Consider the following 144,179-nt stretch of genomic DNA (forward strand, 5'->3'; position numbering starts at 1 on the left):
GGGTCTTTGGGGAGTGGAAGTAGGACACCGGGTGGCGAGACGCAGTATCCCCTTCCCTGGAACACCGTTTCCCCATCCTACCAGGTAGGATACTTAGGAACTCCACTCCCCCCTTTTTCCGACACAAACACTTTCTCACAGACAGTTCACTGTGAGATAAAAACAGACTAACACCTGAGCCGCATACCTGACATATCCCAATACAATGTTCAGGCAATTACTGATCATTACACACACCTGACTTCCATCACACTTCCCCACACGGATAAAAGGAGGAGCACAAAAGCACACTGAGCAAGGGAAAGCACACAAGGAAGCAGCAGTTCGAAGATGGCAGTTCAATACAAGGAGAAAGATGGCAAGATTGGAGAGGGTGGCAAGAAGGGACGTGCCCTTGGCCTTTTCGATAAGGAACTGTTTCTTTCACAAACCCCCGAGAATAGAAAGCATAAGGTCAGGAAAAAAGGCTGAAGGTTCTCCCGCGTCAATAGTTAAGGTAGAGAGAATCGCTTGCTGCTCTGGTACTGTCCTTGGTTCCTACAACAAAGCAGCGCCAGTGAAATCAACACAACTGGTGAGTTGGGAAGACTGATCAGGCCGACAGCAACCCCCTCAACTCAATTTATTCCAAGATCCAGTCATGGATGGCTCAGAATTGGTTATGCCTCAACAGCGAAAAAACAGAACTTCTGTTGATTGGATCCCCCTCCATCCTCAGCAAACTGGGCAATCAATATTGCACCTTCGCTGTCGACAAAATCCCCATTGCCGTTTCCCAAACGATCAAAACACTTGGGGTCTACCTTGACTCAGACCTGACCTGACCCTGCCTACTTCTCCAAACTACTTAATGCAGCAAGGCCTTTTCTTTCCTTGCCCAACTGCCTCACCATAGCTAGGACAATCATCGGCTCTAGACTTGATTATTGCAATGCACTCCTGGCAGGGACCTCCAGCAAAAACATTGCCAAACTACAGGTGGTCCAGAACAATGCCCTCAGGGCTGCCACTGGGATTTCTAGGAGAGATCATATCTCCACAACAAGGAGGCAGGTGCACTGCCTGCCAGTTAAAGAAAGGATACTCTTCAAAACCCTCTCACTCACAAATAAATGCCTCCATGATCTAGCACCTCCCTACCTGGCCACCAGAATTCAGAAACTCTCCTCTCAAAGGCCTACTAGAGTGGCCTACACCAACCTGATCTCCACTCCTAAAAGCAGGAGAGTGCGCGCAGGTGGCACTAGCTTCCCCTCCATGGGCGCCTCGTTCTGGAACTCCCTTTCCGCCCACCTTAGGATGATTGACTCCCATCTGGCATTGCGCAAAGCCAAAAACCAGGTTATTTGTTTGACTTGTCAACCCTAAGCCTCATGTTACCATCTGTTTCTCCATAACATGCCTGTAACTAAGACTGTACCACTGTACTAACAATTAAGCTTCCTTTCATTTACATGCAAGCACCTCGATGCCTGTGCCTGTGGGCTGTAGTGCGCTCTACGAATACAAATAAATAAATAAATAAATACCAGACCGGTCTGTGTTGTAGCCAAAGTTGCAAGTGGCAAAATTGGATGGTGAAGGCTGAAGCGCACAGTGTTTGAAATGCATGTGATAACTAATGTGAGTAAAAAGTGAACAACAGATGAGTGATTGAACTTTGAAACTGAGATACGATGCCCTTGACTGAGTGGTCTGGCACCGTGTGGGTGCTCATTCGAAAGTCACTGTAAGGTGTCCAACTGAGAGCTAAGAAAGGGGAAAGATTGATAAAAAGAACTATTTATAAAAGTGGTCCTGTGATGGGTCAAGCAACATCCCATGCACAAGTCTTCGATGTTGATACTGCCAAGCAGGTTGATGACAAAGTAGATAAAGTCGGTCCGAGTCCGGTGGAGTGAGACTGAAATGACAAGGTAGAGAAAGTTGGTCAGAGCTCGAAGGAGGGAGATCAATTGGAATCTTGTGGGATAATGCAAGTTTGTGTTAAGGTGAATTAAAGTTGGTCCGAGCCCGGCTGAGGGAGACTGATTGAACATTGTGTTGAAACAGATCTGAGCCCGGCTGAGGGAGATCCGGGGTGAATCATGAAGCACCCGAGAAATTGGATACATGAAAATCCTGAGAACATGGTGTCAAATTGGGTCTATGCCCGGCTGGGGGGGATCCCGAGGTGGATAGTGAATCATGTGAGAAATTGAGTATGTGTAAAAACCTAAGAGGAAAGGAACGTATTGGTTATTTGTCGCATCAGGCCCTCTGAAAGAAGAGTCTTTGAAAGGCAAAGAGACTTGGGCACAGAAGGCTGTGATGCTAATGTTTGAACTGCAGCCTCGTGCTTGGGAAGCCAGAGACTGTGCTAAGCTCGAGTATACAATCTTCTCTCGGCTGAAAACGTGGGGAAAGGGAGGCCAACGGCCTGAACATCTGATCATTTCTTGAACACTTATTTCTTTTATGTAATATTGTTTCCCACACTATTTATATTCAGAGATAAGGATTGGGGAAAGATTAATGGCCTAATTGTAGATTATTTAGGCCCTTTGATTTTGACAAGACACCAAGTACTGCGTTATTATTATTTGATGGTCGTAGCTTGCTCCCATCTGTAGATTTAGGATTATATAGGCGTTTTCCCATCCTTTATTGAAGTTCAATAAACACGTGTCTGTCTTACTGTTGATACCATGCCTTCCTTACACACCCGAGCTACCAATATAGCGCGCGCAACATGAACCCTTCTTTACCCCAACAGGATGTAAAGAATGTTATGACTACTTCTGCTCATGTGTCAGAAAACTGCCCGCCCAACGCCCCCATGGTGTCTCCAGTGCAATTGCAAACGCTTCCCATTATTGAAGTACCCTTTTCTTGGACCGGAATGGACATAATAGGACCGTTAGTATCCTCTAACTTGGAAATAAGTATATCCTTGTCATACTTGATTATGCCACTGGATACCCAAATTCTTTTCCCCTCAAAAACACCTCCCAACAGATCTTAAAACCTCTGATCCCCTTTTTTATCCAGAGTTGGGTATCCTCAGGAAATTATGGCAGACCACGGTAGTACCTTCATGTCCAAACTGATGGACATGGTAAAGGAGATATTGCAAATTAAGACCTTGCGTACCTCTGTGTACTATCCGCCAACAGACGGTTTGGTGGCAAGATTCAACCAGACCTTAAAGAATATCCTAACATCTGGGTGAAGCAGATGGGTGTAAATTGGGACATCATGGTTCCTTGGGCACTGTGTACGGTTTGGGAATCCACACAGGCTTCTTTGGGGTTTCTCCTTTCGAACTTCGTTATGGGCGGGAGCCAGTGGATATGCTAGACATGCTTTGTGAAACCTGGGAGGAGAGAGAAGAAGCTATTCTCCACATTTCCCAGACTGCCTAATGCCTCAAGGGACATGTGGTTATCGTCTGGGAAATAGAAGTTAAACATCTGCGACAGGCTCAAGAAACTCAGAAAGCACAATATGATCGGAAGGTGGTCCATCATTCTTTTTCGATTGGACACAAGGTTTTTGTTCTATTGCCAACCTCTGACCAAAAGATGCTTTATACGTGGTTTGGGCAATATGAAATACTGGAAGAAAGGGCCTATAACTATCTAGTCTCCCAGCCTGATCAGAGATTAAAAACCCAAATCTGCCACGTAAATCTTTTAAAAGAGTGGAAGATAGATACAGTGTAAACATCTTCTGTAACAATGGGCACATTACTGACAGACAGAAGCCCAGCACCAAATTTGATCTCCCCTGATTTAACATCTAAACAACAGGGGGCTATTCAAGATGTATTGTCCCAGTTTTCCAATGTATTTAATGAAAAACCTGTCAGGATTAAAAACGTTATTTTACTTCTGTTGTGACCTTAAGTGAAGTCAACCGGTCAAAAGGAAACGTTGGATGCCGGAAGATTTTCAATTGGTCACTTTAATCAGATTACAACAGGAGATTCAGTTACAGGATCAGAGTCACAGGACCAGAGGGAGGCCCACTGGCTCCCACCACCCAGGCTACATCATACCAGCTGTCCTGGGCGGAATCTCAGCCCACAACATTCCACTCAGCCACCTCGAACATTCCATTCAGGACCTCATACATCCAATACACCCAGAACTCAGCATACATACAGGCTGGCAGCTACACAGCCTTATAGGAAAGAGGATATCAATCCTAACACATCCTAACATCTCTCCTCCTTACTTCAAACAACAACCCTAACAATTTCTTATTTATTTATTGAATGTGTTCTGGTAACATTAAAGAAACATTTCACATAAAAATAAATGTGTACATAAATTTAAAGTCAAAGCAAGAATATATTTATACAATCAAGTAACATTTATAAAATCAGTAAACAGCTGTTAAGAGCTAACGTTATTGCTCATAATGAACATCAATCATTCAGAATAAGTAAATCTTTAACAAGTACAGGAATATCTCCCAGTAGTTCCACAATCTCTGTTAAAAAAGCAATTAATGCTGACACTGACAAGTGGGACAAGTAGGAAGAACTCATTAAACGTAACCATGTGTCATTTACAAATCCTACAGAAGTTGAGTGTACAAACTTGCCAAGATAAAAAAAATCTTTGATTTTGAAGAGATGCACATTTCAATATAAGATGAAACAGAGAGTCTATGCCCTCAGTTTTACACAATCTACATGAACGAGAACTAAAGTCCATCACTAACCTAGGACCGACAACTTCTAAAGTAGGAAGACTATTGAGCCTGAAGCAGATCACTTTCCCTCTAAAAGCACTAGATGGGGCATCCCTTACATATGCTTGGGGAAATAACTTATTGGTTGTAGTTTCCATACAGTAAGCATAAACCTTAAACAATGCCATTTTTTAAAGTTACGATAACGATTCATTTCTATTTAAGGCAATGTTTACTTTTTTAATTTCAGTCTTCCAGCTGTAAGGAGAAGTCTGAATCTTTATTAAAACATTTTCACAATCATTCCCAAAGACAATTAAAGCTTGGTCTGGATTTGTGGTAGTGGATTTCCAAAGCTTAGATACCATTGAGGAGGGATTTCTCAGTAATAATTTAAGGTAGAGACCACGTTTTCTCACTTTACAAATAGATACCACAATTGTAATCCAAGTTCAAGTCTAATGGCAGCAATTGGAACAAAGGGGGGCAGGTTCAAATCGTTCCGCCATATTTTCGCCTCATAAATATCTTGTAATTTTCTGACAATATATTTTAATAATTCCCATCCGTTTAGGACTGCAGGCGTCACTTTCATTGTAAAAAAAACAGTATCAACGGTAAAGGAGAGTAAAAACAGTCATCATTTGAACAATAAATACTTTAATTTTTAGAATCAAGCCGACTCTTTAAAAGAGTTCAGAATTTTGTTATAACAAAAAGAAAACCCAGATACACAAAGCTTTCTACCCGCTGTGATGAATCAAAGATGATTCCGCCAGAAAGCCTGGCCACAGTCCCTTCTCAAGTAGCCAGGGAAAGGCAGACGCTTTCTGATCCTGACCCTGGGGTTGGCGTTCTCTGGTAGGATCACATGGGGGGAGGGATCAGGTCGGGATCAATAACTTTCCCAGAGACCCTACAATTTTTATGTCCTACTGTAAAATTGAAACTGTGGGAGAAAATGCTAATTTGAACATTGGGGACTTCAAGTCCCTCAATGCTCAAAGTACTGGGACTAGGAGGGATTTGGAGGCACTAGACTGCAATGTGCAGTCTAGTGTTTCTAATGACTCACACCCGAGTGGGACTGTTGGGTAAAAAGTGCCCCCCAGGTGTGGGTCATGAGAAATAGCAGGAGCAGAAGAAGCAGAAGGTGGAGTGATTGCCGGGACTCCACATTGCAGTGGCAACCAGAGGAGAAGGGAAGGGGAGACGCTGGAGCCACCGCAGTTTGCAGAGCGGATGCCGGTTTCATAAGGGTCTCTACCCATAATGATCCTGTATGCAGAGGTTGCGCAGCCGGGAAGCATTGTTACATAAAGCTTTCCCCTAATGGCCTTGTATGCATAGGTTGCCTGGCGGGAAGCTTGAAGTTGAAAAGCTTTCCCCATGGTAACGTGTCCTGCAGTGGCAGGCAAGCACCGGAGTGTCCCAGGAGCAAGGAACACTCCTTTTCCAACCGGCGCAGAAAGCAGAACAAAGCAGTTTAACTTTCAGCAGGAAGCAGAGGGAGCAGAAGGCACCATGGCAGTGGAGTGAGCGGACGCGTATACAATACCCAGAGAGTTCACTAATATTGTGTGGCCACGGAACGCTCCCTAATTGCCCGCTGACCATTAGTGGGAATGTTGAATGCCGAACTAATGTAAAGTGGGAGAATGAGAGTAATGTTACATATCAAACTGATACAAAGAAACTAAAATGGCAGAATAAGAGCTTTGGAAACAGACAAGACGCTTATAATTGCACTTATAAAGATGGAAGTAATTACCAAAGCCAAAAGAGGGCAATATTAAAAGAAGATAATATCAACCAACATTACCAAAGTCAATACAGGGCAACTCAGAAGCAAGATAACTGTAATCCCTATTGCCAAAGAGAGAAAGAGGCAATAGTTGGAAAAGACCCAAACAAGCATAGTCTAAGCTAAAAAAGCTTAAGTGTGATAAAAAGCCCTATCTCTTATATAAAAAGTGTGAAAAGCTAATGTGTATGCAATGGAAAGTCAGCGTTACAACATAAAGGATCAATGTGGCTGAATCAGTTCTCCTCCCCACGTTGGACAGCACAGAGTAAGGCGGCACCCGTAAACAGGATGACACACTGTAGCACAGGTTATCAAAATAAAGCAGTTCAAAACGTGGGTCGAGGACCTCTTGGCCTTCCACGTTAATTTCACTTATACCAGATTTTCAAAAGTTCTTTCACAGTTCATCAAAATTTCACATAGGTCTCCCTCAGTCGGGCTCAGACCTCTCAAGGCATCAATAGTTCATGTAGTGTTCCCTCAGCCGGGCTCAGACCTTTCAACCAAAAAGTACCTGATTCAACGTAGATCTCCCTCAGCCGGGCTCGGACCTCGCAATCACAGCACTTGCAGGGGTTCCCTTCTCCAAACTTTATTCACATTCGTTAGAGGTTCCCTTCCCCTAACTTATTTCATATTCCAGGTCTCCCTCAGTCGGGCTCAGACTTTTCACTGACGTCCAAGACTTTCAAATTTGCGAGGCTTTTACTATAGACCTCTGCAGGGCCACTTCGACTTTCACTCCAGCTCTCCTTTTATGTTATTTTCCCCAGTGTCTCTTGGTCTTGGTAGTTCCATACCACGAGCACAAAAGTTCAAAGAAATCTTTCTCTTAAAGCATTCACCTTTTCACTTCCCCTTTCGCTAAAGGTAATCTTGAACATTGCGCATTTCACAGTTAATTCACTTTGCCGCTTCATAACAAGACATCAAACATTTGGCAGAGACTTTTGAGAGAGCTACTTCCTTTCGCCGGACCACTCCGCTACTCTGTATCACTGGCTTCACAGTTATCGGCAACTTAAAAGTTAATCCCTGGTTTGCTTTCTTTTGCGTCTCATCAGCATGTGCGCAACCTTCAATTGTGAGCTACACTGTTGTGGCTTTAATCTTTCCTTGACACAAACCGGCATTTCATGTCTTTCACTAACTCACCGGTTGCATGCATTCCTTTCTTGTCTCTGCGGCTTTGATTCACAAGCCAAGGTTAATACCACAGGCATGGCCTTGTCTCCCCAACTCTGTCATTTACCCGTGAGGGTCGCTGGCGTCCTTGAAACACAGGCTTCTTTTTGTCTGCGATTTGGCTTTCTCTACATCTTCTTCCTGGCTTCCCAGAGGCATAAAACTTGTGAAGGGCACTTCAGGGTTTCTCTACCCTTTGCTCTAGTCCCTCGATCGGCCGTCCTGTTCAAGTGGGTTTGCCTTCACCCCGGAAGATCTGCTCCTTCTAGTGTTCCACCTTGCTCAGAGTGTGTCTCTATGTTCTGCCTTTTATCTGTGTGGGGAGAGCTAATGGCTATCAGATGTATGTGATTAAAGTAAAGTGCCAGACTCTGCCTGGCCTGATTAGCAGCACATGTCCAATGAGATATGTGTTAGTCTTTCTACCCTCAGTCGCCCTCTTGCGCGTCCCAGTGTTTGTATAGAATGTGAGGGGAAAGTTGGGATGTTGGAGAATATTATAAAATAGGATGGGGCATGGGTATGGGAAAGGGGGGAATACCTCGTCTCACCATCGATTGCTTCAACCCCACTCCCCGAAGACACCACTCCCAGGTGATTCTCCCACACTGGTCTCCAGGGCCTAGATCCAAAGGCTTGAATAGGGCTCAATGATATTTGCCTTTAACATTTTTTTAACCTCATCAATCACTACCCGCTTTCGTGCTTCTGGCAGTCTGTGTGGCTTCAAATGGACCACTTTCCCCTTTGGAGTTCTGATATAGTGGTAAGTACCATGTACTCTCCCTTGTTTCTCACAAAATACATTGTGGTATGCAGTAATAAGGTTGTTCAAATCCCGTTGCTTATATTTAGGTAGTTCTTAGCGTGTACGTTCTGAGTTGTCTATCTCCTCGGGTACCAAACAAGAAAATATAGAGGAGGTAGTAGCGGAAGGATTTTCTTTCCTCTCTTTGAGGAGATTCACGTGGTAGAGGTGGGTCTTTTGCCTTCTATCGGGTTGGGCTATTTTATAGATACAGGTTCCTGTTTGATCTAGTACCCCTTAGGGCATGTGCTACATTAAAACAAGTTTATTTTCAGAGGTAGGTAAAAGGACTAACACTTTCTGTCCTACTGAAAATGATCTTAGATGTACCTTCTTTACATAGGTAGGTTTTTGTTTGGCTTGAGCTTTTTACATATAAGTGTGGAGTAGACTTCGGATGAGTTTCATGTGCTCTCGCAATCGAGTAGCTGTCTGTGAGAGGGGTATTGGCGCCTCTTCTCTTTCTTCCCAGGTCTCCTTCAGCATGTCTAAGACATCTATTGGTTCTCTACCGTAGAGTAACTCAAAAGAGGAGAAACCAGTGGATGCCTGAGGGGTCTTTCTCACGGCAAACAGGGCCCAAGGGATCATACGATCCAAGTCTTTTCCATCCTTGTCTACTAACTTTCTCAGAATCATTTTGAGGGTCTTAATAAATCTCTCCAACAATCCGTCTGTTTGGGGGTGGTAAACTGAGGTTCTTAAGTGGTAATGCGTAGTAATTCCTTAACTTCACCTATGAGCTTGCTCGTGAAATTGGATACCTGATCCGTTAGAAGTTCCTTGGGAAACCAACCCTAAAAAAGAATGGTAGCAGGTGTTTTAAAATTTGCTGGGTTGTGTGTCCATGGGGAAAGCTCCTGGGTACCAGGTAGCATAATCAACAATTACAAGAACATATTTAATGCCCAGTTTAGAAGTTTCCAATGGTCCAAAAATATCCATCCTGATTCTAGAGAAAGGAACTTCTATTATTGGTAGTGGGTTTAGAGGGGCAGGTAGGGGAATATGTGAGCTGTTTCTTTGGCATATCTCACATGTCTGAATTAGGTTCTGTATGTCAGCATGGGTACCTGGCCAATAGAATTTCCCACTGATGGGGGCTTGGGTTTTAGATTGTCCTATGTGTCCCCCTGTCAAGTGAGAGTGTGCAACTTCTAGCACGATCTTACGATGGGTTTAGGGTATTACTAATTGAGTGTTACTTAGGCCTTCCCTGGATGATTCTCTTCTACATAGTAATCCCTGTTTCAGGAACAAAAAGGGACTCCCCTTTTCTTGTCCTTCTCCCTGAGGAATGACTTGAAAGAAAGCCTTTGCGAGTACTGATTCATTTTGCTGTGCAAAGGCTAGGTGGGGAAGGATGTTAGGTTCATCTTCCCTTTCTTCTCTGGTAGTACGTGTCTCATCGGCCTCTCCAAGCCTAAGTTACCTCTCTCAGTTTCTTCTGCTTCAGTTTCTTCCTCGAAATGGGGAAATAGAGCCTTGTCAAGAATTTCCTGTGCAATTTTGTTCCCAGGACGTATTTCAAACATGGTCTCGCCATGGTACTGTAAAGGAATTGTATGTCTCCCCGAAAGTCTGGATCTATGAGGCATTCTAGGACATCCCGTCCAAATTTCCATGCTAGGCCTTATTTTGGGGCCAGTCTTATATAACAACCCACAGGGCGTATTAGAACTAAGTCAATGGGAATCATCCCTCATTTCCCAGGAGGGATAGTGGCTTCTCTGATGCTACATATATCAAAGCCTATGGATTCTTTCATGGCGGTAGAGGGGTCTGACGCTCTGTGGCTAAGTTTCTGGAATTTCCCCCCAATTTCTCTCATTTGGCTCATTTGAGTCATATCCCACTGCTAACACCATACATAAGGGAGTCATGGTATCACCAGTATGACACTGACACAAGAGTTACAAGTTTCAAAACCTTTATTTTATTCTTGGGGTTTGGAAAAACTCCTACTCTTCCCCATAGCTATGATGGGAGTAGTCTCTACGGAACACAACAGAAACCTTCTCAACCTATCATTTTCAACAGGGAAAGTACAGCAATCATTCAAATCAGCGTGCATCAAAACACTCCTCAAGGACATATCAGGCAATGTGCAAAACGTCTCCAACATACAAACCCATCTTAAACATCCCCAACCCAGCGAAACTACTCGAAACATACGTCTATAGCATGGGTGCACAACATACGGCCCGCGGGCCAGTTGCGGCCCGCCATGCCCTTTTGACCGGCCCGCGAGGCACAAAGACTTTCCTAATGGAGGGCGGCCCATTAAGAAAGTCTTTGTTGTCTTCCGGGCCGGTGAAAACACTGGCCCTCATTGGCTAGCACACACACGCATCACGTCGCTCCTACGAGCCACGTAATGCGTGTGTGCTGCACCAATGGAGGGCCAGCAGCACTACGGCTGGCGTGGCCCATAAGGCTTGATGCCGGAAGGCATTTCAGCCTTGGACCATGCCAGCCGTAGTGCGATTCCAGCTTACCTGCCTGCCTTCCAGCACGTCTCCGGTAAGTGGTCTGTTTGTGTTTGTGTGTCGGGTTTGTTTTGCTTTATGTTTGTGTGTATGAATGTTTGTGTTTTAATTTATTTTGAGTGTATGTTGAGATGCGGGGGTGGGGGGGTGTGTCGGATGTGTTTGAATGTTTGTGTTTTAATGTATTTTGAGTGTATGTTGAGATGCGGGGGTGGGGGGGTGTGTCGGATGTGTTTGAATGTTTGTGTTTTAATGTATTTTGAGTGCATGTTGAGATGCGGGGGTGGGGGGGTGTCGGATGTGTTTGAATGTTTGTGTTTTAATGTATTTTGAGTGTATGTTGAGGTGGGGGGGTGTGTCGGATGTGTTTGAATGTTTGTGTTTTAATGTATTTTGAGTGCATGTTGAGATGCGGGGGTGGGGGGGTGTGTCGGATGTGTTTGAATGTTTGTGTTTTAATGTATTTTGAGTGTATGTTGAGATGCGGGGGTGGGGGGGTGTGTCGGATGTGTTTGAATGTTTGTGTTTTAATGTATTTTGAGTGCATGTTGAGATGCGGGGGTGGGGGGGTGTGTCGGATGTGTTTGAATGTTTGTGTTTTAATGTATTTTGAGTGCATGTTGAGATGCGGGGTGGGTGTCGGATGTGTTTGAATGTTTGTGTTTTAATGTATTTTGAGTGTATGTTGAGATGCGGGTGTGGGGGGGTGTGTTGGTAGTGTTTGAATGTTTGTGTTTTAATGTATTTTGAGTGCATGTTGAGATGCGGGGGTGGGGGGGTGTGTCGGATGTGTTTGAATGTTTGTGTTTTAATGTATTTTGAGTGTATGTTGAGATGCGGGGGTGGGGGGGTGTGTCGGATGTGTTTGAATGTTTGTGTTTTAATGTGTTTTGAGTGCATGTTGAGATGCGGGGGTGGGGGGGTGTGTCGGATGTGTTTGAATGTTTGTGTTTTAATGTATTTTGAGTGCATGTTGAGATGCGGGGGTGGGGGTGTGTGTCGGATGTGTTTGAATGTTTGTGTTTTAATGTATTTTGAGTGCATGTTGAGATGCGGGGGTGGGGGGGTGTGTCGGATGTGTTTGAATGTTTGTGTTTTAATGTATTTTGAGTGCATGTTGAGATGCGGGGGTGGGGGGGTGTGTCGGATGTGTTTGAATGTTTGTGTTTTAATGTATTTTGAGTGTATGTTGAGATGCGGGGGTGGGGGGGTGTGTCGGATGTGTTTGAATGTTTGTGTTTTAATGTATTTTGAGTGCATGTTGAGATGCGGGGGTGGGGGGGTGTGTTGGATGTGTTTGAATGTTTGTGTTTTAATGTATTTTGAGTGCATGTTGAGATGCCGGGGTGGGGGTGTGTGTCGGATGTGTTTGAATGTTTGTGTTTTAATGTATTTTGAGTGCATGTTGAGATGCGGGGTGGGTGTCGGATGTGTTTGAATGTTTGTGTTTTAATGTATTTTGAGTGCATGTTGAGATGCGGGTGTGGGGGGTGTGTCGGATGTGTTTGAATGTTTGTGTTTTAATGTATTTTGAGTGCATGTTGAGATGCGGGGGTGGGGGGGTGTGTCGGATGTGTTTGAATGTTTGTGTTTTAATGTATTTTGAGTGCATGTTGAGATGCGGGGGTGGGGGGGTGTGTCGGATGTGTTTGAATGTTTGTGTTTTAATGTATTTTGAGTGCATGTTGAGATGCGGGGGTGGGGGGGTGTGTCGGATGTGTTTGAATGTTTGTGTTTTAATGTATTTTGAGTGCATGTTGAGATGCGGGGGTGGGGGGGGTGTCGGATGTGTTTGAATGTTTGTGTTTTAATGTATTTTGAGTGCATGTTGAGATGCGGGGGTGGGGGGGGTGTCGGATGTGTTTGAATGTTTGTGTTTTAATGTATTTTGAGTGTATGTTGAGATGTGGGTGTGGGGGGGTGTGTCGGTAGTGTTTGAATGTTTGTGTTTTAATGTATTTTGAGTGCATGTTGAGATGCGGGGGTGGGGGGGGGTGTCGGATGTGTTTGAATGTTTGTGTTTTAATGTATTTTGAGTGTATGTTGAGATGCGGGGGTGGGGGGGTGTGTCGGATGTGTTTGAATGTTTGTGTTTTAATGTGTTTTGAGTGCATGTTGAGATGCGGGGGTGGGGGGGTGTGTCGGATGTTTATGAATGTTTGTGGGGGTTCGGGTCTGTATGGGTGCATGTTTGTGTGTGTGCTGATTTGGGGGGTGGGGGGTTTGGGTCTGTATGGGTGCATGTTTGTGTGTGTGCTGATTTGGGGTGGTGGGGGGTTCGGGTCTGTATGGGTGCATGTTTGTATGTGTGTTGATTTGGGGGGTGGGGGGTTTGGGTCTGTATGGGTGCATGTTTGTGTGTGTGCTGATTTGGGGGGTGGGGGGTTCGGGTCTGTATGGGTGCATGTTTGTGTGTGTGCTGATTTGGGGGGTGGGGGGTTCAGGTCTGTATGGGTGCATGCTTGAGTGTGTTTGGGGCATAGTGTTTGGTTGGGGGTGAGCGGGCCATGGGGCATAGTGTTTGGTTGGGGTGGGAGCCATGGGGCATAGTGTTTGGTTGGGGGTGAGGGGCCCATGGGGCATAGTGTTTGGTTGGGGTGAGGGGCCCATGGGGCATAGTGTTTGGTGGGGGCCATGGGGCATAGTGTTTGGTTGGGGTGGGAGCCATGGGGCATAGTGTTTGGTTGGGGGTGAGGGGCCCATGGGGCATAGTGTTTGTTTGGGGTGGGAGCCATGGGGCACAGTGTTTGGTTGGGGGTGAGGGGCCCATGGGGCATAGTGTTTGGTGGGGGCCATGGGGCATAGTGTTTGGTTGGGGTGGGAGCCATGTGGCATAGTGTTTGGTTGGGGGTGAGGGGCCCATGGGGCATAGTGTTTGGTTGGGGGTGAGGGGCCCATGGGGCATAGTGTTTGGTGGGGGCCATGGGGCATAGTGTTTGGTTGGGGTGGGAGCCATGGGGCATAGTGTTTGGTTGGGGGTGAGGGGCCCATGGGGCATAGTGTTTGGTTGGGGGTGAGGGGCCCATGGGGCATAGTGTTTGGTTGGGGGTAGGGGGCCATGGGGCATAGTGTTTGGGTGAGGGGGCCATGGGGCATAGTGTTTGGTTGGGGGTGAGGGGGCCATGGGGCATAGTGTTTGGTTGGGGATGGGAGCCATGGGGCATAGTGTTGCACTCCAAGAGTGAACTCAATAATAAAGCTAAAACAGGCACAGTTAGGAGATGTACATCCTTTGCTTTTTTGAGGAAACCTGACTCAACGAAGGCCATACTCCTCTTGGATAACCCAAACAGCAAACTATAGCAGTCCAAAATAACGGAATGTCCAATCAAGGGTCAATAAAATATATATAATTTAATTAAACAGACGATATACAATAACTAAATCGAAATAAATGATAGCAATGGAAAATGTGTAGTACAAAATGTAAGTTTGAAATGCAATAAAAATCGTTACCCCTCAAAAACATATCTTTTTCAATGTGTTTAATACAAATTGGGGGTTGAAAAAGCCTCCTGACATGTCCCGTCTACCGCCCCGCCCACTTTTACTTTTCGGCCCACTATAGCCCTCATGTAAGGTACTTTCGGCCCTCTGTCAAAATCAGTTGTGCACCCCTGGTCTATAGAATAACACAACAATACATAGAAACCACCAGAGACCAGGCACAAGTCGGCATCAGACCTATGAGAGGAACAGAAACGGCACTGTCCTCAATCTGGAACGATCTAAAGATTAATGCAGATGCCGACACAAGCGCAGTTCTAATACTCCTATATCTCTCTGCAGCATTTCACAGTCAACCATAAGATTTTCATTAGGAGATTGGAAGAAATAGGAATCACCGACCTAGAATTACTCTGGATGGATTAAATCATTCCTAACAGATAGAACAGAAACCGTCTGGATTAAACCTTTCACCTCCACTCCAAGGAAAACCACCTGTGGAGTACCGCAAGGATCCTCCTTATCTCCACTGCTCTTAAACATACACCTGACTCCACTAATCAAGCTCATTAAAATACACAGCTTACATGCTACAACTACGCTGAGGACACACAGATCATCTTCAAAATACAAGACAAACATGAAGAAAACACAACGCTGGACGATTGCCTTCAAGGACTCTACAGTTAGATGAACACACACAGCCTCAAACTCAACCCAGTCAAAACATAAATAATGGTTATATCCCAAAATTTGGAAAACAACCACTACATCCCATGGCCGACAGAACTAGGAACAGCACCGACACTGTCAATGGCAGTAAAAAACCTTGGAGGCTTGATGGACAACAAACTAACTCTAGAGCATGGGTGCACAACATACGGCCTGCGGGCCAGTTGCGGCCCACCATGCCGTCTTGTCCAGCCCGCGAGGCGCAAAGACTTTCCTAATGGAGGGCCGCCCACCAGAAGTATCGGCTGCCCTCCATTAGGAAAGGCTTTGTTGTCTTACGGGCCGGACAAAACACTGGCCCTCATTGGTTCAGTGCACACGAACCACACAGCTCCTACGAGCCACGTAGTGCGTGTGTGCTGCACCAATGGAGTGCCAGCACTACGGCTGGCGTGGCCAGTAAGGCTTGATGCCGGAAGGCATTTCAGCCTTGCTTGCCACGCAAGCCGTAGTAGCAGAGACCTCGCCAGCGTTCCAGCACGTCTGGGTAAGTACATGGTGAGGGGGGGCTGTATGTTTGTGTGTGTCTGTCTCGGGTCCGTCCTGACTGTGTTTTTTGTTTTTGTATGTATGTTGAGATGCGGAGGTGGGGGGGGCGTGTCGGGTGTGTATGGGTGTTTTTGTATTTGTATGTCTGCAGTGTATGTTGAGATGCGGGGGTGGGGGGTGTGTCGGGTCTGCTTGAATGTGTTTGTGTGCAAGTGCAGTATGTGTTGAGATGCAGAGGGGGTGTGTGTCGGGTCTGCTTGAATTTGTTTGTGTGCAAGTTCAGTGTATGTTGAGATGCGGGGTTGGGTGTGTGTCGGGTCTGCTTGAATGTGTTTGTGTGCAAGTTCAGTGTATGTTGAGATGCGGTGGTGGTGTGTGTGTCGGGTCTGCCTGAATGTGTTTGTGTGCAAGTTCAGTGTATGTTGAGATGCGGGGGTTGGGTGTGTGTCGGGTCTGCTTGAATGTGTTTGTGTGCAAGTGCAGTGTGTGTTGAGATGCGGAGGGGGTGTGTGTGTCGGGTCTGCCTGAATGTGTTTGTGTGCAAGTTCAGTGTATGTTGAGATGCGGGGGTGGGGTGTGTGTCGGGTCTGCTTGAATGTGTTTGTGTGCAAGTTCAGTGTATGTTGAGATGCGGGGGTGGGGTGTGTGTGTCAGGTCTGCTTGAATGTGTTTGTGTGCAAGTGCAGTGTATGTTGAGATGCGGAGGGGGTGTGTGTGTCGGGTCTGCCTGAATGTGTTTGTGTGCAAGTTCAGTGTATGTTGAGATGTGGGGGTGGGGTGTGTGTCGGGTCTGCTTGAATGTGTTTGTGTGCAAGTGTAGTGTGTGTTGAGATGCGGACGGGGTGTGGGGGTCGGGTCTGCCTGAATGTGTTTGTGTGCAAGTTCAGTGTGTGTTGAGATGCGGGGGTGGGTTGTGTGTCGGGTCTGCTTGAATGTGTTGGTGTGCAAGTGCAGTGTGTGTTGAGATGCGGGGGTGGGGTGTGTGTCGGGTCTGCCTGAATGTGTTTGTGTGCAAGTGAAGTGTATGTTGAGATGCGGAGGGGGTGTGGGGGTCGGGTCTGCCTGAATGTGTTTGTGTGCAAGTTCAGTGTATGTTGAGATGCGGGGGTGGGGTGTGTGTCGGGTCTGCTTGAATGTGTTTGTGTGCAAGTGCAGTGTGTTGAGATGCGGAGAGGGTGTGGGGGTCGGGCCTGCCTGAATGTGTTTGTGTGCAAGTTCAGTGTATGTTGAGATGCGGGGGTGGGATGTGTGTTGGGTCTGCTTGAATGTGTTGGTGTGCAAGTGCAGTGTGTGTTGAGATGCGGGGGGGGGGGGGTTGGAGGGGTCGGGTCTGCCTGAATGTTTGTTGTTGTTGTGTGCACGTTCAGTGTATGTTGAGATGTGGGGGTGGGGGGTCTGGGTCTGTATGCGTGCATGCTTGTGAGTTTGTTTGGTGAGTTGGGGGTGGGGGGGGTTCGAGTCTGTATGGGTGCATGGTGTATGCTTGTGAGTTTGTGTGCTGAGTTGGGGGTGGGGGGTTCGGGTCTGTATGGGTGCATGGTGTATGCTTGTTAGTTTGTATGAAGGGGTGGGGGGTTGGGGTCTGTATGAGTATGTATGCATGGTGCATGCTTGGTGGCATGGGGCATAGTGTTTGCTTGAGGGGTGGGTGTCTTGGGGCATAGTGCTTGCATGAGGGGTGGGTGTCATGGGGCATAGTGTTTGCATGAGGGGTGGGTGTCTTGGGGCATAGTGTTTGCATGAGGGGTGGGTGTCTTGGGGCATAGTGTTTGCATGAGGGGTGGGTGTCAGGGGGCATAGTGTTTGCATGAGGGGTGGGTGTCTTGGGGCATAGTGTTTGCATGAGGGTGGGTGTCATGGGGCATAGTGTTTGGTCGGGGAGTGGGGGCTATGGGGCACAGTGTTTGCTTGAGGGGTGGGTGTCTTGGGGCATAGTGTTTGCTTGATGGGTGGGTGTCTTGGGGCATAGTGTTTGCATGAGGGGTGGGTGTCTTGGGGCATAGTGTTTGCATGAGGGGTGGGTGTCTTGGGGCATAGTGTTTGCATGAGGGGTGGGTGTCATGGGGCATAGTGTTTGCATGAGGGGTGGGTGTCTTGGGGCATAGTGTTTGCATTAGGGGTGGGTGTCATGGGGCATAGTGTTTGGTCAGGGAGTGGGGGCTATGGGGCATAGTGTTTGCATGAGGGATGGGTGTCATGGGGCATAGTGTTTGTTCGGGGAGTGGGGGCTATGGGGCATAGTGTTTGCTTGATGGGTGGGTGTCTTGGGGCAGTGTTTGCATGAGGGGTGGGTGTCATGGGGCATAGTGTTTGGTTGGGGAGTGGGGACCATGGGACATAGTGTTTGCATGAGGGGTGGGTGTCTTGGGGCCTAGTGTTTGCATGAGGGGTGGGGGCCATGGGGCATAGTGTTTGGTTGGGGAGTGGGGGCCATGGGGTATAGTGTTTGCATGAGGGGTGGGTGTCATTGGGCATAGTGTTTGCATGAGGGGTGGGGGCTATGGGGCATAGTGTTTGGTTGGGGAGTGGGGGCCATGGGGCATAGTGTTTGCTTGAGGGGTGGGGGCCTTGGGGCATAGTGTTTGCATGAGGGGTGGGAGCCATGGGGCATAGTGTTTGCTTGAGGGGTGGGGCTATGGGGCATAGTGTTTAATAAAAATTAGGGGTTGAAAAAGCCTCCCGCCACGCCACGCCTACCGCCCCACCCACATTTACTTTTCGGCCCACTATAGCCATCATGTAGGGTACTTTCGGCCCTCTGTCAAAATCAGTTGTGCACCCCTGCTCTAGAGCCACAAGTAAACGCAACATGAACCTAGGAATGCCGGAACGCCTACTACTAAAAAAAAATATGCGTAAACAAAATGCAGCAGCCAAACTCCTGCTCAAACTACCATGAAGAGAACACATCACCCCAGCACTGAAAATGCTACACTGGCTACTGATAAAACAACGAATAAGGTTCAAAATAATGTGCATAACGCACAGAGTAATCCACGGCCAAGGAGCAGAGTTCCTAAAAAAGAAAATAACCATCAACCATCATGCAAGACCACCCAGATCAAGCAACGACATCCGCCTAGAACCAAAACCATACAATAAAAGAAAATTTGGGGGATCATCTTTCTCTCACCAGGCAGCAAAAACCCGGAATTGCTTACCAAAAAACATGAGCAATACAAATGATCACCTGAAATTCAGAAGACTACTTAAATGTTGGCTCTTCACATCAGAATCAATAGGGAACGACTAGGAAACAAAGACTCAGCTGGAAACAAGAGGCCCAGGGAGGGACCCACATGCCCCCAACTTAATCATCTCTAACTGGAGGGTGTGGGGGGCCCGACCATATACAGCTAGAATTCTACCACTCATGTCCACATACTGCTAGAATTCCACAGAGGGAACTCACAGTAGATAGGGATCCCCCCCACAAGAAGGCCCGGGGGACACATAATCCCCTAACTTTATCATCTCTACCCAAGGGCGGGGGGAGTCCGCCCCCACCACTCATATCCACATACCGCCAGAATTCTGCATAGGAAAAAGAACAACCCACAAAGTGCCTGCGGACTATGCTGCCACTCAATATCCAACACACAGGATGGTCAAAGATGTAGAGCACAGAAGCGCAAATCAAAGGGGTAAGAAAAAAAACCCTGCTAATCCAATTCTAAACCCTCAATTATCAGCACACACTTCTCCTACAGAAACTTACACAACCACATCTCCACACTACAACAACATACAAACAACACATAACCTTGCACAATAGAACACGGGAATCGACCAACCCGGAAATCACACCTAAACTCAGCGAACGGTGCAAACCGAAATGAAGCTGTCAACAGGACATCACAACTCTCACAACTCTCACTTTACCTATTCCCACTATACCCTACTAACCCCCTCAGTTACCCCACCTTTGTTTTTTCTCACAACCTCCCAGCAGAAGAAAGGAAATTTATGAGGCCCAGGAAGTGTCTATCAAAGAGAAGGTTGGCTTGAGGGCCTTGGACCAAGACAGGACCATTAGAGCAAACATTAATGATCAATTTAGAGGAGTGGAAGGAGGGCAGGAGGGCTTCCCACCGTGTGCCACCATTAATAGGAGAGGTAGAGAAGGGAGAGAGCAAAGAGTCCATAGGTCTGGCGAGGGAACGACAAAGAGGATGTCGGTGAACGTTTGCCTGGACGAGGCACTGGTATAGGTGTCAGCGATAGGGAGGCCTGGGTTGGAGACTAGGATGTCCTTTTTAAACTTCTTCCTACCAGATTTAGTGAGGAGAGCAGGATAGTCGATAGAGAAGCAGTTAGAAAAGATAGGAGAGACAGAGATCACCATACAGTAGGTTGAGAGAAGGAGGGAAGAGGAATGGAGGGGAAGGGGTAGTGCAGAACACTGGGAAAGGACACAGGGCAGGGTCCAAGCAGAGGGACAGAGACGAGGCCAGTTGACAATTGGACAAGGTGACAATTAAACAAGACGCCAGGTGCTTAGATAATGGTAGGAGGTTCACTAGTTGAGTGCTTTGCTAGGAGGCAAAACCACAGAACGTCAGTACTTTCACAATGCAATTTTTTAAATACAGTAGAAAAACACACCTAAGTTTGAGAGTCCTAAAAAGTGGGGGAAAAGACCTATGCTTCAAAATGCAATTTCAAATACTTTCACATTGCAATTCTAATTATTTTCACAATGCCATTTTAAATACTTTTGCAGTGCAATTCTAATTACTTTCACAGTGCAATTTTTAAATACAGGAGAAAAACACACCTAAGTTTGAGAGTCCTGAAAAGTGTGATGTGTCCAACATTTCACCGCTAGGATCCTGCTAGGAGGTCTAGGCAATTTATGTGAAGATTCAATTCTTCTTCTGATCATTTGCCCTATGTCGACAGGTCTCCGCATCTGGCTCCCCATCCCCACCAACTGGCATCGGATTCTATCACTAGGTCTGGGGTTGAGCCAAATATTGCCCTTCCTTTCCAGGCACCCATGTGGTGTAACCACCACTCCAGTTCTTCCTTCACTTCTATAGGGAGGGGTATCTTTTGTTCATAGGATGCGCCTTCCTGAGATGTTGTATTTTTAACCTCTGAAGGGCCCTGTAATGTAGTGGACCCGGGAATATCGCCTGAATTGAAGATGTGAGGCGTCCCACTAATCTCGCTAACTCTCTCAGAGATATTGTCTCTGCTGTTACCCTGAGCCTTATCTCTTTCTTGATATTGTTCACTTTGCTCAGAGGGAGATGTAACGTTCCTGTTACTGTGTCTAACCTGAAGCCCAGGAATTCCATGCTCTGTTCCGCCTGTAGGCTTGATTTTTCCCAGTTTATTATAAACCCTAGTTGTTGTAGGAGGTCTAAGGTGACTTCCACCTGTTCTTTGATCCGCAACCTGTCCTGGCACATTATACAAATGTCGTCCAGGTAAATGATCATTCTTAACCCCCTTTCTCTGAGATATGTCACTACTGGTTTCATCACTTACGTGAAGCACCATGGGACGGATGCTAGCCCGAAAGGAAGGCAAGTGAACTCCCAAATTTGACCTTGCCACCGAAATCTCAGAAATTTCTGTTGCTCTACTACCATAGGTATGGTCAGGTAAGCATCCTTGAGATCTATCCTTGCTAGCCAATCCTCTTTTTGTAGTATGTCTCTCAGGAGGTGAATGCCCTCCATCTTGAAGTGTCTGTATATTATAAATGCATTTAATTCTCTTAGATTTATAATCAGTCTCGTTATGTGATGGCCTCTCACTAAGAACATGTTGCTTATAAAGCTGTCCCTCATATCTGTAGCTTGCATTATAGCGTCTTTCTGTGCTAGTTCTCCTATGTCTGTGTCTAGTGACTCTTTGTCTGTTGTGCTGAGTACTAGTGCCTTTGGTCATTTCTCTTGTCATGGCGAGCATTGCCAACCTATGTGAAAACCCTGTATGGTGTCAGCCGTCTCAACCAGTAGGGTGTCAATATCCCCACTTCCCTCCTCAACCTCCTCACCTGTAGTGTCAGGGTATTCCTTTACTGGGCTGAGAGTTCGATGTGCTCTGTAGTCCTTTTCTTTTTTCTTTGCTGCTTCCGTCTCCCACAAGAGGAAGCTACAGTGAGGGCTGTCAAAAACGCCCTGGCCGTGACCCCCTCCCCGGAGGGACAGAAAGGGGGAAAAAGTCGAATGTAGGCAACAACAAAAAAAACACTGTTGACAAGGGCCCGGGTGGTCTCCTTATGGAATCTGGGCTCTTAGAAATTGCAGAGGAAATCAAGGATGGTAAACCAGCACCACAGGAAGCATCAGGAGTGGTAACTCCAAAACAAGTTCTGAGGGCAACGAACTGCAGGCAACAGCTCGAGGAAAAATAGAGGTGGAGCCAGAGAGAGAAAGCCCCGTGAAAGGTAGCCGAGAAACGAAGAAGAGGAAAGGAAAAGGGAAATGCACGTGAGGGGGAAAAGAAAGGAAGCAAAAAGAATGCTCAGAGGAGCAGGACAACAGCGTTTCGCAAGTCCGCGGCAGCAAGGAAAAGCACAGCTGGCCGTGAGAGGGTTGCAACGCACAGGGCAGAGAAGGAGGCGTGACTAAGTAACGCTACGTGCACCCGAGCGGAGAAAAACTAGATCGTCAAGTGCACGTAGTTACCCGAGCGTGACAGGAATCAGGAAGCATGCAAAAGTACTCGGGGCCACAGATGCCAGCTGGGAATGCGTCGCATGACAGTATGCCCCCCTCCTAGACGCAGACCCCCGTTTTACCGGGATGTAACCGGTGAAACCTCCTAAGAAGGACCGGGGCATGGATGTGCGATATGGGTTCCCAAGTGTCCTCCCCATGGGAAAAACCTTTCCATTGCACAAGGTAATCCAGGCGCCCTTTGCGGTACCTAGAATCCAGTAACTGGGAAACCTCATATTCTCATATATCAAGGAAGTGAGAGAGAACCGGGAAAAGTCGAGCCCTGCAAGACTGTTCAGCGCTTCTTAGAAGCGAGGCACGAAACACCGGGTGAATCCGCCTTAGATTATGAGGCAATTTCAGACGAAAAGCCACCGGATTGATTTTAGCGGTGATAGGTTAGGGCCCGATGAACCGAGGGGACAGCTTAGATGGGCAAGACCATCTCAGAAGGTATTTAGTAGATAGCCACACTTTAGAGCCCACTTTCCTATCAGGAACTACCTGCTGGTGTCAGTCGGCCTGCATTTTGTAGGCCTTAAGGCTGTCTATCAAGTTTAACTTTGCTTTTTCTTGAGTGTCCTTTATTCGAGACAGTACTTCTTCTACCGCTGGGAGTGCAGGTCGAAAAGGAGAGAGAGGAATAATGGCTCGGGGATGAAAGCCATATGAACAATAGAATGGAGACATCCCACTTGCTGAATGACTGGCGTTGTTGTAGGCGAATTTCCCCGTTGGCAACAAGTTCACCCAGTTATCCTGCTCCAGATTAGTGTAACTGCATAGATACTGTTCCAGGGTAGCATTCAAACGCTCTGTCTGCCCATTGGTGTGAGGATGATAACAGACGATAACGCACGCTGGATGTTAAGAGCGACGCAAAGTGATTTCCAGAATTTGGACACGTATTGACTCCCCCGGTCAGATACAATCTTGTCTGGGAGACCATGGAGCCTAAAAACATCTTTAATGAAAACCAATGCCATGCCATCAGCAGTCGGGACACCTGGAAACGGAGAGAAGTGAGCCAACTTGGTGAGAGAATCCATAGTAACCATTATACATGTGCATCCTTGTGAAGGTGGCAAATCCACAATGTAATCTGTGGATATGTGACTCCACGGGCGGTCAGGGATGGTATCTTGTTGCAACAATCCGATGGGTTTTGTTTGTGCTGTATTTACTCTGACTGCACACTCCGCAGGTCCTAACATATCGTTTGACGTCCTCAGGCAAATCCGGCCAATAGAAGGCTCTTCTCAACAAATCCAGGGTACTGGCTTGCCCTCTATGGCCTGCTGTTTTATGGTCGTGACACCAAGACAAGATGTCTTCTTGAAGAGTCTTGGAAGGTACCCATATCTTCTGATTCCTAAAAAACAGGCCATCCTTTTTAGTCATGCCTCGTGGTTCCGAGTGAGAGGCGGCTGCTTCTCTGATCTGCTGAAAAAAGGAGGTGATGGTAGCTACAATTCGGTTCCTTGGGAACAGTTTTTCAGGGAAGGAGGAGGCAGTATGGGAGGTAAGCGTTTTTCTAGATAGGGCATCTGCCAAGGTGTTCTGACTTCCAGGGATGTAAGTGATGCGAAAATCATATTGAGAAAAAGTGTGCCCATCGTGCTTGCCTGGAATTGATGCAATCCATAGATTGCAGACCTTGTACGTTTTTGTGATCAGTCCGGATAATAAAGGGGTGGCGGCTCCCCTGCAGCAGGTGTCTCCAAACCGCACAGGCTTTTTTCATGGCCAAGAGCTCTCTTTCGGTGACAGAATAGTTTTATTGACTCGTTGTGAGGGTTTTAGACAAATAGGCTATAGGGTGTTCTTCATTGTCATGTTCTTGAAGCAGAACAGCTCCTATGGCCGCGGCTGAGGCGTCTGTTTCAAGGATAAAAGGCTTACTTTGGTCTGGCTGGCGTAGGATGGGAGCGCTACAAAAACTTTTCTTCAAGAGTTGAAAGCTGTCTTCTGCCTGAGTGCTCCAGATGAAAGGCATCGAAGATTTCTTTAGTAAACTGGTGATTGGTAAGACGATGTTGGAGAAACCTGGTATAAATGGCCTGAAAAAATTTGCCAAGCCCAGAAATCATTGTACCTGTCTGACAGAGGAAGGAGCCAGCCATTGGAGAATGGCATCTACCTTCTTTTGGTCCATTTGAATACCTTGAGGTGAAAGAATAAACCCCAAGTAGGGTACAGAAGAAGCTCCGAAAACGCACTTTTCCCGTTTGGCCAATAAGTGATGCTCTTTAAGGCGCTTCAATACTTCCGTGAGATGCAGTAGATGTTCTTGCATATTCTGTGAAAAAACCAGTATGTCGTCAAGATAAACGACAACCGACACGAACAACAGATCTGAAAATATTCGGTCGATAAACTTTTGAAAGATGGCAGGAGCGTTCACAAGGCCGAATGGCATCACGTGGTATTCGTACAGGCCGAAAGGTGTCCTAAACGCGGTTTTCCATTCATCTCCAGAACTTACACTGAGTAAATGATAAGCGTTGCGCAGATCCAGTTTAGAGAAAACCGTTGTATCCTGAACGGTTTCCAAGACGTCAGGGATGAGCGGCATGGGGTACCTGTCCTTTAGAGTTACTTTGTTTAGTCCCCTGTAGTCAATGCATGGCCTGAGGAGTTTGGAATCCCGTTTGGGGATAAAAAACAAAGGAGCAACCACAGGAGACTTTGAAGGTCTAATGAGACCGTTGCACGAATTGTCGTCCAAATATTTCCGTAGTACTTCCTTTTCGGTCTTCGACAATACAAACATCCTGCCAAAGGGTACTAGAGCATTGGGAACCAAACCTCCTCTCTCCTTCTCTTCCTTTCCCCTTTTTTCTGCTGACGAGGTTTCAAGACAAGTCCGATCTATGAAAGTCTCGTCAAAACAGGTACCCCTCTGTTCCTCCAAAACTATCAAGGACCACATTGACTCCTTGGCTCCTGTCCTTGCTGACTTCTGCAATCACTCCTTCGCCTCTGGAGTCTTCCCATCCCCTCTCAAGCACTCCTTTGTGCACCCCCTTCTTAAGAAACCCTCTTCCGACCCTTCCTGCCCAGCTAACTATCGCCCAATCTCTATCACTCCCTTCCTGGGCAAGCTCCTGGAGAAACTGGCCATCTCCCAGCTTAATCTCCATGCTGAATGTGTTGGTAGTCTTCATGACCATCAGTCTGGCTTCAGAGCTGCCAGAAGCACGGAAACTGCTCTCCTGAACATCCGTGAGGACCTGCTCTCAAACCTTGACTCTAACATTCCATGTGTTCTCATTTTGCTTGATCTCTCTTCTGCCTTTGATACTGTCAACCATACCATCCTGCTCAACCGTCTCCGTGATAACCTCGGTATCACTGGTCAGGCTCTGGCGTGGCTGACCTCTTTCCTCTCAAATCGACCCTCCCAGGTCCAACTGGGGTCTTTCCTCTCTGACATCTTCTTCTCTACCTGTGGTGTCCCCCAGGGATCTAACCTCTCTCCCTGGCTGTTCAACCAGTATCTGGCACTTCTCGCCCACCACATCGCCGCTCTCTGCCGCTACTTTCAGTGCTATGCGGATGATACCCAGCTCATTTTCAGGCTACCCTCGGACTCCTCTTCTCCTTCCCTCATCTCTGACTGTCTTTCTGCTATCCAGGAATGGTGTGCCGCCAACGACCTCTGCCTTAATGCCAGTAAGACTGAGATTCTACTCATCGGCACTCCCACTCCCTCCTTCCCTGCTGCTCTCTGGCCGGCCTCTCTGGGCCCTCTTCCTGCTCCTACCTGCAAGGCAAAAAAGCTTGGGGTCATCTTCGACTCCACACTCTCCTTCTCTCCTCACATATCTGACGTATCTAAGAAGTCACACTACCAGCTACACCTCCTCAGACGTATCCTTCCTTTCCTCTCCTTCCCCCAGAAGCTCACTGTCTCTAGAGCCCTGGTTCTCTCTAAGCTGGACTACTGTAACAGCCTCTATCTAAATCTGCCCGCCTCTACTCTCTGCCCTTTGCAACTCATCCAGAACAGGACTGCAAGACTTGTCCTTGGCCTCAAGCCCAGGGACCGTATCTCTCCAGGACTGAAATCACTACACTGGCTCCCAGTGACTGCGAGGATCAAGTTCAAAACCCTCTGCATTGTCCACAAGGCCGTCTGGGGCCTTGGGCCAAAATACCTTCAACTCCCTCTTCCTAAATATCTTCCTTCTCGAGCTCTTCGCTCATCCGCCTCCAACTCCCTCAGGGTCAGCCGTTTCTCCAAACAACGAGTTGGGGGCAGATCTCTTTCCACTGCAGGGGCCTCCCTCTGGAACAGCCTTCCTGCCTACCTGAAACTTGAGGAGAACCACCTCCGGTTCCGGAAGCACCTCAAAACCTTCCTCTTTGCCTCCGCTTTCTCTCCCCCTCTCCCCTGCTAATACTACTGAAACTGCACTGAATCTGCAACTGGGCCATTCACCGTTCTCGGCCCAGCCACTCTCCCCTGCACTGCCTCCATGGCAACCCCTTCACTACGGGACTGTGTCTGTATCCATACAGCCCCCCTTCCCAGCACTTGTCTGCACTTACCTCGCACTTGCCACCAGCTGGCCCTTGTTATTTATCCTGTATGCTGTATGCTAATAACCCTGTACTGCACATTCCCCTCTCCCTTTCCCCCATGCACTTTTCCCTTCCCCTCTACCCTTGCACTTGTGCAATCTGAATGACACCTGGCCTAGTAAGATCGTTGTCTGTCTCCCCTTGTTTCCCCCCCGCCTCGTCGCGCCTTGAAACACTTGTGTATAGGCGCGTTACAAATGCCTTATCATATCATATCATATCATCATATGGCGCAGTCCTCAGGTCTGTGGGGAGGCAACGCCATAGGAGTAGCTTCTGCAAACACTGTGGGATATTCCTCCAATACTTTGTCAAGAGAATGAATACCAACGGGCGTGTGAAGAGTGGTGGAAGAGATTTTTACCTCCTGGTAATGTGTCTCCTGGAAACAATGGGTTTGGCAGTAGTTGGAGTTGAAATGCATACGATTCGACTTCCAGTCCACACTGGGATTATGTTGATGCAGCCAGGTGATGCCTAATATCAACGGGAAGTGGGCCGCTCGGATAATGTCAAACGTGATGACTTCCGAATGCTGGAGAATGGTGAGTGGCAGAGGTTCGGTAGTCTGGATAATGGGTCCTGAACTCAAAGGCTTTCTGTCCACTCCCTCTACCTTCTGGCCATGTCTGCGATCAATACGTTTAGCTCCAACCTTGTCCACCCAGAGTGTGTCTGCAAAGTTCCCTGCGGCCCCGCAATCGAGGAGCGCCAAGGTCTCCACTAGGTTGTCATGAATGGTAACTTTGACTGTCATAAGCATAAGACGTGAGTCTTCAGAAGTATCTGAGGAATCGATTGACATAGTTGTATAGGGACTAGCAGAATGCCCTCGATAACCCGTCTCTTCTAGATCGAGGGTTCACGTTTTCCGCCGGTTTATGGGGCAGTTCAGTACAATTCTGTACTGTGTGACGATCCGAAGCACAGTAAGCACATAGGCCTTGTTCCCTTCTCCTTTTTCTTTCTTCAGGAGTCAGGGACCGACGAGTAGTGCCAATCTTCATGGGCTCGTCGTGGTGTTTGACCGTAGGTGAAGGAGGAGAGGGGGTCCTTGTAAAAGAGGCTCGTGTCTTGCGTCTCTCCTGACGCCTTTCTTGCATCCTGAATTCCATCTGAAGCGCAGCAGTGATCAATTCCTGTAGGGAGGTAGGATGAGGGAAGTGAGCCAATTCGTCTTTTAGTTCCTCTCGGAGACCGCGCCGGAACAAAATAAATTGTGATTGTTCGGACCAACTGGTCTCCATTGGCCATCTTTTGAATGAAGAAATGTATGACAACACGCCGGCTTGTCCCTGACGAATGTCCAGCAGGTCTTCCCCTGCTGCCTTGGATATTTTGGGTCTCTCGAAGGTGCGTTTCACTAAATCCACAAACGCATCAAAATTTTGGAGCATTGGGTCAGCTCCTGTGATGAGAGGGGTGGCCCAAGCAAGGGCGTTCCCTGTCATATTTGATATTAGGAAACCAACTTTGGCATGATCGGAGGCATAGGTGCTGGTTCTAAAAGTAAAATACACCCTGGAAGCATCAAGGAATTCTTTTAGTGTTTTGGGAGACCTGTCATACTTCCCTGATGACAAAGACATTGGAGGCAGATTTGTTGTGGGTGGCTCGCGTGCCACCACCATCTGTTTTAAGAGATTATTCTCTGTTTTCATGTTTTGCATCTCAAGAGAAAAATGTTATACCGCGGCTATTAACTCCTGCACTTGCTCAGGAGTAGCCATCCTTGGGGTTAGGCATTGCAAACTGTCAGCCGCCTCAACCGGTAGGGTGTTAAAATCCCCACTTCCCTCCTCAACCTCCTCACCTGTAGTGACAGGAACTTCCTTTACTGGGCTGAGAGTTCGATGTGCTCTGTAGTCCTTTTCTTTTTTTCTTTGCTGCTTGTGTCTCCCACAAGAGGAAGCCACAGTGAGGGCTGTCAAAAACGCCCTGGCCGTGACCCCCTCGCCGGAGGGACAGAAAGGGGGAAAAAAGCCGAATGTAGGCAAAAAAAACCCACTGTTGACAAGGGCCCGGCAGGTCTCCTTATGGAATCTGGGCTCGTATAAATTGCAGAGGAAATCAAGGATGGTAAACCAGCACCACAGGAAGCGTCGGGAGTGGTAACTCCAAAACAAGTTCTGAGGGCAACGAACTGCAGGCAACAGCTCAAGGAAAAATAGAGGTGGAGCTAGAGAGAGAGAGCCCCGTGAAAGGTAACCGAGAAACGAGGAAGAGGAAAGAAAAGGGGAAATGCACGTGAGGGGGAAAAGAAAGGAAGCAAAAAGAATGCTCAGAGGAGCAGAACAACAGCGTTTTGCAAGTCCGCGGCAGCAAGGAAAAGCACAGCTGACCATGAGAGGGTTGCAACGCACAGGGCAGAGAAGGAGGCGTGGCTAAGTAACGCTACGTGCACCCGAGCGGAGAAAGACTAGACCGCCAAGTGCACGTAGTTACCCAAGCATGACAGGAATCAGGAAGCATGCCAACGTACTCGGGCCACAGACGCCAGCTGGGTATGCGTTGCATGATATATGGTGTCTACCACCCAAGCATCTGTAGAAATCGTTTGCCATTTCTCTATAAACTTCGCTTCTCTCCCCGCTACTGTGGGAGTCTGATTTTGTATTATCTGCGATTATGCACTCATTCTCACATGTGTTAGGTTGATGTTGGTTATCTGTCTATCTCCAACCTCGCCCTCTTCCTCTACCTCTTGAAGGGAAGAACTGGTTTGGTTTCGTTTTCTCTTGCTTCCAGCATTATCTTTCACCTTGAAACCTGTTGTTTGCGAAGCGGCTAGCGGAGCGGCCTCTACCTCTTCCAGCCCTGCCAAAAACCTGTCTGCCAAATACTCTTTTTAATCAAACCTGGGCCAAATCAATCGTTGCATATGAATTTGCAAATTTTGTCCGTTCTCTTATAAAAGCATCTCTTAAAGGTTTCCCTTTTGAGGACACTGCCGCCTCTGATGTGGCTAGCTCACTGAGCTAAGGATCTATCTTGACCAAAATTGATCTCCTCCTTTCTGCCATGAGGGCACTATTGGCATTGCCCACCAAACAGATTGCTCTCTGAGCCCAGCCAGATAGTATATTCAGGTCTATTGGCTCATTCTTTTCTTTTGCCTCTTGGGCCATCTCCATTATTTTTGTAATAGGCCCAATTGTGTCCTACCATTTTGTCCTGGCATGAGCGCCAGGACCTATCTAGACATTTTTTAATATCTTTTACATACCTTCCCATGAACGTGACCACGCGGTCGTCAATGTCTGGGGTCTCTGCAATGCCTTTCCGGCAGATGTGGTCTTGGGCACTGTGCCCTCAGTTTATTTCTGGCTTCTTTTGCCAGCAGCGTCTAAGCGTTTTCTTTATGTATGCCACTATCTTAACGGCGGTACCCATTCTGAGGAACGTGGATGTATCAGGGCATCTGGGTCAAATTTCTCTCTGGCTTCCTCTTCCTTATCTTCCATTTTCTTTTTCTTGGAAGCTCTATTTGTTTCCTCTTCTTCCGAGGATATAATCTCACCTCTTCTTCTGATGATTGAGTGCCGCAATCATCCCCATCGTATCCATCTGAACTATCAGAGGTTTCATCTCGCCATTTGCTCTCTTTGTCTCTTCAGCTTGATGCCTTTCTCTTGCCCTTCCTTTTCAGTACCGAGCCTGGGGTTGGGGTCGGGGTCCTGGCCTTTTTGGCCTTGCAGGCTTTCTTTCTTCACACTTTCTCAATACCATGAGCACCTGTACCTCTAAGCTCCTCCATCCCTTTGGAAAACATTATCCAGTCTTCCATGATCGCCAGCTGTTGCGGGCTGTGCCCCATGCTGTGACCCAGGGCCTGATGTAATAGTGCCCCCATATTGGGTTGTATTCTCTTCTGGCTCACTTGAACTCTCCCCTCTTCACTTGAGCTGGACATTATTTTATTTGAATAGAGGCAGGTGTGGCACTGTTATATAAACCTGGTATCTTGGGCCTGTACCCGGCTTCTGTATAATTTCAGGGCAGACATAATTATCTTAGCACTCTGGAAGTTTGAATATCTGCAAAACCTCTCTTTTTGGCGGCTTTGCCTTTTTGGCCACTAGATGGCGCTGTTCTCTGATCAGCATTAGCTAACGTTTGGTCTATTCTCACACGCCTGTCTCGTGCTGTCAGGGAAACCCTGCACTCACTGAGCGTTAATCCTTAAAGGGATGGTCTAGTAAAATGTTTTATTTAAAAAATAGATAGGCAACATAAAAAAAAATACTAGCATTCTCCGTTTTAAAACTTCCTATGTAAAATTTTGAGCTATTCAAGCTCAAAATTCGCAAAAGCAAGCACATGGGCGCATCCATTTTGTGAAATGGAGGCCCTCCTGTGCTGGCTTTTGCTTTTGTGGCACTAATGAAGGAAAAGCCAGCCAGCTGTAGTAAACAAAGGCTACCGCTGGGTGGCTTTCCCTTCATTAGTGCTGTAGGCGGAGGATGGGGACCGGAGACCAGAGCAGGAAAGCTGCAGCTGGATCTCGGTAAGTGCTATTTATTTATTTTTTTTAAAATAAGCACTAGCTGCGTTTTTTTTTCTAAGTTTTCCGGGCTGGAGGAGCCCGGAAAACTTAGAAATAAAACCGCAGCTTTAAAAACGTTGTATTTATGTTTGCGGTCGCTTTTGAAGCGACCGCAAACATAAATACAACATTATTGTGTTGGAAAACGCTGCGGTTTTTCTTTCCAAGTTTCTCAGGCTCTTCCTGCTCAGAGGAGCCTGAGAAACTTGGAAAGAAAAACCGCAGCGTTTTCCAACACAACTGCGTGTGTTTCTGCCTGCTGTGGCTATCACTTTGGGTCTCCGGTGCTCCCAGGGGAGCACCGGAGACCCAAAGTGATAGCCACAGCACCGGAGACCCAAAGTGATAGCCACAGCAGGCAGAAACACACGCGGTTATGTTTACATGCCGCATAGTGTTTCTACCTGCAACTGATTTCCCATTCGTGGGGAGCCCGAGAGACCCAAATGGGAAATGCTAAATGCTGCGTTGTCTGCCTAAATCTGCTTTCCCATTTGGGGCTCGCAGGCTCCCCGTGGGGAGCCCGAGAACCCCAAATGGGAAAGCAGATTCAGGCAGAAACAACGCGGTTGTTTTCCGCAATGCCGCGTTGTTTTTGCCTGAATCTGCTTTACCATTTGGGGCTCTTGGGCTCCCTATGGAGCCCGAGAGCCCCAAATGGGAAAGCAGATTCAGGCAGAAACAACGCGGTTGTGTTGGAAAACGCTGCGGTTTTTCTTTCCGAGTTTCTCAGGCTCCTCCGAGCCGGAGGAGCCTGAGAAACTTGGAAAGAAAAATCGCAGCGTTTTCCAACACAATAACGTTGTATTTATGTTTGCGGTCGCTTCAAAAGCGACCGCAAACATAAATACAACGTTTTTAAAGCTGCGGTTTTATTTCTAAGTTTTCCGGGCTCCTCCCGCCTGTAAAACTTAGAAAAAAAAACACAGCTAGTGCTTCTTTTTAAAAAATAAATAAATAGCACTTACCGAGATTCAGCTGCAGCTTTCCTGTTCTGGTCTCCGGTCCCTGTCCTCCACCTACAGCACTAATGAAGGGAAAGCCACCCGGCGGTAGCCTTTGTTTACTACAGCTGGCTGGCTTTTCCTTCATTAGTGCCGCAAAAGCAAAAGCCAGCACAGGTGGGCCTCCATTTCACAAAAAGGATGCGCCCATGTGCTTGCTTTTGCGAATTTTGTGCTTGAATAGCTCAAAAATTTACATAGGAAGTTTTAAAACGGAGAATGCTAGTATTTTTTTTTATGTTGCCTATCTATTTTTTAAATAAAATTTTTTACTAGACCATCCCTTTAATGGTCGATCGATGGATGAGTAACTCTGCTAATCTGCAGCAAATATATTTTATCTCATAGTATGAGCCGTACACTCCGAAATTCTGGCACTGACAAGTCACGGAAGTTGTAAACGAGGCGCACCAGAACTCTATTAAGTGTCGTGCTCCTCGCATTTCCGTGACTGTAGTGCCTCCTCTTGCCTAATGCAGTCGCGGAATTAACAGCCCCATCGCGCATGACCGGATAAACTCAAAACAAACATAAGATCTCTAAGCTTCTGCGGATATGTTCTGCCACAGTAAATAACGCTGCGCGTTGTCCACTTATCTCCTGACTATAACATTCACAATCAAAGCATATACATTCTTCTGTAAAGTAAGTAGTATGAAAGACATTTAACTGGCTGCCCGAGCAGCAAAGAAAGAGGAGGAATCATCATGGTGGAATGAATATATAGTGATGGCCTACGGACTATGATGATTGCTAGTTGTTAAGGGCACATGATTTGAAAGTTCAATAACAGATGAACTACAAAAAGACTTTAAACTGTTAGGACTTGTAGTTTTCGCTTTTCTGAGTTATTGTTATTGTTTTTAATGATGCTGCTTGAAACGTAAAGTTATGAGAAAGCATAATCCTTCGCCTCTGTGTCTTGACATAGAATTCATAGGCTAACAATACTGTTGTGGCTTGGCACGCATGGAATGTTGTTCTAGTTTGTAGAGCAACATTCCAGGTGGGTCCGTTTCAAGTGAATGTGCTGGGGCCTGGCCGCGGCTGCTGCAGGGTCTGGCATAAAGACTCTTATATTTACTAGTGGCGTTGGATTTTGTCATTGGCGACAAGGATTACCTCCAAGACCCTGCCATTAGCCCATGCGTGCGGGTGACCTTGTCGGAGAGGTGCTGCCATCCAGAAGGGGTGCCCCAGCATCGGTGTGCAGCGACTGGCTAGGCTGCAATTACGCCGGCTCTGTGTTTACGCATATCGGAGCATTGAACGTGCTTGCCGGCTGAAGTTGAGGGGCATCTCAAAGTCTAAGGTGGATTGTCCCTGCTGGTTGGCACGCATGGGCATGTCGGCGTTCAAGGTGTAGAGCGGCCGCTTTCCCTTTCGTCCTCAGGCTGAAGGGTTTCCGCTTTCCGGGGGCTCCGGTGAGCTGTGATTGGTAGGCTCTCAGCATTCACTCATTCGCTCTGAGCTGTGAGTGGAGGAGGCAGTTGAAATTGGGAGGGGCCCAATACTCATCTGCGCTCACAGTGAGCTGTGATTGGGAGGCGTTTAATGCCCATCTATGAAGCGTGATTGGAGTGGGCGGCTACAAGTGGGGAGTGCCATCGAACAATTTCCTGCCTTCGGCGGGCCGCATAAACAAGACGATTTAACCCTGTAGTGAAAGCGCTGATTGCAGGTTTAAGGACACAGCTATGGCACTGCATATGTAACGCAGGTGCTGTGCCGTTTTGTACTTTGGTGTTCTCCAGTCGCAGCGGTGTCAGTCACTGCTGCATGTGCTAAGGGACTATAGTAACTGCCCATCTTGGAGTGGTGTGAACATTTCCTGAAATTATTCCTCACCTGGAATCTTCAGACAACTAGTGCTGGTTCAACTGTAGTTACATTTGTGGTTGCTCGCCATGTTACACTTCAGTGCCAGGCCCCCTCCTGCCTTTTTGCCAAATCCAGGCAACCCTGCATCTCCTTGGGATCAGTGGATTGATACTTTTAGGGTTTATTTGAGGGCTGGTGGTGGAGTGAAACTCAATGACGATGAGAAGGAGGCTGCACTATTAAATTGCATTGGGACTGAGGGTTTACGGATCTTCAGGCATCTTCCAGGTGACAATTTGTATGCTCCAGGTGATGGTGAAGGTGAAAGGGTAATCAGTACATATGAAACTGCCTTACAGAAATTGGAAGGTCGATTTGGGAGAAGGATTAACATTGTTTTGGAATTCTATCATTTTTTCTCAAGGGCAGAAGGTGTGGGGGAGTCTGTTGATCCTTATGCCACTGCATTTTTAACTTTGATGGCAACATGCAAATTTACTGGTATTTTGGATGAATCCATACAGGACCAGATCATGATGAAAACCAGCAATCCCAAAATTGGGGAGAGGCTATGGATTGAGAGTGACCCTCCATTGGAGAAAGTTATGGAGATTGCCAGGGCTATTCAGACATCTCGATCTAGTGTGCAGATAGTCACAGAGAAGGCGGGCCAAATGGATGCCATACAAGCAATATTGCCTCAGTACAGAAGGAACAGGGTTGACTCAAAGAAAAGGCCTGAAAAAGGAGACAATCAGGGTTGGAGGTTGTCTAAAGGCAAAGAAGTCTGCAAGAAGTGCGGCTGGTTCAGCCATTTAACTGGTGCAAGAGAGTGTCCGGCTGTTAATATTGAATGTAGACGATGCAAATATAAAGGCCATTTGTATGTGCAATGTCAACAGTGATGCTCATATTAAGGGTGCTGTGAGCATGGTCATGCCTGATGGTGGTGTAGTGTGTCAGGATACTGTTGCGGGTGATAAACCTGATCAAGGGGTGATTCTACATGTGGGGAGTGTTGGACGGAAAGGACCTTGGGAGAGTGTGTTGGTCAATGGTCGATGGTTGGAGATGTTGGTGGACTCAGGATCACCATACACCATGATATCACCTGATGTGTATAAAGTGAAGTTTGGTAAAGATGTAACAGATTTTAAGTCCCCCTGATATAAATACCAGTGCATATGGGCAGGTTCCTATCAAGGTGTTAGGTTATGAATGGGCCCAAGTGGAATTCAAGGGGCGTTGTGCTGTTGGGAAACTGTATGTTGCACACAAGGGAGCTGGCGTTTTATGTTGGGATGAACAGGCTGCTCTCAATATTGAGATTCAACTGGGTAAAGAGGTGCCGGTGTTGACGGTTCAGGAGGGATCCAGTGGGATTGGTGCTGGGTTGACGGCTCAGTCTTTGCGGGATCTGTATCCAGGTGTTTTTGCTGAAAAATTGGGGAAGTTGCAAGGTTTTGCTCACTGTATAGTGTTAAAAAGGGGAGCAATACCTAGAGTGCCCAAGGTCAGAGGTGTTCCAGTATTGGCTAGGGAAGGGTTGAAATGTGAATTAGAGAAGTTGAAAGTGGAAGGTGTCATTGAAAGAAATTGAGAGTTCTGAGTGATTGTTTCCGGTAGTCTTAGTAAAAAAGAGTGATGGGGGTTTGAGGATGTGTGTGGATCTTCGGGAGTTGAATGCCAATATATAGGTAGATCGTCATGCTCTATCTAATATAAATGAGTTGCTTTTGACGTTGGGTCAGGCGAAGTGGTTTTCGATGTTTGATTTATCCACCGCTTACCATCAGATTGATTTACACATGGAGTCACGGCCTCTTCCTTCTTTTGTAACTCCTTTCGGTGCTTTCCGTTTTTACTGCATGCATTTTGGTTTAGCGTTGGCCTCTGCAGTGTTTCAGCGACTAATGCAAGAATTGTTTGGAGGGGTGGCGGATGTCAGTTATTTTCAAGATGACATTCTGGTTTGGGGCAGCAGTCGCGTAGAACACGATGAGAGGGTGCATAAGGTAATGAAAGTGTTACTTCAGAAGGGGCTCACTGCGAAATTGTCGAAATGTCGGGTTAGTGAGGCCAGTGTGACATATTTGGGTCATACGCTCAGTTCTGGTGGGGTCAGTCCTAGCCAGAATTAGTTATGGTGATGAAGGAGGCTCATGCTCCCACGAATAAGGATCAGTTAAGATCGTTTTTGGGATTAACGGAATACTATGTTAAATGTATCCCCAATTATGCTGAGAAAACAGCATCTATGAGGTCGTTGCTTAAGAAAAATGCCAAATTTGAATGGTTTGGCATGTGTCAAGAGGAGTTTGACTTGGTTAAAAAGGATCTGGACTGTGTTCTGTGTTTGAAGTCTTTTGATCCCAAATGTAAAACAGTTCTCATGGTGGATGCCAGTGAAAGGGGGCTTGGTGCAGTTTTAGAACAGTGGCGTGATGGTGAGTATGGTCCTGTTGCGTTTGCCTCCAGGGCTCTGCAGGATGCAGAGACAAGATATTCGGTGATTGAGAGGGAGACCTTAGCAGTCACATGGGCCTCCAAACATTTCAGAACTTTTTTATGGTTTATCCCTTATACGGTCAGGACAGATCACAGGCCGTTGGTGCATGTGTTCACCACTCGCGGTACGGCATCAGTTTCTCCAAGGATAACCAAATGGGTGGTGGATTTGCAGGAGTACAATTTTACAATGGAGTATCTTCCAGGAAAGAGAAATGTAGTTGCTGATTGTTTATCGCGATTGCCAGTGGTAATGCCATGTGGTGAACAAGATCCTTGTGATGTGGGTGTTCAGGTTGCGTGTATTCTTCCTGCCATTGATAAGGGTGAGTGGGAGGTAAAAAGTGACAAGGAACTTTGTTGGGTTAAGAAGGGTCTTATCAAAGGTTAGGATGCAGTCAAAGGTAGAGCTGAAGGGAAAGGTTATGCCCAAGTTTTGCATGAATTGGCAGTGGTGCCTTGGGGTGTGTCGAGAGGTGAGAGTTTATTCCTCCTGTGAGTTTAAGAAGTAAATTGGTCGCGTTGGCGCATGAAGGTCACATAGGACGATCATTGACTAAGAAGAGGTTGCGTGAAGAGTATTGGGGACCAGCTATGGACCGGGAGGTTGAAATTATGGTAAAGAACTGTGAGGATTGTGCTCTGAGTGACAAGAGCAAGGTTATACATCCTCAGCCGGTGTATCCTGTGGATGTTCCTAAGGAGGTCTGGTTGAAAGTGGTGTTAGACATTATGGGCCCCTTTTTATTGTTTGCAACCAGAGTTTAGGTTTTTACTAGTTTTGCCTGATTATACCTCCCGTTGGGTAGAGGTTCCTGCTTTTGGTAGAGTTACTACAGATGCAGTTGTTGGATTCCTTAAGAAATGTTTTGACATGGAGGGTGCTCCGGCTAGTATAGTCACTGACAATGGCGTTCAATTTGTTTCCAAGCAGATGAGGGAGTTTTTGGAACAGTTTGGAATTGAGCATTACCGTACGGGGTTGTATAAACCTTGTGTCAATGGTTTAGTGGAAAGGGTGAATGGTGTGATCAAAAGTGCCATCCAGCTTGCACTAGCCAATGGGTTGGACTGGCAAGATGTGGTTACTGATTATCTTGCAGCATACAGGAGGATTCCATCTGTTTCTACGGGAAGGATGCCTTTTGAGTTAATGAGAGGCAGGCAGGTGGGGTCAAGGTTGATGTCCATGACGTTAGGTGGTGGTGGTTCTTGTTGCATGGATCTGGATAAGGTGCAGCAGAGGGTAAATGTGTGTCAAGATGAAGTAAGGGTTAGTCAATCTACTAAAAAAAGGCTGAGTATGAAGGTGGGGGATATGGTGTGTGTTAAGAATCCTAGGTTTGTGCCGAAGGGAAGGAGCGCATTTTTGCCTCCTTTAAAAGTGGTGAACTGTGGTGAAGGGCATGTTCAATTGGAGGATGATTTGAGGTGGAGTAAGAGACGTATTGTGGTGGTGGACGGTGCAATGATGGTTTGTCTGGTGGTGTTCGACAAAGTAGTTAAGAAGGTGTGGTGCTGGATTTCCATCCCTGTCTGCATGGCACTTTATCTTTGATTCCTTTGGCAGATGGTGTTGTTCCTGATTTCCATCTTCTAGTTTTGGGGAAGATGAGGGGCGGTCTAAGGAAGTGGTTGTGGTTGATACGGGTGCGGTTGCTGGAGGTGGTGATGAAGTTTTAAATGAAGTGGTACGTACTGCCACTGTTCGTTCTGCAAGGAGGCGTGGGCCTCCTATCAAGTTGAGGGATTATGTATGCAAGTTTTGTGGTGGTGAATGTTGTATCATTTATATAGTGCTGTTTGGCTATCGTTATTTTCGCTATTGTTATGCATATTACCTATAATTTCTTCATATGTATTCTCTCCTTATGCAAAGTTATTTTTTATGTATTTTTGTTTGCAAAGTTATTTTGTGGGTTCTGTTGGAGGTGTTGTAGGGTGGTTATGGGGGGAGGATATGTTGTAGCTTGGCACGCGTGGAATGTTGTTCTAGTTCGTAGAGCAACATTCCACGGGTCAGTTTGAAGTGAATGGGCTGGGGCCTGACAGCAGCTGCTGCGGGGTCTGGAATAAAGACTTATATTTACTCTGACGTCGGGCTGCTATTAGCAGGCAGTCCCGACATCCAAAGATAGGCCTCGATGGGCCGCAGATGGTGCGCAGCGCGTAGGGCAAAGACAACACGACCACACGGTTAGAGTGCATAAACCCGGACTGGCGCGCTGACGCCAGTTCCGGTGATTCCTTTATTTTCCTCGTGTCACGTGGCCCGGAACTAACAGGGCACGTGACACCACATTCCTCCCCAACTTGGAGGTGTTTACACACAGTTCAACATAAGTGGTCTAACAGGGTAATTACTTGTTCTCCTGTCTCCGAGTCTGTCTTGGTGGGGTTGCCTGTCTGTAGATTCCATCCACCACGTACCCTTGAAGACGGGACGACGGACGGGGTCTTTCCCTCAGCAGGTATCGAGTGCTACTTCTATCAGGTGCCTCCGCTCTTGGGGCTCCCGGCCTAGTTGGGTCATCTTGCTGGACCGGTGTTCTGGAGGTTGGTGTCGTAGTGCGGTCCTTGGGCGATGTTTGGCTCTGGGGTGTGTGCGGTGCTGTCGCCTCGCTTCTTGGGGACACTGGTTGTTCTTCCCATAGTTCAGCTGGTACTTTCCTGAAATGCAACACGTTTCTTGTCACGGTCTCACTTCCACGGGTGGCTGTGACCATGCTGTGGTTTGTCGCGCTGACTGTCCACGGTTGTAGCTCAAAATTAAGGGACATTTTTTTGAGTGTTGCTCGGTTCCTGACGATTACTGTATCACCTGGTGTTAGCTCTCTGTGGCGGGCTCGTCGGGCGATGCTTTCCTGTTCGTTCCGCCTCAGTCGCATCGCGTCCATGGCTGGGATGTCTGGTTCGGGGGCTACCCACAGAGGGTGTATGGGGAGCTCTGCCTGTATCGGTACCCCGAGCATGAGGGCGGCGGGGCTGACGCCGGTGGATGAATGTGGGGTTTGCTGATGCGTTCTTAGAAACCGATAGACAGCCTTCAGCCAGGGATGTCCCTTTGTTTTGGCGATGCGAATAACTTTGTTCAGCGACCCCATGAATCTTTCTGCGTCGCCATTCGCTTGGGGCCATCTGGGGGTGATACGCTGGTGTTTGACGTTTATGTCCTTGAAGAAATCTCGCATTTCTTGGCTGGTGAATGATGGGCCATTGTCGCTCTTCACTTTCCTCGGAATTCCATGTGTCGCGAAGATCTTTTCCAACGTGAGAATCGTGGTTTCTGCGTTTGTGGATGCAACGTGTTCTACCTCAGGATATCTGCTGAACTCGTCGATCACTACGAGGAGGTATCCTTCGCCAGCGATTGTGCAGTGATCCATGCTAGCTGCATCCCATTGCTTGCTGCTTCCCGGAGCGCTGCTGATGGGCTCGGGGTTTTCCGGTCTCCTGGATGCTTGGCACGCCGCACATGACTCTACGAGCTCCATTACCCTTTGTTGTATATTGGGCATCCACATTCTAGATTTGAGGTATGCCGTTGTTTTGATGATGCCTTGGTGTCTGCTGTGCGCTAGCTGGAGGGCTCTCTTCTCCAATGACTCGGGTAGTACAATGCGGTGACCCTTGAGGAGCACTCCTTCGGGGGCGATGGAGAGTTCGTGTTGTATCCCAAACAGTACTCAGAGTTTGGTTTGAGCTGATGTGGTGCGCTGGGATATGGACGTGAGGTAGGTTTTCCAGTTGCCTGACTGGATGGCAGCAGTGGTGTGCTGCAAGATGGTGTCTGCTTCTGTTTCACTGGCTACTGAGGGCGAGCGGTCGGGCGCAGGCGACCACGTGGCATACGTGTTCATCGGTTTCCCTCGAGTGGTGTTGTTCTCCCTCGGTGGCAGGTCTCGGGTGACGGGACAAGTAGTCCGCTGGGTTGTCTGTCCCTGGACGGTAGTCGACCTCTATGTTATCGGGCTTTAGCTGCAGCATCCATTTCTCAATTCGTGCTGGCGGATGGGGAGCGGAGCCTCGGAATATCGGGATCAATGGTTTGTGATCGGAATAGACTTTTGCTTTCTTGCCGAGCAGGTATACTTTGAAATGGCGGCATCCCCACAGGATGGCAAGGGCTTCCTTCTCTATGTGAGAATAGTTTTGCTCTGGTTTGGTGAGCGCCCGACTGGCAAATGCAATAGGGAATACGTTCCCCTCATTGTCCGTTTGGGTTAGTACAGCTCCCAGGCCAACCGGGCTGGCGTCTACTAGGAGTTCAGTGTGCCTTTCTACGTTGAAAAACGCCATGGTTGTGGATGCTGATAACGTGTCCTTGATTTGCTGGAATGCTCGTTGATGGACCGATGTCCACTCCCATTTCTGGTCTTTTTTGGTCAATTCACGGAACGGGCTTGCGATGTTGGCGAGGTCTGGAATAAACCGCGCACAGTATGTCACCATTCCCATAAAGCTTCTCACCTCTGTGGCTGATTGAGGTGCCTTTGTGTTCTTAATGTCATTTACCTTGGAAGGGTCCGGGGACACGCCCTTGGCACTGAAGACATATCCAAAGAAACACAGTTCTTCTTTTGAAAATTCACATTTCTCTGCATTCAGCGTTAGGCCTGCCATTTCCAGTCTTCCCAGGACTGCGGCCAGGCGTTTGTGGTGCTCTCTCTCATTCGATGCGTACACAAGGATGTCGTCGCTAATGTTCCTGGTGCCATCTAGGCCAGTGATGACCTTGCGGATTTCATGCTGGAATACCTCGGCAGCTGACGATATTGCAAAGTTGAGCCGCTTATATCTCATTAGCCCAAGGTGAGAGGAGAATGTGGTGATGTACCTTGAGTCTCTTGCTAATCTGAGCTGGTGATAGCCAGATCTGAGGTCTAGTTTGCTGAAGATTGTTGCTCCAGTGAGGTCCACGATGAGTTTGCCTATCGTTGGGGTTATGTGGCGTTCTCTTCCAATCGCTGCATTGGGAAGTCTCATGTCTATGCAAATTCTTACAGCGTTGGGCTGTTTAGGTTTTTGGGCCACTACCATTGGTGATACCCACGGGGTTGGTCCTGATGTCTTTTCGATTATCCCTGCTTCTTCGAGCTTGGTCAGTTCTTTCTCCACCGCTTCTCTCAGTTGGAAAGGTATCCGTCGATGTCGCACGGCTTTCGGCTCTATGGTGGGGTCTATGTGAAGTTTGATGGTGCGGCCTTTTAGACATCCTATGCCTTGGAATAGTTTTTTGTGTTGCTGAAGTAGATCGTCAAGTTCGTTGTGTTGGATGTTGAATGCGAAGTGGATTAGTTTAAGTTTTTCTGCTGTCCTGCAGCTGAGCAGTGTCTCACAGCCAGCGTCCACCACATAGATGCGCGCCCTGCAGTTAGTGTTCTTGTAGGTGAAGTCTGACTTGAAGGACCCTTGCACGGGTAGGGGTTTCTTACATCCATATGCATATAGTCGGACCTTCTTCTTGTGAAGCTTGGGCTTCGGGTTAAGCTTGCTGAACGCTGTCGCTGGCATTACATTCACTGTTGCGCCGGTGTCAATGACTACTTTCAGCGGTTCACCGTTGGCGATGACGGTACAAGATGGTCTCTTCCTTTGTCGTGACCGGTGAGGCTCGACAGCTGATATGAGATGCACTCGGTATATCCGTTTGCTTCCTTTCTTCCGTCTCTCTTTCCGCTCAGGTGATATGCTATCGTCGCTGTCGTCGCTATCACTTGTGTCTGGGGATCTTTGGGAGTGGTCAACGGCTCTGGCTTTTCCTTTCTGGTCCTGTCGGTGCGATGGTTCCCTCGGTGTGAACTTGTTTCGGCGCCCGGGTGCCGGTCGTGGCGCAGTTTCTCTGCCACTCCGATTTGGTGGGTTCAGGCAGACTGCGGCATAGTGGTTTAGACGGTTGCATTTCCTGCACGTGGATCCCCATGCTGGGCAGGATTCCCCTTTGTGCCACGGGCCACCACACCATTTGCAGGCATTGCTTCGTTCTGGCGGCGCCTGTGTCTTCTGGCTGTATTTCATGCGAGTGTTCTGGTGTTTGGATATGGTTGCGACGTCTTCTGACGGCTTAGGGTTGTCCAGCGGGAGTCTTTGGATCGCTGCTTCGATCACCGCCACTTGGTCTTCAGTTTGCTCACGGAGGCGCGCCATTTCTAGAATGCGGGACAGGCGCATGTTCCTTTCTGAGAGTATCGCTCTTCTTAGCTTTTCTGAGGAAATGCCGTTAATTATTTGGAGGCGGATTGCGAATTCTTCGTCTGGGAACTCACAGCCTACTGCTATTTCGCGGAGGCGAGCATACATTTGTCCACGGTTTCCTTTTCGCGCTGCCTGGCCCTGCAGAAATGGAAGCGTTCGTAGTCGGGGTTGAGATCTGGTTTGAACATGTTTGTGAGGATTGTCTTGGCTGCGTCGTAGTTGTTGTGATCTCCGCGGTCTGGGGTAGCGTTGAAAAGGCGCAGGGTAGCTGATCCGACATTGAGTAAAAGGAAAGTGCGCTTCTTCTTTGGTATGGTAATTTCTCTGGCATCAAGGTGCATTTCAAATTGTTGTAACCAGATTTCCCATCTGATGGCTGCTCCCGTGGTAAATGGGTCAAATGGCGGCATTAGCGCGGTTTGTGCTGGGTCCGGGTGGTCAGTAGTGAGGCTCTTCCTGATGGATGTGCTCGTGCTGGCCCTCACAGGGCTAGTTTCAGAGCTTGACATGTTGTTTTGGAGTTTCCGATTGTGAGGGTGGTTATGTGGGTTCACTTCACCGGTGTTTGCAACTCCCAGTGTCAACGTAAGTTGTCCTGAGCTTTCGCCTTTGACGTGAAAAACCCGTTTGGGTGTGTTAGAAGTCTTTTCCCTCTTGTCTTTAGTTAGGGGTGGTGTTGCAACGTTGTCTCATTGGACACAAACACGTTCAGGAATGCAGGACGCTTTCCCACGTTTCGTTGGGGAAGGTGCTGAAGGTGCTCTGTAGCGGTGCGTATCAACGTTTATACCGTTGGGGCACTTGTTAATGCAGCGCGTATCAATACGCGGCCTTCACGCGTGTCAATGCGCGCTATTTGGAGACGTTGGGGCACTTGATTTCTGACCTTATTGGGTGTGCCAGAGATGCGGTGGTCGACGCGCGCCCTCCCTGAATGGGCACTCCTGCTGCGCGTGTTACACGCGATCGGCCACATGTGGTCGGTCGGTGCACGTATGCTACGCGGCTGTCTTGCGCGGCATCTCACCGGGTGCTGGTGCTGTGTGTGTCTCGTGCGTCCCGCGACGCTGGTCCAGGCCAACACGCGGCTCTGTTTTCTGTTGCCGCCGTGCAGGCGGTACGGGCCAAACCGGTGCGCATCGGACCGCGTGGCTCCACTGATGTGCCGGGCTGATGGGGCGGCCACACGTGGCTCTCTCCTCTGCTTCCTCGTCGCCAGTGTGATGTCGGGCTGCTATTAGCAGGCAGTCCCGACATCCAAAGATAGGCCTTGATGGGCCGCAGATGGTGCTCAGCGTGTAGTGTGATGTCGGACTGCTATTAGCAGGCAGTCCCGACATCCAAAGATAGGCCTTGATGGGCCGCAGATGGTGCGCAGCGCGTAGGGCAAAGACAACACGACCACACGGTTAGAGTGCATAAACCCGGACTGGCGCGCTGACGCCAGTTCCGGTGATTCCTTTATTTTCCTCGTGTCACGTGGCCCGGAACTAACAGGGCACGTGACACCACATTTACTAGTGCCGTTGGATTTTGTCAAATACCTTCAATGAGTGGGTTGTCTTCCTGTGTAGTATTGTTGGAGCAATTGGATGTACCAGTGGAGATGTAGCTGAAAGAAACACTAAAAGTTAAACAAAAGCAGTGGAAATCCGATTGGATCAAGACGATGGAAGGTTAAAACCCATAATCGGTTTGCACAGATTTTGGTGATGAACAAATCACTAAATACAGTATTTGTTTATTATTTGTATCGCGCACCGAACCCTGAGGTAATTGGGCGCTGGAAACTTAAGTGTTACAGGAAGGTGTACAGAAATTTAGCAGTCAGGTAAACTCATAGTTACAGTTGGGTCGGGCAGAAATAAATTAGGCAAAACATATATACAAGTAAGTCAAGACAGATAAACAGGAAGACCAATAGTTACAGTTGGGTCTAATGTCAAATAATACAAGTGGGAGCAAGCAGAGCGGCAGACATGGTGAGGGGTAAAATGAAGTAGCAACATAGAGAGAAAGAGCCTCATCTGATGGGCTTATCGTTAAGACAATTTTTTAGTGCCTGATTTCCTAATAAAATGCCATAGCGCTTTTGACGCATGTAATTTCTAAGATTGCGTTTGAACTTATTCCCCACTAATGAGGTCCTGGGGGGCAGATAAAAACTAAAGAAAGGACAGAGAATTTGTCATTAATATTGGGATAGTAAGAAACATTGAAAGCCTGGTCCATTTACTCCTTGAATGTCAAGCACTGCAGTCACGCTGCCTACATTTATTTTTTGGGTCACTTGTTTAATGATTTTAGGCTCTTATTAAATGAAACTGTATGGCAAAAGAGTTTAACTGATAAGGCTAATGCTTGCCGATTTGCAGCATTGAGTTGCTTGGAGGACTTGTTCCCGCTCCCAGTTAATACTGAAGTATTGTCTATTTTTAAGACTGGCCCAACTAATGATGAATTTGATATATATGATTGTTTTATTTATTTCATGTCTTATCTCTAATTGGTTTTCATAATCAAAATGTGGGAGGGTTTTGCACAGCTCTCAACCATTTGTGTCACAAAGGCGGGTGAAAACACCCGATTTTGTTTTTGGCGGGTGAGAACCCATTGAAATGAATGGGCGTTCAGGAGGCTTGGCGGGTGAGCAGCTCTTTGGAAGGCGGGTGACACCCGCCAAAAGCATGTCATTTGAGAGCTATGATTTTGTATGTAGTACTTTGATCTTTCTTGGGACTGCGTAATTGCTTTTTCTGTTATTGTCACATTTGTGCACAATTCACAGGATTAACTATATCACAATAGATAAATAACAATAAATATTTGGACTTGTACGCGTGCGCACCAACTGCCTGGAGCCGAGCGCGGGAGCGAGTAGTAGGATACGGAGGCAGCGCGAGGCAACCAGCCAGTCACGTGCCCTGGCACTGCCGCTAGGCCCGGTGCGTACGCAGGCGCTTTGGCCCCTGGATGTGTGTTTTTGATGTGCGTCATCGCGTGGATTACGGAACTCCGTCTCGCACATGCGCAGTCGAGGACGTGACGGTGAGTGGCCGACATTTTCAAACCCGAGTCCAGCCTAGCATCCAGCGGCCTATTGTGGGTCACGCAGCTCGGAGGAGACGCGGCGGAGAAGGAAGATGGAAGACCGGCAGGCGCTGCGGATAGACTACGCGCACGGGACAGTGCCGGGCACCGCGTTCGTCATTGACGACCCCTTCCCTGTGACGCCATGCGGGCCACGCGTGCCATCCGGTGTGGGAGCCAGCGGTGGCACCGGCCTCTCCAGCACCGCCAACTACAGCAGCAGAGAAGACTTCGGCCTGCCTTCCCGGGGGGGCTGGGGGGAGCCCCCGCAACAGAGACTTTCGGCTCCGCGAATGCCGGAGCTCCCCTGGGGGGGTTCCCGCGACTGGACTATGCCGGCCCCGTCCACTCTCTTCCGCGAGAGTGGTCTCTTCAGTGGGGATGACGGGCCGGGCAGAAGGCCCAACGGAAGCTACATGCGACGGCCATCACACGGCCCGGGACCGGCGGGGCGTGGGGGGCGCCCCAGTATGGACATGGACAACGACGACAGCAGCTTTAGAGGGAGCCGTGGCCAGCGCCCTGGCGGTTACCGGGGCCGCGGCCCACCAGGGCAGCGAGGAGGGCCCGGTGGGCGAGGAGCAGGAGGGCCCGGTGGGCGAGGAGCAGGACGCGGCGGGGGCCCAGATGACTCAGAGAACACGTTCAGGCGGGGAGGGCCCCGCGGACAGCCGCCGCAGCGGGGAGGATTTGGCCGCGGTATGCGGGGAGACGCGGGAGGGCCGCTCCGGGAAAGCAGAGGTCGGTTGGCGCGGGGAGCCGATCACGAGGAGGCCCGCGACAAGAGCCGCGCGCCGGCTGTCACCCTGCAAGGGAAGCCCTTCACCCCGAAGCCGGTGAGCAAGCACGCCACCCCCGGCAAGATCCTGACCTCGCAGATCCCGCCTCTCCTCAAGCGGCCGCCCGTCAGCAAGTTCAGGAACCGCTTCCCCGGCAGCGACGAGAGCAGCACGTCCCCCTCGCCGCCGCCCAGGCCCCGCTCCCCGGCGCCCAAAAGCAACTCTTCCGCGGGCAAAGCTGCCCCGCAGGCCGCGGACGACAAGGACAGCGCTGCGCCCGACGCCCCATCCAAGACAAAGGTCCCCGACGCCAAGCCCGTGGCCGACGATGGGGCTATGAAGCCGCCACCGGAGAAAACTGCAGCAAGGACCCGCTCCCCGAGCAAGACCTCCACCTCCAAGGCCCGGTCCCCGAGCAAATCCTCCTCCAAGGCCCGGTCCCCCGGTAAATCCTCATCCAAGACACGATCCCCGGGCAGGAGGAGCTCTGCGGGCAGGACACGCTCCCCGGGCCGGAGGAGCTCCCGCACCCGATCCAGCTCCAAGAGCCGCTCCCGGCGCAGCCGCAGCAGGTCGCGGCACAGAAGCAGGCATCGCTCCCGCTCCCCACACAAGAGGCGCTCCCGCTCCCCACACAAGAGGCGCTCCCGCTCCCCGCACAAGAAGCGCTCCCGGTCCCGCTCCCCGCGGCCCTCCCGCTCGCCCTACCGGCCCTCGGCGCCGCTGCCTGGGCCGTCGGACGGCTTCGGCATCCGGGTGGTGGGCTTCCCGATCCCCTCGTCGGACCGCAACATCCAGGACGGCCTGTACCACGAGTTCAAGCGCTACGGCAAGATCATCTCGGTGGACATGCACGGCGTGGCCGAGGAGCGCTACGCGCTGATCTTCTACCAGCAGGAGAAGGAGCGCGAGGCGGCGCTCGTGGCCTTTAAGGACCACTGCTTCTTCGGGCGCTCGGTGCTGATGGAGCGCTGGGACCCGTCGGTGCCCTGGGAGATGCAGTTCCAGTCCTGGGACTACAACGCGTCGGTGCGCGACAGCGAGGGCCGCATCGACGAGCTGGACGCGCGCGCCACCAAGATCCTCTTCGTGGGCAACCTGGAGAAGACCCTGACCCGCGAGGACCTGAACACCGTCTTCTCGCGCTACGGCGAGATCCTGGGCATCGACCTCAAGAAGATGGTGGGCCTGCCCAACCGCTTCGCCTTCATCCAGTACGTGGACATCGCCAGCGTGTGCCGCGCCATCAAGGGCATGGACGGCGAGCTGCTGCGCAACACCCGCCTGCGCCTGGGCTTCGGCCGCTCCAAGCCCACCAACTGCGTCTGGGTGGACGGCCTGCCGGGCACCCTGACCGAGACGCAGCTCACCGCCCACTTCTCCGCCCACGGCACGGTGCTCAAGCTCTCCTTCGACCCCGAGAAGGGGGTCGCCCTGGTCTTCTTCAAGACCATCGAGCAGGCCGAGGCGGCCCTGCAGGAGGCCCGCGGCCAGACCGTGGCCGGCCAGCGCATCAAGGTGGACTTCGCCAACAGCCGCAGCCAGGCCGCCTTCTACCGCTTCGCGGAGCCGGGGCCCAACGATGGCATTGACGTGGAGCCGGAGCCGACGCCCACCGCAAACCAGGCCCTCAAGACCTCTGACATCGAAGCGGGCGACGTGCTGAGAAGGCTGCTGCTGGTGTAGCGCAGGCACCGCAATCCCCGCTCCCGAGCCAGAAGTACTGTGTCAGACAGCCAAGGGGCCCCAGGCGATGCTGGGTGGAAAGTTCCCTCTAGTTAAAGGTGGTCAGTCTAATGGGTGACCTGTTGCCTCAAAGCGCGGCATGTTGCATATTTCACGAACGTCGGCGGCCAGCAAGCCCCATGAGACTCCAGCGTGGCAAATACCTTCCAGCAGACCCGCCCCTTCTCTTGGGACTTGCAAGCTGTGCAGCTTAATATACACCTTTTTTTTTTTTGTTGCACGTTCATAGACTTCGCAAACGCACTTGCACGTGCCAGAAACAAGCCAGCTGATCCTGCACGTGTGTGCTCCATTATTCCATTCTTGGGTTCATGCCGGAAAGCAGAGCGGAAGAAGACTACGCTTAGAAGTGTTCGCTGATCAGCCTTGGGGAAATCGCCACCCTTCAAAAAGTCCGTCATCCTGGACATGCTACGCCTTTACTACCCAGTCCCAAGACTCGAACAATACAGGGCGAGGAGCGTTGGTTGTATCCTTTCTTACACGGGAATGGATTTTAAGAAAGAGGGTGAGCCTGCCGATGGAATGACCTTTTCTGAGTATTTGACACTTATGTGCTTAAGAAATATTTGTTTATGGCCAGGAAATGGGGCACTGTACAGTCTGGAAAGATTGTGTTGTAAAGATTACATTGGTTCATTTTTATATAAAACATTTCATTTGTTCTGGAGCATTTTAACGTTTGTTTCCCCCCACTGCAAACTGTAGTTGGTTATACCCAAATTGAAATCCTTTTTGGTTTGACAGGTGCCCCCTTTTCGCCATCTTAGTTTCTAGATGTCCAATCGGCATAGCGCGGCCAGTGTGGGGTATTTTTCTTAATCGTCTTCCTGGCTTGTCTGCCCGGGTCTGTTTCCCATCTTGTGATACAGAAGCTGCTGCGGGCCATTTAAATGCCCCGTAAGATGACACTTGACTGCATTTATTTGTGCTCTTCTAATGTGCTTCCCCGGCTGATGGGCCACATTGAATCTTTCTATGCTCTGCTCCTAAAGAGTTGTTTTTTCTGATTTGCATGAACGCCCCTCCCAACTTCGATAGAAGCCATCAATCCTAGAAATATCCTTGCATCACTTTTTTGGTAGGGACGAGCTTAATCGCCTTAACTATCACCGCCCCGTTATTTTGTGAAATCTAGTTTTGGCCTCCTTTAGTGGGCACACTTGTCCAACAGTCCCGTTTTCTTATAGGTCCTATAACACCTTAAGTTGTGGTTGTTACTTTACTCCTGTAGGATTCTTTGCCTCTTCGCGTGCCGTTGGTATTGTTAGCCTAACCTAGCAACTATATATATATATTCTCCTTTTAAATCCATCCATGGTATGGGGTTGTGCAGTGGCGACAGCAGTGCCACTAACCGGCATGTAAACCACACAAAGCTGGGTCCTCAAACGATCTCCTGTTTTTGTTTCCCAACGTTGGTCTGGGAGCATGGCTATAATTGCACAAGTGAGTGTGCCGGTGTTGCCAAGTATGATTGTGCAAACCCTTTGTTGGTATTGGCTGTGTTTCTGGAGTGTGAGGGACTGCCTGCGACACCTAACCAGGCGGATAAGCAAAAACACCCATGATCTCCCTACACACGTGCGCCGGGGTCTGTCATTTATCGAGCGAAAACATGTTTCAGTGCCAATGTTTGGTTTAATGTGGCCAGTACTCAGTATATTGTCATTCTGTAAGTACAAGTACTACTGTTATATGATGCAGCTTGGATAAAGAATACAATAAACGAGCCGCTCACCAAATGAAATGGCGTTCTCTGGGCTTGGTTGGACATTCCTTGTCCGTAATGAATACTAACAAACAATGTTGGCCAATTACTACATTCGACCTTTTTGCCTGTTGCTCTGGGATTGGCTCTTGCGTGTGTTACATTAGCAGACATACATATATTTAATGGGTTTACATCTGTGGAGGAGAATAGAAAAAAAAACGTAGACCGCTACACACATTGCCTATCTGCATTGTGAACCGTTTTAGTTCAGAGGGGTTGTGACTTGTATACGTTTAGCCTTGTGCCTCCTCCTGGTGTTCTATGACATAGGAATGTGACTATGGGTGAAGGTGGTACCCCGTGCAGCATATTCCACACTGGGAGCGGCTGCGCGCTGCCCTTTTATAGGGGGCTGGGGGTTCTAGAAAATGAACGCTCCTGCGCTCGGCTGTTTATCCCACTTCGTTCTGGCTGCCTGTTGGCAATATTTCTTATCAATCTTAAGGATTCCCTATGGCTGTTGCCACCGGGAAGGAGGCGACAGCCATGGGGAATCCGGCAGCCAGAACGACCCAGACATTCTACTCTTGCCTTTATAAAGACCGTTCGGGGTTGAATCCTCTTTTTAACGTGAAGACACAGCAACAACCTGTGCGAGACCCCTTTTTTTTTATAGTGGGACTAGGAGTATAGAAGTCCGCCGCACTTACCTGATAAGACCCATGGGTAGCATTCACCTGGTCCTTCTATTTCAGGAGCACCACGGACTGTGCTGGTGCACCCCGAGGGGAAATAACGTCGCATACTGACACCTGTCCTAGAGAGAACTACCGGAAAGGGGCACTCTTTTCACGGCACAAGCCCTACTCTTTGGGTATACTGCGCCGAGCTGAAGCTAACCGCCCCGTTGTAGACTAGCAAGTGCACTCCAGAGCTGTCTCGGGAGAATTTAAACCACCAATTGGAGGTCGCATGAAACGAGACAAACGGCCACTTCGCAGACTTGGAACAAACCAGGTAATCATGCACCCGCTCGCATCTAAATGTGTTTCTGTTAATGGATGGACTAAACGCAAGTGCCAATCTCTGAGCCACACGCAACGAATGTAGTAATTGTCCAGCGCTGCTCTTTAGTGTTCATTGCAACCAAGAAGCCAAGCCTAGAATGGAGCAAGCCATTGGCTTGGCGAAGCATTGGGCACGTGCGCCAAAGGCTACTCTGCGGATTTCACCTGGACGGCGTGTAACTTGTGTTCTTGACCCAAGTTGCATGATAAAGCGAGAGTAATTTCGGGATATAACGCAATATTCCGAGAGTACTGACGCAATTAAACGAAGCATTGGCGTCATTGATGCCTCTGAGCGCACGTTTGCGGGGAGATCGCGGGGCCGAAAGTGACTGGGTACACGAGACTCCTCCTTCAGGCGACCTCCCCTAGGCCTCGAGTGATGGGCGCTCTGGCCCTGCTTCCCGTGGTGACCCAGCTGGGAAGAACGCAGTGCGTGTTGTGCGGGATTATCTAAACGGTGTAGGTTTGGACACTTTCCCCCTCGTTATCTTTTAAATACTCTAGATGTCGGTTATTCCCGTTTATTGAATACAGCCTGTTTGACCAAACACAAATATCGGAAGCGGAGTTTGCGCCGGTGTGCTATCAGCAGTGGTAGTCGAACTGTAGGTTTGTGGCTGACATTTGTAGGGGCCATGTGCCGTGTCTTTTTTTTTTTTTTAGGGCGCATCATTACTGCACACACGCCCAGGCTCCTGCTAGTTCACCAGATAAAGGCGCCTCACTGGGCAAGGCAAGGTGGGGGTAATGCCAGCCTACACTTTATAGTATGGGGAGAGTGCGGGTTTTGTCTTCTTCCTCTCGAGGTTACTACGGCGGGGAGTATCTTGGCGTAAAACGCTACACCTCTGAAGCCCGCACTGGTTTGGGGAAGGCCCCGTTGTGCTCATCTTGACGTCTGCCCCGTTCTGGCTTTGGGCTACGGAGCCCATACCCGTCACTTGCATTCGCGTCTTCGGGATACTTTCGGTTGCAGTTTGTAGTGGTGCAACGCCCCCCCCCTCCCCCTCCAAATGGGGGTGGGGTGTATGCCCATTTCTGGGCCTTTCAATTCCATGCCCCATGCGACAGCATTGCTATCCTTTCCCCACTGTGACTACGGTTTCTGTCTTGCCCAGTAGTACACCTGTAAATATACATTGTGGACATTATGACAGTTTTCCTTGGGGTTGTTATAATACTACTGTAGTGGTGACAGTTACACACATGGCGTGTGGTTTGAAACCCCCACTCTATTTGTCATTGCGCAAACGCTACACAAACACCGTGTTAAGCGAATCATCTCTAGACCAGTACTAGTAACACACTGCTGCCTCCTGCTGACCCAATGCCCCTTCCCCATGACAGGCCTTCATGCCAGCCCTCCCAGGGTTCACAGACTTCTAACGCCATCTAGCGCTTTGAGGTAGGTGTAAACTTTTCTTGTTGCTACTCTTTCAGACCACCTTCGCTTTGGGACCTAACTGCATTAGCAGCACGGTATAGCCATGGGAAGGTTGCCTAATGTTTGCTGTCCACATACGATCAGTCCTTGGTGACTTACGGCGACCCACCCCCCGTTCACAAAGGCTCGCGAGTAATGCCTCCCTGCATACAAATAATGCTCCAGGATAGGGGCAGAGGACTTCAGCAACCCAGGCGTACATTGCACCATCTCAGAACGCACAGTTTAACAGGTAGTGTTTTTTGTGGGGCACACTTTTCACGGTTGCTACCTGGCCCTGTGGGTTTGGGCGGCGGGGGTCCCAAGAGCTGAATGCGATTACTCGCTGGGGCTATATCCATCCTGGGAGGTGGTCTTTAGGACCCGGAATGTTATTGTACTTTCTTATGATGGATTCCCCTTGTGTTTCGTTTTGGGGGTTGTCTCTGAGGAGCTGAAGGCGTGTTAACCAATACCTTTTGGGGGGTTGCCCAGAAGGTTGTACTTTAAAAAAAGTTTGGCTAGGCTGATGCTGCCAGTTAGAACATCCAGCTGGCCGTTTACGTGTATAGTGTATCTGCAGGAATGGCCATTTCTTGATGTCACCAGACACCTTGATTCGCTCATTTGTTCACAGGTATGTAATCAAATACACTTGTTTGCATTGCACCAGGCTTGTTTTGTTAATACCTCTTGAGGACGTGACCATCATTAATGTTTGGTGTGATTTGACGCCTGACTATTGTAGAAAAGGAGATGAAGCTTGCTTTTTTTTCAATACCAAGAATAAACCGTTTTCTCACTATATAAGAGCATGGCACATTCGTTCTGTTTTACGATATCCACCCTTCCTCATCCATTTCTTAAATTGGTGCATCGTCTTTGCAGTACATTTTATTTATTTAATCCTGCTTCACTTCAAGAAATGTGTGCTCTGCATGGGCAATCATGGTTATTTTCAAAGGTAAGTAAGTACATTTGCTGCCACTACGAGGTCGAGCTGCACTGTGCAGGCCGCTCCTTGGACTAATCCACTAAATGGGCTGGCCGAATGTTTCACAGCTGCAGTTATTCTGTGCTCTACTACCTGTGACATGAAGGCATAGTGGTGGGGGAATCGCACAAGGCAAAAATGGCACCGCTCAACACAGAATTGCACACCTGGACGCGTCCTGCATAACACTTGACTGCTTATATAACATGCACCCAGTATGCATAGCCATGGATGTCAAAATAGCAGCCGCACAACTACCATACCATCACCACACATACATTTTTGTCTACTGCCGTATACGTGTTTACTGCAACACCCTTATTGTTTTTTTTTGTAGGTTGCAGTCCATGCTGGATTCCACACTACCTTGCGGCACAACATCTGACCACTCATAAGTTCATATACATTGTTTGGGGGTTCTTATTTGAAACGCCATGGCTTCCCATTTTTTTTCTTCGTGTGTATGGTGTCTATACATGATCAGCTAAGCCAGGGATTGTTATTTTTATATTCGTTTTCCTCTGCGAGTCTGCCACATGTAGACTTGGAAAAGAAATGCATAGTCTGTGTGTGTGTGTACAGAAGAAATGTGTAGGGCCGCAACATAACTATCTGTTAGCCTAAGTTTAAGGAGTCATTAGTGGGACTTAATTTCTTTCCACGGGGAAGCTCTGAATCATTGATTAGAATGGTGCTGGCCTAATCCATGCTTCTGACCCGATTATCAAAACTATAGCTTCTTTTTGGAAGCACAGTAATAGTCCCCGTGCAGTCTCCTTTGTTGAGCTGCCCTCACGGGTCTCGTTAGGGAGGGTTCCTAATGTCCACATCACTTCCCAAGCTGAGGCGTGATGGGAATAATTAGCAGAGCCAGGCAAGATAACAAGTAGCCTTATTATTTTTTTAGGTGCTGCTTTCACCAACCAATATTGACAGAACACTTTGCTTTGTGTGTGAAAACGGAGGATTGTTTAGAACGAATACTGCTTTTTGTATAATGTATTGCTTGTTGCACGTCCACATGCAGCAATCGGTCTGCGTTTGCAAAGTGCTGTGCTCTTGATTGCGACTGCAAGTTGTTTTGTGCAGCCCATTGCAAATGCAAACTAACAAAATAAAGGGGCGGAAAAGAAATGTCGCTTCCCGCACAACAAGCGGGGTCAGCTGTGGCTCACGCGAGGAGCAAGAATCTCCTTCAGTTTAGCGCGCATGATCGGGTGTAAATGTTTCACTTTGAGCAACTTCAAACCCAGAAAATGACCCGAATCTTAAATTGCATGTGATTTTCCATTAAATGTGGGTTTGAGTGGGCAGTAGCATAGCACGTCTGCAGTCTCCAAGGGGAGCAGCTGAAATATGCATGCCCATGTCTGTGATTGGATGGCAAGCACAGGATGCCGATCTTTGGACGGGGTCGTAGCCCTCGCCTGTCCCTTGTAGCATTTTCTCGTCGTGAGTCTGGACTGTTGAATGGAGCGCTGGTTACTTGGAAATCGCCCAAGAGGAACGAATCCTTTGCTTGTAGGTGTGAGTTTAGTGCCACTACTAACCCAGAGGACGGTCACACCCGATTGTTCTTTGGTATCCAGCTCAAGAGCAAAGTGATCAGTGCTATATGGAGATCAGACTTGTGCTCGGAGTTGCACAGCCCTCGCCTTGCTGCACCACTCATCTGCTGAAAGGACATTCTGCCAGTTTTGAAGAAGTTTGCGATTGAGCTGTGATTGCAGAAGTCACTGTGGTGAGTAAATTGCACCAAATAACACAAGTTTGACAATTGCATACTGTTATGTGTACCATATGCCCAGTTCACTTATTTTTGTTGGTACTTCAGAAGATCTAAAAGCTGATTACGGGTAGTAAGTATTTCCTTTTACTGGTTTTTAGCTTCTCAAGCCACTTGCTCCACACAGCAATCTTCCCCCTTTTTTATTGTGTACATATCTTATAAAGACATTATTTCCAGTCCTTTAACCAATCCAAACACACAACAATGCAATCCATATACAAAAGCAAAGTTAAAATGTTGCCTGTCCTTCGAGAGGGACTGGGACTCCTGCAATACATCAAATATCACTTAAAGCAAACCATATAAAACATCCAATGAAAATCTGTCACTTAAGACTGGAACCCACAGTTGTTGCAGATCGGCAATTGTACCATTGTTGCAGTATTTCCTCAGGTAGCTTCCCACCCATCATTTTCGCGCCTTGAAACACCTGTGTATAGGCGCGTTACAAATGCCTTATCATATCTAAGCTTAGTGGCGCGTTGATTCCAATACACCCACCACATAGCTGCCATCCGGACACCCTTCAAGGAGGGCATATTGCATTTGATCGCTAAATGTGTCCATAGATATTTCCATATGGGTATGCCTCGAGATAATTGCCCTTAATAAATACCAAAAATGCCATGGTTTTGGTTGCGAGCACCAGTCTCCATCCTGTGTGTGCAATACTCGGCATAGAGTTAAAACTCCCCACTGTCAATATTCTTTCCTCGCCGCACTGCAGAAGACTGATTAATACGCCCTGTCTAAGGGACATTCAAGGAGCATACGCAAACCCAAAGACGATGTAAAAATGAGTCCTTCTGCTGTAAGAGCCTCTCTGTATTACCACTGTCTACAGACTGTTTGCCTTGCTGCAAAGTTAAATATTCCTGGCAGAGTAGGGCTTAAGTTGGCTAACTTCCATACTTGCTGCCCCATATGTCATTTCTTCTTTCCCACTCACTATCCAGGGCGTTTATTTAGCCCATATTTTTTACTTCGTCAAACATTGTTTAAAGACGGCCAATTTTTCTTTTGATCCGAGTTGCGCTACAATAGATTGCCTCCTACAGTCCACAATTCCGTGCAGTACTGTGAATGAGGCCAACCATTCTGACTCCAGCAATGTGGACAATTGGCATATTTTTTTCAAGAAGACTGAACATTTGGACTTGAAACCACTACGTTTACCACGTATGTTTCTTATTTTTTTTTTAAAGTCTTGTGTAGCTTGAGTGTGTGACCCTTTTAATACAAGTGTTGATTCTCTTCTCACTGCAATACCAAATCCATCTTTATATTTTCAGGTTGACCATGGACCGGAAAACAATGAGGCTCTCGGTTCTTGACCACAAATCGTTCGCTTGACCTGATGGCGGTGTATCCTTGATGGTTCAGCTGCTGCACAGCATTGCCAGTTCCTGGCACAGTGATTGCACTAAAACTTGCAGTAAGTTGAACAAAATCCAAATTACTTCCAGTTGCAACTGCAAGAGAATGTCTACCCTCTGCTGGTTTTCTTCCTTACCATCGAAGTGCTATACACAGAATTGCTCCCAAATCCCCCACTGCACTCGTAGGCAGTCTGTCTTGAAACCTCTGATTTGCCCACTCCAGTAGGTCTTTTTGCACCACACATGTATTCTATTCATCTTTGTGGCAATGCAGTACTCTGCAGTAGCGCAGTCTCTCACCAAGTACTCTAGCAGTAGCTCTGCTCTTTTTAAAGCATTGTTCCTTGCACCGACAATTGGCTCCTGAAATAACTTTCTCTGCACATTTGTTTCCTGTTATGGTAACGCGCTTATTCATGATCCAAGCGGGTGGGCACATTGGGGTGTAGGGGGTAAGACAACTGCCGCTCCGAGCCCTTGAAATTCTGAGACAATATTCTGCACAGGCAGAGTAAGTGCATATAATATATTTACCATTTGAGACACAGCAAATGGGCCTGAAGGGCGATTCCGCAATTTTACCAAGTGTTTAGTACATTTATTTGTATAGCGCAACCCTAGGGTATCTGGGCGCATTAAATTTGGAACCTAACACAGGTTACACATACAGGGCAGAATGTGAGAGAATGGTTACAAGTGATGTATACATACATTATGAAGACCAGGTTACAGAGTGGTCATAGCAAAATGTCAACACATGTTACAGATACAGTATGTTACAGATATAGTAATTGGAGTAGGCAAGACAGGCCATTCTAGTCTGGCTGCAGAGATGGCGAGTCTGAGATGTGAAGGATTAGCATTGTTTAGTGAAAAGCAAATCCTTCACCTCGGCTTTAAAAGACCAAAAACGAAGATTCTGCTCTGTCTGTGGGGAGCGAGTTCCAGCACTTTGCTGCTAGCACAGGGACGCTCGCTCCACCAGCTGTTTTCAGGTTGTACTTGTCAATGTTCAGTTGGTGTAAATATGGGGCTCTGGTAGAGCACTGTCCTGAGAATTTGTCAGATGGGTATTGGGGTGCGTCAGGCATGGGCATTTGTGAGTGACACGGGTACGTAGTTTAATTTGATTACTCAATGGCTTCCAATATGCAATTTCTGAAGGTGTGGGTGGTAGGTTTAGGGTGCATCAAAGGGCATTGTTCTGGAGAACTTGTAATCTTTTCAGGTTGCGATTAGTGGAGCTGAGAAATAATGGATTGGGGTAATCCAGCCGTGGAGAGGTCTTTGGTCAGGATTTGATGATCAACCAGGTCGAAGGCTGCAGAAAAATCCAACCGGAGCAAGATGCCCAGCTTGCCCTGGTCTTTAGCTTCATCCATTTTGATTTTTGTGTCCAGGAGGGCCGTTTCAGTCCCATGCTTGGGCCTAAAGCCGGATTGTCGCAGACCTAGGAGGCTGTTGTCTTCCAAATATTTGGCGATATGCCACACTGTCTTGTATCTCCAGGAAAAATGGGACATTCGTAATGTCTGTAGTAAGTCGCTATGTTGGTGTCTAGATTGGGTTTTTTGAGTAGCGGCATGACCCATGCTACTTTGAGGTTGTTAAAGGAGGATTTAATCAAGGTAGTAATAAAGGGTGCTAGATCTTTAGCACCATCCTTGATAACTGAAGCTGGGCATGAGTCACCTTGACCATTAGAAGGTTTGAGTCTTGCAATTATATTTACTACTTCGTCCGCACTGACTGGGGAGAAGTGGAAAGGGGGACAAGATGGTCGAAGAGAGCTGGGCACGGTATGTGAGTGGGCTTTAGGAGTGAGGCTTGCCTTAGGCTTGCTGGAGAGCTATTTTGTTAAGGCTTGTTGGATGTTGTCCCAAGCTTTGTCCTTAATGCAGTCATCAGTGGGCGGTGCCAGGGATTCCAATCTGAAGATCGAGAAAAGTTCTTTAGTACCAGATTTAGCATTCTGAATTCTGGTATTGAATATCTCCTTTTTTGTGTTGGTAATGGCAGCTTTGTATGTAGCAGCTGCGATGGGGAACCTTTCCTTGGTGGGAGAGGGGGGCTTTTCTCCAGCTAGCTTACAACGTTCTTTTGAGATTAGGTAGCACTTGTAGTTCTGCAGAGAACCATTTGTTTGGGTGGGCGGTCGGTTTAGCCTTTCTCAATTTTAGTGGTGCGATTTCGGTTTAGGGCTTGTTCCAGGGTGACATAGAGGTCAACCAGGGAGGCTGGTCTCAGGTTCTCTAGGGTTATATTACGTTTGTTCCTAGACAAAACTTGTGGTGCAGTGTGCTATGGTGAGTATCTTTAGGTATGGTGAAGATATGTTATTTTGGGTTGAAGACAAGGGAACAGACGCACACTATCTTCAGATGCAGTATTCGGATCGTGCAACACTGAATACTGGGACACGTTGCTCGCACACCCTTTCACAATGCTCTGCGCTGGTGGTCTGTTCCCACCAGCTTCTTCATGGTGCACCATTCCAACCTCTTGTATATCAAATTATGGTCACAGGAACACATCTTTGCATGACTGGAGAGCATGCCCTGGTAGCTACGATGCCAGTCGTCGCCATCTGAAAAACTGTTGTCCATTCGTGTTCTCCTAAATCGAGCAGTGTTCTGGGCACTGAGTCCTTTAGTCCCCTTTTCCAGGGGAATGTGGTTTGTGTCTCCCCATGGACAACACTACCACTGTGTTTTATGTATGGGAGCAAGGTGGCACCCTATCGCTCCTCAGTGGAAGCACAGTCCTTCCTGGATGTAGGCCCTGGCATAAGGAATATTCCTGTACCACTCGCCACCCCCTTTCCTCCCAGGCATCCATAATTTGCCTGCCTTCTGCTTCCACAGGGATCCTCCCACCAGCTTCAGCACATCTTTCAGACGTGAGTGTTGGTGCTAGACCACCACCAAGGGAAACACAGAATGCACTCATCAGCAGTTTCCTCCAAGTTGGAATCTTTTCTCCAACATGGGGTCTGGCACGGATTCACATGCTCATTCCCTGTCGTCGGGTTGGGAATCCTCGGTAAAAGAAAACTGTTTCGTTTGTAAACTCTCATTCTCCTGAGCTCTGGGTCATACTGCCCCCAGCCAATGACTACCCTCTACCTAAGCCCCTCCTCTGGGAGCCATCTTCAGATTTTTACTGCACTTTAAAGTGAGTCCTCGCCTTTTTGCTCGTACCGCTTAGTGTTTTTTGCTTTTTGTTTGTGCTAGAGAATTCTATTTTTGTCAATCAGGCCCTTGTGCTCCATCGTCCATCCTTCCGATTGACAGTGACCTGTTTTTTCTGCATCTTTCATCGCTCCTCAAGGGTTAAAATGGTCAAGTGTTCTTGGAAGCTTCCAGAAGTCTTCAGGCCTACACCGCACTGGATCATGTCATAGAAGGACCGAGCTTCCCTCTTCAAGCTGTGCATCAGCTGCGGTTTGCAGAATGTTTTTTTCGGCTGACGAACATTCACAGTGCCTGTATGTCTACACCCGGCGCATAAAGAATGTGAGATATGCCATGGCTTCACCAAGCGCACGGTGGATCGACTCATCCGGTTGGCGGTTTGGCACAATACCGGGGCCTCTACCCCAGCTGATTCGCAGGGGCATGCCTCATCCAGCCAACTTGAGTGGGCTGCCAAGTCCTTTGAGGGTGCCCGATCTGTGCAGGCCCAACACACAGCCAAGCAGTGCAAGTCTGCTTCTGTCAGGGCTGCTCCAGCGAGTCCCTCAATGGTCAGGGCGCGTTAATCGTCTACATCGGCCTCGATCTCCAGCTCTTAATCCAAGCGTAAGTCAGCTTCTCCAGGGAAGCTGCGGGAAATGCTAGATAAGGCCAAACAGGGTAAGGTGTCCGAACCACCCTTGAAGAAGAAGGCTAAGCAGGACACGGGGTCCGGGCTACCCGTGAAGGTCAAAATGGCTCGGCCAATTCTCATCCTCCTCGCTTAAGTTGGTGATGTCGATAACACCCCGGAGAAGAGTATGCCGGACCTCAGCACGGGACCGACCCCTTAGGACCTGAAAAAAGGGGGAGAGGGTGAACATCGACCCTGTTCCCCAGGTGCCTCGTAGGGATTTGTTGCAGGACATCCTCGCGACACTCCACACGCTGGTCCCAGAGATTCAGCAGAGATTGCAGACGGCTCCACCGTTGACACCTGGGCGGGGACGGGCACAATGATGGCGCATGGCTTGGAGACCCTGCATCACCAGCGCTGCGAGTCTCTCCACCAGGCGAGGTGGGATCTTTTCATTCTGATTAGAACAAAGGTCATTGAAAGTTTCCAGCGTTTCTTCCAAGGGAAGCATTACCAGTTCAGGGCTCTTCCCTTCGGATTAGTCGGCACCCAGCGTCTTCACCAAGTGCTTGGCGCCGGTGGTGGCCCATCTACGACTGCAAGGGATCCATGTGTACCTTTACCTGGATGACTGGCTCATCTGTGCCAGGTCAAAGGACCTTACTGCCGACCACATGGAAAGGACCGTCCGGCTGGGTTTCTCTGAATTATGCAAAGTCCTGCTTGACTCCATTGCGGGACGGACTGTTCCTGGGATCCAGGTTCAACATGTGTCATGCCTGGTGGCACTGAAGATTGCCACGGTAGATCCCATAAAGGCTCTACTCAGCATGATGTCGTCATGCATATACCTGATTTGTCTCTGCTGGCTGCGGATGCGACTGCTGCAGGAATTCCTCTACGCCCGTTGGCTCCATGTGTCTGGGAGCTTCCAGGTCATGCTCACGCTTCACGATGAGTTCCGTTGAGTGATGGTGGGGAGTGCACTCCAATATCTCCGGCGGCATGCACGGATTTCCAGAGACCACCGATACCAAGACGGACACTTCCCTGGAAGGATGGGGAGCCCACACCGGACGTCTTCGACACAGGAGGCTTGTGGCTGCCGGAGGAGAAGACGCTACAAGTGTACTGGAACTACAGGCAGTGTTTTGTGCTCTCCGGTTGTTTTACCACCCCTCAAGGGCAAGGTGGTGAGGGTCTTCACGGCCAATACCACCACATTGTATTACAACTGGAAACGGGGGTGCTATATTCCCAGCGCTCCAAGGAGGCGCAGGACTTGTGGTACTGGGCCATCGCCCGGGGATGTTCCTCATTGTTTACCTGGGAGGGGTAAAGAACAGTCGCCAACTCCCTCAGCAGGGAGCTGTGCTCTTGCCATGCTACGAGTGGGAGCTTTGGCAGGATCAAGTGGACAACCTTTTCTTCAAATGGAGCAATTCCCAGATCGACCCATTTGCGGCTAACACCAAGTTCTGGAAGTTCACCAGCAGATTCTCCCCAGGGAGCATGGGGGGGGACGCATTCTCATTCCCTTGCGATGGCCGGTTTCTATGTGTTCCCTCTGTTGCCGCTGCTACTTCTGAGTAATCAGTCAACTCAGACAGTACCGGTTCACGCCAGCATGGCCGAGGCAGATCTAGTACCTGGAGCTTCTCAGCATGTCGGCGTCACCTTCAGTCAAGTTGCCAGTGGTCACAGATCTCTCGCCAGGGAAGGAGGCACAATTCTTCACCATATTCCAGGGTCTCTAATGTTGCAGGAGCCATGCCTTCAGGTTCAGAGTTCGGTGGCTATCTTCCGGCGGATTGCAGGGATGTACTTGCCAAGCCAGGGCGGTCAATGTTTAAGTGCTACAGACACAAATGGAATCGCTTAGCTACGTGGTGTCGGTCGCAGAAGATTAACCCTCTCAGGGTCATGGTCCCTCTATTTACTGTGATTTGCCAAATCCAGGACTGTCTTGGCTGTAGGCGCACCGTCTAGCCAAAGATTTCATTGAGTGACTGTTCGCTCGTTCCCGCCGGTGAAAGATCCGGCCCCGACGTGGGAACTCGAAGTGGTGTCATGGGAGACTGCGTTTGTCGTGGCTATCACCACTGCGCGACGATTGGATGAGATCCAGGCCCTGTCATGCAAGCAGCCCTACTTGACTTTCTACAAGACTAGGGTGGTGCTACGGACGCACCACTCCTTCATGCCCAAAGTGCCGTAAGAATTTCATCTCAACTAGGCTGTATTACCTGTTTTTTCCCCCCCCCCGACTCTTTCGTTGCCAGCTGAAAGGACTTTGCATTCGCTGCATGTGGCTAGAGCGCTGATGTTTCATGTGGCCTGCACACAGTTTCTGGACAACCTCAACTTTGTGTACTTGGGTCAAGTGAACCATGGAAGGCCCTGTCCAAGGCTTCCATTTCCAGGTGGCTCTCCAGCCGATCACTCACTGTCACTGGTTGGCAAACTGACCATTGCCTGGCTGTCCCTACCAAAGCAATCATTGCTATGACGTTCCTCTCTAGTGTGCACCTGCTGGACGTTTGCAGGGTTGCCACGTGGAGGTAGACACACACCTTCACAAGATTCTACTGCGTTGACTGGGATGCCAGAGAGTAGTTCAGGGTCAGCCAAGCAGTAAAGGTGAGCCTGTTCCGGGGATACGAGTGATTGCTTCTCTTGAGCCTTGACACCTCCTGTGGTTGTGCGTGTATTTACTGATAAGTATTCTTTATTCATGTGTGAATCCATGCACGGCCCCATGCTAGAGAAGGAATAAGTTACTTACCTGTAACTGTTCTCAGCATGGGTTTGGCATGGATACACATGTGAACCATCCCTCCTGCTTCTGTGACTCTTCTTGATCATGCTGCCACTTTATGTGCTACTAAATCTAAAGATGGCTGCCAGAAGGGCTTAGGAAGAGGGCACTTATTGGCTTGGGGCATTATGACCCAGAAGTCAGTGATTGGTTTATAGGAGAAAGACAATTTGTAAAACTTTTTTTTTTTTAATTTTATTTTTTTAACGCAAGTATTCCCAGCCTGATGATGGAATATTTATAAGCTTGTGAATCCAGACCCATGCTGGAGAACAAAAGTTACAGGTAAGTAACTTGTTCATCTCTGCCCAGGAACATCAGGAGGATATCTTGGATGTCCCAGATGACCAACACAGGAAGACACCTATAAGGACATTAATAATCCCTTTGCAGAAGACGCAGCTGATCAGGACCCAGACGGATCAAGATCAGGTGGGGGAATCGGGGCCCTTGGCTATCACTTAAACATACCCCTGACCCAGACCTCTGTCTAGATCCCCCTTCACCTCCACAGAGCGAGTCATCACCTGTTGACGACCAGATGTTCAATGTTATTTTGAAGAGCAGACAATCATTTCCAGATAGCAACACATTAGGCAGCTCAAGATTTTGAGGCTATCCTGAAGGAGAAGCCTCAGATGAGTTAACCTATTCCCTTACTGAACTCTACAAAAAGGTGCCTGGCCCCCCTGAAACCCCCCCCCCCCTTATCGCCGTCCCTCACACGGGCATTTATTCTGCCCAGCACCTTCTGACCCCCCCCTCTTTATAAGGGGTCATGCTACACTGGACTCCATGGTGGTTATTACTACTCGGAGGGCCAGGGTCCACTGTCCTCGGTGGAAGCACCTCCCGACAAGGGCTGTAAAAATGTTATGCTCTGGGTGAACGTGTCACTGCCTCTGCGGCCTACTCTACTAGGATTGCAAACAATACCGCTCTCTGGCAAGTCTGAGATGTCCAGTGGCGCCTAGTCCAGGATGGCCATCGAGATGTCCCAGAGCCCACCCGAGGCGGTTGTGGCTGAGGGCAGACAGGTTATCCATAACATTGAACCCTCTGGACTATGCACTCTATCCCAGAGGACCTTACTTAAAGACATGCCTGGTTGAAGAAATATGGCTTTAAACCTGAAACTCGGGCCTCACTTATAGTTGAGGACTTCAACCTTTTTGGAAAGGCTGTTGAGGTGTGTAGACTGTGGGGGAAAAAAAAGCACAAACTGAAGTCTCTCAGCCAGATCACAGCTAAACCCTACCACCAGTGTGTAACTAACTCACGCCAGTCTTTTTTTAAAATTTATTTATTTTTTTTGGCATTCTTTTTCCCGCTCTCCCCATGGACAATACGGCTCAGGGAATTCTAATAACAGCCAATATCAAAAAAGAGGCCGTAGCATAGGCAGGGCCTCTACTACTAGAGGACCCCCCCCCTCCAGGCAATCCCCAGGCCTCCACCTCAAAGTGACTGGCTGGTTCGCATCCCCTCCTATGCTAGTCTTGTCATTCATCCACACCTGGGAGGGGATCACATCAGACCATTGGGTGTTAAAGACCGTTGCCCACGCCTACTGCATGAGTTTCACCGGCCACCTCAATACTACCCACCAAAAAGCAGAAGCATGTTGCCGGAACACCTGCACTTCCAGCAGGAAGTTCAGGTCCTTCTGGAAAAGGGTGCTGTAGAAGTTGTCCCCATTCTCCAGGTAAACCAGGGTATCCGTGTACTTTCTTGTACCCAAAAAGGATCTCACCATGCACCCTGTTCTAGACCTGTGCCCAGTGAACAGGTTGTTACTTAGCATTTACATAGCGCCTTATGTACCATTGGCATAGTCTCAAGGCGCTGGTAGATTAAACGCTCTCGGGAACCAAAGTTCAAGTCAGTAGAGAGTGAAAGGTGCGTGTGAGCACCGTATGTGTGCGCAGCTGGTATGGCATTTGTGCAATAGCTGCTTCTTAGCGTTCGGTGTGGTGGTTGAGGGGGTCACGAGTATGTGTTCGCTCTGGCAGGTTTTATCCAGACCGATTCTGGCTGGGTTAGACCGGAGGAACGCCTGGCTGGAGGGTGTGTAACCATAGTGTTTAGTTAGAGTGACAGAGTATGAGGCGGATGTTGGTATGAGAACAGCTATACCGAATGGTGTCATAGTATCTGTGTTCTAGTTGAATGGTGGTGTTAAGAAGAGTAAGCGTGGTGATGGGATATGATGGTTTACATGCTCTTTCAAACATTCTATGCACTCCAAACCATTCCATGTATGTTGCGTAGTTCTATGCGCTCCCGTCCGCTCCACGCCATCCCCATACTACACCAGTACCATCGCATACGTCACCCGTTCCGTCGGCTGGCGCTTGTCCGCTCTACGCGCTTTAACCACTCTACCAATTTCATCCGCTCTACTCACTTCGTTCATTTTTCATGTATTATGGGGTTCAGGCCATGTCACTTGCTATATGCACTGGATCCGTTCCGTGTTCTCCGTTTCATGCACTACATCCGTCTCATGTACTTGAATCGTCTATTCTGTGCTTTCCATTTATGCCATGCACTAATACATTCCATGTCATCTGTCTGTATTCGTTTTTCAATCGTCTTCTCATTATTCATTTTGTTCATTGCATATCATTACATCCATTTTATTAATTTAAACCGCAATTACTGTTTTCAGTTCGAATTCTTTTTATCCATTTCACTGCTTTGCTCTACTTTCCTCATTCTACTGTTTGTCCTTTTTAGTTAACATTAGTAGTTCTTAGTTGTCGCTTTCTCGCATTGGATGTCTTATTTTTATTCAAGATCCTAGTAGTTTGAGTTGGAGTCGTTGCGATGCTGTTATTCAGTTTGAGTACAGGGTTGGTTTTAGGGGAAGAGCCAAGTTTTCAGTAATTTGCGGAAAGACTTTAGATCTTCAGTTAGGCGGATGTGGGGTGAGAGTGCGTTCCACAGCGTGGGGGCCAAGGCTGAGAATGATACACTTAACCTGACTGAGTTTGTTTTGGGTATGACTAGGAGGCCAGCTGAGCTAGATCTTAGAGTACGTGGACGGTGATGGGGTTTTAGCTTCTCTTGAAGATATTGAGGTCCGGTTTTATGCATTGCTCGGTGAGAAATGCATAAGGTTTTGAGGGTCACCCTTCGGGCAACCGGAAGCCAGTGCAGAGTTTTGAGGGCTGGGGAGATGTGGTCTCTCGGGCCGAGCGCTAGTAGCAGTTTGGCTGCCGCGTTTTGTGCCCTTTGTGTTTATTCAGTTGGTAAGCGTGGACTCCGAGGTAGAGTGGGTTAGCGTAGTCCAGTCTTGATATAACAATTGATTGGACTGCAGAGAGTCTGTTGGGGAAAGGAGAGGTATGGAAAGATGCGCCTAAGAGTTTTCAGGTGGTAGTGGCAGGACTTTGAGACGTTGTTGACTTGGCGCGAGTGTGTTAGGTCAGAGTCAAGGGTGCATCCAAGGTTTTTTACTGACTTAGAGGGTTGGTTAATTTCCCGTGGCAGATGGCCAGGGTAGTGGGTGTGGAAGAAGTTCAGAGTTGCCACATACCATGATTTCGGTTTTGGGGGTTTAGCAAGAGGTGGTTTCTGGTCATCCAGAACTCTGTCAAGGAGGCAGGAAGCGAGGTCAGGACGGCTGTTGGGTTTTGAGTTCAGGAGTTTTAGGATTAGTTGAGTCATCAGTGTAGTTGTAACACAGGATGTTGTGTGACCGAATTATTGGTGGGAGGGTGATTGAACAGGAGGGCAGATAGGCATGCTCCTTGTCGAACTCCCGTGTCAACTGGTCGGGCTTGGGAGGAATAGGTGGAGAGTAGCGTTATTTGGTACCTATCTTTGAGGAACAAAGCTATCCATTTGAGAGCGGTTCCATGAATTCCTAGGGAGTGGAGGCGGTCAGGGAGGATTGATTGAGTGATTGATTGTGTCGAAGGCGGCTGATGGGTCGAGAAGGATTAATGCAGTGCATCCCGCAGAGTCTTGTGTGATTTTAAGGTCATCCCAGATTGAGGTTAGGGTGGTTTCAGTTCTGTGTCGGGCTCTGAAACCTGATTGTGCGGGGTCTAGGAGATTGTTGGTTTCGATAAAGGCTTTTAGTTGGGAGTAGGCGGTTCGGCCAATGAGTTTGGCAAGGAACCTGGTGTTTGAGATGGGGCAGTAGTTTTTGGGCTCGACTCGAGGGAAGGTTTTTTATTAGTGGTCTGACATGAACCGTTTTGTATGCGTCGGGGGTGGGGGGGGGAGGGGGTACCCGACCAAAGGGAGTCATTTATGATGGATCTTACGTGTTCTCCTGCACAGGTAGAGGCAAACATTTCTGTGAGGGTTGTGGCCGGGCAAGGGTCTAGCGGAGAGCCGGGTGGTAAGTTTGAGAAATTGGTTCTGGTGATATTGGACTAAAGGAGTTGAACGTTGGTTGCGTAGTGGTCGCAGGCGGTGGGTTGGCCGGTATGAGACAAGGGTTGTCTGGTGGATGTAAGAGCCAGTTTGGTGGTTAGTGTTTGTTCTTTCGAGAGCCGTGGCGTAAAAGTGGGAGAGAGTCGCACATCGGTTGTGAGGGGGTCGGGACAGTGGTAATGCATGATGGTTTGGTGAATTCGGTGATGATTTTGTGAAATTCTTTGGTGGGGTTTTTGCAGTTTAGGATTCGGGAGTTGTAGTGGAGTTTTTTTTGCTTTCCGGATTTCGGCCTTGTACTGATGAAGGTGCCGGGTCAAGGTGGTTCTGCTCTCTTGGGTTTTGTCTTTCCGCCATTTCAGTTCTAGGTATTTATATAGTTTAGTGGTCTTCAAGTCAGGTGTGAACCATCTAGGGAATAGGCCACAGCGGGCTGATGGTTTGCAGGAGGGTTTGAGCCGCATTCGTGTTGTTGAGCCATGTGTCAAAGGCGTTGGGGGGGGGGGGGGGGGGGGTTGTTTTTTGAGTTGGCAGGTAGGTGGAGGAGTGCGTCGGCTAGGTCAGGAAGTAATTAGTTTTTCTAGCATTTGCATGAATTCAGAGGTTCAGGTTTGAGTACGGGAAGCGGGTCGGGTGAGCGAATGGCGAACGCAACAATGAAGTGATCAGACCAGATGATAGGGGTCAGGGTTTAGATGTATCCGGTTGTGGGAGCTGAAGATGGCATCAAGAGTGTCCTTTATAGTGAGTCGGGCTGTTTATGTGGGGTTGGAGCTTAATCGCGTCTAGACCATCAACCAGGGAGTGTCATAGGGTTGGTGGGGATGTCGAGCCATATGTTGAAATCTCCCAGAAGGGTGAGGTTGGGATGGTTTAGTTGAAGGGCGACGATGGAGTCGCAGAAGTTGTTTGAGAATCGTCTATCGTTGCCAGGGGGTCTGTAGATTATTAGGAAGCTGTGTGAGAACGACGGGGAAAGAGCTAGTTTAACGAGGAGTGATTCGCAGGAAGGAATGGAAGGTTGGTGGTTTGTGGCGTGGAAGTGAGATTTGAAGACTAATGCTATTTCACCCTCTAGAGGGACGGTTCAGTGGGATGAGGGAGTAGTCGGGTGGGGGGGGGGGGCTTCATTGGCTGTGTGGGCGAAGTTGTCGGAGAACCAAGTTTCGGTGATGAAAACCAGGTCTGATTGGTCAGAGGCGAGGAGGTCAAAGATGCTGTTTGTTTTTTTGCTACGGATCGGGCATTAAATAGGATGCAATTTACTTCAGTAGGTGAGGTTGGTGTTGGAGCTGCAGCGATGTCAAACCTCACATTCGGGCAGTAATTCTACTGCTGCAGCACAGATTACATGGCCACCTTGGATATGAAAGATGCATACTTTCAAGGTTGCCAGCGCACAAAGTATCTCGGGTACATGAGAGGACACCCACTATCAGTTCAAGGTTCTCCCCTTCTGCATTGCTTCAGCGCCCCAGGTAGTCGCGAGGGTACTGGCGGTAGTAGCTGCGCAGGCAAGGCTGTCCATCCCAGGCTATCCATACCTCAATGTCTGGTATTAATGGGGGATTCGTACAGAACATACTACCTACTACTACTACCTACTACTACCCAGAAGACGGTGGTTCTTGGGTATCAACCGGAAAAAATCCATTCTGAACCCCATCAAGTTAAACCGTTTCTAAGTGCTCTAATTTGGACCAAAGACAGCCCAGTCTTTCCCCCTGAGATCCCTCACTATGTAGCCCGTCAACAGGTGACTACGCAAAGCCATGCAAATGTTGGCGATGGCTTCCTGCGTCTACCTAGTTCAACACTCGTCTGTGCATGCACCCCATGCAAGAGTGACTTTCGAGCCAATGGAGTCTGGCCAGTGGGACGATCTAGTGGCTGTCTTGGCAGCCCTTGTTCAGTCTCTGCAGTGGTGGTCCAGGGAAAACCATCTGCAGGGCAAAACCTTCACCATCCCCCGCAGTAGAAGCCATCCTCACCAGATGCATCCCTGACTGGGGGTGGGGGGGACGGGGGCTGTCACCTACAACAGACGGCATGTGGTCCTCAGCGGTAGCATCCAATCACATCAACCTGTTGTAACTGCTAGCGGTGTTCAAGGCCCTGAAGGCCTATCGGACACACCTCCGGGGGAAAACAGTTCTAGTATTCACGGACAGTACTATGGCCGTGTATTAATTAACCAACACAATGGGGCTTCCCAGAGACATACTTGTCTGCAGATGCCATCATCGTGAAATCCCTCCTCCTGACTGCGTTCCACTGTGATAAACTTGCGCTGACCCCTGCCACAGACAACCCTCGCCATATTAACAAACTTGGGCTTCTCTCAAATCCTCAATCACTGCTGTCTATTTGGGCATTCATCCGTTTGCTACTGCGTTCAGGAATTGGGTGTCTCTCAAACTGCTCGTGTGGGTGGTTTTTCCCAATGCGCATGTGTCTCAAATCTCTATTTTGCTGCCATCTCATATTTCTGTTTGCTGCTGCTGCTGTCTCATAGGTGTCTATGCATCTTCTGTTATCTCAGACTTGGGTGTTTCACGCTATTTTGAATGTGTAGTGTTAGGGGAGATTTCTCTTATTAAAGGATAGTTCCGGGACTTTTTTTTTTATTGTCCCTACGGTTCGGCCATGTGTTTTTAAGCATAAATCGGTAGATCGTAAACTTTCCTATGGACCTTACCCGACTTTTCGTCCATTAACGCACTCGAAATCAGCCGCCATTTTGTGATAATCCTATCATTTCCCCCCCATCGACCTGGCTCACCTGCGTTTGCGGCACTAAATCATATCCCCCGCCCCTGAAACCGACTTTATCAAAACATTCATATTCCCCGCCTCTATCCGTGACGTGACTGTGCTGCGTAGGCAAACGCGCCCAGGCGTCTTCTACGCGACTCCACACAGAACCCGGAAACCAACACAGATCAGCTCACAACACAGCGCGCCACAATTCGGAATATGAAACTGTACTTTTTAAATCAAACCGCAAGATTGTAAATTTGGTAAAGTACATTTATTTGACATCAAATGTTAAGAGAATATTCAGCGATTTGCATTTTTCTTTGCTCTCGATCCAAAATAGTTCGTCTTGAGGCAAGCGATGTTCGTGTGCAGTACACAGGGTGTTGGTTTACGATCAAATAAGCTCTTCGGTCGCACTGATAATCGCATGGCTGTTCCAACAACGAGGCACTAGGCCACCACAACGGTATGTATGTTGCATCTAGCCATTAGTACCGCCTAAGGGCATACTTGTACTTGGCGATCGTCCCATAAAATGGTCAGGGTGGTAACGTTGTTCACGCGGAGAAGCAACTGGCGGTTGTAAAAGCCATCCGCCGGTGTCTGGTACTCGTGACACATACAATAATGAAGGATGTACCTGTTTTAAAAACATAAAAAATGAAATTAGTCTCACCATCCGATCTTTATTAAAATTATTCATTTTATATATTAGGTCGGGAAATTATTTCATAGCTAGGACAGTGCAACTGGGTATTATACGTCATTTCCAGTAACCCACCCCCTCTCCTCCGCCTTTTTCAAAGCCGCCTGAGCGCCAGTGGTCCACTTCGTCACTGATATGATATGGCATTTGCAACGCGCCTATACACAAGTGTTTCAAGGCGTGGCGAGGCAGGGGGAACAAGGAGAAGGCAGACAACGATCCTACTAGGCCAGGTGTCATTCAGATCGCGCAAGTGCAGGGGTAGGGGGAAGGTAAAAGTGCAAGGGGAAGTGGAGTACAAGGTAAGTAGCATAAAATAATAAATACATAGGGCCAGCTGGTGGCGAGTGCAAGGTAAGTGCAGAACAAGTGCTGGGAAGGGGGGGCTGTAGGATACTGAGACAGTCCCCCAGTGCAGGGGTTGACAGGGAGGCAGTGCAGGTGGAGAGTGGAAGGGCCCAAGACCGAGGTCGCAGACAGTGGACCAGTTGTAGCAGGTGAGAGGGAGGAGGAAGGTTTTGAGGTGCTTCCGTAAAAGGAGATGGTTCTCCTCAAGATAGTGCGCGGTACAAAACAATATGCCACATAGAACGAACAAGTACAACTTAACCCGTCTTTAAAGCTACTGTATAGTAATTAAATTGCGGTATAAACTCATCTAAAGAGTTACTTACATTATATTTGCATTTTCCATTGTGTCTGTGCGTAGGGCAGCCCCGAAATACCACTCCTATGCCGACGTTATTTCTTCTAATGAACGAACATTAAATGGCTTTCGTTTCTGAAATTATATTCATTATCGTTTCTTATGTTATTGCACCACACCCCCAAAAAGAAGTCTTTCGGGATGGTCCCGGCCTGTCAAGGTCAAATAACAATAGAACCTTATACTGAGTCGTGGGCCATTTCGGCACCCGAGCAAAAAATCAAAGCAGCTGACCTTCACTTTGAACGAGCACACATTCCTAGTTAGCTACATTCAGTGTAAGGCCATCTCACAGGACTTGAAATTTACACTCCATCTTTGCATTTTGTCTGCGTGCATTTGCAGCCCCAGAGAACCATAAATACGGAGACATTCTATATTTTTTGAAAAATGATTTATATTACTGTTTGGTTTAATTTAATGCGCAAATGAACAAGGTTGGATAGACACATTGCATGTACACTGAGCAATCACTTTTATTTACACATTACATAGATACACATATTCAATGGGCCTGCAACATGAGGAGACTCGAGAGAACAATCAAATTACAATCATTTAAACCGTGATGTGTATTTCTCAATGAGCTCTGCTTTAGGTGGACATGGAACAGAGGCAATGTTGGGTGGCAATGCAGTTGTCCCCTGCACAGGTTCGTTCACAACTCCATGTATGTGCCTATCTAGGACATCAACAATAAGTCTCTCAATAAACTCATATTGCATATCCTCAAACACTGGTTTGATCACCCATTGTTTACTTCTTTTAGTGAAGGCCTTATTGTAGCGAAGCGTCCCTAAAGTTCCGGTCGTCCTACTTTGTTGACGGCCAACATTATGGTTATGTGCCAAGACCGCTAGAAGAGTCCGATTTATCATGCCCTCCATGCCAAAATGCAATCGTTTTGGCCTGTACTTTAGGCACATATTGTGGAACACCTCCAAATCTCCTGTGTGGCAGAATTCCGAGAGTCCCCTCAAATCTCTTGTTATAGTTTTATCAAATACAATCTTTTCAATGGCTTTGTGAGTGGGTGATGAAGGAATCAACCACTTCTTCTTCCGTGCCTCCTCTGTGGACAAATGGCCATGTTCACAATTGTGGAAATGTTGGTTTGTGGTCCAGCGGTGAACGTTGCTACAGTGTAGCATTACTGACCGCCATTTTTCCAGTAGAATTTCCAACGACCCTCCACATGTTTTTGAGCTCCACCAAACATGGTTGCTGATTGACTTGGACCACTGTGAAATACCTTGCATATCTTTTTTTTTTTTACCTGCAGCCGTTTTTTTATTGATTGTTTTTGCAAGATGCCGTACGTCAAATTGGTGATTTATATTTTTGTACTCTTCTCTCATTGTCTTGGCAATTGAAACGTGTCTGTCCGTGGCTCAGGTCGATCACCATTCCCCGCGATTGTAGTTCTTGCAATGATGCTACAAAGCCAACTTTCTCCATGGCCACTGAGGATGTACTTAGTGACACCTGCTCAACCACCGAACTCACAATTTTCTTACTTTCCATGTCCTGAAAGTGGTAGGTGCAGTACTTGGCTGAAAATCCTGGGCTGTCGCACTGTCCATCACCGGCTAGCCTGAACCGTTTGCCCGCGAATGTACTATCAATAGACATTTTTTCCATTCCCCAAGCTTCGCTAATGGCTGGAAATAGATAATCGATTTGGTATTTGTAGAACTGAGTTTTCGCAATGAAATGGATTCCCACAAACTGAAAGAAATACTCTAACTTTTTAAAACTTGAACCACTAAAAAGTGCGGCCGCTGCACAAAGTAGATTGCCTGCTGGCAGTTGCCCCAGCATGGGTTGTGCAGACCATGAGAAAGGATGATATTTTGTACAGGTGGCATGTATTTTAAGGTTAGTGCCTCGAATTGCACGAGTCACATTAATCAATGGCTCCCCACATACTTCCCCACCAACCGAATGCCCACATTTCATCCGAATAATAATATCAATCAAACAACTATCGAATACAATGAATTTGGCCTCTTTCCTTATACTGTCACTCTGCATCCCAGCTGGGAAAGGTAGAATCTCTGATATCGTCTTCCGCTATATTCAGTGATATTGATGGTGTTTCATTGTCATCCACTTCATTCTCTTCCATTGCAACATCTGTTCCTTCTCCGGCGATGGGTGAATAAAACAATTTCTTCAACTTTCTCGCGGTCTTAGTTTTTGCGGGTGTGGATTCTGTGAATTGATCTCCGACTGCATCCGAACTACCAGGAGGACATTCACTATCAATGGCTGGTGGTGGTATAGCTCCGTTGTCAATCACTTCATATTCTTCCCATTGGCACGATGCATCTCCAGTCTCAAGTCCCTGCCAAAATGTTTGACAAGCAACATCTCTCGTTCGCTTCACTGTCTGTGTAGATCTAGTTCGTACACCCACTCGCAACTAGAGGACAGATTGGAAAAGGGATGTTCAGTTAAAACACAACTTACAGTATTGAACTATTAACAGTGAAAAACAACATAATATAGTGACCAGGACACTAACCTTCTTTTGCTTTCTTTTCTTTGAAACTTTCTTGCCTCGAACTTCAACATCAGGACGCTGTTGCTCCGACTCGTGTGTGCATGTCTCCACTTCCTCTTGCGCTGCAACGACTATATTTTCACGATAAGCACATCCATCACGCACTGACGCTCCATCGACTCCCTGAAACATAGAACTTTCATTAGTGTGTATAATAATATTGAAAACACAAAATGTACTTGGACCAATACCCACGTACATCTCAATAGCAAAACACGAATGAACGCATTGTGTAGAACATTCAAACGACAATTATTCACGCATTGTTGATCTAGTTAGATGGAACTGTCGAGATCCATACCTCGGGCTCCGCATAGACTTCCATTGATATTATTGAAGATGACACTTCAGCAACTCCCTGAAACACAGTAATTGCATTAGTATGGTTTTCTATTTTGTTAAAAAGAACATAAACTTTGTGCAGGCGTCAACGGCTCATCTAAATAGACCTGCACAAATGATCAGTTGTCTAAAATAAGTAATGGATATCTAAATATGATTCGATTTGCTCGATCGTTGGAAGTGTCACCACCCAGAGATGTGCATCAACTACTAGGGGTGATGTTCTTGTAGAAGAAGCTCCGTCATCTCCCTGAAACATAGTACTTGCGTTAATAAAGAAGGAAGTATAGCGGATGTAATCACGTCATATGATCTCGCTTGATCGAACTGTCAGTATCCATACCTCGAAATGCATAAGAACATCAAGGGACGCTGTAACTGCGGTGCACACTTCTGCAAGCTGTTGCGCCGACCCGTAACTGCATGCTCCCCCTTCTTCTTGGACTAATGCTCCATCGACTCCCTGAAACATAGGACTTTCATTAGTAATGAACACAATATTGAAAAAAGAAGACACATAGGAGGGCGGCGACAGAAGGACATATCAATGGCTAAAAACGAAAGAAACGTGTGTAACAATCACGCTACAAGAATGCAAGATCTGATGATCTCCATCGATGGAACTGTCCGGAAACGTACCTCGAGCATCTGAGTGACATCAACGGTTGTCGTCAATGCGTTGGACTCCTCAGCATCTCCCTGAAAGACAGTACTTGCATTATTTTGGATAACAATAATTATAACTGAAAACAAAGACTAGAGGACGAGTACTAGGGTGTACCATTAGGTAAAATAATTACACGATAAATTAAAACTATTGATTTACATGCCTAAAACAAGTCAGTGGCAGAATAGCTAAGTAAGATTACCCGATAGGCGCTTGAAGTGGCTGATGACTGCAATAACGACACGGATGGAGAATCTTCCGCCTTCATATTGAGTGGATACATAAATGGGGAAATTATTGTTAGCTAATGCTACACACTACCGCAAGGCCGAGAGCTAAATCCGTAAACTTGACTCACCAGTGGAGGGATGTGGACGAATAGAGTGGGAATAGCGGTTGAGAGCAATTTTCGCTTCGCTCGCGGTGTGTTCTTCTTTATTAGCAATGATGTGGAGTACATGTCTGAGCTAAAGTGCCTGCTGCAGATGCGGTATCGATCACCCCTCTTGTCAGCAAAGACTTCTAGGACTCTACTTTCAAGCTCAGACGGTGGATATCCGCAATATCGGACCCATTCTCTTATCTGATCTATTGTCTTAGGGAAAACATACATTATAGTACCTTCAGATTTTTTATGGGTCTTCGAAGGGCAACCGCCAATGGAACAGGCAGGCATTGTGGAAAGTTCTGAAAAGTAAAGATCAACAATTCTCTATGAATACCAATGTGTTAAAAAATTAAATGACACACAAAAGGTTAAATGCAAGGTTCGTTTTGGTTCTTGGAACTATACACGTTATTCACATACGGATAAGTGAAGCCCGAGTGAGTAAAGGGCGAGAAGCAGAAAACGAGGACTGTTTCGCTGTGCTGCTTGGATCTCTATTGACTGCCTTTTCAAGTTCCCTGAACTTTTGCAGCCCCGTAGCCCGTTGGAAGAGCTGCGCGCCCACACTGAGGCTGTGTGTTGAGCGGCGCGTGTGTGAGGGCTGGGGCACTGTGCCTTTAAACATTTGGCCTGCAGACGTACCGCCCATAGGAATTGACTCATAAAAGGGGAAGAGCATCACCCTTGTGGCGTGAAGCCCGAGTGAGTAAAGGGCGAGAAGCAGAAAACGAGGACTGTTTCGCTGTTTGCTGCTTTGCGGAGTGGCAATCTCCGTAGTTTATGGCAGCTAGAGCTGCACGCTCCGCTAGTAGGAAAAACAGTGCTGTGCACTCACTGGTTTTCGTGGAAAAAACGAGACTTTTGGGCCACGTTTACGCAGCGCTAAAACAAGCACGGCGCTTCTTCATCAGTCAGACAAAGTGTTGGAGCTGCCTGTATCAAGCCAAGCAGATACAGAACTCGGACTGGCGGAGCCAGGCGCTGCAACCTCCCTGATGGACGTCTTTGTCTCTTCTGGTTCCGGTAATCCTTCAAATGAGGTGGAGCCCCCGTCAGCCGCCAGCTGTCCCCCGCCGAGTGACGCGAGCGTAGCGCGGCCCCTCGGAGGAGAGGAAATGCCGCTCGCTCCAGGTGAGGAGGTATTAGTGGGGGGGGTGAACGTGTTGGTCGGACTGTCTGCTTGTGCTTCCCCGGAAAATGGACTAGAGCTGCGAGCCCTTCTGCCGGCCAAAGCCCCCCTGGCCCCTTTCGTGGTGGAGGGGTGCAACGACCAATCTGGGCGGCAGCCCCAGATTATTTCACTTGAAAGAAAAACGGACAGTTCTGTCTTAAATGGCCCTATACAGGTCGTCATTTTGCAACATTCTCCGCCGGAGTCTTGCACTGTGCTGGACGCAGAGGTTTCGCCGCGGTTTGGCCCCGGAGAGGACGTGCAGCCCACCGTCTCGAGGAACCGGGACCTTGAATCATCTAAAACCGCCAGGGCTGCGAGGCCAAAGGATAGCCAAACCAAACCCTCCCATGTTTCGTTAAATACTGTTTATTACAGGAAAAAGGGAGGGCCGTCGCGTAGGAAACGATGCGCGCACCAAAAGCCAAAATGGGGTTGAAAGTTTTGATATCAAAACGCCAAACATCTACGAACGCCGATGACAGGTCTGCAAATCAATCAGAGGTCGCCCAACCAAACTTGCCTATAACCAACAGATTTTTTGCTAAATTCTTAGAGCAGCTACCTTCAACCTCGGAAGAAATCTCGGATGCCGAGATTTTGGGAGCGGTCTCGGACCAAATCCCGGTCACAGCACCTGCACAAACAAATGATGAGAGAGCCGTTCTTTCGTTAAAACCGGTGAGTTTTTCCTTTTCCAACATGGTCCCAAACGCGAACATTAGGTGGCATTTTGGGTCCCCAAGTCCTGCACACCTCCCATCTCCGAGGCAACTTCCAAGCTTATCAACAAACCTATCGAAAGGGCAAAGTGGTCTCGGCCAAATGCCTGGGTCAGACACACAACCTCTTTTGGCCAAAAACTTTGACACTGGAAATTCAGTGACCTCGGCCCCAAATGCAGGACAAAGCCATTCTACTCTCAAGAGTACTTTTCAGACTGATGAGACCCAACTCCCCCTGACAATTTGCAGTGAGGTGGAAAGTGACGCAGAAGACAATCAGTCCGAACAATCTTTGTTCATATTTAATCCCTGCTCGACTGAAACAAATGCCGAGGGGACCGCGACAAAGACTGCGGGCTTGGGACTAGGGCAAGAGGATATCCAGCCCAATTCGGAGCCTGATAACATTCCTTTTCCAGTCCAAGCCTCGAACCATCGAAATTCAATTGGCTTGGGAAAGAGACCTAGCCTCGACGCTCCAAGGACCTCTTCAACTTCAAGAGGAGGGACAAACGACTGTAATAGCCATACAGCGCCTAGTCCAACGAGAAATCGGCGTTCCAGCGAACTTATAGGAAATCCACCTAAGGACCCTTCGCCAAAGAAGACTGACTTAAGATTAATTATGTCTACAGTAACGTTGGCGATGGCACCGTTCTGTAAACTATACGAGTCGATAAACGACTCCTTGAAAGACCATACATCTATTACAGCGATGATGAACAGTTGTTTGATTTTCCTAGGAGGCTATATTAACGCCTTGAACAACAAAATGGGAAAAATCAACACGGACGAATGTCCGGGGAAGACGAGAGCTAGGTCACTCGAGACACGACCTCTTCCTTCAGACGCCAGTACCCAGACCTTCGAAGATGGGCTGATTGTCGACCTTGAGGATTTTATCCCGGAGGGAGATAAGGAGTCCCCTGCTAGGGGTTCTTTAATAACCAAAGCAGGGGGCACGGCAGCAAAAACCAATGGATCGATTTTCAACGATCAAATCTCAATTTCATCTGAAATCGACAGTGTATCAGCATCAAAAGGCCCTTTCTTTAAACAAAAGCAAACGACAAGCAAGCTTCCCGTTGCAGAAGCAAATAGTAGCAAAAAAGTGCCTCTAAATGAGAAGGGAAAGCCTAAATTGCCCGACTAACTATTGGGCAGAACAGTTCAAGGAAAAGGAGATAAAGTGAACTACTCAACTAAGGAAACAGACGACGTCATAGCCGGTATTCAAAGAGCCTCTAATGAGGACAACCGAGAAACAGACGTGGACTTGTTAAACTTCAGTGTCTACACACTGTCTGATGACCAAGATGAGACTCCAGATCCAAATTGTACTATGGAGGAAAACCTCATTTTCAAACCCTAGAGAGTCGTTGTAGGAACCTGCAAAACAAAGCTAGCGGGGGGCCTGAAGTGCTGAAGAAGATCCCGGAAAAAAGACAACACGCACGAAATCTAGATTATGACCGGCCGAAGATCAGTCCGTTAAAAGTCCGCGGGAGAAATGGGTCTCAAAACAACATCTTTGTTTCCAGAAGGAACTCTCCCCAAGGGTCCAGATGGGTGCATGCGACAAGGTCCAAAGACGCCCCAGCAACAAGAAAAAATGCGGAAGCATCTGCAAAAGACAAGCAGAATCGACATAACCCCAGATCTAGCCCAAAACAAAAATCGGTAAGGCCTGGAGCTCAGCCTCTTAGAACCAAACGTAATTTCCTTATTGAACAATTGCCAGATAACAACAAATATATTATATTAAACAGAGGATTTTTGTTGCAACTTCTCAAATGTATTCCTTCCCTCAGGAAAGTCGAAACCAAGGATTTAACGAGGGTAGAACCATTCCATCAAGGGAAACTAGCGAGTGCTTACCTTCATGTCCATACGAATTGGGCAAAAACCAGACTAGCAGAGGCAGCCGAACACCTTTTAAAGCTGGGATTCGACTTGTTCGAACTAGGTGTGCCTTCATCTACGCGGCGCGAATCATCCGAACAGTTGGGATTAAATACACCCCCGCATCTTGAAAATGTGAGTATTAAACCGAAGTTGTCTAAAAGAGATCTGGAGGACAGAGGCTTGGAGCGACAGGTTCGCTCTTTTGGAAAAATCAACGCGGATCTAACAGCAGAAATCCAGCAGACAAACCGCTACGATTTTGGGAGTCAACGACCCTGGGGAGAACCCACAAGAGAGGAAGTGGTTTACAAAGACCCGTTGGGAATAGGAAGACGCCCTCGCGGCCCTACGGCCACAATCCAACGGACAATAACCCAATCTTTGGGTAAGGAAGGCTCCGACATGAAGGACACTTCAAAACAAGCCCCATTGTTGCAATCTTGGGCATGGCTACCAAAGGCTCTCACACAACATAAGATTCAATAGCAATCCGCCAGCCACATCCTCGCACCCCTTCCCATACAACAGACACGGGGAAAAGAAGTTCTCTCCCTGGGGTCATGGAATACGCGCGGTTTTCAACATCTGACAAACGAAGGGGATGTAAACTTGAGATGCTTGGATATAATCTGCTTACAAGAGACCTGGATGACGGAACGTCCATCCATCGATGGCTACGACTTGGCCCATGCGCCAGCAATCAAAGGTTCCCTTGGGCGCCCTTCCTCAGGCCTCGTTACGGCAATCCGGTGCGGCTCAGGACTACAACACCTAAAAATCTTACATTCATCCACTTACTTGCTGGCCACAGAAGTCAGCTGGATAACTGGAAAGAAGGACGGGGGCAACTTAAAAACACAGCCCCTAATTATTATAAACATCTACTGGAATCCCGCAGCCTTGAGCGATGTCTCTTTTATTGCCCTGTCTAAAGGGACCATTAACGAAGTCCTGGTGAACAATCCGGAAGCACTGTTGGTTATCTGTGGAGACTTAAATGCTACTTGGGTGCCGCTCGAAGTAGTAGAGCATCCCTCAGAAACAAACAAGGGGACAAATGGTTATCTTTGATGTCAGCGTGCGACCTGCTGAGTGCAGGTGATCTTTTCTCTAGACAAGGGAGACCCTTTACTTGGGAAAGAGGAAATTCGCACGCAGACATTGACCATATCTTCATTAGTAGACATTTGTCTACTCTTACAACATCATTCGAAGTACTAAAAACCAAGGAGAGTGATCACAACTTGTTGGTGTTAAAGTGGAAGACAAACCCAACTCAGTTTGGTTATGCCTGCTCCTGTCGAGGCGAACAGCCAACAAACACGTCTAAAACTGACAGCAGCTGCTATTCCTGCAATAAAGTTTCAGTACGAGAACACAGGCAAAGAACAAAAAGAACAGGAGTTTCTGCGATTACCAGATTACCAACCACTTTTGTTACCTTACAGGTCAGACTTCAAGGGTCAGGGACGACAAAACAAAGTTATCTCACACGAGTACAGTAAAGAACTGGTTTTGAAAAGGCGCCAATTAAGACAAGCAAAAAAGGGTGAAAGCATTCCCTACGCCAGAAAATCAGGCGCTCTTTATGCAAGTGCAGAAAACCTATAGAACATGGATTAAACAACAACGGTGTAATCTTTACCAAAAAGACGCGGAAGCCATGCTAAAATTGGTCATCATCCAAGAGAATTTTGGGCTTTAATTAGATCTACGATCTCGCCTTTCGGCGAACCACTAACAAACCCAATTGGTGAAACTGCTTGGATAAAATTCTACTCAAACCTTTTTCAGGCACCCATACACTCGGGGCCTTCACTGGAAAATACAAACTTGGAACCGTGGGTTGATCTGAGCAATAAAGAAGAGATCATTAAAATACTTCGTAGGCTTAAACCGTCCAGAGCCCCTGGCACGGACGGTGTTACAAACCTGGACCTAAAACAATTTCCAACAGAATGGTCTGCATTGATCAGTGGCATCTTCAGAGGATGCAAAAAGGCCAGACAAATCCCGCTCTCATGGACAACCTCAATAGTCGTCCCTATCTTCAAAAAGGGGCTAAAAGACGATCCCAAGAACTATCGTCCTATAGCTCTCTTGGACACGATTGGAAAGGTGTTTGGTTCCTTACTACTTCAGCAATTTCATCGATGGTTTGATAACACAGATCGCTTAGACCCATTTCAAACGGGTTTTACCAAGAAAAATGGCACATCCACAAATATTATGTTTCTCAGTGCGCTAAAAAGTAAGGTGCTAGCAGGAGCTCCAAGAGTGTTCCTGGCCTTTATCGATTTGGCGCAAGCCTTTGATCAAGTCAATCGAGCAAACTTGTGGAGGAAACTGTCCCAGTGGAATTGTCCAGCAGAAATACTCCAACCAATTCAGGCATTACACAAGAACACCAAGCTTCGCGTTAGGTTAAATCAAGCAGGCTTGTTATCATCTGAAATTCTGGTTGACCGAGGAGTAAAGCAGGGATGTCCACTTGCTCCCGCACTTTTTATCGCTTACCTCAGTGATTTCAAAGATTCAGAGCAATTAATTCGCTCCTTTCCACCGGTATTGGGAGACTGCAAAACTACAAGGTTACTTTATGCAGACGATCTAATCCTAATGGACTTGACCCCAATCGGTCTACAGCGTCAGCTTAACCTTGCTGCTTATGTCGGCGAGAACAACTTAACCATCAACGTTGCAAAGACCAAAATCTTGACGGTGGAAAAATTCAAACGGCGACAAGAAAAATTATCCTGGTACTTGGAAGGCAAGGTTCTCGAGAAAGTGTCAACTATAAAATACATGTAGCATTCCAGATGTGTCTGATAGATAAGGCTAAGAAACTGGCAGCACAGGCGCGAGCATTAGACAGAAAGTACGGGCGTTTTTCTTTGCTTCCAGTGATCAAATTTTACCGTACAAAGGTAGTTCCATCAATCACCTATGCAGCGGACGCTCTCCTTCATGTGCCTTTCCATTTATGGCTGAAATTAGAGGGGTACTTTTGGCGCACGGTTCTGGGGTTGCCAAAATCCACATCGGCACCCTTAATCAGAAGGGAAATAGGTTTACTTTCACTGCAAGGATCTGTGGAGATTAAATCTATGATGCTCTACAGGAAAATGCTGTTACCCGATTGCCCTCGCGTGTTAGCGATGATCCACGCTGAGGTCAAAAGGACGCGATGCTTGGAGCTAAAATCTTGGGAAACAGCAAGAAAAGAAAAACTACTGGAACTCCATTTCTCGGAACAAGAGCTGGTGCGAAACCCTTCAAAAATAAAAAATAAAATGGCAGAGTGTGATTGGATAAAGACTCTGGACTTTGCAGAAAAAGCGAAATCAGTTCAACATCTCCCGCCCTATAACAGCAAATTAAACACGGTCCCTAACTATCTGAGCAGGTTCCCAAACAAAGCCGCCAGAAACCTTTTTTTGAGAGTACGTTTAAATCTACTGCAGACAAATGAGATTCTGAAACGAAGAGGACTGAGTGATTCAGATACATGTCGTTTTTGTAAAGATAGCTCAAAAGTCGAAACTATTCGGCATTTGCTTCTCAACTGTCCAGGTACCCAAGATATTGGTGAAAAGTATCTGCAACAACATCTCCAGGCATCCTACATCAGGGAGGAAGAATTCTGGTGGGGTCGCCTAATGAGCGGAGAACGAAATACCTGGACAATCGCGACCACTCAAACCCTAAAGTCCATTTTGTCTTTATGAATTTCCTTTGTTAAGAGTCTTCTACTTTGACTGTAAATGTTTCCTCATCTCAATTTTTCTACTGATTTCTTCAACTATGTTTTGTAAAAATCATTAATTTGATTAAATCAACGAAATAAATAAATAATAATAATAACTTTAAAAAAATAGAAAAATAATTTGACTAAACTCATGTGACTAGTTCCTTGCATGTACTGTCTTGAACGAAAAGAAAACATGGATGCAATTTGATGACAACTAGCAAATAGATATAAATTAAAAAATTGGACGCAAAATGATTATGGTACATGGCCTTACCTTGACGAACAAACAGTTAGATGCAGGGATCAGAGTAGTTTCTTGGCGTAGAACAGGGAGCAGTTCACAGGTTGCAAACTGACGAGTTTGCTCGAAGTGGTCACGGAAGTTCACAGAGACGAAGAGCAGATAACCAGCACCTTCACGGGTTGACTAGCAAAGCGCAAAGAAGTTTTCATTAGAAATATGAAGTGGGTTATAAAGAATTCGAAACAGGGGTGTGTTTGTGAATGAATGACGTGTATATGTCGTGGCATTATGCGGTTTGCAGGGGGGCGTCCAGCGTGAGGGGGGATGCTTGGCAGGAGACACGGGGTCTGGAGGTAGACATGGGAACAACAACCCATGCTCTATAGACCACTTTGAAGTGTACATGGTCTTTGGCACCTCTTGGCCTTTATCGCTCCCTGAATTCTATCTAGAAAATGCACAATATGGAACCAATTTACATGCGTTCGAATGATATGTAGATGTAATTTTATATGTGGGAGACGACCATGAAATAGTAGTGGCATCACTGACATCACAACCAGAGTATACTTACTCGTTACTCGGATTACGCGGACGAACAGTGTTGGAAGTTCGTGCATAAGCACCATCATCCTCAACACGGTCCGTGAGAGGCAGGCTTCCCTGAACTCTGGCAGCTCGGTGATGCATTGCGGACTTGGCTCGCCTTCCGAAATGTAGGCCAAGCACCCGGAATTTTCACGGCAGCAGCAGTTCTCCTCCTCAGTTGGCATTAGCTCGCACCGATTGCACGTGCACCAGGTGGAGACGCCGTCCATGCGACATGGTCCAGGCTCTTCATCCGTTGACTGGTCCTCCCAACTGCCGTCCGAATCCCCATCGTTTTCGCGTGCTTGCCTTTCCAGTAGTTCCTCCTCGGTGTACTCGGGCTCGTACATATACGGCATTATTGTAGCCATTGTGTGGTAAAGAAAGTAAAATAATTTACAGAGATGGTACAGGTGTTCACAAGGCCTAGAAGCGGCGAAGGTAGCTGACCAGAGCACAGAAACGAGTCACAGAATACTCAAAGTAACACAGAGAGAAATGGAATCGAAAATCTGCTGCTGTGTGTTGTGAAACGGTGTGTTTATACTTATTGAGGAAAGAGGCGTCCTGCCATTTCCATGGCGACACTTCATTAGCTGAGGCGCAGCGATTGTTGACACGAAACTTGCTTTGCCGTTGGGAAATGGGCGGTACGCGTCTGCTGATGTCAGGCTCAGGGGCGGGGGATATGATTTAGTGCCGCAAACGCAGGTGAGCCAGGTCGATGGGGGGAAATGATAGGATTATCACAAAATGGCGGCTGATTTCGAGTGTGTTAATGGACGAAAAGTCGGGTAAGGTCCATAGGAAAGTTTTCTACGATCTACCGATTTATGCTTAAAAACACATGGCCGAACCGTAGGGACAATTAAAAAAAAAAAAAAAAAAAAAGTCCCGGAACTATCCTTTAACAGCACCGGCTTCTGCTAATCTGTCATGGAGAACCTGACATGTCCTTCAGGATGTCGGTACTGGGAAACCTTGTTTCCCATAATCTTGTAACATTGTTGCCACTTGTACAATGGGGTACTCTTAACACCTCCTGTGTCTAGTGTCCAAACATGGCTGTGCCACAAGGTTTTTTGTTTGTCCCTTGGCCATCTTTTCTATAACCCTTCTTCCTGTCCTGAGAGGACATGAAAATCCTTATATGGACTTCCTCTGCTGAGGATTGTTTCGCAGCCTACTGCAGGGACATGTCTGTTTGCTACCAGGAAGTGGGATGGGACTGTCCAATCCACAAACTGGATTCAGTGTCTGACTGGTTTGTATGAAAGCTGCAACCACCAGTGGTCCTGCTTGGACCACTGCTGTTGTGTGTGTGTGTGGGCCAGATCTTTGATTGGCTAGTGGGAGTATCAGCTTTTTGAATAAGAGGACGACCCATGGACCCCTTCTTCAGCTGAAAGAGCCACGTATCCTGTCCAGCTACAAGCTGTGTTTGGAAAAAGGCCTGGCGACCAACATCTACTGCTGTCCTGGAAGATCCCTGTCTTGTGGGTATTCTTCAGCAGTCCGAAAGAGCTGCGACCGAGTGGAGGGAACATCCATTCTCAACATCTGCTCAAGAGTCCTGCAAGGGTCTCTTGGAAAGGCCCCTGGTCCACCCAGTGGCTGACCATCTCAGTCTGTTAGACGTCAGCAGCTTGTGCTACAGGACTCATTTCTGCTAAATTGTGTGGTTCTAGCATCAAGGGGACCTGAGGTTGGGGGGGTGAAGTCCGGCCATGTTTTTGTAGTTTTTTTTTTTCCCTGATAACTTTCTTCAAGGCTTAAACAAAACTATTTTTATACATAATCTGTTTACGAGTGCTTAACTGCACCTTTCGCCACTCCCAGCCCTCTTGCATCTCTGCCTTGCTGTTTAATCGTAGTGTGGCTAGATCTGCCCACAAGGCTGATCCGAAAAATTTATCTGAACATCTTGTATGTGGTACAGGTATCCAGTCTTGAGGAGTAGGACTACAAGTGACTGCTAATACCCTGAAATCCTACTTGTGCAGAAGTAGAATGGGAACTGTTTAAACCGCTGCCCATAGGTGTGCACCATATCTCACTGGTTCGAGTGATACTGGGGCATAATGCCTACTTTTTCAGACTCCTACAGTATTGTAAATCAATAGCCCCAATCCTCCCGACTCCTTTCTACCCTCCCACATATCCCATCTCGGCATGGTTTTCTTATACGAGCGCTAACATTTGCTGTCTCGACCGAAGGGGTGATCTATTTTGAGCTACTAGGGCCATGGGAATTGCCCTCCTGAACTTCAATAACTGCCTAAACTAACGGTTCACTGAAACAATCACTCATCCGCTACTATTATTGGCCTGAAAACATTCTTTCCTTGACAAGAAGGCCTGGCATATTTTCCAAGTTCTGATCACTGTTGGACCTCACATAAACCACTTCAATCTTGCAGAGGTTGTCCACATTTGCTGGGCAACCACTGGACCTTGAAGAGACTGTTAATTGTGGTCTGAGTACATCACTGGCCCTCTTTGCGAAGGATCATTGGCATGACCCTTGTGGAACCCAGTGAGCAATCGCACAGTTGTAATACCAGAAATTGAAGCTTTCCATTCTAATCCAAAGTCCTGTGCACTGTGCCGGACTGTACTCTTTTCCACAACTGAGACAGTACTTCAGGTCAAGTCTTTGGTGGCAACTTTGGGAAACCTGAATCTTACAGGACAGGTCACAAGGTCTCGGATGGTAATCTGCTGGGTATCAGGATTTTTTTTGGAAAAGAAAAAAAAATCTAGACTGCTGTGAGATTCAGATGGTCCAAGGCTTTATTCTGTTGACATGCCTGCACTCCTCCCTCAGGAAGAGAATCGCATTTTCCTGATCAATCCATGGTTTGATGTCTGTAGATGAAAAGGCCCATAGAGATGGCTCATCTCCATCCTTTTGGGTTTGTCAGCAATATTCTCTTGGTGAGGTCTGACTAATTGTGTTGCTCAGTAACTGATCTCAGGCGCTCAAGTCTCTTAATCCGTTGCCCCAGCAAGATGATCACTCAAGACCTAGCGAGGCTAGGGGGGGTTGGTTCATGAGATTAGACCTCAATGCCTACCTGCATGTACCTATCGGCAAACTCCACGCATTTCCTCCAACTTAGATTGGAGGGTTTCCTTTTTGGACTCTTGGTGCTTCACAAAACTGCTAGTGTCAGTATTCCTGAACAAGGGGCATTGATCTGTTAGCATATATTTAAAACATTATTTTTTTTTTTAAATATTTTTTTTTAAGCACTCGCACAACTGGCATTGAGGCACTGTTACAGGAATAGTGGGATTTTTTTTTCAGTTTCATAGTCTTAGTTGCATATTCATAACACGCTTAAATACCCAGAGGTTTCAAGCGCGGACCCGGGGATAGAACCTGTGTTGCTTCGTGTTGTCTTGCTTCCAAGGCGAGCATGTTGCCTGTGAGCTATCCTCCCTGGAACGCATTCTGATTATGCCGTAACCAGGGAAGTGATGCAACCACCAACTTGTGGACAGCGGCTTTTCTACTGAGTTTATCATAAATTACGAAAATCTGGTCCAATTCCCTTCAGGATATTTATGTTCCACTGTACGACATTACCCCGTTTACTTCCTTCCATTTAAAGGTCATACTGCTTCCTTTTTTTTTGTCTTGGTATGCTGTCCAGGACCATAAGCCTCCTTTCAGCACACGTTCAGTTTTTTTTCTCCCTCCACCTCTGTCCCATTCATTACAGGTCACTTGGTAGTGTAAACCAAAAAGGATGGACTAGTCCTATTGGATCCCCCTGTGCAATTGGTCTCCTTGTGGATAAGTTGGCAGTATGCTACACAAACTGGAAAGGGGCATTGAGATCCAGATCGTTTCTGGATCTGGCAAGGAACAGTTGGAAGTATGCCAAATGTTAGGTTCTGAACCCAGTTTCTAGTGGCAGATTGTTGCTCTTGGAACTGGACAGACACCTGGGTCTTCGTGTTTTTTTTTGTTTATTTTTTGTGATTTTGGCTTCATTTCAGGTGGCCCTGTTCATGTCTCATCAGTGACAATTTCTTTAAAACCACTCTGGAACATTGGTAATAACCCAGGCACCCCACAAGCTTGTATCCCTTGACCTTGTGGATGCCCATGGATTTGAGCAATCCTTTTGGTGCTGGGAGACCCTTTTTGTTGGTGATCTCTTCCACATTATTTTAGCAGGCTCACTAACAGGTTGATTTCGGATGCACATGATCCCTTACAGACCGTTGGGACACTTATGATGCGTTGAAGGCAAGCGTCCCCAGCCAGCACGATCCTCCCCGCAATGAGACAATGAGGGACTCTCCCAATATCGGGAATAAAGCCAAGACAGAGTGCGGGTGAGCTTAAATGGGAGTTTATCAATCGGAATAGGGCATGCAAAGAACTCTGCAAACTCCGAGAGCGCTCTGTCTGTCAACAGCAAAGACAGGCGTATATATTTACAAAAAACGTCATAAGAACCTACATACTATAGGGGGCACAAGTTCAATGGGATTGGGTGGCGATGACTAGCTATAGGTGCTGCTGCGAGGTGGTTGGTCTTGGCTGGAGAACGTCACTGGTCAGCCTCGTGGGTTGGGCTGGGCCTGGCAGGTTGGCTGAGTTCATCCGGGCGGTGTTGTTGTGCCATCGCGGCCAGTGTCAGAGATGAATGTCTTTTCCTGACTTTTTTGCCCTAGACCATGCACACTGCAGTCATTCAGTCATTGCAATATTATCTTCTTTAGTAAATCTTCCAATAGGTTATTCTACAGGTTAATGCAACACAGGAGGAATGTACCTTGTGAGGGGTCTGATGGTAATACGTCAGGACATGGTTACCAGTGTCCTGTTGACCGGGGCCATAGGTCGAGGTGCTAAGCTTCAGGGCCTGGGACGGGCGGTACAGGTCTTTCTGTCTTGTTAGAAGTTATGGATGTGCCGCTGTGTGTTGTCAAAGTATTGGGTGTCCTGATTGCACAGGGCCATAAGTCTAAGATGATCCTGTGGGGTTTACGAGGGGGCGCCTTTGGAAGTGTGTGTTCAGGCAGAGGTTTACTGCTGTGCTGTAAATAATGCAGGTGGCGGGCCGTGGCCTTGGGTGCTGCAGAGGGGGCTACAAATCTTTGAAGCGGCTCCAGTCTGGTTGGGGGAGGTGGAGCAGCGCGGCGCAGGCCTCTGTTCTCATGGTTGGCAGTCTTCGCAGGGTGGGAGGGGGAATGGCCTTGCACATATTTTCAGAAAGGTATCTTCCTCGTATGTTGCCGACTTTAGGTAAAAACATCACAAACATTTGAGCACTCTATAATACGTATTCGAATCACTTTAAAACATACATTTCAACTTTGCTGGATGTGTCAATTATATCCAGCCTGGGCACCTTATTCGTACACTATGTTTTAACAACTACAGTATTTGGTTATATGCATATACATTTGCAGTAAGCGAGGTAGTAATGTGGTTGGTGGAGTACATAGAAAATGACCCGCCACTGTACGTGACGGTGGTGGCACATAAGGGGCTTAGACATACACGCATGACAAGTGCATTCTCACGCATCCTTCACATGAGCCCTCTGTATGGTTACATTCGTCCTCTCGTGTACTCTAGCAGCATTAGTTCAGTTTTGGCGCAAAACCATGGAGTGTAAGTTTCCCAGTGATACACGTAACAAATAGATCCCTGGAACGCTCCTTCATTACTAGTACCCAACTGCAGTGGTGTGGGCTCGCCATTGCTTATATCATGGAAGCATGCTTTCTATGTTTATACATTTTACAGGTTTTTGTAATATAAGATTTTGTGGAGAGAAGCATACTTTGTGGAGAGAAGCATACTTTGTAAGTGGTCTTGGCATTAATATGTAGAGACTTTCTGCCATCTGATGACCATTTTACTGTTCTCTTCATCACCCAGGCCCGCTGGCCGGGTCATGCTGGGAGCGATGATACACTGCGGAAGGTGAAATGTTACAATGTTAATGTATTACGCTAGCTCATGTCCGTCTTGTTCGTGGGAACGGGCTTGCAGCAGATCTGCCAGGGTGCTGCTGCGACAGGGATAACTGAAACTTTCCGAAGGTGGGGCCCGCGCTACAGTGCGCTGAGCTCACACCATCTTTAGTAGACTAAATGGTTTCTGAGGCCTAGTTAAATTCAATACGTGCGGGCAATGTCTTCAGCAGGTGAGCCATCCACCACCTGGGCCCTGGTGGTAAGGAGGGGGACGCCCGATGAGCCATGGCCCTCACCTGGGGTGGAGATGCGGGCAAGGGGGGTCTTTTGGACACTTATGATGCGTTCACTAACAATTTATTCAGTCGTCTGGCTGGGAATCCCCGGTAAACGAAAAGTTTCACTTTAAAACTGTTTCTCCTCTAAACTAATTACTGTCCCTCCCCTGGGTCTTACTGCACCATCCAATGACGGTCCTCCCCCTTAGCTCACCCCTGGTGGCCATCTTCAGATTTTTACTGCACGCTTCAGTGAGTCGTCAGTGCTTTTTTTAGTGGGGTTTTTTTTTTTTTTGGTCCAATTTAGTTAGAATGATTTTGCTTAAATATATTCGACAAAGGAAAAAGGCTGGCAGCAGGTTCTGCTACAGGATAAGATCTTCCTCCACTGTCGGATCGTCATTGAAGTTTCAAGAAGGCCTGGCCCTGGGCCTACTTCATGCCTTTTCCAACCATGAGCGAGAAGGAAAGTTTAAGCCCCTTCAAACTGTGCACGAAGTGTGGATTAAGGAACGTCTTTAGAAGATCGGAATCCTAAATGCTTATATTGCCTGCATCCGGACCGCAATGAGGGATGCAGTGTACTGTAGTTTCTCGAACAAAACCAAAAGACTACTACAGCAGCCGATGGAAGGACAAGTCTGGGGAGGACGTGTTGAAGCTGGCAAAGACCTTACAGCAGGCCAGGTAAAATGAATGGACGACAGCACCATTGACAAAAGTATCATCCAGCTCATTGTCTTAAGTAAATTATGACTGTTGCTATAAGAGTGAATTAGCGAAGAAGGTGGCAGCTTTGGGTGTCCTTGCCCCTGAGTTAAGATTCAGTGGCGAAGGCAACGGCCATTCCCGGGTCAGGGATGGACCCTGCGACAGTTCAGACCCAGCATACTCCTGAGGAGGAGAGGGCAGGGCTGTCCATCCGGTGGAGCTTCCCCGATACATCCGCTGTCCCAGACAGACGGGAGCATGTCTATTCTAGTACCCACAAGGACAACGATCTGAAAGATTATTGCTATACGGATCATATGGGGCTTCATGCTCGCAAGAGGTGCAACTAACGACCCTGTACACACTGGTAACTGAAATCCAGCAGAGGATGCCTCAGCCCCACTAAGGCACCCTGGTGGGCGTCCAGCTGGCAAAGTTCATTGGCACGTGGGAAAAGATCACCACGGACAGATGCGTGCTGTACGTTCTTGGACAGGGGCACACCTTGGAGTTCCAGCGCAGGTGTCCGCGTATCCTGCTGGTTTGCAACGTGGACCACAGCGTCTACAGGAGGTGCTGGCCATGTTGGTATAGAACCTGTCCCCCGGTGCTCTGGAATATACTCCAGATACTTTCTGGTTCAAAAGAAAACTGGGGTGGCGCGATCCTAGATAGTCTCAAGTACTTGAAGTCCCAAATGTTCTGGATGGTCATGTTGCAAATATATCAAAAGAAAATGGAGTCAAAAGCTACCCTTGTCAGTGACGCTGAGACAACACTGCAAGCCACCGATACAGCTTGCTGAGAGGACTCTTAAAGTAACCAGGCGTAACCATAAAACTGTTCCCACCACTTTTCTCGACCTGAATTCAAGATCGATCCTGCAAGTAACCACAGAGATCGCCTATCCACTTTGCGGACTACAATCAACACGCCAGGCACTCAACCGCTGGCACCTCTAACAACAATCGGTCATGACGCTTGAACTACCTTAGGTGCATGACGCTCTCCTTACGGCACCTTTGTGCTCCATTACCCCTCAGTCCTGATGACCGTGCGGTGCCATTACCAGCAGGTCACGACCACTCCACCCACTGGTTCCCTTCACCTATCCACTGCACCAGAAACACCTAAATTGTTTGTCGACCATGCTTGTGTACTGCCTTATTACTAGCAATACATAAAACGAGTCACTTGAATTGTACTAACCCACTGAAGTATGTACAAAGTATTGTGATCTATATACAATATTTTCTTGTGCCCAGGATGGCATATGTCATTGTCTTAAATATTCTTTTATATGTGAACTAATAAATTGCAGAATTCAACTAATTCTTTTCACTACCCCTCTTTTCTTTTTTTCTGGAAGAGCACATTGATATACGTTATCTAAAGCTCCACTGCACTCTTTTAGACAAACCACCTTAGCGTCACTGACATGGGTAGCTTTTGACTCCATTTTCTTTCGATATTTGCCTAAACCCTCTAGAGTCAGGCCCCCATCAAAAAAGAGGGTTCTTGCCCTTACTTTACACTTCTACTGGTCATGTTGCAATACGTGCTTTGCCAGCTGGAGCAAGGAGATTTTCTGGCGTTGGATTTTGTAGGACTCGCATCCTCATTCACAAACACCAAGTTGGTGTTTGGAACCAAACACAAAACTGCAGGTTGTAGGCCAAGGTCAGCATTACCAGGCCATGGCTCTGCTTTTTGGACTACCCTGTGGATGTTTACAAATTGCCTATCCCCTGTGGCAGCACATCTTCAGCTAGAATGCATCCACGTGTACCCCTACCTGGATGGCTGGCTGTGGCATAGGTGCTTTGGTGGTCAAACACACTTTAAAGACTGTTGGGGGTTCTCCATAAACTATCCTGAATTTTGCTTGACACCATCTCAGGATGTGCTGTTTCTAGGTGCCTGACTGAGAACGATAACATGCTTGGTGTAGCCCTCGGTAGGAGGTTGAGGCCCGTACAGGGCAGGGTACATCGCTTGTCTGTACAGATTGCGATGGTTCGGTCCATCAAGTTGCTCCTGGGCATGATGTCCTCCTGCATCAGCCTCGTTCGCCTGTGTAGACTTCACATGAGACCTCCTCTAGAAGTTTGTGGATGCAGGTGCCTGGGAACTTTGCGGACAAGATCTTGTTTAACAAGTTCTGTCGGGCAATTCAATGGTGGGGGTGTATGGCCCCATCTCGTCCAGAAAGCTTGTTTTCAGGCTCCTCCTTACCAGGAGACGGTCACCAGACTCCTAGAGGGATGGGGTCCCCACACCGGACAGTTGCACGCCAGAGGCCTCTGGCTACCGGATAACCTACACATGAATGTCCTGGAACTTTGGCCATATTCTGGGCCCTTGACCGAGTTCCTGAACCGGAGGGCATTTCTCCTGCAGCCCTGGAGTTTAGAGTTTACGCTTAACCCTCAGAATGTAAGGACATCCTGGCCCGGGCCAGAGCCTAGTCAACATTAAGTGCTACGGACATTAATGGAAACGCTTCTCCGTGCAAAACGGGCCCCTCTGCATGTCGCAGCTCTGCAACTTCTACTTTCTCAAGCATGGATTTACATACTCATGAATATTCGCCTGTCAGACTGGGAATCCTCGGTATAAAGCCTATGTGCTCTATTGTTTCTTCATCCGACTAATAGGGATTCATTTGTCGGCACCTTTCGTCTGCCCTCAAGGGCAGAATTGTCGAGTTTTTCCGGCCATCAGGCCTACACTGGACCATGTTGGAGAAGGATGAGGGTTCACTCTTCAAGATCTGCACCAGCTACTGTTTTAGGACCAGCTTGCCCAGTGCCTTTATCGTCAGCTGACGCACAAGTAGGAAGATTGCGAGATCTGCCGTGGCTTTACCAAGCACACCATCCAGGATCGGCACAGCAGATTGGTGGCGTGGCTCAAAGCCAAGGCCTCTACCCTGTCTGGTTACAGGGGCATGCCTCACCCAGTTCAGTCAGTGTGGACTTCTAAGTCCTTTGACTCAGACATTCATTCGACTCTCCACACGCTTGTGTTGGCGATACAGAAGAGGATGCACACTGCACCAGGCACGTTGATACCGGGCCAACCACTGCCGAAAAAAGGCAACACATTCTATGCTGCTTTACCAACCACCACATGTGAACCCCCCCCCCCCCCCAATACGGATACAGGGATGGGCAGTGATGACGGGCACTGGTGACATCACTCCGCCTCCAAGGCCTCCCCTCCCCCGACTAAGTCGGTTCATTCCACTCCATGGTCTATTGTGCATCAAAACTCCTCCAGCTCACGCCGGAGGAGACAAACAAGGATTTTCTGTATCAACAGGTGCCCCTCCTGGACGACGTCTTGGATGAGGACCTGGTGCTGCAGAAAAAACCCACCTCAGCAAAAAAAGGTTTGAGAAGAAATACCAGGTGCTGAGTCTGCACCCAAATGTCTGCGGTCACAGCCATCACCAGACTTTGTTGTCTTGGCAGCTGCACGGAAGAAGTCATCCAACCAGTCGATCAGCCTCCGTTCCCCCTGACGGCGAGGGGAAGACGTTGGATGCCGTGGGTAGAAAGGTCATCTACTCGGCAGCTATGTTGGTCAAGGCGGCTAATGGTTTAGCGATCCTGGTGAGTTATTACTGGGAGTTGAGGTACAATGGCCCTGCTACTGTATTTTCTCACGAGGACAAACTCGTCGAGGCGCTGTAGATCTTCAGGAGGGCAAACTGGCTTTGGACCACACCATCACCGTGGCCCTAGGCATTGTGGACATGGGGTTCTGCCAAATGGGGGAACGGAGCCTGCCTCAGTCGCCAGTTGAAGGCCATCCATTTTAGGCAGGAAGTTCAGACAATCTGTCAAGCCTGCGATGAATCACTACAGGCCATCAAGACCGACACAGATGTCCTGTGCCCTGGGCACACTGCAGCAGCAGAATCGTCATTTCGTTCCTCGGGAGGGAAGTCTGGCAGGTCATCTAAAGATTTTGGCGGTGGCTTGTCCTATTACCACTAACTCCCGTTCCACAGCCCCGGAGGCTTCTAGGGGTGGTTCGAAGGCCTTCAGAAGTGACTGTTGGCGGCATGCAGGCCTCCAAGGACTTCATGTTGTCACTGGATCTAGATGACTCGTACTTCCACATACTGGGGGCAGTATGACCCAGAGCTCAGTGATTAGTTTATAGGAGAAAGGTGAACTATTTAAATGGTTTAGTTTATTACAAAAGTTTCATTGTTGCAAGTCCTTTTAAGGATTCTGTAGTTGAACCAAATTAGAAAGGGCAAGGCAAAAAAAATAGTAAAGCCGGCATCCATCTAGGATTCAATACTGGAGCCCAATGTTAAGAGTCTTTAAACTGCAATTGTTTTTTTTTTTTCTGCTCCGAGTAGAAGTGAATTCCATCTTTCCTCTGCATCTTTTCTGCAGCTTTCCTCTGCAGTTAATGGGATTTTAGATGCTGGTAGGCGCCCACAGGGTGTCCAGTCAACTTGTCGAAAAAAAACTGGTCGACTGCAATTTGGTCGAAAACCAAATGGTCGAATTTTTTTTCTTTATATATTTTTCGGGTTTTCGTTTAGTTAAAAAAGAGGTTTTTAGAGAAAAAAAAAGGGGGTTGGGGGGGACCCCCCCCCCCCCCAAAAAAAGGGTTAAAATAAAAAAAAAATAATTTCGACCATTTGTCTGGTCGACCAATTTTTTTCGACGAAATGTCTGGCAACCCGCCCACAGTATTTAGGTCTTATTACTGTCAAAGCTTCACATTCCAAAGCAATGATATATAAAGATTCCAGCTGGGTTTTTGTTGTTTTTGAATTTATTTTTGTTGCAAAAACGTCCCGTGTTAGCCGTGTCTCCCAGCTTCGTTTGCCCCAACATCTCGTGAGTTGGCAACGATTTGTCTGAAATGCAAGAAAAGATCACACTATTTGGGGAAAGGGAGGTAAGCAGGAAGTTGGTTTAACATTGGAGGCTCGATCAGACGGTTAATGGACATTTTTATTTTGCGTTTTCAAATCCTGGGTCTCTATTAAATCTTTCCCATTTTCTTCTTGATGGCAAGTGGATTGTGTTTCAGGGTTTCAATTGAGGGAGGCATCAAATTTCACAATCCAGTCAGAGCAGTTTTGCGTCCACTTATTCCGGAGCAGGACATGGCAGTCACTCGAGTTCTCTAGATGTCAATGGGGGACGGGGGAGGGGGCACAAATCGTCTAGCATTTTTGCGATACAAATCCAGCGATTTCCATAGCACTTGAGTGCATAGATTGTAGTTTTCATAGCGTATTCTTTGCACTGGAAACAAGAAGGGCAGTGCGAGCACTTTCCTCCAGAAAAGCCCTTCAAGCTTGTCCCAAATATGGTATGATCGATTTAAGATGGATGCTTCTCCATGACAAAGAATGGGTACCACGTTTTGTTGTTAATGCTCTAGTTAAGCCATATTCCAAGATATTTATGTGAATAGACTTGAGTAAGTTTAGTTGCATGCAAAAACAGGGGAAGGGTTTTTCTTCTCGGGCCTTCCATAGATGAAATTATCATAGCTTGGGACTTAGCTGTAGTTATCCCAAGTGTCTTAGATTCCACATAGGCTGCTAGTCAATTGAGTCTTATTTGGAGGCCGATCTAGGTTTTGTCCAACAGAACCAGATCTGCATATATCAACCAAGGCACATCTGTGCCATTCAATATTGGGGATGCGCTCTGATCCATTCCTGGGATGTAATCATGTCTTGAGATATAGGTTGAATAGCATAGCCGCAAGGGGACAACCTTGTTTCAACTCTCTCCAGGTGTCAATTTTCCTTGTTACGATTCCTCTGGAGGATAGTCGCACCTGTCCAGAGGTATTGGCCTTAGTCTTTATTACCTCCAGCTTCAGTGTGTTGTATGAGCAGGTTGATATTGGTGCCAACACCCTTGACAAATCCAGTCTGTCGTGGGTCCCTTCTAGTGGTCATTTTCATCCATCCATGTAAAGGTCTATGCAACATTGTAGTAAAAAGCTTCCCTACGGGGTCCAGTAATGCTAGTGGTCTATAATATTTCGGCTGCAATCTTGTCTCCTTGTTTGTTAATGGGAATCAGTATTGCATTCTTCCACGTGTCGGGGAGCTGTTTGAATTCCATAATCAATTTAAAGAGGGACAGGCAAAACTCAGCACAGGACTCCGAATTCGCTTTCAAGCTCTGATTAGATGGACCGTCTGGGCCTGGAGCACAAGAGGTGTTAAGTTGTTTGATTTGCATCAAAATCTCCTCAGTCCCACTTTAGGTCCCAGGCAGATTTAACAGGAACTTCCAGGTGATTCTCAGCCCAATTCTCAGATTCCATATGCTTTTGGGCAGGTTTCTTTAGTTCAACTTCAGTTGTCGGGCTTTGCAAATAGTACAGTAAAGTGGATGCTAGAAGTTGTTTCTGATTCACTTGGGATACAAGATGCTGCTTGGTTGTTATTGCCATTCAGGAGTGTCCATAAGGAGTATTGCAGTTTGTTAAAGCTGAAGGCATACAGTCTGCATCCCATTGAATGCAACAAGCTTGCGACATGAGCAGCCAGTTTTTGTATTTTTGTTAGATTTTTCTGTTGTCGGACGTTAGCTGGTGGCAGGGACTTCGTTTTCCTTTGTTTTCTTTTAACCACAAACTCACGGGGATGGGCATGATTGAAATTAGAGGCAGTTGTTGGGGGGTGAGGGGGGTCTTGAGGACGCACATCTAAAAGGCGCAAGAAGCCAGTCATCAAGTCGTTCAAGGCCAGTTGACTATTGGGGGATTTTTTTTTGTAGTAAAAGCAGAAGCGGATTAATCCAGAAGATGCATCTGTTGCCCTTATTCAAGCATAAAGCTGGCATGATTACAAAAGGTCTTCTCTCGAGTGGGGATTTCCATGACGGAGACATCTTATGGTCACTTAGTGGTACTGACCATCTGTAAGGATTCAAATTCTGAGACCTAGGCTGCTGAGTTGAAAATGTAATCTAGATATACTTGTGACTGCCCCATGTGGGCACCAGCGGGATATCACCCTTGGCCATTCAGCATAATGGATTGTGCCTTCAATTCTTTGTTCCTCAATTTGGCCTTCAGAGGTAAATTACTCTCGAATTAGAACTCCTGTCGTATCGAATAGATGTATATTCAAATCCCCACACAAGAGGACGTTGAGATGAGTGGGGTAACGAATGGATTGATTATCAATAGTCTGGAGTAGGGTAGGGTGTAAGGTATCGTCGTTCACCCCCGCTGGGTTCAAATAAAAATTGCATAGTGCTAGAACTCTCATTTTCTCGTGAGTTAACGCTGACATGACAGTGATCTGGATGAAGGGATTCGGTGTTACTAACCTTTCGATCTTGAGGTTGGAACCCGACTTCATCAGGGTCAAGAGACCGGAGGAGGGCCGACCTGCAGATCTGGCAATTTCACGATTCAAAAACACAAGATAACAGTCACACACAGGTCGGTGGTGAAGCCACGTCGTTTGCTGGAAGATTAAGTCATAGCAGCACATTTCGAGGTTGCCGTCAGCAAAAGGTGCACAAATCCTCGAGTATTCCAGGATCGGAGTTTCCACAGAGAAACATCAACACATAGTGGTTGCGGTTGCTAGTGGTTTGGAGTTAAACGCGGGTGTAGACGCGCGTTGGTGATTGGACTGCTTCGCTGTGTTGGTCTGTTAGGCTCTTGTTGGTTTTTCTTTTACGGAGGATTCCCGGCCTGACGGGGGGGGGGGGGGTAAGGGGGGGAATATTCATGAGCATGTGAATCCATGCCAGACCCATGCTGGCATGGATAACCTATTGCTTCCTTCCTTTCTTTCCTTGGCCAAAGCGGTACTCGCTCATGCCTCTATCAAGGTGCATCTCGTTGCTTGTTTGAACAGTTTTTGTAAAACCATTCAACTGAGACCGTACAAGATTCCTTAGTATAAGGCTGTACCTCCTGAGTTAATTGTAGCATAGGCAGAGCAGCGAGGCTTATCTTATGAGGAGAGAGGGCTGTAGAATCAGTACAAAGAAAGTGTATTCTATATATGATCCCCATTTTTATATACAAGAGATTCTTGGTTAAATAGTATCATAAAACATTTTTTAAAAACACATGCTTTTGATGCACAGACACTCTGGAGCCTGTTTCCACAGGACTCCCGCTGAAGATGAAAATTGCACAAAGGAACTTCTCACCCTGCAGGTCAGGGGAAGGGACAAAGGACAACGCACCCTAAAATGGTCAGACTTGGCAACTCTGTATTCCAGCAACCGCAGGAAAGCATTGCCAAAAATTTTCGGAGGAGGACACTATGGAGTGTTTTAAAAATGACATCCGTAAAAGACTGGAGAAAGATTCCCTCTCCCTGTGGTAGAGGGAAAAATAATTTGCAGGGCTCCTACGTGGAGGTCCACGCACACCATTGCGAGATTCTACGTCGACCGGGATTCCAGGGGTGCTACGCCACCTATTTGGAGGCAAGTCTGTTCCAGAGGTGAGGGTTTATTGATTCTGTTGAGTCTTGCCACCTCAAGTGGTTGTGTACATGTACTGCTGTGTAATTATTTTTCATGAGCATGTGAATCCATGCCAGACCCCATGCTGGAGAAGGTTTGAGTTACTTAACCAACATGGTTAAGGAAATGGCTTCACATGCAAATACAGCCTCTTTGGCTTTTCTTACTGTAAGTTCTTTGCCAGCTTCGAGACCTCCCCGGACTTGTCATTTGGCTGCTTTAGCAGTCTTTTGGTTTTCTTCGAAACCACAGCACACTATGCATCCCTCATATTGCCTGCATCCGGACCACAATAAGAATTTGATTCCAATCTTCCAAAGACTTTCCTTAATCCACACTTTGTGCACAGTTTGAAGAGGCTTCGACTTTCCTTCTCACTCATGGTTGAAAAGGCGTGAAGTAGACCCATGGGTGAGCCTCCTCGAATCTTTGAAGATGCTCACCTCTAGTGGTTCCCTGCTGCCAGCCTCTTTCCTTTGTTGAATATATTGAAGCAAAATATATTGAAACAAAAACAAACTCGGAGCAACGAGGACTCAACACTGAAGCGTGCAGTAAAAATCAGAAAATGGCGCTAAGGGAGAGAACTGTCATTGGATGGGGGCAGTATGACCCAGAAGACAGTAGGTTTAGAGGATAAATAGTTTTAAAGGGGGAACTTCACCCCGCCCCCTTTTTTCTTTTACCAAGGATAACCCGCCTGACGGGAAATATTGATGAGCACGTGAATCCATGCCAGAGCCATGCTGGAGAACAATTGTTACAGGCAAGTAACCAAACCGTTTCTCTTCCTACCGTTTACAAACCAAGCGCTACAGGTGCATGTGAACCAACGTAGGGTGGGGCGGGGGTAACTCAGTTCCTGGTAGGAGCCCTGGATACTCTTTAAAATGTTGGTTCAGTCCATGGTCAGGCACTGGCATGATATCTTTCTCTTCAAGCGCTTTCTCCACAATAGCAACCCTTGCTCTCCTCACTGACGCATGAGCTTTTTTTTTTTTTTTTTTTTTTTAACCCTGTAAGGTGCTTTGAGGTGCTGGGTAGGGACACCGCTCAACACAAATTCAAATTAAAAAAAAAAATAACTTTGTCTTGCCCATCAGCTCCCAATGCCAGGAAAGTCCATAGAGGGATCATGGGAGTTGTCAACACATCTTGAGAGCTGCAGATTGCAGACCCCTGGGTTGTTGTATTTGGTCTCCTTTTTGGGGTGGTAAATGTCAGGCTGGATAATGCCACCTGGTCACTATCTTAAATGGGTTACTTTGAACTTTCACTGCAGAACTACAAGGATTATTGCTTTTCCCTATTTTCATGATTGCGTCATTAAATTGGTTTGGCCCATACAACATACAGCTGACTTTAGAATATCAGATCTATTTTACATTTTTGTCAACCCAGGTTACATTATCCGTTTTTGACTAGCTAATGGCTACACCTATGGAGGCATTGATGTCTTTGTTTGGCACCGAATTGTCTAGGAAGTCGGGGCTTGTGTTTTGGGTGGGAGCTGTGTGGATTGGTCCATTGAACACTAAAGCAAACCTATTGTGCCAGTTTCTGAGACGGTTTCCACTGTCTTTGAACTTGCATAGCAGCTCTGCTATGCCATAGGATGTCTAATTATACTAAAATGCAACTCGGTATTCTATTAATGAGATGAAGGCAAGTGTTATCCTTCACCTACTTACCAGCCCTCTTGTTTCCTTTCTTTTCAGCCATGGGCGGCGTCGTGCTTCTGAATTGGAAGCGTGAACATTCTTTACAAGATGGTGTTGATGTCCTTTCTCCTATTTCGTCAGGGGGGGGGGGGCGTCTTCATGTGACCTGAAGAAACTGGTCTCCATGAAAATAAAGAAATGTGATAGAATTATCAGACTGGTGTGAAACAAGTGAAGCAAGAGGAGAACTGTGCTACGAACAGATTTTTTATTATTGCCAGAATTAAAGATCAATACTTGGCATTTACAAGATGCAGATTTTCGTTTTACCTGATGTAATCAACTTTATGGAAGGGTTAACAGGCCAATACCACAAGCAGTGGTGATGGCTTGTATCTGCTGAATTGCACCTGGAGCCTCTAATTGTCATGCATAATAGATGCAAGTAAAACTGGTTATTTAGAGTACGCCTTGCTCAAATGTAGTTCACTGGTGCATGGTTTTGCGTGCCTATTATTGCACAGGTATTTTCTTTTCTTTAAAGATTGTTCCCAAAAATAGGTCGGAGGAGCTTATTTGTGCAGCAAAGTCTGTATGCTGGTAGTAGTGATTGGAGTACCCTGAAGTAAATGTCCTTCTGCCGTTACTTGAAGCCATCAAACTGTTGCAGAAATAGTGTCCAAAAACCCTCTCTTCAGTCTCCCAGGGAGGACTGACTCAGTAAGGTGTTTATGTTGCTGCCTTATTCTTGAACATTCCCTCCATCTGTCGTAGCAGCATCTTCTGAAGGACCAGATCACTTGGATGTTAAAATCATTGATCTGTTTGCTTGTTTCTGTAAAGGGAACGGCAGGGGGTTCCTCATTTTTCGGCTCAGTTTAATGAAACATTTTTCATTGCAAGGCCATTTAAAGAAAAATAGAATATTTTTTATTTATTAACTTTTTTCAATCATTACAATTTTATCATCATTCCATTTAACAAGAGAAAAATGGAAGGAAAAAAAGGCGAGAGATAGGAATCAACTGCAGCTTTAAGAGTACTCAACCGATTGTCGGGGCCTTTTACATTTACAATTTTCGATTCTCAATTTTTTTTTTTTTTACAACAACAAATCTCCATACAAACTCATTATTAAAAAAATCACGAGTACAATCTACAAACATTTGGAGAACACTTTCAAAGGTGATTTAAGTTAATTTAAAGCGCATCTGTGCAGATCGACAAAATGCCATTCATTCCATTTTCAAAGCTGTCAAAAAATTAATGGTGGCTAAACTAATACTCATGGATTTAGTGGCAGCCAAAACGGTGTTCAGGGTTCATCTGTGCAAAGTACGCAAGATGTTTTGCGAAATGAGTCCTCCTTAAATAAGTGCCGGACAGTCAATTACATGTTTCAGCGTCAACACTATCTTTACAAAAATGACACCATCCATCATCAAAAGGTATCAATTTCCTTCTGGCTTTAATCTCACGGGTAGGCCAGATATTAAATCGGAAGTGCAATATGGCATATCTTGAGGCAGCTGATGGTGCTAGATTTAAATAGGAAGCCATTTCTCTATAGCGTTTAGGACTGAATACTAAGGCATCAAAGTCCTTATATTGGAGACATCTATCCCTCGTATCAATCCAATCCATCAGATACATTTTTTTTTTAGCCCGGTCTGGATTAAATAGGAGGGTCTCGAGAGAAATATCAGCATGAAGCATAACAGCAAAGATGTTATTTAACCATTGTCTCGGAAAGCTTTCAGAGGTTTTAAATAAGTAGCTGGTAACTGTAGCTAATGTGGTATTATTGCTTGAAGACAGCAAACATTTCCGTAACAAGGTACATAGACGCCAGTTATACATTGCAGTTAATGAGATTAACCCAAGTTCGTAGCGAATGGGCACTCCTGGAGTACATTGTGGTAAGTGTAAAATAGCACGCCAAAATTTTGTTTCTAATGAATTCAGAAAAGTCATTAAAATTGTACAATATGTCTCAAGACCATATAATGTGGCAACTATGTTCTGGCTCCAGTAAATAATAGCAGGTTTTAAATGTAAATTTGCCATACTTGGAAAGGACTATTCTGGTTTGGTATATGGCAGTAAATGGCTTTTGTTCGATTTTACGATGGTCGGAGGGACGGCCATCAAAAATGAGGCCTAAATGAATGTAATTTGGAACTATTTGTAAAGCAATATTTTCTATTTGCCAAATCATTCTTTCTTCGCATGCCCGTTGGGACATATGTAACAATTTGGGTCTTGGTACTATTAACAACTAATTAATTGTCTCAAATATGAACATAGTGAATTTAACAAATTATATAATCCACTTGGGGTCTTTGATACCAAAACAAGATCGTCTGCGTACCATAAAGCATTAATTTTCACACTATTTAATTTTGGAGCATCAGCTACGAGCTTGGTGAAAATCCATCACACATCATTAATAAAAAAGTTAAACCATGCTGATGCCAAAATGCATCCTTGTTTTAAGCCTCTATTTGTAACAGCGCTCGAGAGTAGCCCTTCCATATTTAATCTTATGAATACCTTTGTCTGGGAGTGAAGCAAAAGAATGTCAATCAAGGTTGGAGGACAATCAGCATGAATTAGTTTAGCCATAAGTTTTGGTCTGGAAACAGAATCAAATGTGTAGTGTTAATGCAAAATAAAGTGGAAATCTCTTAGTTTGAGCTTGATGTCTGATGGCATTCAAGGTGATCAGGTTTACCACAGTACCCAAACCTGCGACAAACCCGGTTTGGGCAGGATCGCGGAGGCCAGCTTTGTCTGTCCATTCATTAAATTCCCTTAAAACCATCCTTGAAAAGATTTTCACCGGCGCATCTAGCAATGCTATCGGCCGATAGCTTTTGGGGTCCTTACGGTCACCCTTTTTATATATTGGTACAGTTATAGATGAACGCCATGAATTAGGAATGGTTTTGATTTGTATGATGTGTTGAAAGGTATTTAGAATATTTGCCCACTCATTTACATTTTGTTTAAACATGTAATTCGAGAGGCCATCAGGGCCTGCTGCCCTTGAGGAGGATGATCTTTTAATAAAGTCCTCAACTATTGCTACGGAGCACTTCAAACGCCACCTTCCAACCATGCCCGTATTGTGAGTGTAATTGCACGTTTTGCTGTCAGCATATAGTTTAGTAAAATGGTTAATCCATTGTACTTCTGTCACAGCATTAATTTGGGAACTCACTTGAGAGCCAGCCTTACAAATGTTTAGTAAGTTCCATACCTGGGCAGAATTTTTTTTGTAACATGCTGTCAAAAATTTCTCACCATCAATTTGAAAAAGAGCAGTCTTCCTTGATTGAACCCAATTACGATAATGACAATTGGCTGATTTTAATAGCTTTTATTTGATCAGCCATGGGTAGTTTACGGAGGCTTCTTATCTCTTTTTCTATGTGCCTTTTTGCGGGCATGAAGTGCGAAGTCAAATTCATGGGTATGAATCACGGAGGTTTTATGTTTCAGCAAGTGAATATTCTTAAAAGTATTTAAGACATCAACATATGATTCAACATTGCTCATTCCATGGCTGTTCAAAATAGCAGTGTTTAGGGCTGATAGTTTATCATAGGACCAGCTAAAACGATTTCTACCATTATTAACCACAAGAGTTTGTCTATACCGTTTGGTGGTCGGCACAATTTGGTTTTCAATGGACCAAACAAGAGATAATGAATGGTTGTCACTTTGTACCTGCTTAACAGCAAATTTAGTGGCATTCATAAAAATATTTTTACTCATAAATATATAATCAATAGTGGATTTGGAATTTCCTCTCTCCCCCAAGTGTTCATCGGAGGAATATTGCCAATAATAGCACCATTCGCCATCCTTGGATTAAGGTCATTCATGAATAACAACCATCTCTATCAGAATTTATATATTTTTTTTTTGTTAGTTTCAAGGCATGAGAGATTCAAATCACCCATTACCAAGATGCCAGAGATCTTTGTCTATAGCAATTATTTCAAAAAGACTCGACTGAGTATTGTAGAATATTTCTCCAAGAATGCCCACTGGATTTCGATAAAGATTAATCAGGGCGTATGTTTCTAGGCCAATGGTGATTCTGACTAGCTGAATAAACTTATTTGGAGATTTCCATGCAGAGATTCCAAGTCCTCTACTGGATTTCACTGCCATTAGCAGACCAGAAGTTGGTCTTCCTTTACCAGAGAATTCCGCTGGTAGTAAAACCAGATCATGGTCGTCCCATATAGGAGCATGTAACATCCATGTTTCCTGCAAAACTACGATATCATAGTTATTCAAATGAAGGTGAGAGGAACCCCGCGTATTCCAACTGGCAAGTGAAATTTCAATACTTATGACTCCCGTTTGTGTCCATTCTTGCATTCCATAATAAACTACGCACTACTCCTGATTTAACCCATAAACGAACAACAGATTCCTATCGCAAAGAAATTCAATTTGATCTATGTCACTCGAAGCAATTGCTTCCAATCCTTGAACATCACCAAAAATATTTAGCACACTAGCAAGACATAGATCATATTTAGGAAAATCACCATCACGGTATTTCAAAGTCAAAGTGTGATAAGTTTTGAATCTCGGAGCATTAGTCTTTTATCACCCACATGAACTTTTGACACTGTTTTCTGAGTGTAAGTGTTTTTGGAAGTTTGAATGGCTCTAGGCCCAGAGCAGCCACCAAATGTAGAGGCTGCGGAAGACTTGGGGTTTGTCATTTTTGCATCTTTAAGTGGGATATTAATCTGTTTGTTGCTAAAGTGTATTGTTTTGGGTTGATGGGACTGTAGATTGACGGGAGTTGATTCTGGCAACACCTCCGACAATCTATTCAAGAGATAGGAATCAACTGCAGCTTTAAGAGTACTCAACCGATTGTCGGGGCCTTGTTGTGGTATGGTAGTTGAAGTGGAAGGTTTCTCAACACCAACTACCATCACTCTTGAGTGTATGTGTGTCATGGATTCTGCTGACTTTTGGAGCTGACCTGGTATATCTATATTTGAACCGTGAGACACTAATTCAAGAAGATCATCTAATGGCGTGTAACCCAAAGTCAAGTCCTGTGTCACTGAATGATTAACTGGAATGGGGACAGATCTTAATGGCACATGTACACCCGTATGTGGAGTGAATTATTGGTTAAAGGTTCTCGAAGTGTCTCCATTGACGCTAGTATAAAGCAATCAAAATTTGTCTGATTCACTACAGAGACATTTTCTTGCTGTGAACTGGGCTTAGGTAAGGCATTCGTATTTCTTAAAGGGACTTTATTTTGTGCAGTTTTTTTTTTTTTTTTTTTTTGCTTAGTGTCGGTTGGTGAGATTTTTTTTTTTGTGTAGCTCTATTGGCAGTTTTAGCACCACACTGGTCTTGGGTAGTGTTTCTCTCAGGAGAATCGACACTTAAGAGTCGGTTTTTCTTTCGGCGGAGATCTCTACACTTTCTACAGGACGAATGATATTGGTAAATGCAGGCAAAACGAAGTCTGTCATGATGGGTGGGTTGCGAAGAGACTCTAATGCTACGAGTCTCTGTGCAATACTTGAGCCAACATGAGTTTGACCAGTTTGGTTAGACAAGCAGTAGGTCTCCAAATTAGACAATCTTTGCATGATATTTTCCATTGTCGATGTATTGGGAACAGGGTGAGAGCTAACTTTCAGGTCATTTCCAATTAGATCTAGCTTAGAGGCAAGACTAGTGATTTTATAATCTAGGGACTTGTACAGTTTAAACAGACTAGATATAGTAGTGTTTATGGCTCCAAGGGTAATCTCCATAAGAGCAGGATTGGCCGAATGTTCACGAGGTTTCCTCGTGGATTGACATCGGTACGGCGTTGGTTGTAAAAAGGATATGTCCTCACCATGTCTTGAGTCCATAGAGCCAGGTAGATTATAATCTGTCTGAACTGATGCCCTCGAGCTTTCTAATTCTCCAGCATGGGGTCTGGCATGGATTCACATGCTCATGAATATTCCCCGTCGTCAGGCTGGGAATCCTCGGTAAAGAAAAAATCAGTTTCGTTTCTGATCTGTCTTTCGTAGTAGTAACCAATCACTGGTCTCTGCGTCATACTGACCACAGCCAATGACTGCCCTCTACCTAAGCCCCGCCTCTGGCAGCCATCTTCAGATTTGGTAGCACGTGAAGTGGCAGTATGACCAAGTGAAGAGCCACAGAGGGGTAGGCGGGAGGGTTTGCATGTGAATCCATGCCAGACCCATGCTGGAGAACAACAGTTACAGGTAAGTAACTTGTTCCTTCTCCAGCATGGGGTCTGGCATGGATTCACATGCTCATGAATAAAGAATACATAGCAGTACACACATGCACAACCACGGGAGGTGGCAAAGGCTCAACATTAAGCATCACATCAAACTCAACATTAAGCAATTCTTACCTCCTCACCAGGCTCATCTTAGGCAAACGGGTTGCGCAGCACTGCTTGGCCGACCCTGGACTCCTCCCTGGAATCCCGATCGACGCAGTAGAATTTCGTTAAGGTGTGCGTCAACCGCCACGTAGCAGCCCTGCAGATGTCCAGCAAGGGCACACCAGATAGGAACGCCGTGGTAGCTGCGATCGCTCTGGTGGAATGGGCTCTCGGACGGCCAGGCAGCGGTCGGTTTGCCAACCGATGACAGTACATGATACAGCCGGAGAGCCATCTGGAAATGGAAGCCTTCGAGAGAGCCTTCCCCTGATTGACAGGTCCAAAGTTCACAGAGAGTTGTGACGTCTTCCGAAAACCCTTCGTGCGGTCCACGTAGAACTTCAGCGCTCTAGCCACATCCAGCGAGTGCAAAGTCCTTTCAGCCGGCGATGAAGGCGACGGGAAGAAAACGGGCAACACCAAGGGTTCGTTGAGATGGAAGTCCGACGGCACCTTGGGCATGAAGGAGGGGTGCGTCCTGAGCACTACCCTCGTGTCGCGAAAAGTCAAGTACGGGGCCTTGCAGGAAAGGGCCTGGATCTCTCCCACCCGTCGTGCGGAGGTGATGGCCACAAGAAACGCTGTTTTCCACGACAAGAACTTCAACGGAGCCGAGTGCAGAGGCTCGAACGGAGGTCCCATGAGCTTGGTCAGCACCACGTTGAGCTCCCACGCCGGGGCCGGAGCCTTCACCGGCGGGAACGATCTGAACAGTCCCTTCATGAACTCTTTCACCAGACGATGAGACCACAAAGACATCCGCCCCGTGGTTCTGGTGTATCGGGAGATCGCAGCAAGATGAATCTTGATGGACGCGTGCGCCAGTCCACGGGGAATATTCATGAGCATGTGAATCCATGCCAGACCCATGCTGGAGAACAACAGTTACAGGTAAGTAACTTGTTCCTTCTCGGCCATCTACATGGACTGATGTATCTAGTAATGGGACCTCCTCACACACCACTTCTATTATTTCAACATTCTCTATACCCATTACTGAATCATTCAAAGGCGTTTCATTACAAGATACAGGACAGTCATCATGACTAGATATTGCATCTTCGTTCAAGGATTCTTCTATTACCACTGGGAAAGATTGTGGACATTTTTAATTTTTTGAGGGGACTGTGCAGTAGTGAGTATAGTAGAATCAGAGATAGTAATCCCTAATTTTGAAATGTTGGAAGCACAAGGTGGCACTGCTACTTCCTGCGACACAACAATGGGCATTTGAGAAATGTGATTAGAGACACTCGTAATCTTCTCAAAAATTACGGATGTCATGATTAGAAACGGGCGTTTTTTTTATTGGTGTCAAAGTGATGTTTTTTTTTTGAAGTTCGTGTAAGGCTTTTGGGCTTGTCACAAGATTTGGGTACCAGATCGTTAATCGGAGTGTTCAAATAATGTTTTGGTGTTCTGCAAGAATTATTGTCAAACATAGTCTTGTCCATCACACATGGCATTCCTGCGGTTAGATTATACATAGTTTTGGTCCCTCGGAGTCGGAATCAACTTGAGCAGGGAATGTAAAAGAAGCTTGACTCTTCAAGTTAAAATGACATGTAACTCAGTTACCTGCGATGTAATGAACGTTCAACTTTATACCATTGCACACGTAGAATGTTGGTATCCGGAGAGGATCAAAGAGATTAAGCCTCCGCAGGCTCCAAACCGGAATAGTGCCACCAGCGCCTAACAGCCGCACAACAGCATGGCTAATGGGCTTGTCACCGCTGGGCTTAACGCTGCAAGGGTGGATGGGAGGGCGCTTTGTAGCTATAGCAGATCACGTGAAGTTCCACGTGACTAGCGCCGGTTCCGCCTCCTCAGGGCCGCGCTCGAAGTCTTGCAAGAGCTTTGCGTGCTCGCAGTGCAGGATTGTAAAAAGTAAAAGCAACGTTCCAACAGGAGGTTAAAATGATCACAGGATGCAAGAGAATATAATTAGAAAATATTTAAATGGGGGGCGGGGGGGGACTAGTGCACAAGTCATGGGAAGATGAGGTGTGAAGGTCAGCTGAAGGAAAAGGAACAACAGGATTCTGGCTAGTGTTGCTTTCAAGGAGGGAGAAATGTAGCAAAAAAATTAAAATTCAAACATTTGCTATGTCATGAGGTCAAATGGCCCAACAGTAATTTCATTGAAATTTCTTGAGGGGATGTGGAGGTATTGAGTTGTATATTCAAATTACTGATATTTCACTTTGCTTCCCTCTTTAACCCCATACAATGCGGTTAGCTTTCTGCTTGCTTTCCTCTCCCCCTTCATTACCCTAAATGCTCCAATGCCTGGCTTGCATTTGCCAATACAGATGTATTGATTTGCTTCATGCCCCATCTCTTAGTTATTTGACTGCCTTCCAATCTGCTATGCTCCTGACCACCTTCCGTGAAGGCTGATAGCATGTCACTACTCCGTCTGTTTATCCTCTTAACTGTTGTGTGTATTCTCTGCTCTGATCATTCCTGGGTTGTCTGCTGACCCCTCTTCCAACTCTGCCTCATGAATTTCTGTTACGTTTGTCTGCTGCTTCACAACGTGTTAAAGCTATTAGCATGTTTGATTTAACCTACCTGTAGTACATGGTCTTCCGTGTTGCTTATTTTCTATTGTATCTTTGCTTTATGTATATTCCTTTTTTGACACGGCCCTCACTCCCCTTTCATGACCTGTCCTATTCTTTGTAAAATATCCTATACTTTGCCATAGACCTAAAATCCAGATGCGTTTTCAGGAAATTCTGTAACAAAGGTTCAGGGTATTACAGAAACGGCCTATCCAGTTCCTGCCATACTGTTAACCGCCACCTTGCTACAGATACATGGTTCATTCAGTGTTTCTATTTTCTAGAAACAGTAGGTAGTGGCACAACATGTGGGAAATTTGCAATCCAGTTACTTGTATTATGCCACTAAATGTTAGCGGAGGTCTGAAAAGGAGCATAACGGGGTGGCTTGCCGTCAAGAGTGGTATACAAATCGGTGTAGAGAATCAGTCTTGCAATATTGGTCTCCTTAAACTTTTTCATGAAGACTGTTCGATCCCTGAGGATTCTGTGTTGGGTAATGAGGTTGGATAATTGCCTAGAGGGCCTTGCGGAATAACTGAAATGCAGAACGGCAATACAAGTGACTGCATGGCAGGATGTGGCAGAACAAAACAAATGGTGCCCATCTAATACCACTCCCTTACAAAATCACTTGGTTCTGGAGAAACTAAGCATGTAGGCCAGAGGCTCTGGTGTCTTGGTTATGTATGGTTGCGGCTGAGAGTTGAGCCTACCTTTTAGGCTCTGGTTTTCTTTCACAAATGGTCTATCGTATTTCCCAGCACCCGTGTTACTGGCAAAAGGGTGGTTCTCAGTATTTGTGGACTCCTTCACCAAAGTTATTCGCCCTTGTCCCTGAACCAGCCGGGGTTAATCTAGCTATTATGTCGCTAGCTTCCCCTTCTGTTTTTCGGTGGCTTTCAAAGGTGTGGGTAGTAGGGCCACACACAATAGGAATGCTTAGTGTCCCAATTGTGTGGTTTTCCAGGCTCTGCCCCCTCATAGCTTCAGGTGAGTCAAGTTCTATTAATTTAGGTTGTTTTTACAAATGGGTTTGTTGGGCAGAATCATCATGACTGCTACCTGCCCCAGTAATCATAATGACTAATCTCACCCCAGCAACCTGCTTGCAGAGTTCCCTTTCGCCCTAAAACTACATTCTTAATGTAGTACAGGAACAACGCTGGATTTCATTGTGATTTGCGTGCCACTTGTAGCTGTTTGTAAAGCTGCAACATGGCGATTTGTCAACACAATAGTGTTGTGTAAAGGTGTGCACTCGGGCAAGAAATGCATGTGAGGCAGGCAGTGCAACTCATTTATTTGTTGCTGTTCCTTCAGTTCGCCTGCCTGCTAGCCCATGCCAAGTATGTGATTCTAAGCAAATCCACAAGCCTCAGAAGACCAATATTACTTGCCAGTAATTGTCTGTTGCTTGTATCTGATTACCAAACCCCTCTACTGGAGTTTTGAAGGTACAACAAACAGCACGTTAGAGTTAATACTCTGTGCTGAGCAATGTTAGCTTATGACCTATATGAAAGAGATTCTTTCATTACACATTAACTACGCCCGGTCCGTTATAGACTATGGAATTTCGGGTCAGAAGAATGATCCGAAAATGTCAATGCATGAAGGCTCATGGGTTATGTAACAGTAGGTTTAGAATTAACGCCACCCCATGTCGATGCCCTTTTTGTCTTTTAAAAACAAATCATGTACTGCTCTGAACCAGCCCCCTAGATGTTTGCCTATGCAAAGCATGTGAAAAGTAGATACGAACAGAAAGTTGACTGTTCAGTAATTGTCATATGTATACGGTTTTGGCAGATAGCTGTGGTGAAATATTATTTTGAAGGGAGAACCCAAGATCTGAGGCTAAATGTGCTTTGGGTGATGTTACCTGCTGATGTAGTGTCATGGGATTAAAGAGGGGAGCTTAGTCAGGAACGTTTGTGGTGTTGGCCAGGCCTGTGTTGGCGGTCTGGTGTGTAGTGTAAGGTAGTAGACTACTTGAGATTTTGTCTGTTAGTCAAGGGGATTGGATGATCAAGGAGTCCCAGTAGTGGGGAAGAGTAATTTAAATGCTGGGCATCCTCCAGTAGTGGAAAATGCAAATATGAGTGAAGTGAATAGATGGTTTGTTGATAATGGCTCGGTTTTTTTTGTTTTGTTTCTCCTTCAGTGTCTCACCCAGGTGTCAGTTTCTCCGTTTATGGGTTGGCTGCATCTGGGCTATTGGTCATTTCTATAGTTATAACGCATGCTTTCCATTGGCCCCGTTCCAATACAGGGAAGACTGAGCCAGAACATTGTACCAGTGGAAGCATAAGAAGTACATAAAAAGGACCACTTCCTGTGGCTCACTGAAAGCCCAAGATTGAAGAGAAGGTCCAGAAGCGATTATAGCTCTGCTTGCATAGACCTGACCTAACTAGCCAGTCATGCAGTTAGGGGTATACACATCCCGCCTTGAAGGCAAAGCTCTGCTGGATAGGCGCGGAGTGTGGCTGCGAGTGTGTAGTCTTTGGCAGTCACTCTTCACTTTCTACTGTTCCCGGGAGTTGCTACCACTGCTGTGGTTCTACAAGACCCACTCCATACCGCGGAGCGGGCCTGCGAGTGTGCAGTCTTTGGCAGTCACTCTTCACTTTCTACTGTTCCTGGGAGGTGCTACCACTGCTGTGGTTCTACAAGACCCACTCCATACCGCGGAGTGTGGCTGCGAGTGTGCAGTCTTTGGCAGTCACTCTTCACTTTCTACTGTTCCTGGGAGGTGCTACCACTGCTGTGGTTCTACAAGACCCACTCCATACCGCGGAGCGGGCCGCGGAGTGTGGCTGCGAGTGTGCAGTCTTTGGCAGTCACTCTTCACTTTCTACTGTTCCTGGGAGGTGCTACCACTGCTGTGGTTCTACAAGACCCACTCCATACCGCGGAGCGGGCCGCGAGTGTGCAGTCTTTGGCAGTCTGTGCATGGCTGAAATGGCGAAATCGCCGGATATTGGGTTCCCACAGGATTTCAATCAGGACCCGAGGGAAGTAGACGAGGGTCGCTTGCTCAGAAGTGCCTTTGCTCGAAACACCTTAAAAATTCAAAACCGCGGTGTGAAAAGCCAGCTCCCACATGGTTTGACCCCGTCGTACAAAGCAAACAAAGCGGTGGCTTTACAAACAACTCACGCCTGCCCAAGGCACACAGACATACTCCAACACTCTACGGAGGAAAACGCTGCCACGCAAATCAGCCCAAAGCGAATAAGCACGGCAGAAGTGGAGGGAGCTCACCAGGTCATACCTGATTCCACGCAGCGGATACAAACGCAGGACCTTTCAGCGCACCCGCCTGTGTGCCCGCCCGTGCCCTTGCAACTGCAGGCTCCCCCCCCCCCAATAGCTCCAGGCCCCGGTGACCGAGTCCTGTGAGCGGGGGGGGGTGCTTGCCAAAGAGCGGCCGGAGAACGACTCCAACCACCCGCATTCGGCGGTGACAGCTGGCCAAACGGCGTCGCTCGAGCCGAAACAGCTGCGACACATTCAGGGGGCGGAGCCAGGACCCGCCCATCAGCACTCGGCAGAGGAGGTCATGAGGGAGGAAATCCCAGAAAAAAGGGTGCTCACGCCCCCCAATGAGGAGGCAGGGGGGTCATCAAACCCTCAGGAGTGTCGGGTCCAAAAGCTCTCGAGGCAGGGATCAGAGGCTTGCCCGATGCAACTTAGAAATGAACATACACTGCAAATCAAGGCACAAGTGCACTTTAACTTACTTACATCAGCCCCTCTCAGCCAAGACTGTTCCACCTCTCGGCCCCGGGCAGACAGTGGGGGCCCAGAGCACGACGTTATTGTCCTCCCCACGAACAGCCCAGAAATTACCAACTCTTCACCAGCATACGAAGGTGGGGCACCGAATGCAAAAAAATGAGGCAGAACCGACGGGGGGGTCTCCGGACACGAGAAAATTGAGTTCACGCTTTAGAAAAGAGCCTCCAAAAAGGAAAAACAAAAAAAAATCGGCCCTGAATCCTCAGGCCGCGAAAATCAAGACAGGCTGCCAAGCAGCAAAAAAAAACATGGAACCCTGAATCAATAAAACCTTCAATGGCAAGCCTTGTAACGGACTTCTTTCAGGCCTTTGCTCCAGATTCTAAATCCAGGCAAGAGGACCTCACAGATGAAGAAATCTTGGGAGCTATAAAATCTTGCCAACCCCCGGATAAACAAAGGAAAACTGGATGGGGCCAAGTTGTGCGCCCTCCCACATCAAGTCTGGAAACGGGCGCCCTAGTCCCGAGCCTACCTCCACGGGCCCCACCTCCAGCACCCAAAGAGACGGCTCTCCAATCTCGTCTGGTCCCAGTGCCTGCAACTGAACAGGGTCCAGTGCTCTCCAGACCAGCGATTGAGCACTGTGTCCCGGACAAGGCGGCTTCCTTAGGAATTCCGACAGCAGAATTTCCACCAAGCCCGCGGAGCAGCGAGAAAGGACCACTGAACCCAAATTCACCGGAAATCACAGTCGTCCCGACACTGCCAGCTACGGGGGGACCACAGCTTACCCAGGAAACGGCGATCCGAGCTCAAGGGTCGGCTGGTGGCCTCATGGGTCAGTCGCCCGACATTCCACTCCAAGAACATCGCCACCAAGTGAAAGCAAACCAGCTGGCCTGCCCAAGGCCAGTTGGGGCGCCATCGGTGCATATCCCAAAACCACGACCCCTGAACCGGTCCAGCGGTGGTCCTGCAGAGCCACCATCTACGCCGGTAGTGAGACGCCTCTTAAACGAAAGTTCCGCCTCAACATCAATTCCCAAACAGCGCCCCCTGTCAGTGGGCTCTCCAATCGACCCATCAGGCCAAAATAAAAGGGACCTTCTGTTCATAATGTCAGCAGTTACAATCGCCCTAAACCCCTTCACTAAACTGTATGAAGGCATCAATGAAAACTTAAAGGATCACACCTCGATCCAGGCCTCCATGCTTGCAAAATTGACCTTCTTGGAAGGCTACATCACAGCCCTAGACGGGCAAATAAAAGCCTTGAAGCTAAACGCGGACCGTGGTTCCACAACAGTTGCGCCCTGTCTGACATTAGCCCCAACGGTGAACGTAGTTGAGTCATCAAATCCGTCTCCACAACAAAGTTTACCATCCTTCAGCATCGCTCATTGTCAGCCGGAGGGACCAGCTCCTCGAAACTTGCTCAATCACGAGGTCATCGTTATAACAGACGAGACTCAACAAACGGCCCAGCCCCGAAACCCATCGGCGAGGCTAGAGGATGGCTACTATCCCATCTTCTCAACAGCAAGAGCAGAAAAACAGAACCAAGAAGGGAAACCTGCAACTCAAAAAATTTCACCAGCAAAACAAACAGCTATACGTGTTGACAAAAGCTCTACGAATCCCGGAAATCAAATTCAAATGGTGGCTGTGCCAGCAGGAAAGCAAAAGGGAACCGTCTCTTCTCCGCGCTCCACAGAAGACTCCTTAGCAGAGAATGATTTGATGGATCTCTCTCAATATATGGATGACCCCCAACCCGCTCGGCTGATCAAGGGGGGGTTAGCGACTCTGGAGCCACCCCACCCGATAATCCTGGGCGTTCTGGGAAACTTACAGGAGATTTCAACAACCAAAGACGCAGGCAAAGATGACAAAGGGCACACATCCCTGACACTGGAGGACCGCAGGAACAATCGCCCTAGACGGCGAGCACGCCCCTCCAACAGCCCGCCAGGTCGTAGAGCAGTGTCTTTCGCCTCTCCCCGAGCGAGAGATGCGTCGGGCAGAAACAAAGCGGCCGCCAGTGTATCATCGGTCCAGCACGCGCCAGGGGGGCGCCAGTCAGAACGCCCCACAAAGAAAGGGGAACACCATGCCTCACCATCTACCTTAAAAGAGCAAAGGGGGGTGCACCAGTCGATCCACTATTCTTCAAGAACTTACCGCAAGGAAACCAAATCTTCGACTGTGTCTCCAATAAAGTTGAAACAGCACAGAGACAATAAGGACGACATAATTCTTAACCGAAGAGGGCTACTTGCACTATTCAGTCTGATCCCAAAACTTCGTGACATAAAATCGTCCGATCTAAAGATAGTGGATCCCTGCCACACACATGATAGAGCTAAAGTGAATATCCACATTGTTTCCGAGGAGTGAAAAGGGAAATAGTGCGAGCAAAAGAGGACTTGGCCGCTCTAGGATACATCATCAATCCCCAAAGTTCAAATTCAAACCAAAGGGTTGCGGAACATCTTGAGAGAAACTCTGTCGGACAGGAAAAAACCAACGGAAAGGAAAAGGGACGAGAACGTAAAAGAAGCGCGCGACAAGTTCAAACTGGGGACACTCCCAATGCAAAGCCTCAAGTCACCGCCGCGCAACACCGGCGGGACAAACCAAGGTTGCTCAAACTGATCAAAACCGTTGAGCGCCAGACAGCTAGGTCCCCCAGGACAATCTGTAAATCACCTGAAGGGGTCTTGACACAGTATTCAGTGCAGAGAACCGGGTCAAACACGAGAACAACAACACAAGCGGGACTCTCCAAGGCAAAGCAAAGCGACAAACGACAGGGGTTGTGGGCCTGGCTTCCCAAGGTGCTGTCCCAAACGAACAAATAGCAACCCGCAGGTCGGCTGGATGGGCCTCCAGATCGTCCGACGGTCGACCACCACGTAACACCCCTCTACTTTTGTTCCTGGAACACCCGCGGCCACTTACATCTCACTACGACGGGAGATGCAAATCTAGCATCCTTCGATATCATCTGCTTACAAGAGACTTGGTTGGTCCAAACACCTGCGCTGGATGGATATGACATAATTTTGGCCCCAGCCAGCAAAGGGCTTTTGGGTCGCCCGACGTCGGGCCTATTAACGGCCTACCGGCAGGGAATTGGCCTAAAACACAAGGCCACACTTCTAGCAAACCTTTCGATCTTGGCAGTTCTACTTGATTGGATTGAAAACTCTCATTCCAGAACTTCGCAAATTGCGATTGTGAACACGTACTGGAATCCGGCTGCTATAAACCCACAATCCTACCTAACGATGATGGAGAACCTGGTGGACGAGATTCAAGCAACGCACCAGGTCCTAGCCATCATAATCTGTGGGGATCTAAACATCAAATGTAGTGAGGAAATCATAAAACCGGGCAAAGTCTCAAATCGGACGCCAGCAGCAAAAAGAGGGCACCTTTGGGCGTCCCTAATGTCCTCAAGAAACCTGGTAAACCTGAACTCGGTCTTCCCAAATGTACATCGTCTGCCAACTTGGGAACAGGGTTTCCTTAACGCTACTATCGACTACATTTATACATCAAGACAACTTTTGGGGAAGGTCAAAGCATATGAAGTACGCAAAACAACAGCCAGCGACCACAATCGGCTCACGATGTCACTGGCTTCCCGCTTTTCACAGCCCGCGCCGTATGTTCTGGAAGTGGAAACAAACCAGCGCGGAAATCGACTGAACCTGACAGCACGTGCAGTTGCAGCCCTGCAGGCCAAATATGTCCGGAAGGAGAACACCGAGAGTATCGAAAATCTGGATTACGTTCCTCTACTGGTACAATACAGGTCGAAAACTACCCAGCAGTCTTCCTCGAGCATTCAACCTAAACACTCTTACGATGCTGCTCTTGTGGCCAAAAGGCGTGACTTTCGCAGGTTGAAGAGACAGCTGGGAATCCTGCCCCAAAACAAAGACCAACTAAGGGTTGGCAACAGTATCCTACAAAAACTGGGTAAAAAATCACCGCCACCGGCTCTATCAGCAGGATGCGGAATGCATGTTAAAAGCCATCTGCGGAAACAAGACAAAGGGGTTCTGGTCATTGTTAAAATCTCCGGCCCCTTCATTCAACAATCAACGCCATAGCCGAGCAAAAATGGATCTCTCACTTCGCCACAGTTTTCCAAGCACCGGCAACAACTTCCCCAGCAAGAGAGGCAGCAATGGGGGACAATCAGTCGGCCACGGACTGGCTAAAACTGGACGATCAAGCTGAAATCGGAGACCAAATCAAAAAATTAAAGACCTCGAGAGCTGCGGGCCCTGATGGCATCTCTAACATAGACTTGCAAGCAAACCCAGTTGAATGGGCTTCGATGATCGCGTCGATCTTTACAAAATGTGCGGCGCAGAAAGCCCTGCCGCAGTCATGGACCAAATCCATCATTGTCCCGATCTATAAGAAAGGCGACATCACAGATCCGCTAAACTATCGTCCCATCGCATTGCTAGATTGTATTGGCAAAGTCTATGGGAGCCTGCTCCTGAAACGATTTCAAGCTTGGGCAGAGTTGGCACCGTGCAATGACAAGTTCCAAACTGGATTCAAAAAGAAGATGGGTACGGCGGCGAACATTCTAACCATCAGTACCCTAAAAAGTAAGGTCTGGGAAGGGAAACCTCGAATTTTCGTTGCTTTCATCGACCTCTCCCAGGCCTTTGTCTTAGTGGACCGGAACCGACTATGGCAAAAAACTAGAAGGGTGGAGTTGCCCCCAGGAGCTTTTACAGCCAATTAGAGCCCTACACTCGGACACCACCTTAAGGGTCCGACTGTCACAAAGGGGGAACTTATCAGGAGAAATTTCGACTGAACGGGGGGTAAAACAAGGCTGCCCCATGGCTCCAGCACTGTTTCTGGCCTATATCGGTGACCTAGGGTCATCAGAAGATCTGACACGCACTTTTCCTCCACAAGTTGCAGAGGTGAAAATAAGCCATCTAATGTACGCCGATGATCTCATCTTACTGGACCAGACACAGATCGGCCTCCAGAGGCAGCTTTCTAACCTTCTCGTTTACATGCAGGAAAACAACTTAAGAATAAATAAAGAAAAAACAAAAATTCTGATAATGGCAGCTGGGCACAAAAAAAACATCGACAAATTCACATGGCGCTTGGAGGAGCACGAGATCGAAAGGGTTACCGAATATAAATACTTGGGTGTACCAATTGACAGCTCGAGACTCGAGACCTCTATGCAGGCATCTCTTCTCAACAAAACCAAGAAGCTGGCTTCTCAAGGAAAGGCAATCGACATCAAATTTGGAAAATTTTCCTGTATCCCAGTACTAGAATTTTACAGGAAAAAAGTCGTGCCGTCTATCACCTATGGGGCTGAAGCCATGCCATTGATTCCAGCAAAAACTTGGCAATATTTAGAAGGCCTGTTTTGGAAGTCGGTGTTGGGCCTACCAAAATCTACATCCATCGCCGCAATTCGCCGCGAGTTGAGCCTCCTGTCTCTAAAGACAACGGTAAATATCAACACACTCAGGCTATACAGGAAATGTATAACGGACGACAGTGATCACATCTATGGTCTCCTCAACAAAGAAATCCACTCTGGTAAGGTGAAGATGCTGACAGACTGGAAAGATTTCAACAAGGCCCAACTGGAGTCGGTGGAGTGTTCGGATTTCGATCTCAGCACCAATCCCACGAGAGTCTACCAGAAACTAAAAGACCTAGACTGGATTCAAACTCAAGATACAGCATTTAAGAACAAACTTCTTCTTCACCTTCCCCCATGTGTCAACAAACTTAACGAGCCGATGAAATACCTGCAAAAATTCCCCAGCAGGGGGGCTCGAAACGCGCTCTTGAGAATAAGACTGAATCTGCTAGAGACAAACGAAATCAGGCACATCAGAGGACTAGTGGACTCCAGCAAATGCCGCCTGTGCGGAGCGGAGACTGAATCAATCAGACACCTGCTGCTGGTCTGTCCAAAAACTGTAACTCTGAGAGCATCCTACTTCAAACATCTAACCGGGGACGACATAGGGTGGGGCGAAGAAACCTGGTGGCCAAGACTGATGGGAGGAGACCGCACATCGTGGCTCCTAGCAACCACAAAAATCTTGGAACACACCATGAAATTGCTAACTGCCGCTCCGAGCCCTTGAAATTCTGAGACAATATTCTGCACAGGCAGAGTAAGTGCATATAATATATTTACCATTTGAGACACAGCAAATGGGCCTGAAGGGCGATTCCGCAATTTTACCAAGTGTTTAGTACATTTATTTGTATAGCGCAACCCTAGGGTATCTGGGCGCATTAAATTTGGAACCTAACACAGGTTACACATACAGGGCAGAATGTGAGAGAATGGTTACAAGTGATGTATACATACATTATGAAGACCAGGTTACAGAGTGGTCATAGCAAAATGTCAACACATGTTACAGATACAGTATGTTACAGATATAGTAATTGGAGTAGGCAAGGCAGGCCATTCTAGTCTGGCTGCAGAGATGGCGAGTCTGAGATGTGAAGGATTAGCATTGTTTAGTGAAGAGCAAATCCTTCACCGCGACTTTAAAAGACCAAAAACGAAGATTCTGCTCTGTCTGTGGTGAGCGAGTTCCAGCACCTTGCTGCTAGCACAGGGACGCTCGCTCCACCAGCTGTTTTCAGGTTGAACTTGTCAATGTTCAGTTGGTGTAAATATGGGGCTCTGGTAGGTCTGGTGGAGCACTGTCCTGAGAATTTGTCAGATAGGTATTGGGATGCGTCAGGCATGGGCATTTGTGAGTGACACGGGTACGTAGTTTAATTTGATTACTCAATGGCTTCCAATATGCAATTTCTGAAGGTGTGGGTGGGTAGGTTTAGGGTGCATCAAAGGGCATTGTTCTGGAGAACTTGTAATCTTTTCAGGTTGCGATTAGTGGAGCTGAGAAATAATGGATTGGGGTAATCCAGCCGTGGAGAGGTCTTTGGTCAGGATTTGATGATCAACCAGGTCGAAGGCTGCAGAAAAATCCAACCGGAGCAAGATGGCCAGCTTGCCCTGGTCTTTAGCTTCATCCATTTTGATTTTTGTGTCCAGGAGGGCCGTTTCAGTCCCATGCTTGGGCCTAAAGCCGGATTGTCGCAGACCTAGGAGGCTGTTGTCTTCCAAATATTTGGCGATATGCCACACTGTCTTGTATCTCCAGGAAAAATGGGACAGTCGTAATGTCTGTAGTAAGTCGCTATGTTGGTGTCTAGATTGGGTTTTTTGAGTAGCGGCATGACCCATGCTACTTTGAGGTTGTTGAGTTCTTAAAGGAGGATTTAATCAAGGTAGTAATAAAGGGTGCTAGATCTTTAGCACCATCCTTGATAACTGAAGCTGGGCATGAGTCACCTTGACCATTAGAAGGTTTGAGTCTTGCAATTATATTTACTACTTCGTCCGCACTGACTGGGGAGAAGTGGAAAGGGGGACAAGATGGTCGAAGAGAGCTGGGCATGGTATGTGAGTGGGCTTTAGGAGTGAGGCTTGCCGGAGAGCTATTTTGTTAAGGCTTGTTGGATGTTGTCCCAAGCTTTGTCCTTAATGCAGTCATCAGTGGGCGGTGCCAGGGATTCCAATCTGAAGATCGAGAAAAGTTCTTTAGTACCAGATTTAGCATTCTGAATTCTGGTATTGAATATCTCCTTTTTTGTGTTGGTAATGGCAGCTTTGTATGTAGCAGCTGCGATGGGGAACCTTTCCTTGGTGGGAGAGGGGGGCTTTTCTCCAGCTAGCTTACAACGTTCTTTTGAGATTAGGTAGCACTTGTAGTTCTGCAGAGAACCATTTGTTTGGGTGGGCGGTCGGTTTAGCCTTTCTCAATTTTAGTGGTGCGATTTCGGTTTAGGGCTTGTTCCAGGGTGACATAGAGGTCAACCAGGGAGGCTGGTCTCAGGTTCTCTAGGGTTATATTACGTTTGTTCCTAGACAAAACTTGTGGTGCAGTGTGCTATGGTGAGTATCTTTAGGTATGGTGAAGATATGTTATTTTGGGTTGAAGACAAGGGAACAGACGCACACTATCTTCAGATGCAGTATTCGGATCGTGCAACACTGAATACTGGGACACGTTGCTCGCACACCCTTTCACAATGCTCTGCGCTGGTGGTCTGTTCCCACCAGCTTCTTCATGGTGCACCATTCCAACCTCTTGTATATCAAATTATGGTCACAGGAACACATCTTTGCATGACTGGAGAGCATGCCCCGGTAGCTACGATGCCAGTCGTCGCCATCTGAAAAACTGTTGTCCATTCGTGTTCTCCTAAATCGAGCAGTGTTCTGGGCACTGAGTCCTTTAGTCCCCTTTTCCAGGGGAATGTGGTTTGTGTCTCCCCATGGACAACACTACCACTGTGTTTTATGTATGGGAGCAAGGTGGCACCCTATCGCTCCTCAGTGGAAGCACAGTCATTCCTGGATGTAGGCCCTGGCATAAGGAATATTCCTGTACCACTCGCCACCCCCTTTCCTCCCAGGCATCCATAATTTGCCTGTCTTCTGCTTCCACAGGGATCCTCCCACCAGCTTCTGCACATCTTTCAGACGTGAGTGTTGGTGCTAGACCACCACCAAGGGAAACACAGAATGCACTCATCAGCAGTTTCCTCCAAGTTGGAATCTCTTTTCTCCAACATGGGGTCTGGCATGGATTCACATGCTCATTCCCTGTCGTCGGGTTGGGAATCCTCGGTAAAAGAAAACTGTTTCGTTTGTAAACTGTCATTCTCCTGAGCTCTGGGTCATACTGCCCCCAGCCAATGACTACCCTCTACCTAAGCCCCTCCTCTGGCAGCCATCTTCAGATTTTTACTGCACTTTAAAGTGAGTCCTTGCCTTTTTGCTCGTACCGCTTAGTGTTTTTTGCTTTTTGTTTGTGCTAGAGAATTCTATTTTTGTCAATCAGGCCCTTGTGCTCCATCGTCCATCCTTCCTATTGACGGTGACCTGTTTTTCTGCATCTTTCATCGCTCCTCAAGGGTTAAAATGGTCAAGTGTTCTTGGAAGCTTCCAGAAGTCTTCAGGCCTACACCGCACTGGATCATGTCAGAGAAGGACCGAGCTTCCCTCTTCAAGCTGTGCATCAGCTGCGGTTTGCAGAATGTTTTTTTTGGCTGACGAACATTCACAGTGCCTGTATGTCTACACCCGGCGCATAAAGAATGTGAGATATGCCATGGCTTCACCAAGAGCACGATGGATCGACTCATCCGGTTGGCGGTGTGGCACAATACCGGGGCCTCTACCCCAGCTGATTCGCAGGGGCATGCCTCATCCAGCCAACTTGAGTGGGCTGCCAAGTCCTTTGAGGGTGCCCGATCTGTGCGGGCCCAACACACAGCCAAGCAGTGCAAGTCTGCTTCTGTCAGGGCTGCTCCAGCGAGTCCCTCAATGGTCAGGGCGCGTTAATCATCTACATCGGCCTCGATCTCCAGCTCTTAATCCAAGCGTAAGTCAGCTTCTCCAGGGAAGCTGCGGGAAATGCTAGATAAGGCCAAACAGGGTAAGGTGTCCGAACCACCCTTGAAGGAGAAGGCTAAGCAGGACACGGGGTCCGGGCTACCCGTGAAGGTCAAAATGGCTCGGCCAATTCTCATCCTCCTCGCTTAAGTTGGTGATGTCGATAACACCCCGGAGAAGAGTATGCCGGACCTCAGCACGGGACCGACCCCTTAGGACCTGAAAAAAGGGGGAGAGGGTGAACATCGACCCTGTTCCCCAGGTGCCTCGTAGGGATTTGTTGCAGGACATCCTTGCGACACTCCACACGCTGGTCCCAGAGATTCAGCAGAGATTGCAGACGGCTCCACCGTTGACACCTGGGCGGGGACGGGCACGATGATGGCGCATGGCTTGGAGACCCTGCATCACCAGCGCTGCGAGTCTCTCCACCAGACGAGGTGGGATCTTTTCATTCTGATTAGAACAAAGGTCATTGAAAGTTTCCAGCGTTTCTTCCAAGGGAAGCATTACCAGTTCAAGGCTCTTCCCTTCGGATTAGTCGGCGCCCAGCGTCTTCACCAAGTGCTTGGCGCCGGTGGTGGCCCATCTACGACTGCAAGGGGTCCATGTGTACCTTTACCTGGATGACTGGCTCATCTGTGCCAGGTCAAAGGACCTTACTGCCGACCACATGGCAAGGACCGTCCGGCTGGGTTTCTCTGAATTATGCAAAGTCCTGCTTGACTCCATTGCGGGACGCACTGTTCCTGGGATCCAGGTTCAACATGGTGTCATGCCTGGTGGCACTGAAGATTGCCACGGTAGATCCCATAAAGGCTCTACTCAGCATGATGTCGTCATGCATATACCTGATTTGTCTCTGCTGGCTGCGGATGCGACTGCTGCAGGAATTCCTCTACGCCCGTTGGCTCCATGTGTCTGGGAGCTTCCAGGTCATGCTCACGCTTCACGATGAGTTCCGTTGAGTGATGGTGGGGAGTGCACTCCAATATCTCCGGCGGCATGCACGGATTTCCAGAGACCACCGATACCAAGACGGACACTTCCCTGGAAGGATGGGGAGCCCACACCGGACGTCTTCGACACAGGAGGCTTGTGGCTGCCGGAGGAGAAGACGCTACAAGTGTACTGGAACTACAGGCAGTGTTTTGTGCTCTCCGGTTGTTTTACCACCCCTCAAGGGCAAGGTGGTGAGGGTCATCACGGCCAATACCACCACATTGTATTACAACTGGAAACGGGGGGGTGCTATATTCCCAGCGCTCCAAGGAGGCGCAGGACTTGTGGTACTGGGCCATCGCCCAGGGATGTTCCTCATTGTTTACCTGGGAGGGGTAAAGAACAGTCGCCAACTCCCTCAGCAGGGAGCTGTGCTCTTGCCATGCTACGAGTGGGAGCTTTGGCAGGATCAAGTGGACAACCTTTTCTTCAAATGGAGCAATTCCCAGATCGGCCCGTTTGCGACTGCGGCTAACACCAAGTTCTGGAAGTTCACCAGCAGATTCTCCCCAGGGAGCATGGGGGGGACGCATTCTCATTCCCTTGCGATGGCCGGTTTCTATGTGTTCCCTCTGTTGCCGCTGCTACTTCTGAGTAATCAGTCAACTCAGACAGAACCGGTTCACGCCAGCATGACCGAGGCAGATCTAGTACCTGGAGCTTCTCAGCATGTCGGCGTCACCTTCAGTCAAGTTGCCAGTGGTCACAGATCTCTCGCCAGGGAAGGAGGCACAATTCTTCACCATATTCCGGGGTCTCTAATGTTGCAGGAGCCATGCCTTCAGGTTCAGAGTTCGGTGGCTATCTTCCGGCGGATTGCAGGGATGTACTTGCCAAGCCAGGGCGGTCAATGTTTAAGTGCTACGGACACAAATGGAATCGCTTAGCTACGTGGTGTCGGTCGCAGAAGATTAACCCTCTCAGGGTCATGGTCCCTCTATTTACTGTGATTTGCCAAATCCAGGACTGTCTTGGCTGTAGGCGCACCGTCTAGCCAAAGATTTCATTGAGTGACTGTTCGCTCGTTCCCGCCGGTGAAAGATCCGGCCCCGACGTGGGAACTCGAAGTGGTGTCATGGGAGACTGCGTTTGTCGTGGCTATCACCACTGCGCGACGATTGGATGAGATCCAGGCCCTGTCATGCAAGCAGCCCTACTTGACTTTCTACAAGACTAGGGTGGTGCTACGGACGCACCACTCCTTCATGCCCAAAGTGCCGTAAGAATTTCATCTCAACTAGGCTGTATTACCTGTTTTTTCCCCCCGACTCTTTCGTTGCCAGCTGAAAGGACTTTGCATTCGCTGCATGTGGCTAGAGCGCTGATGTTTCATGTGGCCTGCACACAGTTTCTGGACAACCTCAACTTTGTGTACTTGGGTCAAGTGAACCATGGAAGGCCCTGTCCAAGGCTTCCATTTCCAGGTGGCTCTCCAGCCGATCACTCACTGTCACTGGTTGGCAAACTGACCATTGCCTGGCTGTCCCTACCAAAGCAATCATTGCTATGACGTTCCTCTCTAGTGTGCACCTGCTGGACGTTTGCAGGGTTGCCATGTGGAGGTAGACACACACACACCTTCACAAGATTCTACTGCGTTGACGGGGATGCCAGAGAGTAGTTCAGGGTCAGCCAAGCAGTAAAGGTGAGCCTGTTCCGGGGATACGAGTGATTGCTTCTCTTGAGCCTTGACACCTCCTGTGGTTGTGCGTGTATTTACTGATAAGTATTCTTTATTCATGTGTGAATCCATGCACGGCCCCATGCTAGAGAAGGAATAAGTTACTTACCTGTAACTGTTCTCAGCATGGGTTTGGGATGGATACACATGTGAACCATCCCTCCTGCTTCTGTGACTCTTCTTGATCATGCTGCCACTTTATGTGCTACTAAATCTAAAGATGGCTGCCAGAAGGGCTTAGGAAGAGGGCACTTATTGGCTTGGGGCATTATGACCCAGAAGTCAGTGATTGGTTTATAGGAGAAAGACAATTTGTAAAACTTTTTTTTTTTTTATTTTATTTTTTTAACCAAGTATTCCCAGCCTGATGATGGAATATTTATAAGCTTGTGAATCCTTGACAGACCCATGCTGGAGAACAAAAGTTACAGGTAAGTAACTTGTTCATCTCTGCCCAGGAACATCAGGAGGATATCTTGGATGTCCCAGATGACCAACACGGGAAGACACCTATAAGGACATTAATCCCTTTGCAGAAGACGCAGCTGATCAGGACCCAGACGGATCAAGATCAGGAGGGGGAATCGGGGCCCTTGGCTATCACTTAAACATACCCCTGACCTAGACATCTGTCTAGATCCCCCTTCGGCTCCACAGAGCGAGTCATCACCTGTTGACGACCAGATGTTCAATGTTATTTTGAAGAGCAGACAATCATTTCCAGATAGCAACACATTAGGCAGCTCAAGATTTTGAGGCTATCCTGAAGGAGAAGCCTCAGATGAGTTAACCCATTCCCTTACTGAACTCTACAAAAAGGTGCCTAGCCCCCCTGAACTCCCCCCCCCTTATTATCGCCGTCCCTCACACGGGCGTTTATTCTGCCCAGCACCTTCTGACCCCCCCCCCCTCTTTATAAGGGGTCATGCTACACTGGACTCCATGGTGGTTATTACTACTCAGAGGGCAGGGGTCCACTGTCCTCGGTGGAAGCACCTCCGGACAAGGGCTGTAAAAACGTTATGCTCTGGGTGAACGTGTCACTGCCTCTGCAGCCTACTCTACTAGGATTGCAAACAATACCGCTCTCTGGCAAGTCTGAGATGTCCAGTGGCGCCTAGTCCAGGATGGCCATCGAGATGTCCCAGAGCCCACCCGAGGCGGTTGTGGCTGAGGGCAGACAGGTTATCCATAACATTGAACCCTCTGGCCTATGCACTCTATCCCAGAGGACCTTACTTAAAGACATGCCTGGTTGAAGAAATATGGCTTTAAACCTGAAACTCGGGCCTCACTTATAGTTGAGGACTTCAACCTTTTTGGAAAGGCTGTTGAGGTGTGTAGACTGTGGGAAAAAAAAAGCACAAACTGAAGTCTCTCAGCCAGATCACAGCTAAACCCTACCACCAGTGTGTAACTAACTCACGCCAGTCTTTTTTTAAATTTTTTTTTTTTTTTTTTGGCATTCTTTTTCCCCCGCTCTCCCCATGGACAATACGGCTCAGGGAATTCTAGTAACAGCCAATATCAAAAAAGAGGCCGTAGCATAGGCAGGGCCTCTACTACTAGAGGACCCCCCCCCCCTCCAGGCAATCCCCAGGCCTCCACCTCAAAGTGACTGGCTGGTTCGCATCCCCTCCTATGCTAGTCTTGTCATCATCCACACCTGGGAGGGGATCACATCAGACCATTGGGTGTTAAAGACCGTTGCCCACGCCTACTGCATGAGTTTCACCGGCCACCTCAATACCACCCACCAAAAAGCAGAAGCATGTTGCCAGAACACCTGCACTTCCAGCAGGAAGTTCAGGTCCTTCTGGAAAAGGGTGCTGTAGAAGTTTTCCCCATTCGCCAGGTAAACCAGGGTATCCGTGTACTTTCTTGTACCCAAAAAGGATCTCACCATGCACCCTGTTCTAGACCTGTGCCCAGTGAACATGTTATGTTACTTTGCATTTACATAGCGCCTTATGTACCATTGGCATAGTCTCAAGGCGCTGGTAGATTAAACGCTCTCGCGAACCAAAGTTCAAGTCAGTAGAGAGTGAAAGGTGCGTGTGAGCACCGTATGTGTGCGCAGCTGGTATGGCATTTGTGCAATAGCTGCTTCTTAGCGTTCGGTGTGGTGGTTGAGGGGGTCAAGAGTATGTGTTCGTTCTGGCAGGTTTTATCCAGACCGATTCTGGCTGGGTTAGACCGGAGGAACGCCTGGCTGGAGGGTGTGTAACCATAGTGTTTAGTTAGAGTGACGGGGAGTATGAGGCGGATGTTGGTATGAGAACAGCTATACCGAATGGTGTCATAGTATCTGTGTTCTAGTTGAATGGTGGTGTTAAGAAGAGTAAGCGTGGTGATGGGATATGATGGTTTACATGCTCTTTCAAACATTCTATGCACTCCAAACCATTCCATGTATGTTGCGTAGTTCTATGCACTCCCGTCCGCTCCACGCCATCCCCATACTACACCAGTACCATCGCATACGTCACCCGTTCCGTCGGCTGGCGCTTGTCCGCTCTACGCGCTTTAACCACTCTACCAATTTCATCTGCTCTACTCACTTCGTTCATTTTTCATGTATTATGGGTTCAGGCCATGTCACTTGCTATATGCACTGGATCCGTTCCGTGTTCTCCGTTTCATGCACTACATCCGTCTCATGTACTTGAATCGTCTATTCTGTGCTTTCCATTTATGCCATGCACTAATACATTCCATGTCATCTGTCTGTATTCGTTTTTCAATCGTCTTCTCATTATTCATTTTGTTCATTGCATATCATTACATCCATTTTATTAATTTAAACCGCAATTACTGTTTTCAGTTCGAATTCTTTTTATCCATTTCACTGCTTTGCTCTACTTTCCTCATTCTACTGTTTGTCCTTTTTAGTTAACATTAGTAGTTCTTAGTTGTCGCTTTCTCGCATTGGATGTCTTATTTTTATTCAAGATCCTAGTAGTTTGAGTTGGAGTCGTTGCGATGCTGTTATTCAGTTTGAGTACAGGGTTGGTTTTAGGGGAAGAGCCAAGTTTTCAGTAATTTGCGGAAAGACTTTAGATCTTCAGTTAGGCGGATGTGGGGTGAGAGTGCGTTCCACAGCGTGGGGGCCAAGGCTGAGAATGATACACTTAACCTGACTGAGTTTGTTTTGGGTATGACTAGGAGGCCAGCTGAGCTAGATCTTAGAGTACGTGGACGGTGATGGGGTTTTAGCTTCTCTTGAAGATATTGAGGTCCGGTTTTATGCATTGCTCGGTGAGAAATGCATAAGGTTTTGAGGGTCACCCTTCGGGCAACCGGAAGCCAGTGCAGAGTTTTGAGGGCTGGGGAGATGTGGTCTCTCGGGCCGAGCGCTAGTAGCAGTTTGGCTGCCGCGTTTTGTGCCCTTTGTGTTTATTCAGTTGGTAAGCGTGGACTCCGAGGTAGAGTGGGTTAGCGTAGTCCAGTCTTGATATAACAATTGATTGGACTGTAGAGAGTCTGTTGGGGAAAGGAGAGGTATGGAAAGATGCGCCTAAGAGTTTTCAGGTGGTAGTGGCAGGACTTTGAGACGTTGTTGACTTGGCGCGAGTGTGTTAGGTCAGAGTCAAGGGTGCATCCAAGGTTTTTTACTGACTTAGAGGGTTGGTTAATTTCCCGTGGCAGATGGCCAGGGTAGTGGGTGTGGAAGAAGTTCAGAGTTGCCACATACCATGATTTCGGTTTTGGGGGTTTAGCAAGAGGTGGTTTCTGGTCATCCAGAACTCTGTCAAGGAGGCAGGAAGCGAGGTCAGGACGGCTGTTGGGTTTTGAGTTCAGGAGTTTTAGGATTAGTTGAGTGTCATCAGTGTAGTTGTAACACAGGATGTTGTGTGATCGAATTATTGGTGGGAGGGTGATTGAACAGGAGGGCAGATAGGCATGCTCCTTGTCGAACTCCCGTGTCAACTGGTCGGGCTTGGGAGGAATAGGTGGAGAGTAGCGTTATTTGGTACCTATCTTTGAGGAACAAAGCTATCCATTTGAGAGCGGTTCCATGAATTCCTAGGGAGTGGAGGCGGTCAGGGAGGATTGATTGAGTGATTGATTGCGTCGAAGGCGGCTGATGGGTCGAGAAGGATTAATGCAGTGCATCCCGCAGAGTCTTGTGTGATTTTAAGGTCATCCCAGATTGAGGTTAGGGTGGTTTCAGTTCCGTGTCGGGCTCTGAAACCTGATTGTGCGGGGTCTAGGAGATTGTTGGTTTCGATAAAGGCTTTTAGTTGGGAGTAGGCGGTTCGGTCAATGAGTTTGGCAAGGAACCTGGTGTTTGAGATGGGGCAGTAGTTTTTGGGCTCGAGAGGGTCGAGGGAAGGTTTTTTATTAGTGGTCTGACATGAACCGTTTTGTATGCGTCGGGGGGGGGGGGGAGATACCCGACGAAAGGTCTTCAAGTCAGGTGTGAACCATCTAGGGAATAGGCCACAGCGGGCTGATGGTTTGCAGGAGGGTTTGAGCCGCATTCGTGTTGTGTTGAGCCATGTGTCAAAGGCGTCTGGGGGGGTTAGTTGTTTTTTGAGTTGGCAGGTAGGTGGAGGAGTGCGTCGGCTAGGTCAGGAAGTATTAGTTTTTTCCAGCATTTGCATGAATTCAGAGGTTCAGGTTTGAGTACGGGAAGCGGGTCGGGTGAGCGAATGGCGAACGCAACAATGAAGTGATCAGACCAGATGATAGGGGTCAGGGTTTAGATGTATCCGGTTGTGGGAGCTGAAGATGGCATCAAGAGTGTCCTTTATAGTGAGTCGGGCTGTTTATGTGGGGTTGGAGCTTAATCGCGTCTAGACCATCAACCAGGGAGTGTCATAGGGTTGGTGGGAATGTCGAGCCATATGTTGAAATCTCCCAGAAGGGTGAGGTTGGGATGGTTTAGTTGAAGGGTGACGATGGAGTCGCAGAAGTTGTTTGAGAATCGTCTATCGTTGCCAGGGGGTCTGTAGATTATTGGGAAGCTGTGTGAGAACGACGGGGAAAGAGCTAGTTTAACGAGGAGTGATTCGCAGGAAGGAATGAAAGGTTGGTTGTTTGTGGCGTGGAAGTGAGATTTGAAGACTAATGCTATTTCACCCTCTAGAGGGACGGTTCAGTGGGATGAGGGAGTAGTCGGGTGGGGGGGGGGGGGCTTCATTGGCTGTGTGGGCGAAGTTGTCAGAGAACCAAGTTTCAGTGATGAAAACCAGGTCTGATTGGTCAGAGGCGAGGAGGTCAAAGATGCTGTTTGTTTTTTTGCTACGGATCGGGCATTAAATAGGATGCAATTTACTTCAGTAGGTGAGGTTGGTGTTGGAGCTGCAGCGATGTCAAACCTCACATTCAGGCAGTAATTCTACTGCTGCAGCACAGATTACATGGCCACCTTGGATATGAAAGATGCATACTTTCAAGGTTGCTAGCGCACAAAGTATCTCGGGTACATGAGAGGACACCCACTATCAGTTCAAGGTTCTCCCCTTCTGCATTGCTTCAGCGCCCCAGGTAGTCGCGAGGGTACTGGCGGTAGTAGCTGCGCAGGCAAGGCTGTCCATCCCAGGCTATCCATACCTCAATGTCTGGTATTAATGGGGGATTCGTACAGAACATACTACCTACTACTACTACTACTACCACTACCTACTACTACCTACTACTACCCAGAAGACGGTGGTTCTTGGGTATCAACCGGAAAAAATCCATTCTGAACCCCATCAAGTTAAACCGTTTCTAAGTGCTCTAATTTGGACCAAAGACAGCCCAGTCTTCCCCCTGAGATCCCTCACTATGTAGCCCGTCATCAGGTGACTACGCAAAGCCATGCAAATGTTGGCGATGGCTTCCTGCGTCTACCTAGTTCAACGCTCGTCTGTGCATGCACCCCATGCAAGAGTGACTTTCGAGCCAATGGAGTCTGGCCAGTGGGACGATCTAGTGGCTGTCTTGGCAGCCCTTGTTCAGTCTCTGCAGTGGTGGTCCAGGGAAAACCATCTGCAGGGCAAAACCTTCACCATCCCCCGCAGTAGAAGCCATCCTCACCAGATGCATCCCTGACTGGGGGTGGGGGGACGGGGGCTGTCACCTCCAACAGACGGCATGTGGTCCTCAGCGGTAGCATCCAATCACATCAACCTGTTGTAACTGCTAGCAGTGTTCAAGGCCCTGAAGGCCTATCGGACACACCTCCGGGGGAAAACAGTTCTAGTATTCACGGACAGTACTATGGCCATGTATTAATTAACCAACACAATGGGGCTTCCCAGAGACATACTTGTCTGCAGATGCCATCATCGTGAAATCCCTCCTCCTGACTGCGTTCCACTGTGATAAACTTACGCTGACCACTGCCACAGACAACCCTCGCCATATTAACAAACTTGGGCTTCTCTCAAATCCTCAATCACTGCTGTCTATTTGGGCATTCATCCGTTTGCTACTGCGTTCAGGAATTGGGTGTCTCTCAAACTGCTCGTGTGGGTGGTTTTTCCCAATGCGCATGTGTCTCAAATCTCTATTTTGCTGCCATCTCATATTTCTGTTTGCTGCTGCTGTCTCATAGGTGTCTATGCATCTTCTGTTATCTCAGACTTGGGTGTTTCACCCACTGCTCAAGTCTCAACTCTGGGTGTTTTCTCCATCTACTGTTGGAGTCGCAGACTTGGGTGTCTCTCCCATGGCTCAACTGTCTCAAACCTAGGTGTTTTTTCCATTTGCTGCTGTCTCTCACAGGCTTTTGTTCTCTGGTCTAGATGGTTCTGTTTGTGAGGCCAATCTCCTTGGGAGACCTAGGAAACCGACCTCTGAACTCTGTCCGAGTTTAGATATGTGTAAATCACACCATGTCTTCAGACACATGCCGCAGGCATGGGTCCCCATCGATGGCCTCTAGAATGAAGCTACGGCTATGTCCAATCCGGTCTTGCTGCTTGCACTGAAACCCCAAACGTGCCTCAACACCTCTACCACATGAACAACCTATGACAAATTTGGTCTAGCTGGGCACACATCGCATCTCCAGCGCCAGACCTCTAGCTTAACCAGTGACGGCACCCACCGATGTGCCTGATTTCTGGGTTGCTTACTGGAGCCTAGCCATCCCTCCCCAAGTACACACGTGCATCTTCAGTAAAAACGTAGTACTTATACCTGGGCTTCAGTCCCCAAGGGCGTTCCAACCGCAAAGCGCTTTGAGGCCATACAAATGGGGGGCGGGGGGATTGTTCTATATAAATGGAATAGAATACAGTATATAAGATTCTAACTGCAAGTGCTTTTGGCAGAGTACGCTATTTTGAATGTGTAGTGTTAGGGGAGATTTCTCTTAACAGCACCGTCTTCTGCTAATCTGTCATGGAGAAACTGACATGTCCTTCAGGATGTCGGTACTGTGAAACCTTGTTTCCCATAATCTTGTAACATTGTTGCCACTTGTACAATGGGGTACTCTTCTCCTGTGTCTAGTGTCCAAACATGGCTGTGCCACAAGGTTTTTCGTTTGTCCCTTGGCCATCTTTTCTATAACCCTTCTTCCTGACCTGAGAGGACATGAAAATCCTTATATGGACTTCCTCTGCTGAGGATTGTTTCGCAGCCTACTGCAGGGACATGTCTGTTTGCTACCGGGAAGTGGGATGGGACTGTCTGTCCAATCCACAAACTGGATTCAGTGTCTGACTGGTTTGTATGAACGCTGCAACCACCAGTGGTCCTGCTTGGACCACTGCTGTGGTGTGTGTGTGGGCCAGATCTTTGATTGGCTAGTGGGAGTATCAGCTTTTTGAATAAGAGGACGACCCATGGACCCCTTCTTCAGCTGAAAGAGCCACGTATCCTGTCCAGCTGCAAGCTGTGTTTGGAAAAAGGCCTGGAGACCAACTTCTACTGCTGTCCTGGAAGATCCCTGTCTTGTGGGTAGTCTTCAGCAGTCCGAAAGAGCTGCGACCGAGTGGAGGGAACATCCATTCTCAACATCTGCTCAAGAGTCCTGCGAGGGTCTCTTGGAAAGGCCCCTGGACCACCCAGTGGCTGACCATCTCAGTCTGTTAGACGTCAGCAGCTTGTGCTAAAGGACTCATTTCTGCTAAATTGTGTGGTTCTAGCATCAAGGGGACCTGAGGTTGGGGGGGGGTGAAGTCCGGCCATGTTTTTGTAGTTATTTTTTTTTTCCCTGATAACTTTCTTCAAGGCTTAAACAAAACTATTTTTATACATAATCTGTTTACGAGTGCTTAACTGCACCTTTCACCACTCCCAGCCCTCTTGCATCTCTGCCTTGCTGTTTAATCGTAGTGTGGCTAGATCTGCCCACAAGGCTGATCCGAAAAATTTATCTGAACATCTTGTATGTGGTACAGGTATCCAGTCTTGAGGAGTAGGACTACAAGTGACTGCTAATACCCTGAAATCCTACTTGTGCAGAAGTAGAATGGGAACTGTTTAAACCGCTGCCCATAGGTGTGCACCATATCTCACTGGTTCGAGTGATACTGGGGCATAATGCCTACTTTTTCAGACTCCTACAGTATAGTAAATCAATAGCCCCAATCCTCCCGACTCCTTTCTACCCTCCCACATATCCCATCTCGGCATGGTTTTCTTTTACGAGCGCTAACATTTGCTGTCTCGACCGAAGGGGTGATCTATTTTGAGCTACTAGGGCCATGGGAATTGCCCTCCTGAACTTCAATAACTGCCTAAACTAACTGTTCACTGAAACAATCACTCATCCGCTACTATTATTGGCCTGAAAACATTCTTTCCTTGACAAGAAGGCCTGGCATATTTTCCAAGTTCTGATCACTGTTGGACCTCACATAAACCACTTCAATCTTGCAGAGGTTGTCCACATTTGCTGGGCAACCACTGGACCTTGAAGAGACTGTTAATTGTGGTCTGAGTACATCACTGGCCCTCTTTGCGAAGGATCATTGGCATGACCCTTGTGGAACCCAGTGAGCAATCGCACAGTTGTAATACCAGAAATTGAAGCTTTCCATTCTAATCCAAAGTCCTGCGCACTGTGCCGGACTGTACTCTTTTCCACAGCTGAGACAGTACTTCAGGTCAAGTCTTTGGTGGCAACTTTGGGAAACCTGAATCTTACAGGACAGGTCACAAGGTCTCGGATGGTAATCTGCTGGGTATCAGGATTTTTTTTGGAAAAGAAAAAAAAATCTAGACTGCTGTGAGATTCAGATGGTCCAAGGCTTTATTCTGTTGACATGCCTGCACTCCTCCCTCAGGAAGAGAATCGCATTTTCCTGATCAATCCATGGTTTGATGTCTGTAGATGAAAAGGCCCATAGAGATGGCTCATCTCCATCCTTTTGGGTTTGTCAGCAATATTCTCTTGGTGAGGTCTGACTAATTGTGTTGCTCAGTAACTGATCTCAGGCGCTCAAGTCTCTTAATCCGTTGCCCCAGCAAGATGATCACTCAAGACCTAGCGAGGCTAGGGGGGTTGGTTCATGAGATTAGACCTCAATGCCTACCTGCATGTACCTATCGGCAAACTCCACGCATTTCCTCCAACTTAGATTGGAGGGTTTCCTTTTTGGACTCTTGGTGCTTCACAAAACTGCTAGTGTCAGTATTCCTGAACAAGGGGCATTGATCTGTTAGCATATATTTAAAACATTTCTTTTTTTTTTGTTTTTTTTAAATATTTTTTTTAAGCACTCGCACAACTGGCATTGAGGCACTGTTACAGGAATAGTGGGATTTTTTTTTCCAGTTGCATTGTCTTAGTTGCATATTCATAACACGCTTAAATACCCAGAGGTTTCAAGCGCGGACCCGGGGATAGAACCTGTGTTGCTTCGTGTTGTCTTGCTTCCAAGGCGAGCATGTTTCCTGTGAGCTATCCTCCCTGGAACGCATTCTGATTATGCCGTAACCAGGGAAGTGATGCAACCACCAACTTGTGGACAGTGGCTTTTCTACTGTGTTTATCATAAATTACGAAAATCTGGTACAATTCCCTTCAGGATATTTATGTTCCACTGTACGACATTACCCCCTGTTTACTTCCTTCCATTTAAAGGTCATACTGCTTCCTTTTTTTGTCTTGGTATGCTGTCTAGGACCATAAGCCTCCTTTCAGCACACGTTCAGTTTTTTTTCTCCCTCCACCTCTGTCCCATTCATTACAGGTCACTTGGTAGTGTCAACCAAAAAGGATGGACTAGTCCTATTGGATCCCCCTGTGCAATTGGTCTCCTTGTGGATAAGTTGGCAGTATGCTACACAAACTGGAAAGGGGCATTGAGATCCAGATCGTTTCTGGATCTGGCAAGGAACAGTTGGAAGTATGCCAAATGTTAGGTTCTGAACCCAGTTTCTAGTGGCAGATTGTTGCTCTTGGAACTGGACAGACACCTGGGTCTTCGTGTTTCTTTTTGTTTTTATTTATTTTTTGTGATTTTGGCTTCATTTTTTTAGGTGGCCCTGTTCATGTCTCATCAGTGACAATTTCTTTAAAACCACTCTGGAACATTGGTAATAACCCTGGCACCCCACAAGCTTGTATCCCTTGACCTTGTGGATGCCCATGGATTTGAGCAATCCTTTTGGTGCTGGGAGACCCTTTTTGTTGGTGATCTCTTCCACATTATTTTAGCAGGCTCACTAACAGGTTGATTTCGGATGCACATGATCCCTTACAGACCGTTGGGACACTTATGATGCGTTGAAGGCAAGCGTCCCCAGCCAGCACGATCCTCCCCGCAATGAGAGACAATGAAGGACTCTCCCAATATCGGGAATAAAGCCAAGACAGAGTGCGGGTGAGCTTAAATGGGAGTTTATCAATCAGAATAGGGCATGCAAAGAACTCTGCAAACTCCGAGAGCGCTCTGTCTGTCAACAGCAAAGACAGGCGTATATATTTACAAAAAACGTCATAAGAACCTACATACTATAGGGGGCACAAGTTCAATGGGATTGGGTGGCGATGACTAGCTATAGGTGCTGCTGCGAGGTGGTTGGTCTTGGCTGGAGAACGTCACTGGTCAGCCTCGTGGGTTGGGCTGGGCCTGGCAGGTTGGCTGAGTTCATCCGGGCGGTGTTGTTGTGCCATCGCGGCCAGTGTCAGAGATGAATGTCTTTTCCTGACTTTTTTGCCCTAGACCATGCACACTGCAGTCATTCAGTCATTGCAATATTATCTTCTTTAGTAAATCTTCCAATAGGTTATTCTACAGGTTAATGCAACACAGGAGGAATGTACCTTGTGAGGGGTCTGATGGTAATACGTCAGGACATGGTTACCAGTGTCCTGTTGACCGGGGCCATAGGTCGAGGTGCTAAGCTTCAGGGCCTGGGACGGGCGGTACAGGTCTTTCTGTCTTGTTAGAAGTTGTTATGGATGTGCCGCTGTGTGTTGTCAAAGTATTGGGTGTCCTGATTGCACAGGGCCATAAGTCTAAGATGATCCTGTGGGGTTTACGAGGGGGCGCCTTTGGAAGTGTGTGTTCAGGCAGAGGTTTACTGCTGTGCTGTAAATAATGCAGGTGGCGGGCCGTGGCCTTGGGTGCTGCAGAGGGGGCTACAAATCTTTGAAGCGGCTCCAGTCTGGTTGGGGGAGGTGGAGCAGCGCGGCGCGGGCCTCTGTTCTCATGGTTGGCAGTCTTCGCAGGGTGGGAGGGGGAATGGCCTTGCACATATTTTCAGAAAGGTATCTTCCTCGTATGTTGCCGACTTTAGGTAAAAACATCACAAACATTTGAGCACTCTATAATACGTATTCGAATCACTTTAAAACATACATTTCAACTTTGCTGGATGTGTCAATTATATCCAGCCTGAGCACCTTATTCGTACACTATGTTTTAACAACTACAGTATTTGGTTATATGCATATACATTTGCAGTAAGCGAGGTAGTAATGTGGTTGGTGGAGTACATAGAAAATGACCCGCCACTGTACGTGACGGTGGTGGCACATAAGGGGCTTAGACATACACGCATGACAAGTGCATTCTCACGCATCCTTCACATGAGCCCTCTGTATGGTTACATTCGTCCTCTCGTGTACTCTAGCAGCATTAGTTCAGTTTTGGCGTAAAACCATGGAGTGTAAGTTTCCCAGTGATACACGTAACAAATAGATCCCTGGAACGCTCCTTCATTATTAGTACCCAACTGCAGTGGTGTGGGCTCGCCATTGCTTATATCATGGAAGCATGCTTTCTATGTTTATACATTTTACAGGTTTTTGTAATATAAGAGATTTTGTGGAGAGAAGCATACTTTGTAAGTGGTCTTGGCATTAATATGTAGAGACTTTCTGCCATCTGATGACCATTTTACTGTTCTCTTCATCGCCCAGGCCCGCTGGCCGGGTCATGCTGGGAGCGATGATACACTGCGGAAGGTGAAATGTTACAATGTTAATGTATTACGCTAGCTCATGTCCGTCTTGTTCGTGGGAACGGGCTCGCAGCGGATCTGCCAGGGTGCTGCGGCGACAGGGACAACTGAAACTTTCCGAAGGTGGGGGCCGCGCTACAGTGCGCTGAGCTCACACCATCTTTAGTAGACAAAATGGTTTCTGAGGCCTAGTTAAATTCAATACGTGCGGGCAATGTCTTCAGCAGGTGAGCCATCCACCACCTGGGCCCTGGTGGTAAGGAGGGGACGCCCGATGAGCCATGGCCCTCACCTGGGGTGGAGATGCGGGCAAGGGGGGTCTTTTGGACACTTATGATGCGTTCAGTAACAATTTATTCAGTCGTCTGGCTGGGAATCCCCGGTAAACGAAAAGTTTCACTTTAAAACTGTTTCTCCTCTAAACTAATCACTGTCCCTCCCCTGGGTCTTACTGCACCATCCAATGACGGTCCTCCCCCTTAGCTCACCCCTGGTGGCCATCTTCAGATTTTTACTGCACGCTTCAGTGAGTCGTCAGTGCTTTTTTTAGTGTTTTTTTTTTTTTTTGGTCCAATTTAGTTAGAATGATTTTGCTTAAATATATTCGACAAAGGAAAAAGGCTGGCAGCAGGTTCTGCTACAGGATAAGATCTTCCTCCACTGTCGGATCGTCATTGAAGTTTCAAGAAGGCCTGGCCCTGGGCCTACTTCATGCCTTTTCAACCATGAGCGAGAAGGAAAGTCTAAGCCCCTTCAAACTGTGCACGAAGTGTGGATTAAGGAAAGTCTTTAGAAGATCGGAATCCTAAATGCTTATATTGCCTGCATCCGGACCGCAATGAGGGATGCAGTGTACTGTAGTTTCTCGAACAAAACCAAAAGACTACTACAGCAGCCGATGGAAGGACAAGTCTGGGGAGGACGTGTTGAAGCGGGCAAAGACCTTACAGCAGGCCAGGTAAAATGAATGGACGACAGCACCATTGACAAAAGTATCATCCAGCTCATTGTCTTAAGTAAATGATGACTGCTGCTATAAGAGTGAATTAGCGAAGAAGGTGGCAGCTTTGGGTGTCCTTGCCCCTGAGGTAAGATTCAGTGGCGAAGGCAACGGCCATTCCCGGGTCAGGGATGGACCCTGCGACAGTTCAGACCCAGCATACTCCTGAGGAGGAGAGGGCAGGGCTGTCCATCCGGTGGAGCTTCCCCGATACATGCGCTGTCCCAGACAGACGGGAGCATGTCTATTCTAGTACCCACAAGGACAACGATCTGCAAGATTATTGCTACACGGATCATATGGGGCTTCATGCTCGCAAGAGGTGCAACTAACGACCCTGTACCCACTGGTAACTGAAATCCAGCAGAGGATGCCTCAGCCCCACCAAGGCACCCTGGTGGGCGTCCAGCTGGCAAAGTTCATTGGCACGTGGGAAAAGATCACCACGGACAGATGCGTGCTGTACATTCTTGGACAGGGGCACACCTTGGAGTTCCAGCGCAGGTGTCCGCGTATCCTGCTGGTTTGCAACGTGGACCACAGCGTCTACAGGAGGTGCTGGCCATGTTGGTATAGAACCTGTCCCCCGGTGCTCTGGAATATACTCCAGATACTTTCTGGTTCAAAAGAAAACTGGGGTGGCGCGATCCTAGATAGTCTCAAGTACTTGAAGTCCCAAATGTTCTGGATGGTCATGTTGCAAATATATCAAAAGAAAATGGAGTCAAAAGCTACCCTTGTCAGTGACGCTGAGACAACACTGCAAGCCACCGATACAGCTTGCTGAGAGGACTCTTAAAGTAACCAGGCGTAACCATAAAACTGTTCCCACCACTTTTCTCGACCTGAATTCAAGATCGATCCTGCAAGTAACCACAGAGATCGCCTATCCACTTTGCGGACTACAATCAACATGCCAGGCACTCAACCGCTGGCACCTCTAACAACAATCGGTCATGACGCTTGAACTACCTTAGGTGCATGACGCTCTCCTTACGGCACCTTTGTGCTCCATTACCCCTCAGTCCTGATGACCGTGCGGTGCCAATACAAGCAGGTCACGACCACTCCACCCGCTGGTTCCCTTCACCTATCCACCGCACCAGAAACACCTAAATTGTTTGTGTCGACCATGCTTGTGTACTGCCTTATTACTAGCAATACATAAAATGAGTCACTTGAATTGTACTAACCCACTGAAGTATGTACAAAGTATTGTGATCTATATACAATATTTTCTTGTGCCCAGGATGGCATATGTCATTGTCTTAAATATTCTTTTATATGTGAACTAATAAATTGCAGAATTCAACTAATTCTTTTCACTACCCCTCTTTTCTTTTTTTCTGGAAGAGCACATTGATATACGTTATCTAAAGCTCCACTGCACTCTTTTAGACAAACCACCTTAGCGTCACTGACATGGGTAGCTTTTGACTCCATTTTCTTTCGATATTTGCCTAAACCCTCTAGAGTCAGGCCCCCATCAAAAAAGAGGGTTCTTGCCCTTACTTTACACTTCTACTGGTCATGTTGCAATACGTGCTTTGCCAGCTGGAGCAAGGAGATTTTCTGGCGTTGGATTTCGTAGGACTCGCATCCTCATTCACAAACACCAAGTTGGTGTTTGGAACCAAACACAAAACTGCAGGTTGTAGGCCAAGGTCAGCATTACCAGGCCATGGCTCTGCTTTTTGGACTACCCTGTGGATGTTTACAAATTGCCTATCCCCCGTGGCAGCACATCTTCAGCTAGAATGCATCCACGTGTACCCCTACCTGGATGGCTGGCTGTGGCATAGGTGCTTTGGTGGTCAAACACACTTTAAAGACTGTTGGGGGTTCTCCATAAACTATCCTGAATTTTGCTTGACACCATCTCAGGATGTGCTGTTTCTAGGTGCCTGACTGAGAACGATAACGTGCTTGGTGTAGCCCTCAGTAGGAGGTTGAGGCCCGTACAGGGCAGGGTACATCGCTTGTCTGTACAGATTGCGATGGTTCGGTCCATCAAGTTGCTCCTGGGCATGATGTCCTCCTGCATCAGCCTCGTTCGCCTGTGTAGACTTCACATGAGACCTCCTCTAGAAGTTTGTGGATGCAGGTGCCTGGGAACTTTGCGGACAAGATCTTGTTTAACAAGTTCTGTCGGGCAATTCAATGGTGGGGGTGTATGGCCCCATCTTGTCCAGAAAGCTTGTTTTCAGGCTCCTCCTTACCAGGAGACGGTCACCAGACTCCTAGAGGGATGGGGTCCCCACACCGGACAGTTGCACGCCAGAGGCCTCTGGCTACCGGATAACCTACACATGAATGTCCTGGAACTTTGGCCATATTCTGGGCCCTCGACCGAGTTCCTGAACCGGAGGGCATTTCTCCTGCAGCCCTGGAGTTTAGAGTTTACGCTTTACCCTCAGAATGTAAGGACATCCTGGCCCGGGCCAGAGCCTAGTCAACATTAAGTGCTACGGACATTAATGGAAACGCTTCTCCGTGCGAAACGGGCCCCTCTGCATGTCACAGCTCTGCAACTTCTACTTTCTCAAGCATGGATTTACATACTCATGAATATTCGCCTGTCAGACTGGGAATCCTCGGTATAAAGCCTATGTGCTCTATTGTTTCTTCATCCGACTAATAGGGATTCATTTGTCGGCACCTTTCGTCTGCCCTCAAGGGCAGAATTGTCGAGTTTTTCCGGCCATCGGGCCTACACTGGACCATGTTGGAGAAGGATGAGGGTTCACTCTTCAAGATCTGCACCAGCTACTGTTTTAGGACCAGCTTGCCCAGTGCCTTTATCGTCACCTGACGCACAAGTAGGAAGATTGCGAGATCTGCCGTCGCTTTACCAAGCACACCATCCAGGATCGGCACAGCAGATTGGTGGCGTGGCTCAAAGCCAAGGCCTCTACCCTGTCTGGTTACAGGGGCATGCCTCACCCAGTTCAGTCAGTGTGGACTTCTAAGTCCTTTGACTCAGACATTCATTCGACTTTCCACACGCTTGTGTTGGCGATACAGAAGAGGATGCACACTGCACCAGCCACGTTCATACCGGGCCAACCACTGCCGAAAAAAGGCAACACATCCTATGCTGCTTTACCAACCACCACATGTGAATCCCCCCCCCGCCCCAATACGGATACAGGGATGGGCAGTGATGACGGGCACTGGTGACATCACTCCGCCTCCAAGGCATCCCCTCCCCCGACTAAGTCGGTTCATTCCACTCCATGGTCTATTGTGCATCAAAACTCCTCCAGCTCACGCCGGAGGAGACAAACAAGGATTTTCTGTATCAACAGGTGCCCCTCCTGGACGACGTCTTGGATGAGGACCTGGTGCTGCAGAAAAAACCCACCTCAGCAAAAAAAGGTTTGAGAAGAAATACCAGGTGCTGAGTCTGCACCCAAATGTCTGCGGTCACAGCCATCACCAGACTTTGTTGTCTTGGCAGCTGCACGGAAGAAGTCATCCAACCAGTCGATCAGCCTCCGTTCCCCCTGACGGCGAGGGGAAGACGTTGGATGCCGTGGGTAGAAAGATCATCTACTCGGCAGCTATGTTGGTCAAGGCGGCTAATGGTTTAGCGATCCTGGTGAGTTATTACTGGGAGTTGAGGTACAAAATGGCCCTGCTACTGTATTTTCTCACGAGGACAAACTCGTCGAGGCGCTGTAGATCTTCAGGAGGGCAAACTGGCTTTGGACCACACCATCACCGTGGCCCTAGGCATTGTGGACATGGGGTTCTGCCAAATGGGGGAACGGAGCCTGCCTCAGTCGCCAGTTGAAGGCCATCCATTTTAGGCAGGAAGTTCAGACAATCTGTCAAGCCCGTCGATGAATCACTACAGGCCATCAAGACCGACACAGATGTCCTGTGCCCTGGGCACACTGCAGCAGCAGAATCGTCATTTCGTTCCTCGGGAGGGAAGTCTGGCAGGTCATCGAAAGATTTTGGCGGTGGCTTGTCCTATTACCACTAACTCTCCCGTTCCACAGCCCCGGAGGCTTCCAGGGGTGGTTCGAAGGCCTTCAGAAGTGACTGTTGGCGGCATGCAGGCCTCCAAGGACTTCATGTTGTCACTGGATCTAGATGACTCGTACCTCCACATACTGGGGGCAGTATGACCCAGAGCTCAGTGATTGGTTTATAGGAGAAAGGTGAACTATTTAAATGGTTTAGTTTATTACAAAAGTTTCATTGTTGCAAGTCCTTTTAAGGATTCTGTAGTTGAACCAAATTAGAAAGGG

General features: G+C 47.7%; 1 protein-coding gene across 4 annotated transcripts; it reads left to right on the plus strand.

The window, feature by feature from the left end:
* The first annotated feature begins 45,995 nt into the window (after window positions 1-45,995).
* LOC138566306 (protein split ends-like) lies at window positions 45,996-101,899 on the plus strand. Of its 4 annotated transcripts, none has more exons than XM_069643433.1 (4): window positions 45,996-49,098; window positions 54,129-56,759; window positions 56,873-57,015; window positions 101,647-101,899. In XM_069643433.1, exon 1 carries the CDS (start codon window positions 46,119-46,121, stop codon window positions 48,528-48,530), a length of 2,412 nt encoding a protein of 803 aa, XP_069499534.1. In that variant the 5' UTR covers window positions 45,996-46,118; the 3' UTR covers window positions 48,531-49,098; window positions 54,129-56,759; window positions 56,873-57,015; window positions 101,647-101,899. The 4 variants fall into 4 exon arrangements, with proteins under 4 accessions (XP_069499534.1, XP_069499545.1, XP_069499518.1 ...); XM_069643444.1 differs by having other exon boundaries at window positions 54,129-55,532; XM_069643417.1 differs by having other exon boundaries at window positions 54,129-57,015.
* Window positions 101,900-144,179: the final 42,280 nt, after the last annotated feature.

The sequence above is a fragment of the Ambystoma mexicanum genome, chromosome 1p, assembly GCF_040938575.1.
Source record: "Ambystoma mexicanum isolate Mex_15411 chromosome 1p, UKY_AmexF1_1, whole genome shotgun sequence".
NCBI classification, from domain to species: Eukaryota; Metazoa; Chordata; class Amphibia; order Caudata; family Ambystomatidae; genus Ambystoma; species Ambystoma mexicanum.

Coding starts and splice junctions, on each gene's coding strand:
- LOC138566306 (XM_069643417.1), top strand. CDS start 46,119: ATGGAAGACCGGCAGGCGCTGCGGATAGACTACGCGCACGGGACAGTG.